Source organism: Pempheris klunzingeri, chromosome 11 (assembly GCF_042242105.1).
Source record: "Pempheris klunzingeri isolate RE-2024b chromosome 11, fPemKlu1.hap1, whole genome shotgun sequence".
Classification (NCBI taxonomy): Eukaryota; Metazoa; Chordata; class Actinopteri; order Acropomatiformes; family Pempheridae; genus Pempheris; species Pempheris klunzingeri.
In genome coordinates this window covers 10,876,061-10,997,956 of record NC_092022.1, presented here as the reverse complement: position 1 = coordinate 10,997,956, position 121,896 = coordinate 10,876,061, and the positions used below count along the sequence as shown (strand labels likewise).

At 40.7% G+C, this 121,896-nt stretch overlaps 3 protein-coding genes across 4 annotated transcripts; 2 read left to right on the top strand and 1 right to left on the bottom strand.

Annotated features, from left to right (window-relative positions):
- Positions 1-220: 220 nt before the first annotated feature.
- On the top strand, positions 221-66,215 carry cpne5a (copine Va). Its single transcript, XM_070839196.1, has 21 exons — positions 221-330; positions 11,805-11,845; positions 12,675-12,721; positions 18,015-18,118; positions 19,210-19,249; positions 20,193-20,207; positions 20,375-20,451; positions 33,207-33,270; positions 37,062-37,165; positions 37,418-37,522; positions 40,171-40,212; positions 40,834-40,909; positions 42,917-42,970; positions 43,524-43,585; positions 54,118-54,164; positions 55,484-55,665; positions 57,758-57,885; positions 61,273-61,375; positions 64,818-64,875; positions 65,099-65,172; positions 66,027-66,215. The coding sequence occupies exons 1-21, from the start codon at positions 221-223 to the stop codon at positions 66,213-66,215; spliced, it is 1,722 nt and encodes a 573-aa protein (XP_070695297.1).
- A 13,486-nt stretch (positions 66,216-79,701) lies between these two features.
- Positions 79,702-83,894, bottom strand: dclre1b (DNA cross-link repair 1B). Its single transcript, XM_070839769.1, has 5 exons — positions 83,853-83,894; positions 83,434-83,750; positions 82,729-82,894; positions 82,375-82,557; positions 79,702-81,909 (listed from the first exon to the last, which is right to left on the bottom strand). The coding sequence occupies exons 2-5, from the start codon at positions 83,629-83,631 to the stop codon at positions 80,600-80,602; spliced, it is 1,857 nt and encodes a 618-aa protein (XP_070695870.1). The 5' UTR covers positions 83,632-83,750; positions 83,853-83,894; the 3' UTR covers positions 79,702-80,599.
- adora1b (adenosine A1 receptor b) lies at positions 83,583-116,067 on the top strand. Of its 2 annotated transcripts, none has more exons than XM_070839770.1 (2): positions 83,583-83,667; positions 113,672-116,067. In XM_070839770.1, exons 1-2 carry the CDS (start codon positions 83,609-83,611, stop codon positions 114,471-114,473), a joined length of 861 nt encoding a protein of 286 aa, XP_070695871.1. In that variant the 5' UTR covers positions 83,583-83,608; the 3' UTR covers positions 114,474-116,067. The 2 variants fall into 2 exon arrangements, with proteins under 2 accessions (XP_070695871.1, XP_070695872.1); XM_070839771.1 differs by lacking the exon at positions 83,583-83,667 and adding an exon at positions 111,483-111,951.
- The last annotated feature ends 5,829 nt before the right edge of the window (positions 116,068-121,896 follow it).

Genomic DNA, 121,896 nt, shown 5'->3' with positions numbered 1-121,896 from the left:
GTGACGCCACTTTAGTCAAATCAATCGCCTCGCTGCTGCAGCCTCCCTTTGAACTTTCCATGCTGTTGCCCGTCCAATGGACAGCACTTAGGAGGTTTGTCTGGACCGTATCCGCTCCTGCTCGCCCTCCCGTCCGCTGCGCTCCGGCTCTCCACCGTCGACCCCGCAGGTTCAGAGGGACTCACGCGGCCCGGGGAGCTGGCCTGGGTCTCCTGCACTCATGGAGGGGGACGTTATAGACAAAGTAGAGGCCACGGCGACCGTCCGTGACTTCGACCCCATCAGTGGGAGCATCCCGGCCACCAAAGTGGAGATCACCGTGTCCTGCAGGTGAGTCCTGTCCGGTGCTGATGCTGCCGTGTCCGCGTCAGGGTTTGGGGAGCTCCGCGCGCTTTGGGTGCGTTTTGCTGAGAGAAGACACTGACACTGTTTCTGATGAGCAACGTGCAATTTAACATTTTGGTGCTGCAAAACACAGAGTTAACTCCGTTATGTAATATTTCCTTGTGGTGCGATAAACATTTTTAAGAATAAGGAACTTTAGATAAAAAAAAAAAAAAAGACATCGCTTTGTAGGTAAAATCCTCGCACAGATTCTTGCTCTGCTTTAAAAATCCCTATAAAGCCTCGATACAAAACGTCATGGACCATTTAAGCATTTTAAAGACTTTTAGTTGAAATGATAAACTAAACATTCATACAAAAACCTAAAGAACATTGCAGAAATGTCAGATAGTGAAGCAGACAAACGAGCCGTGACTCTGACGATCTCTAAACTTCTAAGGTTTTGTTTCCGTGTCCAGTTTATAGTAAAGGTTCACGCTCGGGTGTCTCTTTGAGTGCAGCCCTGCGTCCGTCAGAGTCTCTCGTGGGTTCTACAGCTGCGTGTTTGTGTTTAGCGCGCGCCAAGTCGCGTGCCGCGTCGCGTGCCACAGGAGAGATATCGACCGTCGTGGAGTTTGTTGGCGTGCCTGACGAGAGGTTTCCCCCCGAGGCAGCGTGTCGTGTGAAGCTGTGCAACTGCCTCACAGGCTCGAAAAAGACACTAAAAGCAACAATTAGCGTGGAATATTTTCGCCCTAGTTAACTGAGCCTCTCTGCACAAACAGCCAAACCAGCACCGAGATGGCAAGTGCCTCGGCTGGGTAGGGTGGGGCAGCGCTGGTCTGCAGGTACAGTCACTGTGTGCTGCTGCAACATGAAGTATAGAGGCTCTGTGTGGGTCCACAAGTACAGATGTGATGCTTGCAGTGGAAATTTGTGCGTAATTCTGCCACAATCCACAGTTTTTAGTCTTTGTATCTCCTGGCTACATCAGTGTGATGAGCGTGGAAATGACATGCACTGCATTTGAAAGTGATCCCACAGAGATTTTAGAGATTAATGTATGTAAACCCCACTGGTGAGAGATTTATTAACCAAACATCCTGCTGCCACTGTTGTCTTTTACTCCTCTCTCATCTGCTTTCTTCTGGAAGTCTCCACTCACTCACACAGTTTATCTGGAGGGAAGACTGATTGGAAAGGCTGCTTTGTCCTCCATTTTGAAATTTCTGAAGTTGTTTTAACAAACCCAACATTGCTGGCACCACACAGGAGACCTTCCAACCCATTTAGGATGTTAGTTAATTAGTCACATTTCAAAACAAATCGGTCTGTTTTAAAGAGTGGACAGGTTGGGAGAGTGGCGCAGCTGTGAGGGGTGGGGGGCTTTTTATGGGAGGATGTTTGTGTCGCCAAAATTATTTAATTATGTGTTGGGGCAATCGTGTACGTGTGAGGTGATCATGTGTGTAAGGTTGGCACACGAAGCTTAGGTTTTGTGTATGTGTGTGTCTGTGTTTGTTTTATCCATCGTGAGACATATGTTGCCTCCCTCTTGGTACACTCTTGTGTCAAACGTTCATACTTTAAGCTGGGATCTGTGTTGATGGCCCCGGGCTCTGTCGATCTACAGCTCCCTTGTCTGTCATTAATGTCTCTCCAAACAAAGAGTTGCTCCAGGACACGGTTTGATGGAGGGAGAAAAATGCAGTCTTGCTTTCAGTGGGCCTTGAAACATCGTCTGTTTCAGATGCAAAGACTTCAGGTCCTGCCTGTCCTTCTTTGTGATTTGTGGGCATTGCTACAGTAGCTCACGACTGATCTCTAAGGACTCCTTTAAGGATCAAACACTGGACAGTTCAAAAGTTGAACATATATGAAATAAACAGCAATGCATGTAGCCATTCCTCCAATTATCAGCAAGTGTGTATTTGGTCCATCCAGCAGAGGCAAACAGAAACAATGGATGTTGTGTGAGTGAGAAGCACAGGCTCCACAACTCTGTGTAATTGACTTAGTAAGCCTGAAAGCTCTGAGGTTGCAGTGCACATGGAATTGAATTTCGGCTTGCAACCCTACAGGCATTCTCATAACCCTCTGCCAATATTGCAGCAAGCCTCCTGACAAACTGGAGGGACTGAGGCGTACAACCCCTTATCAAAACAAGTGCCTATCGCTGTGATAGCACATTGTTCCCCGTCTATGGCTCTGATTGGTTTTGCTCACAGGTCAGCCAGTGAGCCGAGCCCAGAGCATCTGCTTCTTAGCTGCGAAGGCTACACTCCAACTCAGCAATAAGACGACTCTTCAAACTCAAGTGGCCTCTGTGCCCACATCTGCATTACCAAACGCATGCCCCTGAATACAGTTCAGTGGGTTAGGGCCGGCGGTCCCCTGGTGCTTTTACAGGCTCAGTCCCACCTCTTACGTGGCAGTAATGAGTGTGTGTGTGTGTTAGTTAATATTTCAGCAGCTTTAATGAATATTTCACAAGCTGTCTGTGCGGTTTGCTACATCATGCTCCAGTTATGAGCAAAGTAGTAAATGTGAATCCTGCTGTATTATAAAATGTACCCTTTCTATATCTCAGTTTACCAGACCGTCTCAGAGTTCCCATGTACAATGACTTGAGGGAAATTGGGGCCTCGGCTCTGTGGTTCCACTGTGAAGAACTCTTTTGGGTAATGACTGTCGGAAAAATGTGCACACTGACAAAAATCACAAAGCCCCTAAAGGCACATGGAGCTTCATTAAATGCATAGATTTTTTCTTTTCCTTTTTTCGCTTTGGTTCCTAATAGCACAGATCCATGAACAGGACGTAAATCATGATTTGTAAATGCATTGTTTAGCGTATGTGCCCCTGTGACCAGATTGGGGGAGCATAGTTATTAAGCCTTGGCAAACAACCTTGACAAAGGTTTACAACTCTTATCAGAACAGCTGAAGAAGACTTTCTTGCTCTTGAAAGATTAGTTTTTGGCATTTCATTTGTTAGATAGTTACCATCCAGAGGAGGTGAAGGGGAAGAAAATTGAGTGATTTGATGAAGAGTCCCGATTAGGACATTGTATCATTGTGAGTACGTTGTACTCCAACAAAACCCCCAAGTACAAGGATCTATCTTGAGTTTTTATTTCACTCCTATTTGAAAGCAGATCAGCAGAGGGCGTATTATAGAAATGTATTAGTTCTTTGCAACGTGTGAAAACACACCACAGGTATGCTGTTAAAAGTGAAATTGGCTGACAAAGCCGCCCTCCCTTCTACTGTGCTCAGCCTTCCACCTGACAGCTCGAACATCGAACTTTATCAGCCCCCATTGCCCATTTCATCAGGACGAAGAAACCGCATCTTGTCCATCCCCTCCTGCTCTCTGCTGTTGCTTCGGAGCGCGCTGTAACCATTAATTTGCTGTGATAGATTGGTTAGAGTCGCACTGCATCCAATCAATGCATTCCATAGCTGGGGGGATCTAATTCAACCAGGCCACTCTGCTCCCGAGGGATTCATTACCTGGTGAAACACACAAGAGGTCACATGACTGTCAGCATCCTGTGACAAATGCTCGCAGGAGGGTCCCTGGCGCACAAGGCCACTGATTGCTGTTCCCCAGGGTCAATCTGAAAACTTGTGGCATGCTTCTTGATCTGAACTCTTCCTGAGGCAATCATTGCAGCGGAGGGGGGAGTCCTAATGAAATCATCAGGACGATTAGGATGTATGGCATCGCTGCTCAGTCTGTCAAAAACAATTGCTTGAGCAGAGCAATTGGGATTCAAGCTGTGTAACAACCTCTTGTTTTTTCGAACGCTTTGTTATGGCCTGTAAGTCTGCTGTTGTCGTGTTAATAGCTGTTGTAGCTGTTGATCTCATTCGGTCTCAGTTACCCATTCAATCAAATCCTGTGGCCTGGTTCCTCTGGTTGAAACATCCTCTTGTCTTCCTGTGGCAGAAAGAAAGTTTGAGCTAAACTAGTTTTCATTGTGCAAGAGAATAAAATATTAATAAATATTTTGAATAGGAGAGAAATTTCAATTTGCAGTGTTTTTACTGTGCCGCTCTTTTAATATCTTGTTCTGGGTTAAGACCGACCTGGGGCGAGCTTGCAGCTTTTATCTAGCAGTATGGTTTGTGTGTGTGTGTGTGTGTGTGTGTGAATGATGTGCTGCATCTGTTTTGGGGATTGAGGCTGAGAGACACGTGGGTGCCAAAAGGAGGGTTTTTTTTGTCCAATTTTGGGGATGTTAAGATTGCAGCAGGCAAGTCTCACAGGTCGATGAAGCGGATAATTATGCATGAACCCCTGACACAGTGAAAATGAGTTTGGTTCCCAGACACATGGCTTGTGGTGGTGTCAGAGTTATTAATATTCTCATTTGGGATGTATGCCAGTAGAGGGTGATCCCATGATCATCACAGTTGTGGTGCCATGCCAGTGGTTTATAACACTCAGCATGTCGCCTGTGTCATCTGAATGTGTTGATTGGAATGACAGGAAATATCAAGACTGTGGTCCCTCGTGGCTCAGAAGTATCAAGCTGCTTTTGTCACTATTTTCAGACAACCTTAAGGGTCAGCAGAGTATCTTAGTGGATTTCTGTGTCGGGGGATGTTTGACCTAACATTACAGCTCGTCTTGGTAATGTGAGAGCTGGTGGCAGATCTGTACAAAGTGTGACAGGTTTCTCAGTGAGGTATTAACCACATTTTGTTGCATATGTTGAAGGTCGCTTACTCATTGACAGTCCCAGCCAAAGGCCAAAACAGGCTCCTTATTGTCTAGTTATTGTAATTTCTGTAGACATATCTGAGTGAGTAATTTTTCTGTTAGATACATTAAAGTGGAAATGTTGCCAAAGGGACATTTCTGACTGTGTGGGTGAGAACGTGTGTCTGTATTGTGTGCGCCTTTGCTACACAGCTGCATAGAGCTGAAACATCAAGTGTGATAAGTACAAATACAATTAAATTTCTCTGTAGGGAAATGGATTATCAGTCAAAATGTGTGAACTGTACAAGATAAACTTAACCACGAGCTACAAAACTGAAATGACTGAAACGAAGCATCTGTAGAAGCTGCCAGTTAATCTAATTTCAAGTTTGTTTTAAGTTCATTTCTTATTCGTGTTAAATGCCTTCAAATTGAACACACAAGGTTGTATTTTTGACATGAGAAGTAGAGCACATGATATGCTCGGTGTCTGCTAATTAAGTGAAAAAGTAGTTGTTTTCTTTGTGTTTTCTCTATTTCAAAAAGTCTGTAACAAGTAATTAACCCTTTCATGCATAGAGGTCACTACAGTGTACATCTATTCAAAAGCTGTTTTCTTGTATATGCATGAGTTTTAATGGCATAGTTGCACATCAGCCACTACAGTGGATGCTATTGCATCATCTCATACACTGCTACCCAGTGGGAAGTAAAAAAAAAAAAAAAGACAGACAGCCAGCAACACCAAGTTGCTCATTATTTTCTGTTCAAACCTTCTAAAAAAAGTTCAAATCTTGTTTTCATGCCTAAAGATGAATAAAAACACTTAGTAATCCTGACTGAGGTTATCATAATTCATGCATGAAAAGTAAAAAAAAGAGAGAAAGAGTAAAAAAAAAAAAAAAAAAGAAATTAAAAAATAATCAGTCCTTTAAAAAGTCAGCCTGCACCACAATTCTGAATTTGGAGTTTGCCGAAATTTCATTTAGCAAAGTCATCAACATCAGTCTTTTTGGAGTCAAATCCACGGCCCTGTGAGTCCTGAGCACAATAAAAGGCTTTTACTGTTAGATGGCTGACACGCCTTCGACAGCGTGTGCAGGCAGTCAGCTTGCTCGATGTGCAGGTCAGTGTTGCATGTGGTTGACATTTGGAAATCGTTTGCATCGTCTCCTGTGTGAGCCTGTGTAACAGTTACCGCAGTTACCCATATCACCCTTCTCTGTGTAGGTGTTTTCATGCATTTCTGTTAAATCATAATTCCAGCTTTAGAGAAGAAGTTGACCAATCAGACCTTAGAAGACTGAATCAAGAGTGTGGACGTTTTTTCATAGTTCCATTGCGGGCATCACGGTGGTGCGGTGCTTAGCACTGTTGTGAATCCAGGCTTGAACCTGGGGTCTTTCTCTGTGGTGTTTGCATGTTCTCTGGATACTCTGATTTCCTTCCACAGTCCGAAGACACACAGGTTAGGTTAATTGCTGACTCTAAATTGCCTGTGAGTGTGAGTGATTGAAACCACTTTTCACTGTCTGTATGTGTCAGCCCTGTGGTGTACCACGCTTCTCGCCCAAAGTCAGCTGGGATAGGCTCCAGCCCCCCCGCGACCCCGACGGATAAGTGGTATAGACGATCGATGCATAGTTCTACTACTATAGCGTCAGAAAAATGGCACAACGACGTGGCTTTACAAGTTGCTGTGGGTTGACTTAAAGATAGAACGTCTCCTAAATCTTAAATGTTTCTTAGTCTGATGTGAAAAAGCTTAAGTGCTCCTAAGAACATGCTGTGAAGTCAACCGAGTGTGATTATCGGGATATCTGTTGTGACACTGCATAGGACATTTATCTCCAGCCCTGTGGCTACATTTCAGGTCGATTAGCGTGTGTGTTTGAGTGAGTAGGTGTGTGTGTCATAAGGTGGTCATACCTCTGAATACTCTCAGCGCTAGTTAGTGTTCAAGAGTTCATGCTTATTATGGTTTACCACGCCCTACCTGCTGTGTGCTGCCCTCACCTATCGAGGCTCAACATGAGTCCACCACCAATTAGACAGCTCCATCTTTCTGTTCCCACCCTGTATGGTATGGTTGCAGGCATCTCACTAACATCAATTAGTGTTATTCCCTGGGGGAGTTTTTACGTATGCTTTATTATCATAATCACTATTGAGATTGACCCTGCTCTCTCCTCTCCACACTTGCCAGAATCTACGCAGTTTTCTTTTTCTGACTCTAATGATCAGTTACTGGCATTTCAAAGCCAAAATATGTATGAGCTGGGAAATGCTTTACTGTGCCTGATTCATTTCCTAGTGTACAATTTAACTTGCTTCACGTCACCAGCCCGTGAAGTACATGGTTAGTGTATGCCAGCAAAGATTGCAGCCTGGGTTTTTTCAGATGGAATGGAGAGATGAGGGGAAATTGGCGTGAATTCACAGTAGGCTAAGTGCAAAGTGCTCTGGCATGGTTATAACAGCCATATAGTATCAGTGTGTGCATCTCCCTCAGCACCTCACAAAAAAAAGACCTTTCTCTGCACAAACCTCGAGCTGTTACAGCTTGCAGTTAGCAGTTATATTATTCCCTGGTTGGACATTAGTCACACACCAAAAGCCGGCCTGAAACAGGGAGTCACAGCATATGTGCATTCTCATTTATTATACTAGCAGAAGAGCTGTTTTATGACTGAGATTTTGTCATTGCCCGCGAGACGGCCGCCCAGGGAGTGCTCTGCTGCAGGTATTGTCGACCTGGAGAGATCCCACGTTGAACAGAAACTGAATAATTAAACAGATGGAGGAGAAGAAGACACCTGGTGCCACCACAGTGAAGGTCAGCAGATGGATCTATCGCTAAATAAGATTATGCTCTGAATGTAATGGAGATTTTTTTTTGACGTCCAGGCAAAAGCAACATTACAGGATTGCATGAGATTTTATCAGTTTTTTATTTTAATTAGTTTTAACTTACACGTCAGTATCTGGTATCCTCTCCTGCATAATATACTGTACATCATGTTTTTTGAATTACAAAAATACCCTCAAGCAAAGCTGAATAATTCTGTCTAAATAATGGGATTCCTCTGGTTTGTAAAGAGTCAGTCGACCTCTGCGGTGCCATAAATCTCCTCTGTTTGGTTCTCTGACCCTTTGACCCTAGAGAAGATGCTTAAGGGTATATTATATAAAAAGTAGACCCACTGACCCGATGGTGTGTGAGAGGAAAGAAAATGTCTGCCGTCAGTCAAAAAAGAGAGGGCCATAGGGCAGTAGAGAAAGTGAAGTGACACAGTGGACTTGAAAATGCAAACCATCCTTCACTTTCTCCTCCAAGCCATCTCCCGTTGTCTCTAATGTAACATAGAGATTTTTCTTCCTCTACCCGAGTCAGAGTCTTGACTTTCAAGCTTGCATTTGTCGTGTCCTTTTTAGAACCAATGAGGCAGCAGCTCATACTGGAATTGGCCAGCTAGATTCAAGGCTATTTAAAACCACTTTCCACTGAATTAGATGCTGTTTCTCCAAGGTGCCAATTATGATTTCGACAACTCTAAGAAAGTGGAGGAGAATTAAGGGACTGCTGACAATAAGGCACTGCGGGTGCAGGAATTAATTCCCACATTTCTTAGCTTAATAATCAGCCACATGGACCAAGGAGCTGCTAAAATATCTCCAGGGATCTGACCGAGAGGGAGCATGTGCTGCCATTGTATTCTTTTAAATCAGAGTTTAGCAGACAGCACGTTTTACCGCCTTCACTCTTGGTAGGAACATTTATCAATATTGTAGCCAAACTAAAAAAGCCAGAGAGAGTTTGCACATTTGATTTCAGAGCACATGCTTCGGTTGGGTGATGCTAAATCAGCATTTATAGATTTTCCTGGTACTGCCTTACGTATTAATTGAACTGTGCATAACCAATAATTACAAGCTTAATTCACTGATGAACAAACAAATATTACGTTGTTAGGGATGATTAGACAGGGAGGAAGCTATTGAAAACATTTATCTTTTTTTCTCCATCGAAATTATATTTAATTTCTTGTAGTTTTGTTTGTTTACCACTAATAAAGCACTCCAGACTCTTGATTCACATGAGATAAAACATGAAATGCTCCAGTGACAAGACAGGATTATTGCATTTAGGGATTTAATGAAGGTGGTTGGATCAAGAAGAATAGGAAAAGTGATGTTTACAAATTTCATTCATGTATTTCAAATCAGATAGTTGCATCCATCACGTAAGTACTGGAGTATGAAACAAGGCTGGTACATGAAATGTGATGTGGATGAAAAGTAGCTGGTTCTAATTACTTTTGTCCTACTTTCAATGAACTTCATCTTCATCAAAAAAACTTTTTCTACATCAGCTTTCTGGATAATGATCTTCTCTTATCCCACTGAGATTTGTAGAGAGAAGGAGTTAACTTGTGAAACAGGCAGCGTTACTTCAGTGGAAGCAGACAGATTATCTGAGATGTTAATACCCATCCTGCAGCACCGTTGTGTGTTCCCTCGCCATGTGCACACTGAGATGGTGGATTAATTTGTATTGGTGTATAAATCTATGTATTAATCACTTCCTCTTCGAATAGAAATGTCCTGCAATAGGAAAAGAGCTTCAGTAACTCCAACGAAGGCTTGTTTTCCACAGTAATGTTATGTAAAAGTGAAACAGAATGTCATGTTTTCCTGCTTTCCTTTGTCCATGTGCCACATTCTTTTCTGCTCTGAGAGATGGGAGAAGGTGATGGACAAGCTAATTGTCAGAGGGTAATGGATGCCAGACAGTAACAGGTGGATACAGAGAGGCAGTTAGTCATGGATGGCTTTGTTATCTCCAATGATAATTACACTGACAATGTTCCAACTGTAGTCAGGTCAGCCCAAGGCTAATACCCAATGAAGCTGCATCTATTATCCCCCCATGTATCCCTGTGACAGAAGATTTTGTGTGCAGGAACGCAGAATTACGTGTACATGAATGATTGCCCGTTGCTTGGATTCAGTCCTGAAATCTCATCTATATTCATTGAAATTCTGCTGTCCCCTAAAGGGATGAGGATTGTTCTGAACGGCATGCGAGTTATTTATTGACACTGCTCACAATAAGGAACCAGAAACAAGACATATTTATAGGCTTTTTCATTGTACTGATATGCTAATGAGACCATTGAAACCATCTGGAAAATGTCTCTCATCTAAAATATTGAATGAAATGTTTGATGTTAGGACCCATTTGTAGCACTGGCTTATGTTTTAGAGGTAATATCTGATTTATTGGGTCTTGTGCAGTGACAGAAGGAAATACTAAAGGGGGTGACTGGAGTTGTCAAACAACAAACTAAATCCAGCCTAGAAGAAGCTAAAAATAAAGGTTGAATGAATAATCTCAATGCAGAGTGCCGCTCTTATCTTGAACAAGTCAATGAGCCAATCAGAGTGTCTGGCTGCTCGAAAAGGTGTTTGATGATGATTAGTGTCAGGGAACTGGATAGCTCCTCCACAGTGAGCTAGGCTGTCCTTCATTTTACTGTTTGGAGGATTTGTAGGGAAATGCTGTTGTAGGTATCCTGGCATACAATAGTAGCCTGGTTCCTTTGATTGTGGTTCAAAGTGAGGGAGACTGAATGGGAACTGGTGTGAATGAGTGTGACTTACGTACCCACACTGCTGCACAAGGACTGACGCTGATAACATTATGAATACATGGAGCAGTCTTTTGCAGTGACTCCAGAACGATCCCAGGAATGCTACATGAGCTTTGAATCTATCCTTGCCCAGTGCTGATGGACCTTTTCAATAGATCAACAGTACCATGTTGCTGTGAATAGTGAAAGAAATCCTCATACTGTATGTACTCTGTGCTGTGGCTCGTTGCTTTCAGCCCTGAGGTCAGAGTCACCAGCTGGACAGCTAAACTCCTCACCTTCAGCCTCTGAGCTGCAATAGAGCTGGTTACATGTTAAATATCACACTTTCCTTTGTGTTGCTGTGCACATGCTACGAGAAGTGGATAGTGTTTTCTAAGGACTGTTTATTTGTTACTTACACATAAGAGGTTGTTCAGGTTTTGGTACTATTTCCCGTTTTTTCCTTTAGCAGTATCTCTCCAAAAACTAGCCAACAGATTTGAATGAAATTTAGTGGAAAATAAGGCCAAAGGCTAAAGAACATATGCAGAAATCAAATATGAGTGCATATTTTATAATTCTTTCAAGAATGCTTCATTTTGAGATGGACATTTTCTTCTGTGTGGTCGTGAACTACTACACTGGGTCAAATGGAAAAAATCTGGCATGTGCATGCCATAACTGACCGCCTTTGATGTGGTTTTTTATTGATACAGATAAAAAAAATTCATAGAATTAACATAAAGGACTGCGCAGCCTTGGCGGAGGTATGCACTCTCTGAAAGCTTTCCATGTTTCAGCTGGCATCTCTGCCGCCGTGTCCTTTGCGTCCTCTCACTGAGCTTTAATGTGGTTATTGTGCTGCTCACTTGGAAATGAAAACTCAAGGACGGTATGGTTTATGTAAAGTTAAGTGTGGTTTGAATTACCATGCAATTATCTTGTAGCACGTTTGGCTTTTTTATTTTATTAAACTATGTAAAAGGTGGAGGGGGCATGCATACAAAAAAAGATGGGATTTCCTAGCTGTTACACAGTGCTCTTGAAATTAAATTAGATTCATTCGATTGACATAAACACGTGCTGGACTCCAATGTGATTTTGACATGTAACTGTTTCTTTTGCTTACAGGAATCTGTTGGACCGAGACACTTTCTCCAAATCCGACCCATGTAAGTTCTCAGTCTTTCACGATGCTAATTGTAGCTTAGCTTTTCCTTGCTCAGAATACGGCTCTTTGAGACCTTCTCTCCTTTTGTGAAGCTTTACTTTAAACTTGTGCTGAGCTTAACTTGGATTCAGTTTACTCTGCTGTTTCAAAGTGTTCCTTCAATAACTGCATATCATTTGCACAGTAATGTGACAACCTTTCCTCACTGAGAGCTACAGAATGTACCTTAATGCATGCAGGGTATAAACGCCAGCCTTTGAATACAAATGGGTATCTTTTGGAGAGATACATGGGGAACCGCTATAGAGGCATTTTCTTTGATACTCCCTGAATAACAGAGAATGGAGGCGACATTCAACATAATAGGGAGGAGGTTCAAGCCCTTTGTGTAAATAAGCTACTGGGAAAATATCACACTCGCCCTGTTTTGTATTTGCCTGAAGATGAACCCCGCGATATATGATAGGTCACGTCCCATTTGCCAGCCTCAGCTTCATTTAAAGTCGCAAATCAAATAGGAATCAGAAGAATCCCACCGTTAAGAAATTGTGTTTTGATTGCACGGCTTAAATTCCTTCTCCAGGAGCCTTCAATCTTGGTTTAGAGCTTGATTCTTTGCATGTGGATGGCATACACAGAATGTGATACAGCGCAGCATCATCAAGCTTGGCACTTCATTATGCTGTCAAGGCGTGGCAGGATAATTAATGATGAATGTCAGCAAAGAAGGAACAAAACAAACAGCAGTTTAAGAAGCAATATGCTTGATTGAGATTGTGACAATGTATCCCTCTGCTCTCTCTTTCCCCCTCCGCCTCCTCTCCCCTCAGTGGTTGTGTTGTACACGCAGGGCGTGGAGTCCAAACAATGGAGAGAGGTAAGAGATCACAACCCTACCTCTGTCAACACAAGTCAATCAGCTTGTCTCCCCTCCATGATAGCCTGCGCTCAGTTTGCAACTCTCCTCTCTCTTTTCTCCCCTCCTTTCTCTCAAGGTAAATGCTGTGAGTGTCAATCATTCACCATTGATTGACCCTGCGAATATTCGTACGCTGGTCAGCACTGTGTTAGCTGTGACTGATTAAGGTGACAGCTACACGTATCGATAGGGATTTGCCTCTGCACCTCTGAGTCCTCCCTGGCTGTTGGCCACTTGGCCATAATCAGACTAGAGAGACATAAAGCAGAGGAAAGTAGTGGTTGCGGCAAAACAGAGGGTCCTTCTGGGATTATTATTTGTCCCTTTAATCTCGCCATACAGAATGATAACATAAATTACATCTCAAAAGGGAATACTTGTTAATTCAAGAATTATTTTACCTTTTGGTCTCAGGCAGCTCAGCCATTCTTTGTGAACAGGGAACACTGTTTTCACAAGCTCAAAGCCAGCCAAGTCAGAAATATATAACACAATCAATACTGTATACACATGCTCCCTAACAGGAAGACAGATACTTTTCACTCTCAAATCCCCTTTTGATTGAATAGGAGTGCTATGTTTATTGACTCCACAGAGATCTTGGTGTCACGCTGTGGTAGAAGTGATGTGACACAACAGATGTAGGAGTGAGGAACACTATGGTCGAAGATACAAAGGTTTCACTAATAGTCTGTGTTTTGGTGGATGTGGGATCTTAAAGAGATCGGAAGGTTAAACGCAGAGGTGTCAGCGGTAAAGCACAGGTTGATAACAAGGATTTCAGCATGGATGAGACACTAAAACTCATCTTTTCGATGCCACAGCAGCACACACACTGTTTGAGCTGCTATATTTGTTAGGACCATTGCTGTATTGCGTAAGAATAACTGTAACCAATGCATTACTGAATTCCTAAACCTAAAAGTTAAAGGAATAGTTCAACATATTTGAAATACGCTCATTTGCTTTCTTTGTGTGAGTAAGATGAGAACATCGATAGCGCTCTCTTGTCTGTACAGTAAATACAGAGTTACAGTCAGGAGACAATTAGCCTATCTTCATAAAAACTGAACGCAGGGCTGAAACAGCTAACTAGCTATCTCCTAAGGTAAAAACATCTGTCCACCAGCACCTCTAAAGCTCAGTCAGTTACACGTTATGTCTTGTTTGTTTCATCCACAGTACAACCTAAGTATAACAATGACATGTCATGGTTTTATGGGGGTAATATGCTCATTTTTTTGGCTGAGAACACTGACTTCAGGGAGTCTCTGCCAGTTGCCTGGCAATCGCTTGTTGAGGACAATAATCCATCGATATTCTCATCTAAAAAAAGGTGAATTTTGTGAAGGCGCATTTCCCTAAATTTCAAACTATTTCTTAAACCCTCAAACTAGATGTCCTCACTTTCTAAGAATGTCCTCACTCTCAAGATTTAAAACTCAAATAACTGATCCTCACAAAGACACATACATATACAGAGAGGTATGTGTGTATGGTGGTTACTTGTCTATGTTATCCTCTGTGCTTATGTGTCTGTGATTGTCATTTCCACTAACCTGACTGCAAAATGAATGTCCCAGCAGGGCTAATTAACATAAATGATTGACTGAAGGATGGATTGCTTAGAGATTTGATAAATTGTTTAATAGATTTGCTTATAAAAGGACTGAGATGAGTGTTTATTTGCTTTCCTTTGTGAAAATCTTTTGGCAGTGGTAATCACTCTGAGCTGGTGGCTGATCATAATTTTCCTCACATGTCTTTTAAGGTGCAACACGCAGAAATGGGGGGCAGTATTTCACCTCCTCCTCGCACCCTCCTCCTACCCTAATAAACCTTGCAATGTCCTCAAAAAAAAGGTTCAGAATTCATTCGCTTGTCATTTTACAACACAGGGTTGCACAATGAAATGAAAGTTGTACCTTCATGCAACACACACATAGAACATCCTGTATACAGATAATTACATTGAGAATAGAACAGGATCAAATATTAAAGACAAATAAATAAATAGAAAACAGTATATAAATGTATTTATGTGCATATATATACGTAAACACACCCACATACACCTGGGAAATAATTCTGTGGTGCATTTTATGAATTTGTATCTGGGGAAATCTAAACAGCAGCAACAGGATAGGGATGATAATTTGGTCTTCATTTTCACATTAAAAGTTCGACATCTGGGAAACATTGTCCAAAAACTTTGACTGTGTTTGAGCAGCAAGCATCATTGATGTAAACACAGAGTCGGCCTCCCCTCCTTACTGGGGTCTTCCGCTCTGTCTGCTCGGAGCATGGTCTGCCTGTTGAGAGCAGTGGCTTGAGCTGGGGTGCTGAGATAAAGCCAGATCCCTTTAAAGATGTGGATCAGGTTTCTGTAAAGATGTGGTCACAGGTCTGTGATTTCCCATTACTTGGCCAGCCTTAGTCCCATTTCATCCACGCCACCTCCCGCCACCGCAGTCCGGTCCAAGCTGGGTTAATTTAGTTTAGCATATCTTTTATCCCAGTGTGTCACCGACTCTCTTCCTGCAGTGCCTGCTGCAGTTTTGGGTCATGCTGGTGGCCGTAAGATGCAGTGGGCAGTGACTGCCAGGTCTGCTGCTCCTAATACAACCCCCTAGCTTAATTTCCTATGCATCTGCCACACTGCCTGCTACTGCATTTAGTCCAGCTGAATGCTGATCATTTCCAAGTCCGCTGGTCTTAATCCAAACCAAAAAATAACGAAACGAAAATGTAGTGCCATTTGAAAGAGTGCACAGCTGCTGCATCTGGAAGGTTTTTTGGCACAGTTTGTGTCTTTAGTAACACTGAAGAAGAGACATTAGCTGTTAGTGTAGGCAGCACAACTTCCTTGTCTCATTTTATACTGAGGGCAGACGAGATGCCACAGTTACTCACCCTCAGGTACAAAGTGCTATTACGCAAAAGTACAGACTGAGGCTAGCTGATTAGCACGCTAACTTCAGTAGATATCTCTGATCTCTGCAACAGAGAAAATCGACTTGTCTGAAAAAATGTCAATACTGATATTTCTACACAGTCTGATATTTTTTGATAAGTTTTCCTTCTTTTTTTGTTGATGTTTTAAACTGAAACTCTGGCTTTATAGTGGTCAGCTGGCCTTGGCTCACAGTAAAGCAAACCTTGGAGCTGGTAGCAACAGTGATACTCTTTTAATAAAGCCAGAGGGTAGTTTTGCTGATTAACATGCAAATGTAGACAGGCATCAAGTGCAGTGCTCAGGCAGGAAAGGGCTCCTACACCTGTCACCTCCTGTTTATGCTGGCCCACCTCGCGCTTATAAACTGTAGGTGCAGCATTGCACATCCCTCCCTGAAAGAGATACAGGGCTGTGTTTTCTGTGCAGACGACAGCTGGATTTGTGAGCAGCAGAGTCAAGCTGTGCAGTATTGATAAAGCTAAGCGCCTCTTTTGCCCCTCTGTCATGTAGTGTGTTTTTGTTCTCCCAAGCCTAGATGTGGTTGGTCGGAGCACCTTTCACTGTGCCACCAACCGTCTGTAATCCAATTACTCTTCTCTGGGAGAAACTCCCCCCATCGGCTGCTTCTCCATCAAAAGAAGAGCATGAAAACAAATGCTTAATGCTAAATTATGTTTTGATTTCCGGAGGATGCCTTCATTAGCTCCTCTTGAGACCTGTGCCCCCTTGACTAATTTTTGTCAGCATCTGTAGTTGAAAATATGACACTGTAGCTACAGCCTATCATTCTGTTACCACACGACTTTAAAGTCTTAATCTTCAACTCCCTCGTCTGTAATTACGTCAAATGCATGACAGGTTTTCCCTCTTTCTACCTCATTCACTTAACTGAGCAGCTGACACAGAATGGCCTCTCTAGATTCAAGCAAAGCCTGGCCTTTCCACTTCTAGTCAAACTCCTAGATGTTAATCTTTTTACCAAGATGAATTTTCTGACATTGCAGGTCACAATCTTTCCAAGTTAGGGTTATAGAGGCGAAGAATTGCACACAGCCAGCACCCAGATGTCCCTGTAGCAGGGTTGTTTTTTTGAAGAGCCAGTGGGGGGCTGACTGTGCACTTGCTAAGGACCTGTTCTTAGCTCAGGTGCTGATTTTTTCTTTGTTAACTTTGGCCTGAGACCAATTGAATATGCTATTGGCCTCCTGCTGCCAGCTCGGTGGAGTTTTCACCTCCTTTGCATCTGCTGGAAGGGAGCTCTCACACTTTTTGACAGGGATGAAGTGGAGGAGCAAGAGGAGACGTAGTGCCACACAGTAGTTAAACTTTTATAGGCTTAGACACACTTTTATGTTTGATGGCTGGTTACGCTTGAGTCAACCCACTCTCTCAAACTGTCACGCAATCCAACATGACTGTTTTTGCTTTAGCATAGGTGCCCGTTCATTGAAAGTATTCTGTTGCAGTAATGTTACTCTCAGTAGGTCCTCTGTTAAGTCCTAATGTGAGTTCTTCCTCACTGTGTGTAATCACAGAAGTGTGAGCCTGTAATCCTGCTGTTTCATCTCCTTATTAAGCCCTAACACTACTATTATAAATTCACTGTCAGTTTACGGTAACTCTTTCTACTGGGGATCCTTTATTCATGCAGCTCAACATCAGTTCTCCACTTTGAATTATTCATTTTGGATACAATTAATGTGCCTGTGCCGAGGGTGTAACACACTCTGTGTCTGTTGATTTGTTTATCAGCAGCACATCACCTCATCAGAGGGTCTTGCTCTGTAACACTAAGAATTTTTGTGTGTGTGCTGGTAGGCTCCAATTTTCTCTTTAACGCCAGGGAACAGGAGATAGTTTGCCATCTTCCCATCATTCGTGACAGTTCCCTTGTGTGGAGGCAGAATGTGAAAGTCACTGTTGTTCTCTGCCTTTGTCTCCTCACCTCCCCCATCCTCAGCTCCTTGTTTTGAAGTGGCTCTGAGAGCAACAGTGGCATTAATGTGGTATTAATTAAATGAGTGTAATTGGACTCAATAAAGTGCTTTCCCCAGGCTTGCTCATGCCCAGCACAATGAGAAGAGGTGGAGAAGAAGAGATGACACTGTGCGATCACCGTCTTCTGTTAATCAAATTTGAGCTTATCCGATGTCGTGAATTCACACGGTTGCCGGGGGAAGATAGAGAGGGTGGGGTGAGGTAATAGAGCAGTAGATGTAGTTTCTGAGTGTGCTGCCTCAAAGCTCTGCACTCACATATTCCTCATCTGTCTTTTTTTTCCTGGTTCTGATCTAGTTTGGGAGAACAGAGGTGATAGACAACACGCTAAACCCAGACTTTGTCAGGAAGTACATCCTGGACTACTTCTTCGAGGAGAAGCAGAACCTGCGCTTTGACGTGTGAGTTATTCCGTTTGATCTGGTCCTCTGAGGACACACACCGCAGTGTGTTTCAGATGTGCCGCCCTCCTCTAGCCCGGTCCTCAAATTCTTCCTTTTGTTTACACCTCAAGCTTAACATCCTCTCCTTCATTCACTCTTCCCCCATCTATCTCTTTATCCCTCTATCTTTTCTGTCTCTCATTTTCTCCCTCCGAGTTCTTCTTTCTTCCCTCCCTTGTCACCAGCTCGGCTCTCTCCTGAGGAATTATTCATAGGTGCAGTGTCTCAATAGTCAGTCGTTGAAGGGAGATTGGTATAAGGGTGATAAATATTTCATATTAAGTTTTATCCTTAATCTCCCTGCTGCTAAGCAAAGCAAATGTCTGAAACCAAGTCCCATAAAACTCACAAAGACCCCTGTCCTGCCCTATTTCACATATAGCTGTCTTTCTCCTCTTGAAAAGGCCAGACCAGTGAGAGGGTCAGGAAGGTGCAGCTTCATTTTGAGATCTCAGAGAACAGAGTCGGAATAATTTTCTCCACTCTCCCCTCTGCTGAAGAAGAACAGATATGCTCCTAAATATCTGTCCTTTTTTTCCCTCCTTCCTTCAAGCACGAAGTCCCTGGTGGACTATCCAGGACAGAGCTGCGTGCCTCTGAGGATTTCTAGACCCTTAATGAATTCATTTGGCACGTTATCATGATACGACTCTGGAACAGGAGAGGAGGGAGTGCATCCCCTCACAATTAGTGTTACTCATTTACATCTCTTTTTTATCACAGAGGTGGGAGCCAGGGCATACTAAGGTTTAATTACTTTTACATTAAGTTTGACTGGCAGATGCTCGAAACTTTCTCTGCATTGGTAGATTGTTTTAATATGATCCCCTCTGGCATAGTACGGAAATTACATTCATAAACTATAGAGTGACTCCCTTAATTAACTGTCACATTATTGCTTACACTTTTCTTGACCCAGGTGTGTGATTGACAGACAGGAAATGTCCATTCAGCTGTCAGTATACTTTTATGGGAGTCTGTGTTCATTCGTAAGGTCTTACAATGTTTTCTCTTTGCCCCTGTGATTTATGGTGTCTTTGTGATTTCAGGTACGATATTGATTCTAAAAGTCCAGATCTAGCAAAGCATGTAAGTGAAGAACTTTTCTTTATGTTTTTCAGGAGTTTGACTCTACATTTTAGTCCTAAAACGACCTTGAATTGTTATCAGTGCATGTCTCTAATATTTAGGTTATATGCAAACCAACATTTATGGCTCCTAATGCTCAAATATATTTTTGAATAATGAGTGAATTATGCTTCACCTGCCAAAATATTGTTTATTTCTCTGTACCTTCCACCTGCTTCAGTTTGTAAAATGAGGTATTTTATTCCTCCAGAGCTATAATAATCAGAGTTTCATTTGCATCTGGTGCACTCTCATTACCTTTTCTTTTTTTAAATGAGAAATGAAGCATTGTACATCGTTATCAAAGCTTTTCAGCACATTTCCCTGTGTGCTCCGTGGTGCTGTTTGCAATTTAGATTTTCATTTCCGAGAAGGCAAACAGATTTTAAAAATGGTAAATGCCAGTTTTATCTGAAAGGGACAGCACTTTATTCTAGAACATACATCCAGACAATTCATTGATGTGAGAGCGTCATCATTTATGCTAAAAGCTTTGAGAAGATAAACTCCCACTCATATACAAACACGCAAAGAATATATTTGTAGCACTTGGTTTGCATACTGCCAACATCTTCATCATTAGCTACGCCTCTGTCACTGTGATGCTTTTATTGTTGTGCTTGCATTGTGCTGCATGCTCTGGAAACTGTGAGACTCTTTCTTTCCTTCTCTGCTGCTCTTCTACTTTCCTTTCGTCTTCCTCCGAGACTTTGTGACTCTTTACCCTCTGCTGTGCTTGCCTACCTGCTCTTTCACATATCTACTTTTACTCTTCTTCTTTGCACTTGGTTGATGACAGTCTGGTATTTGAGTCGTGTGCCTTCTGTTCCATGATATGCTCTGTTGTGTCACTGCTGCTGCCTGGTCTCTCTCTCTACCTCCTACTCCTTCTCCACCCTGGAAGCCAACCGACTTTAACGTACGTGTCTGCCTCAGATGTCCTAATTTATAACCGTACACTGCTTATAACGATGATTAACTCCTCACCGACTCTCCTTGTTACCCACCGTGATCCACCTGAATGCCCCCATCCTTTGCCCCAACCTACGTCTCTATCCATGCCACTTTGTGCTCCCTCCATGGCAGGACTTCCTGGGACAGGTCTACTGTACACTGGGAGAGATAGTGGGCTCACCTGCCAGTCGCCTTGAGAAACCTCTGGGGTGAGTGTTCATTTTGCTGTGCTCATTTTATTCCTATGATCATAAGGCAAGAATAATAACCATTCAGAGCTATGAAGGGGTTTTCACTTTAGTTATCCTCTCAAGGAGACAAATAGAACAGTTTCAACATAGCAAACACAGGTTTTCAGATATTATGAGATAATGAGAAGTCAGTGCCACCTCTCAGACCATTCAAATGTGACATGTTTCTCCTGCTGGATTTCACGCGTTTCAGCAAAGATGAGGCGATGATGAATATATGTGCCTTCTACAGCCATCTGTATTGCACATTACACTGCAAGATTAGACCCGTGTGCTCGGATGGGAATGGGTAATTGAACACGACCGGGGGCTTCCTCAATGCAATTACTGTCATTAGGGAGGCGATCTAGCATGGAGAGTGGATTGAAGTCAGCGTGGGACACATGGCACTCTCAACTGCAATTCAAAGTAAATTGGGAAATATGAAGCCCTGAAGCCAGTGGCACCCACAAATATGTGCGTGACTGTTTGAGTTTTATGTGTGTTTTTGTGAGTGAGAATGAGGGTTTGACAAACTACAAAGCTTGTTTTGTGTGTGTGTGTGTGTGTGTGTGTGTGTGTGTGTGTGTGTGTGTGTGTGTGTGTGTGTGTGTGTGTGTGTGTGTGTGTGTGTGTGTGTGTGTGTGTGACTCTAAAGTGTGTATGACAGTGTGAATGCCTCTACGTGAAGTACGAAGCGGTGCTGGCCCCAGCAGTAGGGGTTTTGTGTGAACAACAGAGCTTTGGCGTCGACCATGAACTCTGCCAGGGACTGGTGGCGGTGGATTACAGAGCTCAGTGCCCTTCAGTGCTGAATAAGAGGATGAGCAGGATCAAGAGACAGTGTTCACCAGTATGCTGTAAACTAGGCTGCACACCCCACATCAGAGACAGGCGGGAGGCTCAGGAGCCCCCAGACATGATGGACAAAAGTATTGATTCTGCTGCTTCAGTGGGGCACCTTGATCTCCGCTGAGACTCTGCTCTGATGCAACATCCAATTTAGTTGCAGCAGAGGGTGATGATGATATGGTTGTCGTTACAGACCCGAACTGAAGAAATGAGGAAATAACCCCTTACGAAAACCTTCACTTGTGTTGTTGTTAAGTGTCCCGACAGCTTTTATGTCCCAGAGCAGCAATTCAGAAACACAAGAAAAGTATAGGTTTCTTTTGATTTTCTGGTCCTGATTATATTCAGTACGGTTTTTTCAATCCTGTCCTTTTGCTAAACAGCTAAACAGTGTCTTTGGGTAATAGAGTTTTCCTCCCCTCCTGTGATAGACAGAAGTTTAATGGCTATGTGCTCCATTTTCCTCGTCATGCATCCAGACAGTGACAGTGCCTCTCAGAACTGGAGCTTTGAGGAACGGCTCCCACAGGGACTGAGGAAATCTGTTAGCCATGCTTAAACGAGCCCTCCCAAGGCACACTGCATCCAATGACCTGCTTAAGAAGCACATCAGCACCCCCTTCCCTATTTTCCACACTTCATCTCTCATTTATTCTTCCTCATTCCATCCACCAGATTCTTTTTTTCTAGCTTGACCCCCTTTCTCCTCATTGTGTTTTCCATTTCTTTTTTCTCCCCCAAACCCCTCCCTCTCTCTTATTTTGTCTTCCTTTCACTCTCTGCTCCAATCGACAAACATGCACACGGACACAAATGTGTACTACTTCACTTGTGAGGACATTTTACTAACTTGCCCTCGTCCCATGACCGCTACATGCCTCCAAATCCTAAGCCCCATATTAACCCAGTCATAATTCGAACCTTCACCTCAAAGCCATGTTTTGCCTCCAAACTTCTGTCCCCAGATGGATGGTGAGTCCACACATATGAGTGTGTACAGTTTTGTGTCCCCACAGTGTGGCAAATACATAGCTTCAACCCTATCTCATAGAAAATACAGTTACGCTGTATACTACAAATTTGCTTTTCTAAGTACATTTTGGAGCAGATGAAATTGGTTTGTGGATCATGTTCACAGATGTTTCCCAAACCAGGAAGTGTAATGATCTTTTATGTTGTTTCCCTTTGTTGTTAGTTTTGCAGTTTTGTAGATGGGTTCCATGTTACATGTATTGAACAACAAACTTTATCGCAGCTGCATTGCATAGCCTTCAAAATGTGCAAGTCTTAAACTCAAAATTGTGATTTACTCTGTGAGCACTGAATTTTGAAGTAGTGTTGGGGTGTATGTGCTGTAAGTATTCATAATGTGGGTTTCCTTGTACTCACATTGCGCTCACACATACATACTCACGTACACACAAACACCCACGCACATACGCTCCCTTTCCCTGTTACCTAAGCAGTAACATTACCTGCCACTCAGTAATTTACCTCAATCAATTTGTCTGTGGGGGGACAAACATAATGCTTTTGCTTTGCATTCAGAGCAAATTTCCACAGACTTATTGTTCGTGGGGGGAAAATAACAGATCAGAAGAAATGCATGGCTCGCCCCACATGCCTTTATTAATACAGAAACGTACGCTGGTAGAAGGAATGTGAGCTATGAAGCACTGAAGTGACACAGTGGTACAAATCCTTTCTGTTGATAATCTGGTTTTAATGAGGAGCATTTATTAAAGTTATTCGGTAGCCGAGGAAATGCAAAGCTAACTGATTGGCTAATACAGGTGCAATGGCAGTTTTTACTGAAAAATATGTCAGCTGTGACGCAGCTCTCATGGCTGTGATTATAGCCTGTGGGAGGGAATACTAAATTGGCTGTATAGGTAACATGATAATAGTGTTCTTCATACAAATGGCACTAACCTTTTCTGTTTTTATGGTAAATTATACCACACACTAGAGCATATGACTGCAGCACAACATTAGCATGTTAAACCCATTAGCCTACTCTGAATGCGCCCTCCTGCTGTATGCGCCTTCCTGCCTGAAGCAGGAAATGAACCATAAACAAACCTACAATGACTGTCGTGGGTGTGTTGGCTGCACCCACGAGAGCCAAGGGAGGAAAAGGATTCGTAGAAATCTAGAAAATAATATATAAAAAATGTGCAAGCTGAAATGAATAAATTGAGAGCTGTAGCTCACATCAAAGGCTCATCTGAAATGCATCTCACCTGTGGGAACCAAACCATCATCAGAGGGAATATTCTTATCTTTCAGTTATTTCTACAGCACTCCTTATAGAGTGGTAACTGAGTAGGAAGTTTAAGAAAATATTTGCAGAAATGTATAAGTTACAGTAAGCACCTTCTACTGCACTACTACTTCTCAGCTCAAGTTACAGATCAGCTAATGTCTCCAGTTGCAATCATGAGGAAAGACATGAGAGCTCCATACAATAGGCTGATGGTATTTATCTTTAGTCTGATACAGTAAGTCTGTACACTACAAATGACTCTATTTATACAGTATGATGATATTTTGAAGTCAAAATGAAATTCATGCTCTGCCAGAATGTGTTCTGGATGTGGAGGTACCATGGACGTTTGATGTGATATTAATTTTATGCCACTGGCCCTGTTATCTGTGTGAACCGTGTATGTTACTGTATTTTACTTTAAGTTTTTGCCACAAACTGTTGAAACAAAAACTGTCTTTATAGCTCAACAGAGCCTGCAACGCAGCGGTACTTTGAATGCAAATCTTCAAAGTCAAAAGCCAAGCAGAAATTAGATTTATGTAAGCCCAGGGGTGTAACTCAAAAATTAAAGAATAAAAATAGAGAAGATGAAAGTGAGTTAAACTGATAAATTTTGTCTTGAATTTGTACTCGTTTTGATAAAGACATAATTCGATTAAAACATGCCAGAGCAGAGCCAATAGTTGATCACAATCACAAGAAGCTTGATTTGATAAACATCTTTTTTTTAATCACAGGGAATTATATCATTGGGAATTTATGGCTCATTATGCGCAGTGACCACTGTGTCACAGGCCACGTTAATGTCCAACTTCTGTAGTAACTTTCTGATTATAATCCTAAATAATAGCTATCAAAAAATATATTTGCTTGGCCCACATCTTTATTGAACTGCCAACATCAATAAAGCAGCAGAGAGCCTTGAGAGAGAAGCAAACAGAAAGTCCTTCTCACACTGTTGGTGCAGACTGGAGCTCCAAATGGCCTCAAAGTGGGTCTGTCACATTTAGCTGTGTGACGGGGCCTCAGGGAACGCAAAGTCAGAACAATCAACACTGACTTTTCAAGATTAAGCTTTGATTGGCACGTTGGCTGGTGTGCATGGTAAATGATAGCTGCTCACTTTGGTGCATATGAATGATAAATGATGATGATGATGATGATGAATGATTATGATGTTTTTAAAAGGAAGCTCGGCTCTGCTTTCATCATGTTTTATTTGAGTGATTCATCTCTCAACAAAAAACACGTCCACATTTAAGATATTTAAAAGACTGTTTACGTGTTATTGTTTCAAATGAAATCAATTTTGGTATTTTAATTTAAATTATTTTATTATGCTCTCTCAAGCTCTCATCCTTATGTTCCTGCTGAGGTCTAGACTGCATTTCAACACTGTATATGTGCTCATATATCTCTAAGGATCGCTTTTTGGCTCCCTATAATCGAATTTTAGTATTAAATACAGAAAAACTAGGGCAACGTAATGTAAACCAGCAACCCAACAGGAATGCAGTATATACTACATGGATGAAACCTGTAGTGTTTGATAGTTGTTGAGACTGAGTCAGAGGTGTTGATTCTACTCTGTGGTTATTTTTAAGCAGCAGTTTCTGATTGCATTCTAGGTTGCACTTGCATTGTATCCCATAGTTTAGTAAGTCAACTGCACCGTAGGGCTCTCATCCATTGCACTGTAGCTGTCTCACTTGTTCCCAAGTTTCTGCTGCTCACAGCCCCTCAGTGGATGAAGTAAAACTGTAAGACACAAATAAGAAGCAGTGCTGATTTTTGTAGGGCAACTGCTCAGACTTCATTATGCTAAAAATCCTCACTTTGCCTTCAGTCCTGTCATGAAAACCTGTAATCAGTTTCCTTATCCCCACTCCCCCAGTACATACACACACACACACACAGTTACCGTTGCCATGCCTGTGGAGTTTACAGTTTACAATGATAACGGCAGCATATTTACCACCGAAAGCATGGTCAAAGCATCTCATTTCTAGTCGACGACTGTTGATTTTCTCCAGCTACAGTTACAGCTATTGTCGGCAAATTGTATAACCTGTAGCTAGCTACTTAATTAAGCCAACATCAGCTGAGTTGGCGGTAAGCTTATATGTTTTAATAGGAGAATCCAGTAAAAAGGACCTTGAGTATAAACCTGATGGCAACACAATTTGCATGATACTGTGCTTAAAGAATGAAGTCAGCGAAACGTCGGCATCCTCACCAGTTGATGACCCATGAGGAAGACTTGGAAATACAGTACTTGGTCATCCTAGTATGAGTATGATGAGGAAAAACATAAGTGTGCTTTCAGCCTAAGATAACCCTGTTTGGCTGCTTAGCTCATATACTTACTTACTTAAACAATATTTTTAGGATGAGAACTTACTGATGTGTTTGACAAACGCTGCCTGGATAACAATGGCTGGAGTGTAAATGTTCCCAAATCCAATAAAGAGCAGAACAATGTCGCCAACTTTTAGCCTAAATCCTCTGATAGCATTCAGCACCATATATGTGATAGTAATGTAGTAAGTAATTGCTGTGAAATCCAAAGCTTGACCAGCCTGCCGTACCTAGTTACAGTTTCTAAGCCATGATTGGACAGTGTCTGCTTGGGGGAAGGACAGTTAGAGGCTTAAAAGTGCTGAGATGAAATACATTTTCTAAGATGGACTTTTTACATACTCTCATTCCAAAGTACAACAAACTGAATTTAAGAACATCTTTATACTGTTAAAAAGATGTCAATCTACTGCGTCAAGTAGCTGTGTGACTCACCAGAACGAAAACTGAAGCAGAAGGCATCTCTAGCTTCATCTTGACTTCAGATACTCACAGTTCTTTTATAGTTGTTGGTTAGTGTTGCTCGGAGCTACATGGTGGCAGTTCTCCTGAGATGAAGAAAAAAAAACCCATATGCTTTAGATCTAAATAATGAGTGGGAGTGAGAGAAATTCATTTTGGTGAAACTGAAAATCCTTAATCAAAGAACTCCTGTAAATGGACGGAGTGGGAAGCAGGGAGAGTGTTTCTTTACCCAAACATGGGCTTAGGCCTGTGTTTGCCTGTATTACTTAACTGGGTGGTGAAGTGTTTTAGATGTCTTACAGTAATCAGCATTCTCTGCCTCGGGACATCACACACAATTAGATCGTTCTGCTGCCTCGCTAAATGCCAATTTGGGCTCTAAGGCTGAGCACTAACAAGGGTCCCTCTCTAATAATGGGTATTCCTGCTTAGGTGTGGAAAAGCCCAACCGTGCTGATTGCACAAGAACCCTTTTTGTCCGATGAAAGAGGGATTTACTAGGTATCATTCTGGTTCTTTGACATGAGACAAAAAACCCTCCTCAGCAGCGCAGCTCCTGAAGTAAAGTGTTTTTTCACCTGGTATTCAGTTGAATTGCTCTGTTTATGACTCTTCAAGGACTTTGGCATCACATTAAAGTCTCCCATTTTTCTTGAATGAGTAAAAACTGCTCATTTAATACACACTGCGGTTATAAAAGGTCTTGTTTTTTTTATAGCTCTGTCTTTAATAAGACAATAGATTTTTGTCTTCACACTAATAATGGAGGCCTCAGGAGCAAGAGCAGGCAAGGGCAACGGAGGTTTTTACTCTGCAGATAAGCTTAGCTGATTTGTGTTGCACTCAGAGCAGACAGTGTTCATTTCTGTCACGGCCACGCACTTTCATCTGCTGGAAAGGTGAGAAAGCACCCCGAAAGTCTCTGAATGAGCGCTCTGCTGCCCCAGTTTAACACTCCCATGTTATTTATCTATTCAGCAGCCGAAAATGATCTGTTGGCACGCGGATTGCAGTCTATAGTAAGCAGTAACCACCACAGAGGAGGTCAGGGCGATCCAGCGCAACATGATATGAATTCCATTACTCGCCCCCCAGCACCAGGTGAAGGGGCTAAAGGTACCGTGGCCTCGTGATGGAGTAGGGAAAAGGGAGAAGAGAATCAGCTGTGATTTGATGTCAAGGACCTACAGTGTGAAAGTGGGATGAAATACGACTTGCATCATATGTGGAATAGCAAAGAGAATCAGGCATCTCTTTTGGCCTGTGATAGAGAGGGATGCTCCATTCTTGCCAGGGGGAAATTGAAACAGAAGTAAACAAAAGTATGTCCTCTAGAAAAGAGTTTTTCTTGTTGGCAGCAGAGGAAAGGAAGTGAACTCGCTGTGGTGACATTGTATAGTTTTTGCCTTTAAGAGGAGAAAGAGTTTCTGTCTGATTGACAGAAATCCTCAAAACAAGCAATTTTTAGCTTGCAGGTGGTTGATGAATGCCTCATTTATTTAGAATCACAATAAATCAAACATTGTTATAGTGATTAAAGCCTGCACCATAATTTATGCAATCAAAACGTCAACAATAGTCTCCTTACATCACCACACACTCATAAAATGAAATACATTTAATCTGTAATCATATTTCATATTTAGAATTCATAATTAGCGAGAGCATAAAAGCGAAGAGACTTCCCATAAATAACAGGATTATTTTCTTTCATTGAAGTTGTGCATCAGTGCATTATGCATCAATGGGAGACCTGGGGTATCCAGTGAATAACACCCACTAGGTTACATGTCTGCAACAATAAAAAGAGATGAGGTGTTGGTGACAATGTGGTTTCATGCCTGGCACCTCTTTTCCACAGGTACAAAGGGCAAACACATTCTTTACTCTTGGTTATTTTGTATTTCCATCTGACATTTTCTGCACCTCATTTTTTTGCCCTTTTTACTTGCTTTGTGCTCATTATAACAAAGCATCAAAGATCTTAGCACAGGTGGTCTGTAGCTACCTGGTTATAAACACAAACGCCAGCTCCTCTCACAGCACCAGTAGGAAGCAGCTCTCTTTTTCCTCTCTGAGAACTACTCTTATAGGTATTCTGGTGTCCTTTTAAATTACCTGGTGCTCTTTTCACCCTCTTTGTTAATCCTGGTGAGGTGAGGGATTATGGATGTTTATCTGTGCATGAAGATCAAGGGGATTAGGAGTTTAATCCCATTTGAACCCACATAGAGTTTTGGCAACCTTCTCTAATTCTGTTCAACTATGATCTGCCCAATGCCCCAAACGTTTACAGTGGCACAAAGCCAGATTATCTGTCTCCACACGGTCTCTGTTGGTCTTAACTCAAACCTGTTAGATTTGTTCATTTACCCTTATCCCCTTGTCAACCAGAGAGATTCATTGGATTCACTAATGTGGGCAAGCTCATTGAAATCATTCTTTGCGCAGTGAAAACGATGCTATTTCTTGTCCAGCTGCACTCCAACTTCTCAGATAATATGTTTTAATTTACTTATCCCTAGGTGTGAAATTGCAAAGTAACAATCTTCTTAGCATGATAACACTGCAGTCATTTATTTTTGTAGGGACAAAAATGTAGACCCACCCTGCAACAGCTGCAGTGTGAAGAGAATCTTTTTCTTCTTCTGGGGCTCTCACTCATATTGTTGAGCAGATAACCCTCCCCCACTCTCAAATGCGTGACACGTTGCGGCATTGTTAAATATCAAGACCATTCCTCATCCTAATGACCTATTGTGAATGGCATCAACAATTGCTTCCTTCTCTCTCTTCGGACTTTAATCTCACCAACCTCCATCCACCCCACCTCCGCACTGATAGGTAATGGAGAATACAGGCATTGTGAATCACCATTTTCTGACAGCAACTGCCTCTACATGGGAAATTATAGAGACCATACATTGAGCCTGAATATCCATAATATAATATGTCATGCACAATGATATTTGATGCTTGTTTTTTGGACTTGGATGTTTTCCCCCTCTAGAAAAGAGACAGTCTCAGTATTCTCATTGATATTCTGCAGAACAGTAGCATCAGAAACTTTTGCCAAGTAATTGTAGTGATGCTGAAATATGCTGCTTGATCTCGCTGCATTCAGTTGACCAAACAAGGGATCTGTCAAGAAAGCCGTGGCTAACTCTCTGTTTCAGTGTGAGCTAAGAGCTTGACAGCACTTCCTTCCATTTCATACTGGGAAAAGGAATCCAGTCTGCTATAAGGCCTGGTTTCATTTCTGACCTTTCACCCCTTCGGATTTCTGTTTGATCCTTTGGGTTTGGGTTAACAAGGCTGAGCGTCACAAGAGGCAGCCCTCGCTGACATGACGCTAATGTGACAGTAAATATAAGGGCCTCTGAGATTTTCAAGCAACACCAATACACATCATCGACTGGCATTGCATTGGTCAGACACATATGGCACTGTGTCTGTTCAGTGCCAAGGGAAGCCTGTAAGTGCCTGTATGAATTATGGAGTATCGTGAATGGTGTTAATTAGCTAGCATAGCTACTTAGCATGTAGTTAGTGCAGTCACTTCTCACCTGCATTGCCGAGATGCTGGAGGCTCTAATGCCTTTATTATATCACATTAATCATTCACTGGAAGCACAGCAGCCATGGATGATAACAGGCATCAGTCTCCTCTGAACAAGACCACCTCATCAAAACTCTATTCAACTGTCTGCACTTCTCTCTCTTTCATCATTATTGCCTCTTCAAAGTGACCTGATCTTCACCATCATTCCTACTATTGGCCCTCTTAATTTTAAATTGCTTGAAATCTGAAAGAAATTAAGTAACAGAATTGTGTGAGCATATGATGCACTTTCCATCCTTTGTTGTTTGACGTAAAATAGAAACCCTGTACCAGTGACATTTTATGATAGTGTTGAATTTACAATATATCAATGCTTTTGGTATTACAGTAATGTGGCTAAAAATATGGAGCTTGGTAATCTGCCAACGTTGATATTATTAGCCAAAGGTGACAATTGAAGAAAGTTCAAGGCGTATCGAAAAATAGATCCTGTGTTTCAGTGGTAGGGAAAGACTAAAAACATGTTTCACATTATACTGTGTGCAGATATGAAGTAACCTAAAACACTGATGCTGTCATGTTGTTTATTTGACATGAGTTGACTGTTGACTGTTGACTGCCGGACTGCTAAACATCACAAAATACCCTGATGGTGTTTGACTGTAGTAATTTGAATATTTAAATGTTTGAACAACAACAGCAGAATCAGTTTAGACAAACACGACACACATTTACATGACCAACTGATTAAAGCCCATCAGTTCCTCACAGCAGTCAGACTGCAGGCCTTGTTCATTGCAGATAGCACTGCAAGGAGGACCACAGCCGTGCATTTCACATAATTTCATCATCAAAGTGTTTTCCACTGAGGAACCCTCAGTGAATGAGTGCTGAGTGAATAAGGCCTCTTGATGCCGGACGCTCCATATCACCAGCAGTCACATTTTAGGACAGAAGCTGTTAGAACTAGCAGAAAACTGTCAGTCTGGGCAATAAAAAGGAACCCATGTGCCACGGATAAATGAACTGTATTTATCCATTCAGTGCTTGCTCGCTCTTCATGTTAACTACTTATTGTCCGAGAAAATGCCACATTCAATAATGCATGCGTAATTTAAAACACCATTGCCCTTTTGGTACCTGCTCTTGTCTCGGCAGCAGAGGGTGGTGCATCTTAAAGTGTTTGGAGCTCATATTTTACCAATCGCTGGGTTTCATTCCCAGTTTGAAAGAAGTGTTGGCCATGAGCGTGACCTGAGGGAGATAGCTTGACCTGTGGAGTGTACAGGGTTTACTGGCCTCATTGGCGAGGGGTTTACTGGCACTTTGAAGCGTCATCAAACTGTGCGTTTGCGACTTGGAGTGAAACATCAATAATTCAAGGGCAGTTAATTCACCTTGAGATTGGTCTCCATAGAGCACCCACAGAGCTCGAGTATGAAGTGTGCCTGCCCTCTCAGAGTGTGATGGCTTCATTTTACATTTTGCTTCATTGAAGGCTGCGACCATGGTAGTTGTCTTGCACACACTGGTGGATGTGCAGCTCTTGCTGTTGAATGCTTTTGGTCAGTGGATTTTTATTAAAGTATTGATCAAAGTTGATGCATCAGGGCCTATAGCTGCTTTTATGGAGCTTCACACTGTTTGTAATATGGGCCTGGGGATCCAGAGAAAGACCAGAAAAGGTTGATGGAAGCACCCTGTACCATATCTCTTAAAAACACAGCAAACACTTCCTGCACAGGCAGATAAGAAAGAGGAAACCACTCTCTTTCTCTTAATAGGTGTCCTGGCATACTCAGTACTGTACGTTCAGCGATTGCAGGTTTCTGCTTCAGATTACTTTTGTAAATAATGCAAGCTTCTGCTGCTGTAGGCAAAGACTGCCTCCCATTAAGCAGTATGGAATCCAGTATTACTGCCAGTCAGATCAACTGTCACAGCTTGATGAGGATCTGCAGCAAGTCTGACCTTCTAATGATTGGCCTCCAGCTAAGGCCACAGCAAGTCTCTTGTGCAATTTCCTTCTTTATCTGGAAGGATGACAGGAGCGTCCGCAGCTGGAGTGCTACTGTATGATTGGAAAGCAGATATGCTGTCTTGCTCTGTGTTGTGTGGAATAGGCTCTGACTTCTCACAGCTTCAGTGGATGCTGAAAGTTGGTGAGATTAGATATATATAAAAAAAAAAAAAAAAAAAAATCTCATTTTGTTCCACTTCAAAAAGTACAGCTAAAAGACATTTAGGACAAACTCTGTAGCAATGTTGTCTCTATTTTTGTCAGCACCATTGGATTGGCAAGCTACTGAAGAGGTGAGGCGTAGAAACACAGACACGCTGGGAACCTCTCGTGTGCTACGATATGTCTTGATCATCTGCTGGAGCAGGAATCAGTGGTAAACAGCTGCAGACCTGCATAGCTTTAAAGTCTCAGTGTGGTGGTGGCAAACAGGGATCAGAGGAGTTTTGTGTCTCAGCAGTTTGATTCCTCATTGTACTGAAAAAGTCAAGAGTCAGTATTTATAACTTGCTTTTGATTCAGTTACTGCGGTGAAACAAAATAATGTGCACATTAAAGTTGTCAAACTGTCACTCTATTGCCACTTTGCCATTCTGTAATGCATTATTATATTAAGGGCGTAATTTTATGTAACAATTTGCCTGTGTTATCAGCCTATTATGAAAAGTGCAACTGCTGAATAAGCCTTATGAATGTTAATCTTTCCTTGAGTGCCTTGAAAGGCGCCTATAAATAAAATGTATTATTATTATTAATTATTATCATTTAAATGTCTGGCATGATCTCTGGTGGAAATGTCATAGAGGAAGTGAAAAATCAATGCTTTAGCCTTTAATGAAAAGATAACTGGACTTCAATCAATCAAATTATCAGATTAATTTATATGGTGCCAATGTATAACTAAACATTATCTCAAGACATTTTCATGTAAAGCCTGTCAAGACCAAACTCTTTAATTAAGAGAGACCCAATGATTCAAGAATTCAGAACGATTCAAGAATAACCAACCAACATTGTTAAAAAGGTGCTGCCAAGAGTAACTCTGCTGCATTTTTAATCTTCATCAACCACTATGAAATCTACATTAGAGATGCGCGCAGTTTATTGACTCCACTGCAGGATTTGTACGTCTTGCAAAATGCAACACAGTGCTCGTCTGTGCCATTTAAGCCAACATAAGAGTGAATTATATCTGTTTGTTTTCACAGTGGCATACCTGGGAAGAAATGTGGGACCATTATCTTGTCTGCTGAGGAGCTGGGAAATTGCAGAGTAAGTCTAAAATGCTGTGTCCAATATATCTTTTAATAATTTCATAATAAATGTTTTGCAATATTCACTGATCTGATTTTAAATGGGCCCATTACCAACGGCACATTAGAGTTTAATTGAACATATTTACTGCTGCAGCTGATTGATTATGTCATGTCACTGAAATTGCATGTGACACACCGAAGGGAAAAGGTGTGTGTTTTTTTGAGCCACATAATGCACTAGTGTCTAGTGTGTACATGTCTAGTAATGTTCACAAGCGTGCTGCAGTGAAGTGGCTGTTTCATAGGCTTGACTTCAGGAAGATATATTGTATCGTAAGTGTCCCCATTAAACCAGCGGGATGCGTCATGTCACTATGCAATTGTGTTTGTCATTTGGAAATTGTTTACGTAGTGAATATGCTATGAGCTTGAATGGCTATTTAATGAGCCCACCTTCATTCCAATCACTAATACAGGCATTTCTTTCTATACGTGTTATGTCAATGCATGAGCCTGCATGTATAATAACCTGCGTCCACTAATGCCCATTGGCTTTCTCTCCACATTGCTAAATGAAGATAGTAAATAATCACATTATACTGCTGCCGGTATAGCAAGACTTATTGGCCAGAACAACTGGCCTCCCTCGGAGGCTATAAAACAAGCCATTGAGCTGCAACTATTATATAAATGTTTTATGATATCCAAATGCATGTAAGCATCTAATGATTCAAAACTTTGTACCTTCCAGTCATACATGCCAAGCAAAAAGCACCTGGCTTAACAGTAGTAGTGGCTGACTTTGAGATTGTTTTGAAGTTTTGCTAATAGCATCATTAATTTCCTGACAAATAAACAGTCCCTGATGAGAGTGAGACGGATAAGCCATACTGATAATAAAACTGCCATGATAACCATTACTGATTTGGTCCTTGCTGGATTGATGTGTCAGTGCTCGCAGTCATCGAAGGGCTGCTGTGAGTCATCAGGTGCACTGGGTCTGCGATGATAGGAGTCGGCATAATCACTGCAAAGCACCACTTCAAGAAGTGATTTTGTAATATAAATGCAAATGATCATTACAGGTACAAATGACCATTTCCTTTCTCTCAGACTCAATTAGAGAGACACAGACTTGACATGCCACTCCAGACCCGTCCTATTTACACAGAACTTGACTCTGAGGGGAGATGCCCTGGGTTTGAGTGAAGAACAGAAAACTGAGAGAAAAGGCATAATATAGTCGAATAGTCTGAAGACCCTGCCGCCGGCCCCACACCTGTGAATTATAGCAGTTTGGAGCTGCTACAATCCATCTGGATGGTGTTTATTCTATAATCCACCTGTGACCAATAAATGGAGACTGCAGAGTTGCTGCTTTGCCTGAGGTAAACACTGCAGCTCTTGTTTGGGGAAACTGAAACCAGCAGAATTTAAATCGACTAGGGAAGTTCTGCAGGGACTGTTAACCGAGAGGCAGGTTGGCTCTCACCTCTGTGGAGGATTTGCCAGGTATCATTAGACAGAGCAACAGCCTCTGCATGGATCAAAAGCTTCCTCTTGGCTGTCGTTATCTCTGGCACGTATGACATGCTGAGCAGCGGCTGGCGCTCTCTCAGATCCTCCTGACAGTCCAGCCGCAGTTCTCTAAGTCTAAGTAAACCACACAAAAGTTTACATGACAGCAGTAAAACACCCTAGCCCTCCATTTCTATACTCACCAATGAGCCCAATTACCATTAACATTTTGTAATGCATGCTGCATGTCCCTATAAGCAAGTATTCACACACAATGACAAAATCCTCCACCTGAGCCCCACAGTCACAATGGACAAACACCCGAATGAATGGAGTGATGTGTAAAGCATACAAAGGGATTGGTGCTAATTTCTGAGTCATACAAACTGGCTCATGATTCATTTGATGATTCACAACAGCATGCAATCCTGAGGATGCCATAGGCACATGTAATGAATTTGAGTATTGTCTGCGTTGCTTGATATTCCTTTGAAAGACCATGTGTGCATTGCTCTGCCGCTTACCCCGTGCAGCGATTTCTTGGTAGAGCAGAAAAATGGAGTGACGTTTGCAGACTGCACTCAGCATTCCCCTGCTGCTCTTAAACCTCAGTGGGTGAAATGAATGTTCTGCCTTTTTTCCCCACTTAATGAGAGAATACTGCTAGGCACCAAAGTGGGCATATGTTATCTGTGCCTAATGAAGGCTTAAGTCAACGTGTTGCCATGATATTGTAATTGTAGAGACTGTGTCAGGGCTAACCAGGACAGTTATAGGATTCCACTATTTTTAAGGGCTTGAATAACCGACCCAAGAAAACTCCTCAAGCATTATGTGTTGGCTTTTTTGATCCACAAAATGAGCCGTAATAGGAACTTGGAAAATTAGATGTTCTTGTGAAAAGACATCAAGGGGAGAACTTGAGACACTTCAGGTACAAAACTGCACAGTGGATGGCTCTATAACTTGGCAGATCTGTTCCCAGCATCACATATTGGAAAAACACAATCTCCTATTATCTTACTCTCTATCTATATTGTAGAATTGGTAGAAACACAGATAATAACCGAAAATGACAGTAGGGAATGAAAATAGGTAAATAAATGTAGATGCACAATGTCCCTGCTTCATTTAGCCACCACTGACTGTTTTAATCAGCTCTTTACTTTGCTTGTGTCTCAGCATTTCCACGGTGTTGATTGGAAACATAAACTGTGACTGGAAACAACAGCGATAATCAGTTATTTTGCTATGTATTCATATAAGGGCATCCATCTTTTTCTCAGCAGTTGTCTCAGAGATCGAGGCTGCTTTGTGATTTGTCTGTGTCCAGAGCATAAAGTGGTGTGATGGGGGTTAGTGAGAAGCCGGTCAGAGGCAGAGCGCACCACAGTGATGTGGGTTAAAGCAATCGATAGAGGCCTTGCCCGGCACCATGCTGAATCAGATCTAATAGCTGCCCTTCAAACCCTAAAAGCTCGGGAGACCAGAGTAAAGACAGCCGCTCTTTTTGCTCATAGAAGGCTCAGAAGTTCTTCTGGTGTCACATCTCACGCTTTAAGATGTGGTGATTAGACACACTGGACTTCAAGGGTTCAAGTGTTTCAAAAAAAGACTCAGCATTCAAATAAACCCTGTCCGCTATAGAGAACACTGCAGAGTTTCCTCTCATGTAGACCTGTCTAGTCTGTGACCACTATGCAGCCTCATTATTATAAAATGTAGACTGATAAATTGAACACAGGGAGACAGTCTGCATCCAAAAGCATTATGGGGCATGTTCATTGTCTTTGTAATGACAGCATGCATTGAAATGCTGCCTAAATGAGTATAATTATGGTAATACCAGCCTTTCTAATGTATCATTAGCTGCACTCACACCCTCTACATCCTTTTTGTACACAGCCTTCCCTCCTCCATGTGCAGGGTTTTAGAATCCATTTCTGTGCCTCTGCATGGTCTCTCATACTGTTACTATGATTATATTCAAGATATTTTCAATTTGATATCCCTTATCCCATCCACTGTTGTTATGGTGGAGTTGCATAATAAAGAAATGGTAATGAATGCATTTGCAGGTTTTGGAAACTAGAGCCCACTGGCTGGTTTCTCTGTGCTCTTATTAGGATTCAGTCAGCACTTTGCTTTTATTTGGTGCTTCAGTGCTTTTATATCTTGGCACACAGCATGTATAAACAAACAACAGGAGGCCAACAGAGGCAGGAGCAAGGATTTACAATGCCCTTTACTTTTTTTTGTCTTTTCATTCTTCTCTTCCTCTGTCTGTAGGATTACGCCACCATGCAATTCTGCGCCAACAAACTGGATAAAAAGGACTTCTTTGGAAAGTCAGACCCCTTCATGGTCTTCTACAGAAGCAACGAGGACGGCACGTGAGTTTGTCTCAATGGGTTTCTTCATTTTACCTTATCAAAGACAGGTAGGAGGCGGGGACATCAAAGATGATGGAAACCAAGGTTGAGAGAGTTACACTGAGATCCCTTGAACTCAGCGGTATAAAGATATAAGCGCAGAGCTCAGTGATGGTCGGGAAGCAAAGCAGAAATAGAGAGATTTCAACATTAGGTTCTTTCTTAGCGATGTGTCTCTTACAGTTTTGAATCCCTGTCGATCTGCGTCTTCAGGTTCACCATCTGCCACAAGACTGAAGTGGTGAAGAACACGCTGAACCCTGTATGGCAGCCTTTCTCCATCCCTGTCAGAGCGCTCTGCAACGGAGACTATGACAGGTAGTATAAATGATGATGTCCAATGAAGTGTCCTCCGCACACACACATATATATACTCAGATGGAATGAGATTTTCCAGGGGAAATTAAAGCCACGCAGAGTTTCAATATGCTGTGTACTTGGGTTGGGTGCCTTAAATTAAGATACAACTTTTTACCGTTATTTTACGTACTGTTGAAATAGAGAATTATTACAGGCCTATCTCTAGCTACATTCTACTGTTCATTGATTTTCCCACAAGTGGCGAGAACGTTTCAGACCATTTTAACTTCATGATTGGCTGCTCCAGTGGCATCTCTTATCTTATCTGAATCTCTTCAGAGCAAAGGCCCTCGTGGGACTCCTGAGGAGCAGGAAGAGTTTTGGCAGGAGAACAAAAAATAAGAGGAGAGCTAAAGAAAGTGAGAGGGTTGAGGAAAAAACGGCTGCACTCCAGGTTCTATAGATGTTGACAGGTGGCTGGAACCGCAGAGGAGCTCTGCTATGTGCTTGTGTACGTGCGTGCGTGTGTGTGTCTGTGTTTGCGTAAGCATGAAAGTGTGTAGAAGTCGTCAAAGAACATGTCAAACCTTGCCCTCTACACCACGCTGGGTGTCAACAGAGGTTCCTCCTTTCGATCCCGTCTCTGCTCACCTGCCAGGAGAAGCTAATTGGGTCAGACAGATGGAGTGGAAGCATGAAAGACGCCTGATTCCCTTTGAGGAGTTTGATGGCAAGAGAAATCTCTGGCAATTTAGGGTTTTCCCACATTTGGTGCGAAATATCCTCAGTTTGCTGTGCTGCGTGTTTTGATGTGCTCCATTTTCAAGATCCACATTTCATTCATTTAATTGTCCATTTCTCAGCAAGTAAAATATAAGGGTAATAATGGCTGGTGTCCCACAGTATGTGCAGTGATTATGAGGCCTTGAATTTCTTTGACTCAGGCATTTCAGAAGATTTCAGAGATTGAGCCGCTGTGTTTCTTTGTGTTCTTTCAAGTCAATTTAATCAGTCATGCCAATTTAATTTATATACCCCACAAATACACCTCGAAGGGCTTTACAATCTGTACTGCATATGGCACCCTCTAGCCTATACACTCTTAATTCAAAAGGAAGAAACCTCAGAGGAGCATCAGAGGAGGGATCCATTTTCCAGGCTGGCCAGACATACAATGGATTTCTTGTGCACAGAGTAATGGAAATAAAAAAAGTCAAGTTAGACTATGGAAAAACAGAATAACAATATTTGGGAGTTTGCAAATATATATAAAGAATATGGATCCGAGAAGACCTCCACCACAAATAACTGAAAAAGGACAGACAGATTCATTACATGTTGTAAAACCCAAGAATACATGTGGAGTCATGAACTGTGCTTACTCCATCTTCTCAGTCATGTCTTTCAGCCTCACGTGAATCTCCCAAATCTCTTGTAATCTCATGGCTTTAATAGTGATCAGAAAATGAAATCCCTCCCATTTCCACTCATGCAGTGGATGCAGGAACCAAAATTATATTTGATCCAGGAACTCATTCTCTGTATCTTCACCAGTAGATTTGATCGTGTTGTAGTGCTGCTCATGATCCTGATCATTAGATGCGAGACCATGACATTAGAGAAACTTGATATTGTTTGACACAGTGTGTCAAAAAACACATTTTTTTGGTCTGGTAACATCGGGAAAATTTGTACTCGGAAATCTGACTATCTGGCTGTGTTAGACGTTGTCTCAGTATTTTTAGAGAGAAAATGTTTCTTTACACAGATTCACAGAATAATTCTCGCTTTATCTCTCTCTACATGGATCTGCTACATGGATCGCACTCGTTTGTTTGGAAGGGAAATACATTAGATGCAGACAGAATGAGTTCAGGTCAGGATAACAGGGCAGGTCTCTATCACCTTGCCTCCTCCTGGACCCACTGACACATGATTGACAGCATCTGATGGGGGGAAGGGGGCTGGCACTGATCTTTCCATCAGATCAAGAGGAAGAGAGGAAGCACTTTCCTCATTCTCAGTGAATTCTCTCAGGCTTACTTATTTGGTTTCTCGCCTTCCAACTTATTTTGGTGCTTGCAAAATATGCTCCCTCCCAAGAGGTTAGTTTTCTATCTTGGGCAGGGAAATGCTTCACCTAACTTTTGGCAATTCTATCAACCCGCTCTGTCTTCTGTGAGAAACACAAGCTTACTCTGTTCATTAAAATCCTTGATGGCAGTTTACCAGCCTACTCTAAGTAGACTCTTTTTCCTGTTTGTGGATGCAAGAATGGCATAAGCCGAATAAGCTTTTTGGAACTGTATTGATCTCAGTGTCGTTTAAATGATTTGTCATTAGCTACTGTATTATAAAAACCGACACTTCTCAATGTGCAGTGCAGCTGAGCCTCAGATAGGTAACTAATATTTTTATCAGCCTTCCATAGATCCTCAGAAGGACATTACATCTTATGCATGCTAAACAGAGTGTGCTCTTCTTGATTGATTTAATTTGGCCTTCACAACATTATTGAGCTTTGATATCTTTTTTTTTTTTTGGCTGTGTCATTTCAGAAATGCTCTCTGTGAAGTTTCCCCTCAAGGACATTTGGGTAGGGGCTCACAAGTTGGATAAATGTGCTCACGCAAACACTTTTTCCTCTCTTTTGATGTATTTTACAGAACAATCAAAGTGGAGGTGTATGACTGGGACAGAGATGGGAGGTAATGGATGCGCTCGCACACATAGTAGTTACAGCACATTCATCATTTATGTACTTTATGAAATTTTCCCCATTTCTTGCCCACTTGTCTATGAATTTCTCCCTTTACATGAGTTCTTCCTTTCACATAACATTTCCTCACATTCACAATCTTTGTCCCATAATTGTTTTTTTTTTCATTGAGAGATAATTAGTGGATTCCATCTTTGCATCCGTAGCTGTGGTGCCTTTATCTTCTACCTTTCAGGCTGCACCTACTGTAGGGATGGGTATCATTAGGATTTTGTAGATACTACTACACACAATGATACTCCTTATCAGTTCTGTTCTTTAGTGATACTGTTAGCGGTTCTTTTACATTGCTAAATAATTATAATGTAATATATAATTAATTAATATTAATTATTAATAATAATTAATATATAATAACTTTAAAAATGAAAAATTGAGAACAGGATTAGAACATATCTATATTGTAAATATAACTTAATGTTTTTAGAGCAGCAACAGTAATGTTTACAAAAACAAAGTCACTATATAAACTCAATAATATCTCATCCCATCCTTTCCTACTGTATCTTAATGAACAGTATCTAATGCAACTTTTGTCTTTTTTCTCCAGCCACGATTTCATCGGTGAATTCACCACCAGCTACAAAGAGCTATGTCGAGGTCAGAGCCAGTTAAACGTCTATGAGGTGAGCTAAAGAAAGTGATGTCCCTCAGAGCAGTGGACCTTTATTTAAAACAGCGATTGAAGTGACATATTTCTTCATTTTAAATATCTATTCCTGATATATATTATTATATATAATCATGTTGTATGATGTAATTTTTCCATCAGTTCCTCTTTGATCTCTTTAAAATACTTTAAAGTAGAATTCAGTTCACAATGTAAACCTGACCTTCATATCTAATTCTGAATGTCTTCCTGTTTCAGCAATAAGACATATTTAAGCGTCCACTCCTATCACTTAATGTGTTTCAAGTCGAGGGAAGCACATAGAGCATACTGTGGCTGGACAGAGCTGTGAGCTTATTAATGAATCAGGTGTTGATGCACCTTTGGCACAAACGTTATTCGGTTAGGGCACAAAAACAAACCTCAGCTCCATTTCTGGGTACCAGTGTGAGAAACTTTCATCAATTTAAGACCAAATCAGTGTGCCCTTTGGCTCTGCAAGGTCTTGTTATCCAAAGTTTAATGACTTTAGGAGGCTGTGGTTGTTTGAGCTGGAGCTGTGGCTATTTCAGATTAACAGCTAGCTTCCTCTGTCTCGCCTCACCCTACACAACATAAAGCATCTGAGAGGTTAAGTGTTGCAGCAGACCAGATGAGGAAAGGTATTTCTGTGCTGGGAATACAAATGGGAATGCAACAAACTTCTGCTGCTGATCTGAGTTTTTTAGAAGGTCCTTGGAGGGTCATATTGGGTGTTACTGTTGAGGCGCTGGGAGGCTCCTATCGGTCCCTGCTCATTAAAACACTTGCCATGTTACATTAGCCTTTGAATTAGTCATGGAGGTGGCTTAAGGAAAGAACAGGGCCAATGAAGAGAGTGAAGGGGAGAGGATGGTAGGGAGATGAGGATAGGTAAGGAGAGACAGAATTAGTGAGTGGCATGCAGAGTTGCCCTTTCACGCTGCTGACATGGCAGAAGAAGGTGCATCCATTACCCTTCACCAAACCTTCCTGTATTTTAATTAGAAAATGAAACACAGCAGTTTCTTAATGCACTCTTTGCCAGGTCAGTGCCCTTGAGTCAAGTTTCAAGATGTGGTCAAACACTGTTGACAAATACAGAATTTGAATAGGTCACTGGTCGCCGCATTTGACTCTTTGCAGATTCCCGTGGATTCAACCTGACATGCAGTAGGCCTGCTAACATTCGTTCTGTGAGATGAGATGACAGCAGGCTAATGCTAACACAGGGCGGTGTAATTGAGGATGATGTCTGTGTGACGTAATGTGAACCTAGCAGTGACTGAGTGACGGCTGCGGTGCTATGAGGCATCTTCTGAGTTGGAGGAGTTGAGGATTAGCATCAGAAACCACTGAGGCAGATCGGAGGAGTATAGCCTGCAGAGAGAGGAGGAGAAAGGAAGAGAGCGGGATACCCTTTACTTTATAATACAGCAGTTTCATCCAGGCTTGTGCATTATGTTTTTATGCACACCAATAAAATAAACAGCTGGAATTTGACCTTGATGGCTTACTGTTGCACACGTGTTTTTGGCTGTAAGTAACATTAATTTAAAGCAGGCAGTTCAGTAATCGCTCATCAGCTCGCTTTTCCTTATCACCCTGATATATTTTTCACTGGTGAATTTACATACTACAGTGTAATTCTGTCAGTATGTGTTATGTGTTATCTTTTTATTTATTGTAAGTAAATAGTTTTGGACTGAGATATGTGTTCCAGCATCCCCAAGGTTGGCAATTTGCATGTGAGCTGTACAGCACAGTGTAGGTCCTTATAAAAATCCCCATGAATAATCTGTATCTTGCTGCGAGGCATGATCAATGCTATCTCATTCTCACCTACTGTAGTTATTGGATTCAGTCCCTATGCTCTATTACCCTCACAGACATGGAGTAGGAGGACAAAGATGTTTTTATTACTTGCCTAAGGGGGGGATGAAAAGAATTGTGCTGCAAGTTTACTTTATCATTATCCTTCTTTTCTACCCTGCCTTCATACCAGGTGGTGAATGCCAAGAAGAAAATAAAGAAAAAGAGATACATCAACTCTGGGACGGTGAGTCTGAGTTCTGAGATAAGAGCAAACCTCGTGGTGCACTCACACCCCTGCCGTCCTTTACTTTGGTATTCATCTGGTTTCCTCTAAGTGGGTTTCACAAGGCAGGTTTTTCTTCCTTTTCCAGTCTCAGAGACTTACGATCCAGAGAATATAGGTAGTTTGGAAAACATTTTGTGACTCAAACAGGGCAAATATCCAAGCGCATAGTAATCCATAAAGGGACTCTTGTATGTGTCTCATTAGTGAAGAGTAATGATGAATGTTTATAAATGAGCCAAAGCTTTGTTACTGCCTGACTACTTTGGCTGCTCTTGCTGCACGCACTGACTCTGTAATTAAAATCTGTGGCTAGTTATCCATCACACTGATCATCCATCAGCGCTCAGCCACACTGATGTTCTTTCAGTGATTGTAATACTAATATGCTGTGGATATGATGTGGATAAGTGATTTTGTGGGTGGTTAGCTCAGTGGCCAGTGTTAATGTGTAGATTGCAAGATTTTGCTCTCCTTAATTGAGATAATCTGTTTGGACCTGTTTTTTCCTCAGGTGTCCTTGTTGTCATTCATTGTGGAGTCGGAGCACACCTTCCTGGATTACATCAAAGGAGGGTGAGTCCAGTGTTTGTCTGACAGTTATGCTGTTTCTATTCTTATGAAGACACAATATATTTACATATGACCTTTGTGTCATGCTCCTTAGGCCAAGGAAACAGAAAGACTGACAACATGTATTTAAAATCCCCCTCTAGTCAAAAATGTGTTTGCTTAATTCACTTGGATGTTTGAGCTTCACTGTGCAGAATGATGATGTTTGACGTTAGAAGGCTGTTTTCACATCCATCTGCTGGAGAGAACAAGTTTCTCTTGGTGCACCTTAAAACTGAGGTTAACACGTGTATGTCAGAGCATCATTTTGTGAAATTACAACTAATTTCAGGAAGGTGGACCCATTGAATGGGCTGAGCACCCAAGGGCAAGGCTGATCAAATAAATAATTAAATACTTGCTATTGGCTATCTGTTATAGATGTTGTATGATGATGCAGAGTTACAGTATGTTGTGGCCAATGTGTAGCCTAAATACTGTCCATTAAAACTACAAAAATGTCAGCATCATTGAACTGAGATATACAAGAGACAATCGACCCCATATTTCCAGTATGCACAACACATACGTTTTTCCAGGGCAACTTAGGCTACATTAAAGAACATTATGCCACGTTCATTGTCGTAATTATGAGTCATATATAACGGACGCACGCAGTCCAACAGCACCATAACAAAATACCACAAAGCTCAAACCACAAAGTCAGTGTTTTGCCTATTCCTTATGTTTTCCAGTAGGGTTTTGGAGGGCTCTGTTATTGATACGAAACACACTAAGCCCTTTGACAATGCGAGAAAAAATGCAAAGTTAATAAAAGCGACATCACACAGAGGCTCTGGCTTAGGGGCCGCCTGACCCCTTGGGCCTAAGCCCAGCAGCCCTGTTCGGTAATCCATCCATGGTTGTGGGTTTTGTAAACATTTCATTGGTGTGACTAATAACATGGAAATAAAGTAGAAAATCAGTGCTGTGAGATTTAATACTGTATATTTAAGTGCATTACTTTGGCTCCGTTGACTCTGCCCACTGCAGCATGAACACCCGTTTGTATTTTCTTTACTATCATTGACTGCGGTTTCTGACTGGCTTGGAATTTTCCACATAGGAGAAGATGTTGTCCACATCCACAACTACAGTGTGAATGAATATGAATGACTATGATAAAATATGGAGAAGATCTGAGAGCTTAATTAAGGGTGGACAACCTGTCACATATGGAAATGTTTCTCAGTGGATCAGTGGTTGCCCTGGTTTTAGTTTCCTGCTGCTTTGCCACTGATGGCTGAGTGTCCCAGATCCAGTCCTTCTCTGGCTGCTGGCTCACACAAACGGACACGCATACTGTATCCGCACATACGCTCACATTCACATGCACTCAAGTCAACAGCATTTCCATCCCTACCTTAATCACCTGTTCACCTCTGATTTAATTTGCCCTTGATACGCTGTGGGAAATGGAGGGAGAAGGACAATAGACAAACAATAAGTACTAATACACTGTAGGTCCAAATTAGAATGTACTGCATTCACATACATTTATTGCATTTGGTTGGTGTATCTTGTAAAAAAAAAAAGAAAGAAAAAAAAAGGAAAAAAATCCTGATAAACACTTATCCAAGTTCTGAGTAACCTAAATATGAGCAGTGGGTCTGGCTGCTGCTGGGGCACGTAGTCATAGCATCCCCACTGCTGTTCTTACTTTAGTTGGGTGCAGACATATTTCTGCATGACACTTGGGAGGAAGGAAGCTCAAAGATAGAAGTGAGAGATAACAGACTATTCACAAATGTGTGGGATATTAGGGACTTACTGGAATAATAAATGTCTGAAAGCAGTCTGTCCCAAATGAGACCTTAAAAAAAGATAAACAGCGGGTCCAAATTGTCTGCAAATGATTGAAAGGATAACTGGAGAATTTTTAAACCCAGTAGATGCTCCAGTAGATGACAACAATACTACACAGATGAACCTGCGTGACCCTTTTTGTTTAGCCAGAAATAGCTGTTATATTGCTCAGTCCTAAGTCACCAGACTCCATTGACAACAGTAGTTTTACAGCAGTAGACCAGCATCTCCTGTGTTCTTTGAGATAAAATTAAAAGACCATTTTTATCAGATTTTGCTTTCCAAGTAATTTTTCAAAACAGATAAATGTTGACAGAAACTTAAATTTCATGAAGACAAACTCCAAAGAAACATCACAACATAAAGATTAGCGTAGGAAGCCATGTTTCCCAAATAGAGGGAGAATGATACCACCTCTAACATGCCAATCAAAAATCCTGCCCACAGTTCTGGCTTCACACACAGCAGGCAGAGTTATGAGAAAGAAATGCTTTACTGTATTATACATAACACAACAACAAGTCCAGCACTCCATCAAAAGAAAACATTTTATAAAGATGAATGCATTTTGAACATTAAGAACGCTGCTGTGTTTCACTGAAGTGAAAGCTTTATTAGAGTAGAATAGAATAGAATAGAACATACTAGTTTACTATTGAACAGTAGACTCACCGTCTGTTCAAGAGTAAACTAGTAAACATCCCATATACATAGATGCTTCCTCTGAGAAAGAATATAGGTTTCCCAAATAAGAAATTAATCTAAAATAAAAACATTTATATGGCAAATGTTCATATTTTTAATGGTTATGAAAGATTCAACCTACATACTGCTGAATCAAATTTCATCTTGAAAAAGCCGCTTTACTATCCTTAAACACCTGATTGAGCACTAATTCGGATTATTGTTAGAATAAATGTCAATGCAGCTACTGTCAAACACACGTCACTTTCACCTAAATCTGTTGTTAGAATTAATAAAGCCTTGAAAATCAGTATTCTGACATCCAGTTGGAGTTGAACTCTTAAAAAGCCATCAGTTTGAAGCTTGAAACAGCCTTTTAGCCATCGTGTTAAATTAACCTGTTTCAGACAGAAATGAGAGAGAGATAGCACCATTAATTAACGTGACCCAGCACGGGGAGTGAGGCATTATGTGGAGTGGTACTTAGAGATGTTGAAAGCTCATCAGATCTTTTGTGTGGTTTCAGTGTTGTGTTTGGGAGAGGGGCTGATGACAGATTATTACTTTAAAAACACTCTGCCATCATGATATCATCATTTTAAAAAAATATGAAATCCCTGAAAGAAAATTGCTCCAGCATCTGTGTTATGATAATTTCTCTTGGGATCTTTAAGTCATCATAAAAGACTTGCTGCAGCCTCTGTGCCTTCTGTTGTCATTGTCTCCCTAATGTTGTCTTTGAGAAGTGCTCTCAACAATGGAAGTCTTCATCTATTAGAGTCCTCATAAGTAGCTGCAGAGATAAGAACTGTTTGGAAGATAACATCAAAAAACATCACAGTTATGGAAGGTGCAGATGGCTCGATTTTATTTAGTTCTATATTCTGGTCTATGTGCTGTAAGTCAAGCTTATCTCTCTCTACCTTTGTGTTTTTATGGTTTGATTGAGGCTCTTATCTTTTTAGTATTAGTTGTCACTCTGGTTTTTGGAGGCAGAGAGCAGAATATAAACCAACTTACATGTATTTTTTTGTGGCCATTAGACTGTGCTGTCAAATGTAATTTGAGAATGATATATTCATGTAAATATTTCACATGTAAATGATTTAAGGCAACATTAACTTTTACTCATTATGTTAATTAATCGACCTACACCCACAGCACCCCTGCTTTCAAGAGCTCGAAAATTAACTCACACATTAATCAGTAATTTCAAGGAATTGTCTGACTGACGGATTTATTGTAATTTTAGAGGCTTTAGTTTTTGGTGCTGGTGGACTTTATTGAGTAATACTGACAGGTGTTCCTGCCATTCAGCCAACCCTTATTGATATAGATAACATAATAATAGAAACACCTGCCAGTATAACTCCGAGTTCAACAGCAACACAAACATCCTCCAAAACAACAATGAAGTTGAATCTGCACCTTTCTAAAATGGGTCCAAGCAAAACCTGGACATTATAACCTTAAGGGTTTATTGCAGGGTCATTGCATTAGACTGCATACATTTTGCATAGCTGTACTTACTAAAGTAGTACCTGAGTGTTACTACCATTTTGATAGATTTGAATGCTATTCTGATAGATGTGCATTGATGTATTATATTGTGGACGTAAAGTTTCTATGTAGCACCCAATTGTATTGAAGTGACTCAAAACCTTCCACAGACCAAAAATTACAGAACAGAATTCCTAACACATACAACATTATAAATAAGGTCAAATATGTGTAACTCCAGTGTATATATAGTGTCCATTAGTAGATCCATTAGGTCCATTTGTAGATATATTTGTTAGTTTGGATTCAAGAATAATTTTATGTGTTTATCTGTTTTATACCTGCTGGTTTCAAGAGGACGTGTTTATATTGGAGACCTTTCTTGGCTCTGGATGAACTCTCTATGCACTACGTTTCTATGTTCGTGTTGATTACCCAATGAGCTTTGAATCTCCTGTCCTAAGCACTATATATATGTCATTCAGATGAGTCCATTCTTCTTTCCTGGGGAAGGCGTCTATGAGCTGAAACATTGATTCATATAATTGAAAAAACTAAGATTCATCAGTTCTCTAAAACACAAGAGCACCTTTCTTCTGTTCTTTGTTAAGCCATCTGTGGGCCATTCTACGCATATTATAAATACACATACAAGTCAAAATGGTTTAAGATGATATTTGTGCACTGCTACTTTAGACCTCCACAATCATAAATAACATGATTTGTCACGTAAGCAGAATAAAAGATATTACATTTAAGAGATTCTCTGCTTGGGGCAGATTGCATGACAGACTGATGAATAAAATAAACAAGATTACTAGTGCTGGCACTGGAGGATGAAAGAATGAGTGTGCTGCTTATCCATAATGCGTAAGATTAACTGTATCGATGGAAAGTGAACCCCCAGACTTGCAGTGTTTAACTGAAGAGAGTTCTGGAAAAGTAGCTGCTGTGTTGGTCAATTAGACTGGAAAACATTTAGGCCAATTCTCCACTGAACATTCATCAAGGTAGGCCGGATAGGTTTATTTGCACAACCCTTAATAACTGTTACTGTCTCAAAGGGCTTCAAACACCCACATTATGAAATTAAAGCACACCACCATGACCTTAACGCTTCAACCAGGGGTGAGAAAAACTCGCAAAACCTCATTAGAAACAAAAATATTTGCCCCACTGGGACGATCAAACATGCAATGGGTGCTGGGAATGGGCCACTGAAGATTGAATGTATGTTTGATCTAATTACTGTGTAAGATGGACCCTGTTTTAATTGGCTAGATATCACTCGAGGAAACCAGCAGCTCACATTATTACCAAGATAGAAAAAGAAGATTTTAGATCTCTGAGCAAACAATTAAGAGTATTTCACGTTTCCAACAAATCTAATGCAGAAACATTTCTTTTACTTTGGTGAATCATTTTGTTTTGTTCTAACTTTACACTGAGAAAGTACCTCACTTAAGGTGGAAATTGGAAATTGATGTGCAGCAGGAGAAGCTCATCCATTCACACATTCTTGTGGTCAAACACCAGTAGCAAAATATTTGTCCATCAGATTCAGATTTAATTCCACTTTTGTGTAAAATTTATGCACTCACATCTGCAAAAACAAAATTTGCAATTTATGAGTTCTGGCACAGAGCACAGTCAGTGTTTGTCCAATGGATCATTTAGTTTTGATTTGATATCTGTACTACTGTTGCTGGATGAAAGAGGTGACTTTTCTTCTACTCATACAAATTTATAAAAAGCAACTGAGGAAAAGAAAGCTGAACCTGGATGCCTGCCAACCCTGCCATTCAGAGAGATGATGAGAAATATGAGCAGTAGCCAGAATCAGGCTGTATAAATCTGATCCAGGACCAAAATTTGATATTTTAGATTCCTGCTATTGATTTCTTTCCTTTCATAGATGTTTGCTTTACTGCTCTCTTTCTAACAGGTGATAACTAACATGATGCATTTTAAATGATTTATTGAAGTGGAGGGTAAAAAAGCAATTTCTTCTCCAGACACACCATCACATGCTGACTGGTTTTCACAGGGAATTGCTTTTTCATATATTTTCATTAACATTCAATTGGAGCAGAGATATAGTCAAATAGAGGTAATTAAAGTCCAAAAGGCACATACTGCTCTGATACTGAGAGGCTAATGAAAGATTTATATTCTTTTCATCACATGTGAAATGCTTCTTTTTTAAATTAAATCTGCAGTGAGATCGGCTGTGTTATGGCTTGTGTGGAGCCTCTATTGTGTGGAGAACTTATTAAGGTTTAATAGTTTCATCCCAAAATATCCTGTTGTCCTGAAATGGGAGAAATTGATACTGTTTTTTTGTTGTTGTTTTTTTTCATTTCATGTAGGTTTGTGCAGTGGTCAGACTGCAGGCTGACATTTTTACCAGGGCACATTATTTTCCTTTTCTTTGTCTTTTTCTTTCACTGCCCTTTATTATATTCACTGATTCTTGAAAATAGGAAGATATTTCTCAGCTGTGACAGTTATTCTTCTGCCAGTTTATATTTTACTGCATCCATAGTGGTTTGTTTTCTGTTTGCCTAGCAGACATAAAGGTAAGAGATGGTACTGATGTTAATAGAGTGCTAGGTTTTGTGCTGCGCTGTTGGTCCTGTTCATGTCTGAGTTTACGTGGAAGCAGAAGCAGAACACTTCACTTTGAATTTATACACGATACATTTGTGTTCAGTTTTGTCCGGGGAATCACTTCAACTAGAAACTGTCATGACAGTTTTCTGCAACTGGAGTCTTTCCACGCTAGACCTCCCTGACCTTTTTACTTTATTGTGAGGCCTCTTTTTCTGCCGCATATCAAATATCCACGGGCGATATTTCCACAGGGGATGGTGAGAACATGCCCATAGAACTTTTCAAAATCGCACTTTCATCCCCCTCACTTTTGTAGTTTCAGCTTGATTTTCATACTCAATTCTCTTTCACAATACCCACATTATGAAAATAATTATACTGCAAACTTATCTTCACACTTTTTTTTAGCTTTGCAGGTTAAATTAAATAATAATTGAGTGTGTATTTTAATTTTATTATTTTATTTTTAAAAAAAATTTATTTATTTATTTTTTATTATTTTTTTAAGGCCCACAATTAATATTGTCCTAATAAGACATCGGTCAATGACAAGGTAGTAAAGCACTTGTGTTCTATATATACTTCTGAAACCAAACCTACAGCCTTGTGTCTATCTGCCTGCACTTCACTGTATGAGAAAAGCACGGTGCCAATGGGCTCACTGATGTAGTTTGTTTGGCCAATATCCAGCACATACTGATGAGATTGTAGGTGTACCCTGGCTGCATTTGTTGTCACGCTGTTTTAAATTACATACAACATCGCACCCAACCCAGATTGCCAAGACTGCAGGGATTTTACATTACAAAGACTCCTGCCATATGGTGTTTGTCTAACTAGAAGGAGAAAGTCAATATGATGCCGATACGTTTGTACCTATTTTAAACCATAGCATTAATTCAAGGTGATACACAGACTGGTTGAGGTGCTGTCAATTAGTCGAGAACAAAAGTGAGAGAAGAGGAGATGCTGAGCGAGTTAGTGATGATATGAAAGGACAAAGAAAAGCCCACAGGGATTTTGTGGACTGCCTGTTCAGAAGGATTTGTACTGAATCAGGTTGGAAGAGGCCATTTAAAGGCCTGTGTCAGATTTATGAACTCCCGATCAAATATAGGAAATGGTGATGGTTCATTAATTTGTTCACAAAGCAATACGTCACTCAAGGTGTCTAAAAATGAAAGATGACCGAAAAATTACCTCCTCTGAGGGACTGTATAGATGTGTGGATGCAGGGATAAGAATAGTCACTCTAGACCAGCCACCAGCTACTGGCTCTTTGCAAGAAGACCCACAAAACAGACATCTATAGAACATCTATATTGATGATTGTGGTGTGAAAATAATCTGTGTGCTCAGTTTTTAAGCAAATCTAAGCTGTGCATCGTAACTGAAATAATAAAAACAAAAAACAAGTACTGCAAGCCAACCGAACACAGAGATACTTATGTGTGATGGGTGATGTAACTGTTTCCAAAGACAAACAGCAGAAAATTCTTCCCAAAGGACTGTATGTGTGTCCATCATTGTTTCTCTAATAGACAGGGGCATCACTGTGAATGCTTTGATATCTGCACCTGTTCATCCAGTGAATCCTGATGAAAAACTACTGTATAGAGTGGGGTTTAGGGATCGTACGGTCAAGGCGACAAATCTAACACTAACCATAGACCTAAAAGACAAATGAGAGATATCTATCTTGGGTACGGTGCAGCTGTTAGACCTAAGGTCACAGTGTATATATAAAACATATATACGTATATATGTATACATATATAGGACCATAGTCTGGAGTATGATTAACCAATTATACCAAACAGGTGCTCATGATAATCAGTTTCACATGTTTGAAACACAGTCATTAACTGAAACATCTGTTTTCAAAACACATGTACAAATCCTAATACAGGGAGTGGAGACAGTTACATTTGTGGTTAATAAGGTGGCATACATTAATTATTGCATGTCTCCTGCTCTACTCTGGTCTGCTGCACGACGGATCGGATCAACTACATCCTCATCCACCACCCGACCTCACTTTGCCTCAACACACAAAGAGCACACAACTTTCTGCATTCGCAGTGACTATTGGCACTGGATGTAAATGTGGAGGTGTGGCATTGTCCAATATGGACGTTTATTCATTGGATACTGGGCTGAAAATGTGAAGTTACTGGGGTGTATGTGTTAAGTTTTGATACCTGCACCTGAAAAGCACTAGACATAATTTAGATTTTTCAGTGCTGAATTTACCTATAAAAGCTAATCAGTGACCGATAAAATCTGTCAGGGTTTCTGGTGATGTTACTCAGAGGAACTGTAAGGTTTTCCCCCCTGTAAAGCCTGCTTTGGAAAGACTGTTTTCTCACCAGTCAGTTAATCTGATCAATGCCCAACAGTCCGAAACCCAACTATATTCAATTTATGATACAAAACAAAAAAGAGCAAAAGGAAATTCCCACATTTGCAGGAACCAAAAAATGTGATTGATTATCACAAATGTTTATAATAATAATGTTTTGGTATTTTTATTAGTAAAGTGTGTTTAGCATTTTGCATATTTTGTTATACTAAGTGGTTATAAAAGTGTTTAGACTATTAATGCCTTAAATGTGACACTGGTCAATGCTGTGTACTTGTCCCCATAGACATACAGATAAAAAAGTAATGGCTTGAAGTTGTAGTTTCTTCCAGTTGCTGCAGAGTTAGGATGAACTTCCAGGTAATGCTCTGATGACCTAATTGGCAGTTTGACTGACAGGTCCACTGCGACCATTTTTACTGTCCTACACTCTGCCTTAACTCAAACTCCCCCACCTTGCTTTTCTAGTCCAAACTAACCATAGACATCAGCGGAGACTCTCAAATTGAGGCAGCATGGCATTGTAACTATTCCCCTTTGTCAGCTGAGCGGTCCAGCTCAATGCTGATTAATGAGCTGGGGTCAGAGACTCCCCAGGAGGATGTTGCTATTATCTCTGATACTGTGCATGTGGGGATTTCTGAATGGAGGTGAAGTCAGAAAAGGCAATCAGTGTTAATCACAATGAAAAAGCACAGGCTTTGATCTAAGCTCCCGTTCCCTTCGCTCTTCGTTTGCCTCTCTGGGGAAACAGGCAAATCCAGCAGAGACTAGTTAGGCCATGTTTAGTTTCTTTTCAAGGTTTTGGCTATCATTACAGGCTCATGAATAAAAAATACCCGATTTCAACATTTTGTGAGGTAGCTTTTTCAGATTGATGCAGAGTATGGAAGAAATCAAATTTTAAACAGTAACCAAGTGGAATGAAGACAATAATGGTGATTAAAATTATGGTAAAGATTATGATGGTGAATATAATGCACGATTGGGTGCCTCCTATACAGGATTGTGGAAATGTTCATGTATTCTGGAAAAACAAGGTAAATAGTCAAAATGAGGAATTGGGATTATTTTCTTTTTACAGATCTTGTGCCTTTTAATAATCATCTTTGCTCAGTGTGATGTTACATCAAATCATCATAAGCCAGCTGCAAAAACTAATTATGTGACCATTTGAGAAATTATTCTGCCATTATCATTTTTTCCATGTTTCTCCAAGGTGGTTTTGACTTGACTCTTTAAATACACATAATTCATAATAAGATCAAAACTGTGCTTTAGATGCTGTTTGACGTTAAGCAAATGTACGGTCTCTCTGTCTCATAAGATTTGATAATAAAAATCTGATTAGGTCCTGTGTTGCACAGACAATTAAGGTGCATTATCATCGTCACACCTCTTCTCAGATGAGAGGTAGAGCGGAGAGCACAGTGAAACCTGGGTGAAACCTGGGAGAGCCTCATTAAACTGCAGCGCTGAGATTTCCTCTCTTTTGTTAACAGCATCTTTTCCCCCCATTCATCTGTTTCAGGACTCAGATTCACTTCACAGTGGCCATTGATTTCACTGCATCAAATGGTGAGTGTTTCCCTACCAGCACCCTGCTCTGCCTCCATTTGTCATCGGATGTATGAAAATGACATTTTTTTTTCATGAATCAAAGAAGGGGCTGCTTGTAATATTCTTTTTTGTGAACAGAAGACATAGCAAAAATGATTATAAACTGAATTACAAAAGTTTAAACCAAATGCTGCAGTAGGTTTTATATTTAAGGACACAAGACACATAATACATGCTGCAGTACATGAAATGACATGGTATGTACATGAGCAGATGTACAAATATAGGGAAGCACAAAAAGAATCACTTAAAGTAGAAAAGAATTAGTGTTAGATTAAAATTAATTTGAGAAAAATGTAAATTAACATCTGTCTCCATGCTCCCTCTTTAATCCTCCAGCTGTGATCATACCTCAAAAACCATAATCCCTATATACTTTGACTCCACCACATTTCAGAAGCAGATATTGTAGCCTGCCTTTTAATCCACTGCACTTATCTGACAGTTTTGGTCACCAGTTACTTTTCAGATTATTAATTCAAAATATAATCTACTAATGAGCAATGATGTATTATTATTGATTATGCTACCCAACATCATATTAAGTGTTATAATCACCCCAAATGTTACCAGATGCACCATTGTAATGAGTCCTTTTTTCCCCCCATTTCAAGTATATTCTGATGCTAATACTCCCGTTTCTTTTTTGTGTGCCAATCTTTAAATTCTACATTGTGGTTTGACTATTTTTACTTAAGTAAAAGATCTGAATACTTCTTCTACCACTGAAAATGTTCCTTCAGTGGCTTCCATATACATTTATTCATTCTCTGCTTCCACAGAATTTACTGATTCATGCCAGTATAAAAGGGAATCCTGTTAGGTTTGTCAGGCTTGTAGGAGATCAGGATGTCAGCCATATATTCTGGAGTCTAAAAGTCTTAGAGGTCATCATTAAAATTTAAAAATCAATTCCAAGACGGACTGGGAGCCAATGAAGGGATTTTGTGAGATGTTTTGTCTTCTGTTGCACCTGGTTATGAGTCTGGCTGTGGCACTATTGAGGTTTTGCTGTGCGAGGCAAGAGATGAGTGCATTGCAGTTATCTAACCGGGACGAAATGAAATGAAAATGTCACTCTAACTTCACAAACATAAACAGGAAAATATAAACATTGAATTCCAGTTTTGCCAATAATCAATAAAGTAACATCATTGCCCACCTCTGATCCAGAACATCCAATTTAGTTTTGCGTTCATTCATTTTTCTTGCAGCTGTCAGTTTGGTCTCAGCTTGATGATTTGCATCACTGACTCTGCCTGCTCTTGTCTTGGAAGGAAATCCGTCCCAGTCCACTTCACTGCACTACATGAACCCGTACCAGATGAATGCCTATGCCATGGCACTGAAGGCTGTGGGAGAGATCATCCAGGACTATGACAGTGATAAGATGTTTCCTGCCTTGGGATTCGGTGCTAAGCTGCCCCCTGATGGGAGGGTCTCCCATGAATTCCCTCTGGTGAGTTGACTGTGGAGTTATTTCACTCACTCAGGTTGTAATTCAGCGTCACATTTTTCTTGAAAGTTAATTGGTTACTATGTGAAAATAGTTTTCACCCTCTAAGTGGATCTTATCTATCAATCCATCAATCAATCCATCAATCTATCAATCTTTATTTATATATTACCAATTCTCACGCTTTCCATAAAGAGCAGGTCTAGACCAAACTCTTTAATCAAGAGAGAGACCCAACGAGCCAAGAATTCAAAATTAAGGATTCAAGAATCCCCACATGAGTAAGCATCAGGTATTGTATTAGGTGACAGTGGCAGGAAAAACCCCCCTTTAACAGGAAGAAACCTCAAACAGAACCAGGCGGCTTTCTGTCGGGGTCCGTGTTGGGTGGTGGTTGGACAGAGAGAGAGACAAAACAAACAGCAGCCACGATAATAACAGCAACTATATTACTGACGATAGGCATATGGCTATAATGAGCAATATGGTAACTGTGAATAACATACCAATAGTTAATATATGAATAATAATTTTAAAAAAGTGTCAGTGGCAGACGAGCTGCAGCAGTGATTCATGGATGCCAGAGAACCACAGCCAGAAGAACCATGACCACGATCCACAGAGATGAGAAATTCTTATCTTGAGCATCTTATCCAACTTATGGATAAGCATGTTTTCATGTGATGTGTGCATTTTGAGATGAATGTTGCTACACCTCTGACATGCATAATTCGAATTGAATTTAATTTACCTTTTATAGTGCAAATTAGGTTCTGTAAGGCCGAAGGATCCTTAAATCAATTTGGCTTCTCTCAGCCAGCTAATGTGCTCTGGCGGCTGCATAGTACAGCCTAATGAGGAGTCTGTCTACAGGATAACGTCTGCATCACTCCTTGTTTCTATTAAAATTTGCAAATTAAGATTCATACCACTATATAATTGAAGCCTCATTCTTTCATGCTCTAGTCTTGTAGCTGGGTTTAAAAGTAAAAGTTACAGTTCTGGGTGAAATATAATAATAGTTATATATGTTTGGTTAGGAATTTGCCTTGGAGTCACTGAAGATAACCTTTGAAGTAAAGTTTGACAAGCACGTCTCAGGGCACAAAGAATGTTTTCAAAATGTCATTCAGCCTTTAAAGAGTAATTCCACACTACATATTTAATGGCAGAGACGCACTACTACACAGACCTCTATGGGTTGCAGGATATAAACCTGATGAATCTGCACAGCCACGATTACAGCTGGTGGTCAAGCGTGTTGCGTCGTTGTTACTACTACTACTAGTTAGCTCGATATCTTGATTATACGAAAACTTAGGACTATGTTTAGCCTTTAGCCAAGTTTCGACAAACTTATTATTATCATTATTATTAACACCCTGCTCAGAAATACATTGATGTTGGATGAATTTTTTACACTTTTTCATTAACTTATTTGTTAGCTAACACGATACATGTAATAAAACCCTTTCAGAGTTTACTCAGTCATGATTTACACATTAGAATTACCCACAGAAATGCAATCTATAGTGTGTTTGATGACAAAATCAGAAACAATAGCAGATACTACTTCAGTCATTCCTTTCATTCATAATTTATATCTGTTTTTTTCCATGTTTTCTCCCACGTAGTGAGCATCAACTGTACACTACTTCTAAAGATACATTGTGGGATTACTAGAGTCCACTATAAAGTGAATAATAATACTCACTAGACATTCTGAAAAAACATCACAAAGCACGTGTGAATGTCAAATGCTGGAAGACCAACTTGACAGCATCTGAAAATGTTTTGACTGACCACAATGGTTCAACTTGATATAAAAGTGCACTCTGTAGTGTGTCAGTACCATGTGACATCCCTGTTGGAAGTGGTTGTAATAGGATGCAGCTCACACACATCACCAATGCTGGTTGTGGCCAGTCGTGCATCAGACAAATTTGAAAACTGTCAAACAGAGAGGACAGAAAAACACTGCTTTTATGCCCAGACATGTGGTACGACTGAAACTTATTATTGATCTGTAACTATTAATTGTTATGCCAAGCTCTACCATTTGTACCATTTCTGTTTTGTTTTTTATTTTTTTCAGAATGACAACATTGAGAACCCGTACTGTAACGGCATGGAGGGGATTCTCGAAGCTTACCATCAAAGCCTTAAGAGGGTTCAGCTGTATGGACCCACCAACTTCGCTCCTGTTGTTAATCATGTGGCAAGGTACAAACAAATACGTGTCTCAGTCAACATCACAGAGTACAGTTGTCCTTTCTTTGACAGTCAATGTGTAAATAATCATCAGCAGGCAGACACACCATCACAAGTATTAAGACAGAGAGTGATGGTTTCTCTATCAATTTAGAAGAAATAATGAAGGGAAAATAAACAAGCAGCTGCATCATTGACATTTTACAGTGGAGGTGCTACGTTGCTTTTTAGATTTGTAATATGGTGAAAGTTTTAAGGTAAGGTGATGGGACTGGCAGGGCAAATGGATTTGTGTCATGTAGCCTTTCAGCGATTTGCTGATGAGTCACATAGGTCAATAAACTAGTGCAGTGTCCATTAGGGGCGTTTCCTTTGGGAACAAGACGATTGTTTCGCCCCCGTTATGGCAGCTGCTGCACCGCTCATCAGGTCAACTTCACAGTCAACACTGCACTCCCTTGGCTCCTCAGAAATACACCCACCAAGTGCGAAGTCGACAGACAAACAGAGGACAGACAATACAGACAGAGACTCCTTTCATTTTAGTTAGATTAGCTTCACTGTGAATGGAGCACCACATGCTTTAATTTACCATCCCAAACTTCTTTTCATTGAAAATGGAACAAGTGGGCAAAGTGAATCTACAAATGGAGCTGTACCACATTAAATACACAGCAGACCTGATTTATTGAAAATGGTTTTCTCATGCTTGAAGCAGTATTGGAATTATGATAAGACACGTGTGTACACTGTCTCACCTCCAACGGGTGTGAGTACTGGGCTCACAGACTCAAGCTGGGACTCAAGGCCCTAGTAATGATGACTCATGACTTGGCGTGGACCTGAATAATAATGACTCACACTTAGTTTGTGCAGTGCGGTCCTGAACTTGGATTTTCGATTAGATTTCAGCATTTATTTATTTCTGGTTTGTTAACAATTACCTCATGAGGTAACACTTTATTTTAACTCCTCCATATGTCATTTATAAGCACTATACATACATTTGATAAATGGTTTATTAATGGTTAAATGGAGTAGTCAGATATAAGCACAGCATGTGTTTATCAGTGTACAATCAGCCAACAACTGTAACTTCTCTTATGAGGACACTTTATATGATATCACTTCATGTATAAACTGTGTTGTACTATATTGTCATTCATTATCAGTTTGCACACCAGTCTCAAATTATGTGTTTAAAGGAGGAGTTATAGTTTTTGACATATACTTTGATTGAATCTGTGAATAACAACAATTTTAGCGTGCAATGAAGCATTTATTAAATGCTTGATTAATCTGATTTTAAATGCTCAATTAGGGCTTAAAGTAAAGTGTTACACACATAGACGTGTATAGGAAGTGGATGTGGTTTGTGAACCGCCAATTTGAAGCCTTGAGTTTTTTGGAGTCAGAAGTGAATGGTTAGGTTTAGGCATGACCCGCCTCTGATTGGTCAGTCATTTAATTTCTAATTGGTCAGGTATTTCCACCCTAAAGCAGACTTTAGGGTTAGACTTACATACAATATGACTTCTTTTTGGAGCCAGTGGAGTCGCCCCCTGCTAGCCAGTAGAAAGTATGCAAGATAAAGGCTTCACTTTTCAGAACTGGAAGCTACATTCAATTCTTCAATGTCTGTGGTTACACACCATGAACATGTTAAGGCTTAGGGTTAGGGCTGTAAAACAGCCACTGGTAGATGGAGTTTTGTTAATGATTAAATCTGAGCCACTGAAAGTCATGTGCAATTTGAATCTCAAGTTTTCACAGGTCAAGGTTGAATTTAAGGAACCCTACAAACACAGAATCTTCTAATTATATCTGTAAAAGTAAAACCTAGTTCATTAGTTAGAATTGTGACAGATTGGGATGTGGTGCCGTCATTAAAACATAAGGCTTCTGCAACTTGTTTATTTTCATCCGAAGCAGCTGAAGAGTTTTATGTTACTTGTTTGTTAGTTTGACAGAAAAGATTTTTAGTTTATTTGTTGTTTTCCCACTGACTGGTGCAACAACAGCTGCAAAACATAACTATCTTTGCCCAAAATAAGAAGATACATATAGACATCCTATCCAGTCCTGTTCACTACCCACACAGACACAATAATAAAAAAGAGAAGACAAAAGTCCCCCACAGACCTCTTTGCAGGATTTCAAGAAATACAAAGGATAAATTAATAAAGGTCTCAGAGGGATTTTTTACCCAATAAAAAATGCCACATTATGCCTTTGAATAGTCGGTTGAAAGCACTCTGAGTCTTTATGCATTTATAAAATGACACTTTGTACAGTCTCTCTTCGTCTAAAGGCTGCAGTAAAAAAATAAAAACCAAATACTGAAAAGGATTCACAAAGATGTTGCAGATCATGAGGGAGTCTCAACTATTCAGAACAAATGAAATAGGTCATCCAGTAAACCGATGATGAAAACATTAAAGTGACTCTTTACATGACACAGATCTTAACATTAGATGCTAGAAGGGGTTTGAAGTTTACATCTTTACTGTAGGCTTTTCATGCAGCACAAGCAGGAAGTTGATTTATTAATGAAAACAAACAGTGCTCTTCAATGGATAAAAGGTGTTAATGCAGAATACATACTGGATATACAGCATGATGATGTTAAGTGTGTTAGTTCTATATTCTCATCTATGGAGGAATCTAAAAATGCATGCATGCATCTATAGTACAATATCTATCTATAGTTGTGTTTGGTGCTGCAGTTATAACTCTGCTAATGTGGTCAAACGCCTCTCCACTGAGTGTAATCCATATTGTTAGATGGCAGATGAGGAAGACAGATGTCTCTTAAATCTCCTTAACACCCGTCATCGCTCTTGCCTTTGTCACTGACTGGACACATTCTTTGATTAAAATGTCACCACCTCAGTCAAATTTACTGAACTGACAGCAAGAGTAAGGCCTGACCTCTGACCTGTGCCGGGCTATCACGATGATCTGCCACGTTTTTCTCGCTCATCCAGTATGGTCAATTGAGTGCTAGGCAATCAATAATGTTCTGAAAGAATAAGACTGCAGCACTTGCATAAACAGTTTAATAAATTATTCATAGAGCAGCTAGCGATGGGCGATTGAAACTAGGCCACACTCACTGTGGTGTCTCTGATGGCTTTCGTAATAGTGTCTGGATGGACCTCTGAGACATGAAGAACTATACAACATATTTTACTTCTTTACGTGTCTATATTAAGCTTTTGTGTCACAAGCTGGGCGGAGGGGGAGTTTGTTTCTGAAGAACATGTTTTTTTAATGTTTTTTTTTTTTCTATGTCTGACAGTGGTTGCTGTTTTGCTGCTTTTAGACTTTCTCTCTTTTCTGTGAATCCATGAACATGTGGTCTGCATCTGTTGTGTGCTGGTGATTTCTCTGTTTCAGGTATGCAGCAGCAGTGCAAGATGGATCTCAGTACTTTGTCCTGCTCATCATCACTGATGGCGTCATATCAGACATGGCTCAGACCAAGGAGGCCATAGTGAATGTAAGTGCTCTAAAACTATGTGGAGGATGTTCACCTCTCTCCCTCGCCCTTCCCCTCAGCTCTGCAGGGCACTGGCATCGCAGGTGCTTTTAGCTTACTGTGGCACTTCTCTCAGGCTTCCTGTTACTTTCAGGGGTTTATAAGCTAGAGGCACTAGATTCGAGGATTTATGGGATGTTTTCTGCTCCACTTGTCTCACCCCCTGTGCTTTGGTGCTCTGTTTGTCCAATATTTTTCCTTTTTATTGAGACCCTCAGGAGGTAGAGGGTCTCAGCTGAGATTCACTCTCAGGTCAACAGGCTCACTATATTAGAGGAAAGGGTCTTATCCAGAGCACCATGTGAGGCACCTTTTCAATGTATCCTTGTGTTTTTCTTGTGCCTGTACTGCATGCTGCATGCTTTTTTGTGTTTTATGAAAACACTGGAGCTCATATGGCTGCAATGGTAAGACACTCAGTGGCACTCGGTGAGTCTTCATCGACCAGGTAGACCCTCACAGCAACACGGTGCTCTGACCCCCAGCAGACTGGGTTTAAAGGGAATTTGCGACTGTTAATCAAACCATTCGAACAGCCACACCTTCCTTTTAAGATCTTGTCTGCTGCTCTGCACTGCTCGGCCTGAACCCGCTGTGTCCTGCTGCCACCTCTCGCCTCTCAGTTTGGACCTGGCTTCTCTTTCCTCTGCCCACAGAGCAAAGGACTGACTGACTGACCTGCTTCACTTGGCATTCAGCCTTTAACAAAAACAAATCATATCATACATATCATAACAAGTTAGGTGCAATGCTTATCTCTGCACTTTTGGTTTCTTATTTGTGCTCTCTGATGCTGTTGTGTATATTTAGAGATAATGTAACATGTACTGCTGCTGACCAAACTGTACTGTATTGCTTATTCTGGGTTTCTTGTTCCCTTAACACAGCTTAGCCTTCATTCTTTTCCACACACCTGACATTACAGCCTCTGAGGTCATCTTTCCTCTGATATTTTTCCTTCAAGCTCTAAGTTTAATTTTAGGATTGCATATCATAAAAGAGGCTCCCTCTATGACCTGGTAGTCCAAAATATAAGTTAATTTGTGCCCAGGTATTAGATTTTGTCTCCAGTTGTCAGTTTGTTGTCTGGATAGGAGGCTTGCTCAACCAGTAACTTTATAAAATCCATGAATATTTTAACATTTAGAGACACTTGGCAGAGTTCATCCGTCCAGTCTGAATCAACAAAACAGAAGTTTCACCTGTCAGGTCAATTTAGTGATTAAAAAATAATCCATAAGTTATTTTACCAAATTCCAAATAAAGCAAGTTTAAATGTATGCTATTAAAATAACTTGTCTATCCAGCCTTAAAGTTTTTTCTCAGTGCTCTCAGCATTGACCTCTTCAACAGCCGAACTTTGTTTAAATCCAAAGAGCACAGTGTGTACTATGATACCAGATATATCAGGTGTGGCTTTAGCGAAATATGTACAAGATAATGCATAAGACACCTAGAATTGTTTTAATGTGATAGAAAGTTGCAGTGATGGTAAACGTTGAGTCTTGGATTTGAATATGTCAGTCAGGGTAAACATTTTACTAGCTGGAATCAGCTGATTGATGATTTTTATCAACCTTAAAGTTCAAATCTTAAAGATGCAGTGAACAAAAATACTCTCTCGTAAAAATATTTCTGATGACTCATCTTGAACTCTTACATATATTTATTAAATCAAATGTAATTTGGGGTGACTAGCTCACCCTGCCCATCATTCAAAACTGCACTTGACTGTTAGCATGTGGGTAGCTTGCCTATCATAGCAGGACGAGTGTGTTTGGATTTCAGCTGAAAATACTTCATGTTTCCAAATAATGTGGTATTGATGTACTGTATTCATTTCACCCTCATCCTCCTCCTCCTGATCTAACAATGCAGATGAGTTACAAAAGCTAAAGGCACTCGAACGTCTGCTTCACCGTGAGGAAATTATTGGGGGAAAGTGTTAATGTTTGAAGTGGAAACATCTGAAACACGTATATTATTTTAGTGGCAGTCATCCTACCTCTTGGTTAATGTGACCAATGGGGCAAAAAACTTTGGTATTTTCATTTAAAAATAGATTAAATGTTTATTTTGAGTATCTGCTATCAGTGTCTATATATTTATTGTGGCTCTGTGCAGTGAGCGGAGGAATCATGTGTTCAGACAGACTGAGTGAGATCCCTTGAGTAACTTAACAAAGGCAAAGTAACAAATGATGTAGAGTGAATAATTCAGCTGTGAATACAGAATCTGATATACCATTTAGAGGTATATGCTTGTGGGGTCTTTTGCTGCTGTAAAGGGGCAAACAGAGTCCATACATTTTGTGTGAGAGCAGGATGATGCAGGGAATGAGCCTGCTGGATGGGAAGATAAAATGGGAAAAGAAATGGAGGGGCAACAGTGACGGAGAACATGGAGAGGGTGGTCCTCCTGAGTCTATTTACTCTTATCTGTGACAGGCTTCTCCCCTTGGGAGGTTTTTCCAGGAAAACTGACCTACTTTTGCCCCTGTAAATGCATTTCTACCACAAGCATATATCATTCATCCATGCCAATGCTTTTACATTTTACATTCTCCACTTCAGGACATTGGTTTAGATTTATACAGTGCAGAAACCTGAACTCCTTAAACGGCTCGGAGGATAAAACCTATTGTTTGTTTTTTTAAATGTAACTCAAGGTTTTATTTAGATTTTAATTGAATAGACAGGACTTGTGGCTTTTCTCTTCTGATGTAAACAGTATTTGAAACATATTTTGTGGGAACATCATTAATAAATAATGTTAAACTGACTGACATGAAGTATGTTGAAACAAGTAATCGTGTTTTATGAATTAAGTGTTTGGCCTCATTCGTGTTTGTACATGTTATCTTAACTGTTCCTGTTTCCTCATTCTAGTCTCATTTTAGCCCAGGACTTTGATTAACCTTATGTACCTTTTTGGAATGCTACGTTGTAAAAACAGCTCGTAAAATGTGTGCAATGTTTACTAGTAAGCTAAAATATTCTGTTGTATACTGGCCGTTGTAACAACCTTGGGGCCCTTGAGTTGAATAATGTATTTTGTATTCTCTCTCAGTCCCTGGACAACATAAACTATGTAACCTAATATGATGTGAAACACAGTCAAGAAACTGTTATGGTGCTATGCATTGTTTGTGTTTATCTTATTTCATCTTGTCCATTATTGTGCCTGTTATCTGGTCGATCTCCAGAGAACTGTGCTTGCAGAATAATACTGACTGTGCAGAATGAGAAATGTATTGAAAGAAAATACCTGGAAAATAACTGGAAGTGTAACTCCTCCATACTGATAAAAACTCTGATGTCAAGCTATTTTTTAGAGAAGCACAGTACACACTCCTTCAGGATCTGTGTGACAACTGACTGTTTGTTCTTCTTGTCCATGACAGGCGGCTAAACTCCCCATGTCTATCATCATTGTTGGAGTTGGCCAAGCTGAGTTTGATGGTGAGAACAGTAACTAAAGTTCTTCAGGGAACAAATGTGTAAGCAATAGAAACCAGTCAGTGGTTTGTTTGCATCAGGGATGGTTTGTTTTATTCAGATTTGCCCAGACTTGCCTCGAACCATGACAACAATTTCACATCTTTGGAATCCAATCAATTCACAGTATGAAAATGTTTTTATTTTTATGTGAGATTATTTCTCATAAAGCATCTTTTCTCCGTAGCCATGGTTGAGCTGGATGGTGATGACATCAGGATTTCCTCGCGGGGGAAGTTGGCAGAGAGAGACATTGTGCAGGTGAGACGTTTTGAATGTTAAATGTCACTGACGTTTAAATTATGATTTTTCACCCATTAATGATCATGCTCATAGATGGTGATGTTGGTTGACTTGTTTTATTGCAAATACAATATTGATTTCTTTACACCTTGTGCCGCTATCAGGCTTAGTATCAGCTCTTTACTCGTACGCATGCAGTATCAAATTACTGTAACACATTCTCCACAGAGGATGAGTTTTCTTATCCACACTCAACACTAAACCCAAAACGTCAGCTTTGAGCACAAGATATCAGATGATATCAGCTTTAAATACATTTTATCAGATAAAAGTGAGTGTGCATGTTCTTCATCCTCAGAGTTCTTCATCCTGAGTTTGGTGACCCCTTGTCCTTTACTGTTGCACCACAGTCAGGCTAAAATGTAAAATTTTCCTTCATGGATTCTCATAATCCAATTATCCAATTATTAATACGGCAATATTATGGCACCAATGAGTAATTAGCCAAGGCGAAATAGAAGTGTCCTGGATGTAAGTAAGTGCACAGCCCAGAGTATATTCAAGAAAGTAATCATGTAAACACTGTGGGGATCATAATTAAAGCACAGTAAGGCTTGACCACATGTAATACATCAGTTTGGGATGAATTCTCACACAGAACAAACCTATCACAACTTTTGCTGTAGGTTTTTACTGTGGGACTTCTGTGTTCCCCTTACCTCAAGTATAAACAGTAACATCATCTGTAAATTGTTTGATCCAATGTTTTCATATTGTCAGGAGCAATTGGACTACAAGAGGGCTTTAGAATTGTTGCATGTATGATACATTATTTTCATAAAGTCATATATTTCTTTCCAATGTCACATCAGTTTGTCCCATTCAGAGACTATATGGACCGCACAGGGAACCATGTGCTGAGCATGGCGCGGCTGGCTAAAGACGTACTGGCAGAGATCCCCGACCAGCTGATTTCCTCCATGAAGAGCAGAGGCATTAAACCTAACACCGTCCCACCGGCTTATTCACCTGGCAACCACTCCCAGACCAACCCCGTCTGAGCCCCACACACAGCTACACATTGGGGTGGGGCAGGGTCGGGATTGATGGGTACCTGCCTCTACCATCTTCCATTTGGGAAAATAGAAGCGCTTTTGAGGCCCTTTTGAAAATATTAATCTGGCTAAACAAAAAGATGATCAGACTCCTTTTTGGTTTGGAGCAATAAGACTGCTTTTGGGGGAACTTTCTGATGATCAGGGAGAACTTGAGGATGAGACCGCTAAGAGGAGCCCGGTGTCAAAGGAGGTTTTAGTTGTTTGCTGTCAAACCTGTCAAAGTGATGATGTAATGGATAGCAAGTAAACCCGTAGAGAGAGCCTGTTTGAAGGCATATATATAATATAATGTGCCAGTGTGTATCAAGTTTGTGATACCTTTGGAATCGATGTGTGTTAAAGTAGGAAATCATGTGTATACTAATTTATTTATTTATTGCAGAAATGATTTATTCCTTTGAGAAGGGGTTAAGGGTGGGGATTAAAGTCATATTTCCCCTGTAGTTTTCCATCTTATATTTTGTGACCAGTGTAATAAAAAAATCCCCATTTCTACTTTGATAAGGACTGTAATATAAAAGCATGTGATAAAACCTATTAAGCAGTTTATGAATCATTTTCACTGATGGATAATTTTTGATTGCAAGCTGTTATGTAGAGGACCTGCTGTGAGCTGTTGCCATACTAATTTTCCAGCACCATGTCTTATATGTATTTCTAGTATTTATATCGACAGAATGCACTAACTACTGTCCAAATAAAAGCACAAAGGTTGTAATGGTTGATAAGCTGAAAACCATTATTTTGAAAGAGCCAACAGCTGCCACAATGAAAATAATGGAAAGGACCTCACATTATGTCTTGAGCACAGCTTTAACATTGTCTTCCACCATCATTTAAAGAGTATGACAACAGGAAGGATGTTTTTAATAAAGCTACTATACTGATGTATTCAAATTAACTTATATTTATCATAGAAATAGTATGTTTACAGAAAAATAGATTAATAATTCAAAGCACGCACTTACTTTCCCTAGTTGGTATGCAGAGAGGTAAACAATACTGCTTAAGTCATGCTGCCATAGCTCATTCATCATCTCGCTGTTAGTGTTTCTTTCCATTATATTTGTTGTGGTTTCAATTTATTGTCTGGGATTTCACTTGGTACTTTTAAAGGACCCTACAAATAACCCTTTGAAAGACTGATGTCAACTAATACCCACTTTTTTCCACCCTTAAAGTGATTTGTTTTCCCAGAATGAAAACTCAGCACCAATCTTGCAACACAGTATGAGATATCTGGGCATTGAATGTTTTTTAAAATGGTGATTGAAAATTATTTTTACAATGATCTGAAGAAAATAACAGCTGAATGCACAAAAAACACCAAACAGTTATGAGTCCTTGTTTTCTGATTCAGTGTCTGGCGTATGCATTTTGCTTTCTGTTTTACTCTTTCACATGAATTGAGTGTTCCCAGATTATATTGTTTTACACTAATGCAGAACAGCCCGTTGTATAACAAAACATATTAATACCTAAGATACGATTTCACAGTTTTGTTTTATGATTTAGTTTAAGCCAGTTGTTGACACATTCACATTTGTTCACTGCATTTCTTTTTGGTGACTGTACACAAATCCTTACAGACAGTTACAGCCATTGTGGCCCAGTTGTCTTATCTGTTTATTATGGTCGTCATTTCCATGAATATCTCTCAGTCACTCAATATCTCGATCCAAATGTGCCTATTATATGAAAACATATCCAAATTCAGTTACCCAGGTGTTATTCAGTCAGCAGCAGCAGGTCTCATGTTTAAGATGTACACACAGAAGATGTTAGTGACGACAACACTGTTGAAAGATTAGGACTATTACGGCTGTCTCAACAAGTGTTCTGTACTTTTTATACTTACAGCTCTTCACTAATGATCTTTGAAATAATGAAAGTTAACAGTGTCGCTGAACCTTGTTGTACAATATTCAAAGTCAAGACTTGTTTACAATTCAACTGTGGCTATTTACATTGCATCAAGGAAAAAGTAAAACATTCATGGGTTTCATTAAGAAGTTAGTTTATCTTTGATCTGTTGTATTTGTGCAGGATTCAGTTTTATTTTGTACTTTCTTCGAGTGACACTGGAGAGCTAACGTTCACAAAGATTTGTCACGTTGTTCTCCGAGAATGTGAATCTCTGATTTCTCAACCTTCTTGTACTTTGCTTTGTGTTTAGAGCCAAAGTGTTTACGAATTTCATGTTGCTTTACGATCTTTGTTAGCCGTTTAATGTTCTGTGACTCCCGTTGCTTTAGTGCTCTCAGAGAGAAGATAAGAGTCTGATGATATTGCAGAAACTCAGTTCAGAGGCAGTGAACTCCTTCTGTCACTTGCCCAGATCCATATTTGGCTTTTTTCTTCTTCTTTTTTAATTTTTCATCAGTGATGACATTTCTCCCTCAGAAGACAAAGCAGCGTTTAATCTGCTGCCAAATTAACTTGTTCATCAAAAATGAAACAAGGCCATTAAGTCTAGTTACATAACACACATAAATACCAGAATACCTCTACAGAAAGCCATTCAAGCCAAAAGGAAATAATTAGTTAACAGTGAATGCATTTGCTATGAAATATATTTGAAGAAATATTATGAATAGCTAACTTAAATATTTGATATATTTACTTTATAAGTGACCTCTTTAAATTCTACTTTTCAAAAGTGATTTGCTTCGTTGTTATTTTTCACATTTTCCTTTTAAAAACAATCACAAGCTAATCATTCCTCACTAAAAAGTTGAAAAGCAAGTTAAGTCAGCATCCAGCATGCAGCTCAAAAACTGAGTGTGATTGCAAATGTGAGAAGAGATGAAGTGAAAGCATGACGTGGAGCTGCGGCTGTATGTTGTGTGCACTTTTCAGACATATTTTATGTTATTGATACTAATCAGTTTAAACAGGATTAAATGGCTTTTTGGCTGTTCTACTAAGCTATACATTTTTCCCCGAGGCCAATTCCCTCCACACAGACTCAAACAAATAATCAATAGATATGAAATGAGCACAGTAGTGACACTTATGCAAAGTTATTCTGAAATATATTTTGCAGTCCAAAAGATGTTCGTCCAACAACTCAATCATCTATTTTCTCTGTAGAAATGGATTTGATTATCCCTTGGTTTGAATGTTCTTCGAGGCTGAACTCTGTTTCTGTACATAAGCCCCATATAAAGAATATTCTGTGCCAAAATGTGTTCAGCTGTTGAACTTGGCCTCTTTAGACAATGTGCATGTTTGTGCCAAAATGGCAGACAGTTTGGTAGTCTGCCTTCATTTCACCTGACTAGTGCATCTGCCATGTGCTTCATTCGTTACTTCGGATGTTATTTGGAGATATCAGCCACCTCTAGCATGTTGCATCTCTGGTTTCCTCCCATTCTGTTCCTATGAGACACAGACTGTATGGGTTCTTCTCGCCACTACTCCTGTTTTACCCCAGGTTGTTTACATACCTCTCTTGGTCTCTGACTTGCATGCTGAATAATTTCCAAACCAGGTGTTGGACATGATATTGTCGTCATACTGTGGTTTGTGAAATGCTTTGTAATGGATTGCCTTAACTGAAGATTAATAAAATATTGACAACTTTGGCAGAATGCAAGATGGGTTTTTTGTGTGTTTGGTCACTATGAATTGAATCTGATAAGACTAGAAAGATAGGACAGTTCATTTAAACACTTGACTCTCAATTTTAAAACTACACACTCACCAAGGAGCCCCATAAAGCAGCCAATGAGATCACACCATACTTTCCTTTTCCAACCATGTATTTAATTGTATTGTTTTGGGGTTTTTTTTTAAACTGATTTGGCAACACTCGCGGCTGTATTTTGTAGTTCCTACAGTGTTGTCTCTCTGGTGCTATTTGAAAGGGCCCCTTGACCCTTGTTTTGTCAGTGAGTGAGTGACTGTCAAAAATGCTACATCTTATGATCAATGTAGTTTGACATGAATGAGTCATAGGTTTCACAGTACTGTGTATTTGATATAGATCTGTATGTCATTTTGAATTAATTCAGAATGAATGCAGTGTACAAGAACAGGTGAACAAACACTTTAAGACAGAGAGGCTTTTCCTCTAATTCAATATTCAGTATGAAACAGAAGGATGGACATCTACAACTTGTCATTAATTTGTATTCAGTTTGCTGATTTGAGTTAAATGAATAATTTATTGTGTTTGAGTTGAACCGACCTTTTTGAGAAAGCTACAGAACTAGGGAAATAAAAAATATATATCATTTTGTATTCTCTGCCACAGGGTGAAGTTAGTTTTAAGATGGATTCGACAGACATTCACTCTGGATCCTGCTGCGTCTTCTTAGTCAGTTTTACTCAGTACTTTACCCAGTAGGGAGAGAGATACTTAGGGAATAAAATACTGTGGCATATTTCTACTTGTGTAAGTTTCTATATTGTGCTTATGAACAATATTTCTGGTTGTATCCTTCAGTGGATGCCTGTAAACAGACATTTGTGTATTAAATGGAGAGGGAGCTCCTATTTAAGCTCAGCTGTCATTCATAACTGCATTTCCCCTTTTTTTTATGAAATCTAACTGTCAGTGTTGGGTCATAAATTAGAAAAGCTGCCGCCATGGGATTTATATTGCTGCTTTTGTTTTTAAACTAGATGGTTGATTTGTATCTACACATCTATTCCCCTGAGAGAGACTGTTGCCCAATCAGCTGTCCTCTGGCAGACTGTGTTCCCCTTAGAAATGTGTTTTTCTACCCTTAATGAGATGCACTGCTGACGAATCAAGATGTCCACCTGGGGAGAGGGAGACAGCAGCTGGAACCATAAATTACCAGCCTAAGATAGAGCCAACACCTCCCTCGCCCACCCATTTACTCTTGAACAATACCCACCAACAGGCAGCCAGGAAGAAAATCAACAGCTAATGACATAGAATTATATTGTACTGATATGTAACATTTCAAATGTATGTTGTTGTCCTTTTTCTGGCTGCTCCATTCCGGGGTTGCCACAGCGGATCATCCGCTTGTAGATTTTGGCGTTAGTTTTTTACACCGGATGGCCTTCCTGACGCAACCCTCGCCCATTTTTGGTGGCCAGGACCGGGTTCCCCAGGCCGATGGCATGCGTAATTATCCACTGCGCTACCGGCCGGATTAACATTTCACATGTATAACGTGCAAAAATCATTCTCAAGAGAACTCTGCTGAGAACTAATTATACAAATTACTCTGGAGTTCTGGCAGGCAGCATATAATGAGTCAAAATAGATAGTGAAAAACTAGTCTCTGGGTAAAACTACTAACAGGAATATCTTGGCATCTGTAGAAAATTCATTTAAAGTTAGATGAGAGGACTTTCCTAATTTCATTGTACATACGCAATGACAATAAAGGCTATTCTATTCTATTCTATTCTATTCTATTCTAATACCTCTAATACCTACCAATACATATATTGATTACAAAAGTACAGCCAGCAGATGGTTAACTTAGCTTTGCAAAAAGACTGGAAGCTAGGAAACAGCTTGCCTGGCTCTGTCTTAAGATAACAAGATCCAGTTACCGGCACCTCTTAAACTCACTAAATAATAAATCAGATCCCCTTTATTTAATCTGCACAAACCAAAGTATAAAAACAACCATTCTTGGTTTTATGGTGCATTAATGCCCACGAGTACTGACGTCTTTTTTCCTGTTGTTGCTTCTAGTTTTCATGCTAAAGTAAACTAACCCAGCTTCATACTTACCCTACAGCTATGAGAGAGATATCACTCTTCTCATCTAACTCTCAGTAAGAAAGCAAAAAAGTGTATTTCCCAATATATTGATCAACTTTTTTAATAATTCATTTTCAATTGGTAAAACCTATTTGACTGGGTTTGTCAATCAGCCATTTGAGTACATCAGAAGTATCTCAAATACAAAACAGTATGCCACTGCATCAACTGGTGTGTATGGGCAGTAAATTATGAAATATTTATGTCATCATTCTAACTACATTCAGAATATAATGCTGATAGATTAATACAGATAGATATTAAAATCCTCCAAACAAATCTATTAAATTATTCGCTGCAGCTTGCAAGATTCAAATGGGCAGAGCAATGACAGAGAAGTATTTTTCACCTACGCAAAGTAAGTGTGCATTTCTGAATTAATAAGATCTGTAATTAGTATACAATAGCTACCAAATGCCCCTCCGGACTCCAGAGTGTCTGTTTTTACTCTGTTCAACAGAGTAAGGTGGGAGGTGTGCAGAAGCTATTCTTACTCTTATCAGAGATCAGGGAGGACTGCAGTTTCAGTATTGACCTGGAAACCAACCAGAACCAGATCTCTTTCTGGTGTGTCTCAGCAGTGCCGCCACCGCCCAGTTAAAGCAGCTTCTCCAGCAACAAGGTGGGCTGCTTCAGGTCCGATGGTGGACAGAACAACAGCCACCAGTTTGTAGAGCTCAGGTCAATTCAGATTTGGAATTAGTGGGAAGGATTGTTACAGCTTCTACTCCCCACATCTCCCAGTAACTGTAACCGTTCTACCTCTTTTTTATAACCTTTCCGCTCTGCTGTTCAATATGAACCTCTCCCACCTCTGGGCTGCAACACTGGTCTCACTCAGGAGCGCAAATGCACTCACCTCGACGATTCACTGGCTGCTCTTGTATTGGCAATAAATCATCATTAAGCTACCGATAAAAAAAATTACATTAGAAGAATGAGTGAGTTTCCAGTGCAGGGCAGTGGGTGGTTTCCCCTTACTACCCATATGAGATGATGTGTTGGAGATTTGTTAGCTTGGGTAGCTGTTCACATAGAGAATAAACACAATGAATCTTGTTAATTATTCTGTCAGATTCACTAAGAAGAAACACAAACATGCCATATGTTTTACCTGTTCATGTCACGTTTAAACTGAAGGACACAGTTGAGATATTTGATTGGGAGAGTATCACACCGTCTGCCTGAAAGGGATAAAAATGTACAAGACTAATTAAGCTGCACTAGTTAACATACAGACCACGCTCATTAATGACATTAACATAAACAAAATGGAGAGCTGAGCACTGACAGTATGACAGTGGTGACTCCTCAGGGGGGGAGTCCGATGTGCTGAATATCATTACATCCTGACAGAGTGAGCATTATTTACTGTTTGCTGTATGCTGGAGCAGCCTGTTTCCCATAAAAATGCAGTCCTATTATGGATGAAAGCAACACCGAAGTTTGAAATGTCAGGGATATTTTTTCGTGATTTTAATTGAGTCTACATACCATTACAAAGCAGGAGGACACTGAGATGGTAAATAACCCAGTCTGAACCCTACAAACCGAGCTCCTATACAGTTTTAATTGCCTGTACACTGAACAGACCACTGCCTAAACCATTTCTGAATAGTATTTAGTATTTAGTTAGTCAATCAACAGAAAATTAACAACACACACACGCACACTAGTAGTAATTTTCCTACAGGTCCCTTAGAACTGTAAGACATCCAAACTGACTCAATCTCACGCAAATCAGATGGCTGTTACATTTCTGAGCACTGATGCTGCCAACAGCCATAAACCATTCAGCAGTGAGAACCATTCCCTGGTTGATGCGTGCCATTTAGCAGCAAACTGAAAAGTGCTCACAATACCCGACTTAACCCACCCTGTCATGCAGAAAAAAGGCTTTGGAGATTTCAAATAAGTAAAAGTAGGTGGTAGTTTTACGTAGTGCTCAGATAATACTTCCTACACTGACAACTGCTCTATCTGCTGCTCTCTCTGCATGTATTTACTATACACCTTAGATTACCTCTTAAGTGCCTCGGAGCCAGGACTGTAATCTCTGTGGCTGGAGGGGAAAGGAAAAAACGATGAAGAGGAGGAAGGCGAGTGGTGACTTTAAAGATGAGAGAGAGGGGCATCTGAAAGGGAAGAAAAGCTGGCAGGTGGAGAGAGGACAGAGGGAGAGAGTGGGAGGCTGCAACGAGGAGTAAAGGAGATTAGAGAGAGCAGAGGGGAGGGAGGAAGAGTAGCAAGGAAGAGAGGCAGCGGGAGAGAGCATGAGGAGTACAGTGGGAGAGAGGAGGAGAAGACAGAGCCCCCCACAGGGAAGCAACGTCTTGTGAGCCATTGGCAAGCAGCTGGATCTGGGCCCGTGTAAGCCAGAGACTCCCTCCTATGGTCTTATGGGATATTAACAAAGACTGAATGATGAATGACTGCTCCTTGTATGAAGAGAAAATAGAGGAAAAAAAAGTCTCTCAGTGAATTGAAGGCTTCCTGATTGAGGCTCTTTTGATATGAAAGAACGTGATGAATGAGTTATACTGTACAGTACAGAGCTGTGACGATAAAAAGCTTGATACACACAGAAAATGCTGAACAACATTTAAAAATTGATTGAAAAATCTTTTCAGTTGATATGTCTCGAGCATTGTGGAAAAACCATAGTTTTTCACGACGGCTTGGGACAGAGGGAAAGAGAATCACTCCAAAATTATTTATTTGAAAGTCACACAGCAACAGCCGCATTTCTCAAAATAATTGGCTTTTTTTTTTGGCAGGTTGGCAGCTTTTCGGCTGCTTGCCAAATCCTTCTTTTCTGTCCTCTCTCCAGTCAACAGAGATGTTTTGTGACTGCTGTGCTCAGTCTCATCCTTCTTACTCCTGCTCGTGATTGTGTGTTTACCCCCTCAGAAGGCACACAAACACATCCACTGCCATACATGTGCGTCTACCCCTCCACCACCACCACCACCACCACCACCACATAAAAACACTGGCAGAGGCAACATAAATAGCAGTAGACTGTGAGCAAAAAGATAACAGCCACTGCTGCTGTGTGGGTTGTGACATAGTTCATCTTCGTTGTTCCAACTCTCCGTGACAGTCTGGGAAACGGGGACTGAGAGAAATCACTACAAAGTGCAGAAACCAGTGGCTTTCTTATTGCCTATCCCAACCCGCTGAAAGACTTGCACTGCTCCTCTGATATAACCTATCCTGAGCTCTGAGCCGGTGATCGTCTCCCACACAGCTCCTTCAGAGAGGCGTTGTCTTTGAAGAACAGCAAAAAACTAACAGACTCAGCATTTTGAGGCATTTAAGTGGAAATGAAATGAGAAATCAGGTTTTCTCATTTGAGGCCTGAGTTGAAAGGCTGCTCTACTGCTCACTGGCTTTGCCTCCAGGAAAGGGCCCTCGTTTAAGCTGGGTCAAGTCTGCCAGGTTGATACATTTGGTTTAACTTTGTTGTCCTCTGCTTCAGGACCAATGCAGTGAAAATGTGATGCTTCACTGGGGAGACGACTCCTTCTACATCACTGGTGATTGTTTCTCAAAAACCTTCACATCCCAAACCTGTGGGAAACACATTCATTTGCATGTTAGCAGTGGCTTCTCAAGTCATGCCAAATCAAGCTGAATCTCATTTGTGAAATACAAAAAGGTGAAAACATAATCATGAAAATAAGATATTCAAAAGGTTTGATGACAACGACGGCAACAACGATGATGATTATTTTGAAACTTTTCATAATGTTGATCAAATATGTCATCGCAGAGACAGAGTAGGCTGTACTTTTTAAGACCATTCATCCATTGTGACTGACATTAAGGCTGACAGTCAACACGAACAATGTGTCATGGTGACAGCCAGTGTCAGAGCTCACTGTATTATACTACATCAGCAGTGAATCTAGGACTCCCTGTGATTAAGTGCTTCAACACTTGGAACAGGAGTTTGGTGTGCTTGCCTGTCATGTGCGTTAACTTTTTTTTATTTGTGGGTCTTTAGGGGAGCTGAGTTTTAGTCCCCAGTAACACTTGAAGAATGTATTGAGAGCTCTTGCTGGAACAAAGCTATAAATTACACAGCTGGATCCTTCCATTCCTCTTGACAATGCAAGAAGACAAGAAAAAAAGGCAGCACTACGGTTATCCTGGGTGAATTTTGTTGGCAAAGTAGCATACACCATACCGAGGAATTCTTTCTGTCGGTAAAATCGAAATCAGAAATCAGATACATGAGGAGGTAACCAGTGAACTGCAATAGTCATCTAGTCTAGTCTTCTATGAGCAGTTTTACTCCTGGTGGAGAGGCCTGGCCTTGCAGGTAGCAGCGTCCTCATGATTTCCACTTTGAAGTAATGGTGTGTGTGAGGAATCCATTACTTTAGCCCTAATACCCTGCTGTGATGCTTGTGGGGTATGTGACACTCCATTTCCTTTCATTTCCTGGCCTCACTGCCAGGGTTTCATATTCTCTTGTAGTGTAAAAAAAAAAAAAGAAGAAGAAGAAAATGCACTTTTCCCTCCTAAATTGGAATTCTCTCTTTTTTGGTCCAAAACATGTTTTCTGTTTTTGCGGTACAAGTGTGCTGCCTTAAAATAGCATTTGGAGCTGCGAGGGGAAAAAGCAGACTTGTGTAAAATATGCAGGAATCTTAATGCAAATTCAGTCCCGGGCGTCGTCTTGTCCTGATTACAATTCAACCAATCTCAGGAGTACAGGAGTCCATCCCCCTCTGCTGTCAAGAAAGATTACCACTGATTATAATCTGATTCACAACGTCAGCACACTGAAACAATCCATTGCCGCCCCCTTTAGTCCTGATTTTCTGGTGTCCCTGCAGAGCAGCATGCGTCCTGGTCCTGAGTAGACAGCTGGGGTGTCTCACCGGCTTTAACATCCGCCCCATGTGAGGACCCTGTGGCCCATCATCACCGGTGGAATAAAACTACTGTAAGTACATTTACTCGAGCACTGAACTCATGCTACTTTATCTTTCCACTCCACAACAATTCAGAGAGAAATGTTGTACTTTTTGACTCTGCTCCATTTATTTGACAGCTTTAGTTCCTTAACAAATTAAAAATGTTGCACACAAAACATACAATGAGACTTTGTTATAGTTATAAAAACACCCAACGGCATTGAAGTGAAGCTGAAATGACTGGTTGATTAATTATTTAGACAATTGGCAGAAAATGAATTAGCAACTATTTTAAATAATTGAAATTATTTTTCATGCAAAAATGCTTTTCGTGGTTCCAGCTTCTCAAATGTGAGGATTTGCTGCTTAATTAGGATTTTAATTTATTTTTCATACATTCAATCACATTTTATTGCCATATTCACATTCCTTTCCTATTTTGGGGTACTTCGAGGTTTGAACTATTGGTTGGACAAAGAAAAGGTGATACTTTGAGCTCTGGGTAATTGTAACAGTGTTTCTCACTATTTTCTCATCTTTCACAATCCACTAAAACGACACATTTATCGAAAAAATAAGCAAAAGATTGATACATGATGAAAGATAATCATTAGTTGCAGTCATATATAAACTGAGCATCTGCAACAGTAAAATGCTGCTTACAAATGGAAACATCAGTGATAAAAATCTAGTAGTATGATAGTAGTTAGTAGTAGCACATTTTTCTGTGTTTAATACTTATGTACTTAAACTTAAGTAATATTTTTGATGCAGGGTTTACCTGTAATGAAGTACAATGGAGTAAATATCTGAGTCCTTCCTCCACTGCTGGCCAACGTCAGTATTCGTCTCCTCTGAGCCTGTGTTAGATTATTAATCCCAGATCTCTGTCCTCCCACCTGCAGGGATACCTGTGCAGGAGCCGGTCTTTCATCCTTTATGAGCACAAGATGAGACTCCTGTTGGCAGCTCATGTTAATTTGACAACCCACTGATGGCGACTTTATGATGTCTCAGCATGATGCCTCTGAGGTTTCTGAACTTCACACAGAGATAACTTTCTATGAGGCACTTTAGATGTGCTAGGATCAGGGCCAACTAAAATGTTTATACGGCTGGATCGATTGCACTTTTTGTTTAGAGCTATTACATTGCTCGCTGTTCTGAGGAGGAGATGAGGAGATGTGTAACACAGCAGTGAGTCCCAGTTAGCCCCTAACAGAGCTGTAAGAGCTTTGAGAACATGCTGCATTATCTTACTCGACAGGGTTTTTCCTTGTCCTTCCTCCTTTCGTCAATCTTAACATCACTGTTGTGTCATTTTGGAGTACACCCTGGATGACATGCTGGATGCTGGATGAGGCTTTCTGTGGTTGTCAGGACACCAGAGAGCATACAGACCTCCCAACTACCTTTCGATGAGGACTAGAGTGAGTGACAGCCAGTCCTGCTCTATAGTCTGGCAGAGCAGCTTGCAGGCTTCAACACTGCTCATATTAAATATGCTGTTTCTGTACAAATGTAGAAAGACTTAAATGAGCCTGAGCATAGCAGGCTTCAGGTCAATTTCAGACTGAATCAGCCTGGTTCTGTGAGCTAATTTCTGCCATATAACAGTTTTTGCAATATAATGTTAATATAAAAACTGTGGAGGGATAATGGGATTTTGTTGAGAGCTGAGTCATTTTTATTTTTTTTACAGGAATCTTGCTGCTGAAACCGAAAAACCTAATTAAATGAGAAGCAAGACATAAAGTACAAGCCTCTTCTGGAATTTTTAACAAACTACTGCCATCTTAGGGGAGACAAACATAACTGCAACTGCTGTAACTCCTGAGCTTACATGTACAGTAGATGCTGATGAAAACCTCTGTGTAGTTTTTTAGTTATCAGGCTTATAAAATGAGTTTTAAATAGGACACGAAAGGGCATTCATTTGCAAATGAAAGGCGAATTTATTGAGCAAACAATTCGCACATATGGTTAAATTTCACACATTACAGTTACATTTGTTAAAGTTTAGATGTCCTTTGTCTTTACTTTGCAAGCAAACATCTTTCTGAAGAGGAACATTCTCCTTTTTCAAACCGCTGTTATTTTCATAAATATGAAAGATAATGTTTAATACAGTATGCAGTAATTCCCAAAATAAGCGTAGATACTCAAAGCAAATTTACTGAAAAGATAGTATGTCCATTAGCTTGTAGTATGCGTAACTTTCTGAGTTACTTGAACAAGTTAAAGCTAAAAGTATTATTTTTTCCCAAGGAAAAAGGCAAAGTCTTGCGTCACAATATTTACAGGTTATAACAGTTCTAGACCACTGTAGTCAAATAGGTCATATTTAGTATTAACACTGCTAGAGAGAGCTGTTAAATTCCCACAGAGGGCAGCCGAGGTGCACATGCTGGTTTGTCACTTCTAATCAAAACATGTCAGATGGACAATAGCAGCTACTTTTTGGAGCTAGTGAAAGTGCTCACGGCGAACAAAACAACTATGAAACACACATTAAGCTGTTTCATGGGAATACAATCAGAAGCAATAATGCTTTCCAGCACACCTTCATGTAATTTAAGATAATATATAATTACATTATATTGTTAAATATGAGCAGTGTTTAACACCAAAGTATCTGCAGTAGTTGACTAACACAGAAGGAACACTGCCACAGCTGCTAATGAATATATAAGAAAACATAATTTATTCTAAACAATATCTTCTCAAATTTAGACAGTTACTGACAAAGACAATCACAGGTAGAAAGAGTTTGTTTTTTCATTATGAAGGACCAGTGTAGAAAACCTCTTCTTGACTCAAAGCTGCAACTAAAGATACAGATGATACCAAAACCACAATCAACCTTTAATACCGCTATTCTCTGTAAAGAGGGAAACAACTACCACCAGTCTAAGAAAATCTAAACTGTAGCCTTTAAAAATATAAAGGCCATCGCTCATACACAGTTGAAATATAAAAACAAAAGCTGTGAAAAAGGCAAATCTGGCATATGGCAAAAACACGACGCTGCATTTTAGCTTTTAGGTTAAAACTGAATTTACATTTTGGCTTTTGAACCTTCTCCATCCATTGATACTTCAAAGCACTCTTTTCAACTGCTCAAGAATGAAGAATGGAAAAGGAAACACTGTTTCAAGACAGTTGGTTCACAAGGCAAAAAAGAAGAGTTTACATGTGACAATGTGACAATTACAGATTAAGTTGTGCATCAGCCATACTGAACAATCATGCATATACTGTATACATATACCTATCAATTAAAGTCACTGATTTTCCCCCCATTACAACAGAAATGTTTTTTAATGAGAAATTATATTTTTTTTTAACCACAGAAAGCTGTCCTAGCCTGACACATCCACTACTAAGGCTACCGTGATGAAAGGTGAGGGCAAGAGTTATTCACTCACTTTACATGTTTATTCCAAGGACAAACAGGTGACATCTGAATCATAAACCTGTTTTCTAAACTGCAGGACACAAAATGGAAGCACCACAGGGAAAATTATATGAATTATAAAGTGAAAATGGCAAGTTTGCTTTAAAGTGCTTACACACACACACACACACACACACACACACACACACACACACACACACACAAAACAACTCCAAAAACATGCACATCAGTCATCCTCTTTTTCATCATGTACAGGGCAGAGGGAACACTGTAGCACAGAGCTCTGCTGCAGGCGGCGGCGTGTCTTAAAGTCCTCTTCTGTGAAGGGGAGATCCTTTAAAATATGGTTTTCAAGCTCCTCTATGTACTCCTGCCGCAGCTCTGTAGTGGAGCAAGGTGAAGTGCAGGAATCGTTATCATGGCCGCTCTGCAACAATGTTGCGCTGTCGTCCTGATAAGTACCATGTTCACTGTGCTGATTTGTGTTATTGTCATTTCCCATTGTGTCGTTGTCTTGATCAATTTCCTCTCCGCTGTCCTGACTCACACTATCACCATCTGACAACACGTGGCTGTTGTGAATGTTTCCATGTCTCCTTTGCAGACCAGTGTAATTTTCATCTGATGCGGTCTCATTAATTATTTTGGCATTAGTTTCAAAAGGCCTTCTTGTGGTCCCGACAGGCTTCAAGCAGGCCTTGGTGTTTGTCAAGACCTCCACTGGAGCAAAGTTGCTCTGGGTGAGTTGACTGAGTGGCACCAGCTTTGCCATCACCATCTCTTCCGAGACCGTCTTGACAATGTTGAGGCTCCACATGTCTCCAGCTCTTCTCCTGTGTTTGTCAGGGGTGAGCTCCTTGCTTGGGTCAATAAGGATACAGTCAGATTCCCTTTCACTGCTTTCTGTGTCCATCTCATCCTCAGAAGCCTCCAGCTCCAGGCACTCCGCCTCCCAGGATTCTTCGCATGACTTCCTGGATCCGCTTACAGGAGACTCAAATATCACACCTTTGGGAGCAAGAGGTTGGAAATGTCTGTGGCGAAGGCTGGTGTCTGCTGATGAGCTGAGTTGGCCCTCAGGCTGTCTCAACATGTAGTGTTGCACTGACTCAGGCACAAGGATCTCATGGCGCTTTCTGAGGGGCACTAGGGCAGAGAGGCTTCCGGGTAAATTTTTTCCAACAATAGGTACAAGGGAGGTAGGTTTTAGTGCAGAGACAAAATCCTCCAGCTCTTGGTAAGAGGAGTGGTCGGAGTAGGGCACCACATAGACGTTGGGGTGAAAGGAGACCAGGGGCCTGCTGGTAGGCAAGATGGCCAAAGTGGGTTGTTCTTTGTTCCACTGGTGTAAAGTGGCAGAGCATATCGCCGACTGCTCCACTGCTCTTATACGACCAGCTCCTGGGTCAGTGGTGAAGACGTCAGGCAGCTCCAGGGCTCTGAGGGTCTCCATCCTCTCAAAGCTCACCTCGATCCAGGTTTTAAACTCCATGGCCAGCTCCAACAGCAGGGACTCTTTACCCAGTGTATACAGGCCTGCAAGGTAGCACAAGAGAGATTGAGCGTCAGTGGTATCTGTTGGGTGCAGGGAGCTAACAGCATGGTCACAGAAGTGAAGAGAGTACAGCATTATGTAGGGGAAGTAGAATTAAATATAAAACTCAATAATTGCAGTAAATAAAAAATAATAATGACAAATTCATTATTATTATTATAATGGAAATGATTATTTTTCCTGACTGGCAAATCAAAGAGCCAATCAAATAATTTCTGTATACACAAGCACGTTTATGACACAGAAAGATGGGTCAAAGAGTCACATTGCCACAGTGAAGCAAATAATAACTGTCAAATACTTATTACCAGTTTCAAAGAAGGTCATAGGCAAAGATTGCAGACGAGTTGGTCGTTTATCAGTTCTATCAATGCTGAGAACCTGTATTCACACCCTGTCGAGATGAGGTGCATAAGGCATGCTTAGAAAGGTCTATGTAATATTACCTATGACAACACTGTGGTTGGGATGGCGGCGGATGATCTCTTTGATTTGTTGAGTGGCTCGCTGTCTGGAGGGGAGGGTGCGGTTGGGGTCACTGTTGGTGTTGTCCAGGTACAGGATATCTATAGTGGTGTTGGTCCTCAGGCACGGCTCACGCAACATGGAGGGAGTATATCTGAAGTCACCTGAAATGAGTGTCAGCGCTCACTGTTTACCTCTGATTCTGTACTCTAACTAGTACCTGGGCACATCTTTATATTGTATGATACCAATTACAATGAGGAAAAGCAGAAGTAGAAGTAGAAGCATCCTAGAAGTAACAGATGAAGTGTTTACACGTGCACTCAGACACTGACCAGTGTACAGTATAGAGCCAAAGTAGCCTTCGAAGAGAAACATGACAGCCCCCGGACAGTGGTTGGCGTCTATCAGTGTGACGGTCAGCCTCTCCTTGCCGATGTCATCGAGCGGCAGCATGTACGGCTCCCCCGGCTCTAATGGATGGATCCACTGTTCTTTCACCTGAGCAGAAATAGAAAGAAGATATCTTACTGGATGTACAAAACACCTTGACGTAGCAAATATGTAACTATTGTTCTTTGCTTCAACCCACGATCCAAACTTTCCTGTGAAGTACACTCAAAGGTAACCCTAAAATTCTGTTCTTTCAACAGCTGTACCATCACTTCTCTTTTCCCTATCATTTATCCATTTACAGTTATTATCGTTCTAATTACAACTCCTAGCAAGAATTGCAATTATGTTTAACCACATAACACAAAGCTGTTTATCATGACAAACATGTTGAGTGCCATCCATTGTGACCACTGAAAATCATTCTTGCGTCCAAGGACAGTTCAGTCAATATTATCATTAAGTTTCTAAAAAACAGAGTGATCTTGTAGCGCAATAAGACAACATAAAGGTAAACAGGTATGACAACTTTAAACCAAATCTAGATGCAAAAGTGTCGGCGTAGCAGTGCACAGGTGTGACTGGTTGCTCTGATGATCCCACCCATATAATGTTTACATGCATGTGTTTCACGTGACGCTCCTCACCTGCAGTTTGAGTCTGAGCAGGGTGGCAGTGACCGGGGAGCAGTAGATGGGCCGGTTGCTCCAGGTGGAGGTCAAACCCACCGTGTGGTCGCTGTGCATGTGAGACAGGAAAAACAGCCGCGTGCCCGGACATTTCCGCACCTGCCAGAAGTCTACGGAGAGCGGGGTGTGCGGGATGACTTTTCCATTGGCTGACATGGTCCGTCTGTGGTTTCACTGGATATCCCACAACAGGTGCGCTGATAAGACTGTCGGTTACTGTTTAATTGATATTCATCTGTTATTTGGCGACTCAAACGGGTCCATTGAAGCTACATCTGTGGAAATAAGTGGTGACGTTAAGGCTGTTTCACTGTACATATATAGTCTTTACGTTTCAAGTTAAAGTAGTTGTGTAGCGACAAAGAAGACAAACACACCGCTGGCAGCTAGCTGCCGTTAGAAGACGCTGCGAAACACAGTGTAGCTAGCTGGAGTTAGCATTATCCAGCTAAATAGGTTGAACTCCTCTTTGATTCATGGCGCCATTGTTTTGCGTTTTGCGAGTCTCCTGTTCTACCGTCAACATCACAAACAGATGGCTGTCGTTACATTTTCACTGTTACAGTTTATGGTCCCCGCCATTTCTGTTTTCAATTTATGGCTCAACGCCTCTTCCTGTACTCTTCTTCTCTGGTTATAGTTGTAGCTGCCCTCCTGCCTGCTGTGGTGTGCTGCTGCCTGGTGGTCACAGCCTGGTGGCAGCGCCTCTGCTGGCCAAGATGAAAACATCCAAACTTTAATTAGAGGAAATAACAGCTTGATTACCAATAATAAAAAAATATCATAGAAGCAGATTTCTTCTAAGGGGAAGAGGATAACAGTGAATTATAAAATTTGATTAGCTGTAGCTAGATCAGAATTAGAAGATTTACGCTATCAAGTAAAAACTATAAAATCAATATTTTGATCTAATTTTGTATTTCATTGTAATTTTTTTACCCTTTTGTGGCAGAAATGGGCTTCCATTTATTTAAAACCTTCTTTGGCTTCACTTTTCCTTTTTTGAAGGCCTAAGGTGCTTTTTGAATTCAGCAAAACAGCAGTCATTTTTTCTTGCCACTAATGTACAAAATACTGCATGAATGGAAACAAAAAAAATGAGCAAAAAGCATTGGATACAAAATGGCACCCATCACATCAGGACCCTGATGAGAAAAACTTTCAAGTAAACTCTACTGGAAAATAAGAAATTGAAGATCTTGCTTGCATTAGGCTAGTGAGACTAATCCAGTTGAATTCCTATTTACATATTACAGTTTAACTTAATGGGTACAGAATAAAGAGAGAATCTTTCTTTTTTGTAACCCCCCCCCCCCAAAAAAAAACGTTTTAGCAATAGTAAAACAGTCATTTTTTAAAATGACTGTCCGTATCAAGAATCCTTAATGCGACCAACACACTCCAGAGGCACTTTAAGACTGATTTTGTGGAACCACAACATGTTTTTTTTTTTTTTTTTCTTTTTTAAAGGTTTACAGCATCAATTCACTCAAATGTGTCCTATTCTCCAGAAGATGGCGCCAAGAGGGAGGGAACTTGTTATAATACTCTTTTGGGCAACTGTAAAATGAGTGATGGGACACTTATTTGTAAACATTATGAGATTCTGAAAGCATAGAGATGAGTTAGTCCAACAAATACGGTGAGATATACATATTGTAATTTCTATTTATGTCAATGTAAAAATAAATCAAAATATACTTTCATTTGTAAAGCTCCACATTACACCAATCTTTATTTTTTTTCAAAAGGATGAATGAATTTCATGCACGGAAGCTTCTTTTCTTTTATTTCAGAAAATAAAGCAGTAAAATGTATAAAATACTGTTTATGTGAGATATTGGATGATGGTTGTTTCCTCTAAAATCTTGGACTTCGTCTGGTATAATGCTTTTATTAACCTGTTTGTGTGAAACATCACATCCAACTATCTGTAGTATTTGTTTTCAATATACTTTTTTTTGGGGGGGGGGTCGCTAGGGGTACTACTAAATGGGAGTGTTTCTATGGTGACAGCGGCCCATTGTAGCCCCCCCTCCCCCTACATTTGCACACTGCTCACTTTTCAGGATTATACCTGGGATTTCTGCACATTCCTCTTATCACACAGCATGTGTCCTCTCCTCGTACCCAGAAGCACATTAATCATACACTGCTTTATACTTTATCTACACACACACACACATCTGCACAACCCCTGTGGAAACCTCGCACTGAAGATGAAATACATTGTGCTGGTGATTAACTGAACAGGAGTGGGTCGAGCTCAGTCAGGGAAATCAGTGGAGGCACTGTTACTGTTCACATCTCCTGCTTTGTGATAAGTTACACCACTGGGTGCCCTTTAGCTTCCTGTGCACTGTATTTTGTACTCGGTGTATGATACTAAAGTAGATTTTTAGAGCAATGACCCATAACCCCACAGTATTTCTACAATATTCCTGATAGTTATGCTTCATTTTGTTACTGGATCCTACTTTTACCTTCACATAAATCATTTTTTGACACATGAATAGTGACAGACAGTAGGAAGCACTGGTTCAACACTGCTTCAGTTTGAGTAAAGTATTGATCTTAGGAAAATATTCCTAATCTTTATCCATGAGACCAGACTCCACTATGTGAAGAGTTTGAGGACGGCAGTAATACACCCAATAAAAGAATATGTACTATCACAAATATTGTATACATTATCAATCAGCAAAACCTCCTGATCGAACATGCTCATTAGCAATAAAACTCTGAGTCGCACTTCTTGTTTTTTCTTCTGCATTACATCTGCAAAACCAAGGTGCCGTCCACAATGGTAGGAATATAAGCACAGTGATAAGAATACAAACAACAGCAGATGTCAAGCCAAAGGTTGAGGAGGTCATGAGGATGAATCGTCTTTTCTGTCATGTTGTTCTCCAGTGGAAAAACAAAAGTGCTGTCAGACAACAGCAGTGATGCTACGAAGGCAGATGGCTGCACAGCCTGTGATCTGCCACTGCTGTTATTAAAAGCAACACTTTAAGTCCTCCATATTCACTTTTACTGACATCAGTATGCCAATGTGACTTTATCATTCTTAAGATGAGATAAGGGAGACTTTATTTATCCCACACTGGGGAAACTTACTTGTTACGGCAACGGAGGAGACAAAAGGTGCAGAAATAAAATGTCAGCAGCAGAATTGGTGCAAAAACAAGGTATATTACAAAATGTAAAAATAAATGCAAATATGAAAATATAAATGCATATTAATTTATGTATGCATTACTTTCTATGCTATGAACTAGAACTTTTTAAAACTAGTTATTGCCACTTTTTGAGCTCTCTGTAACTGCATTGTTGACTAAATGAAATTTGGTGACATCCAAATTGCCTCTTAAATCCGGAAATTGTCCTGTCTGAGGCCTTCTATGGGTTTCTTTTATCTCTGGCATCACTTTTTATTGATCCCACATGAATAATGAGCAATGTGAGTGCTCTCATTGCCTCATTTATCTGAGTCAACAAATTTGTACAGTCATAGGCAGTGGCGGATTTATTTCTTCTATCCCCCCAGGAATGATGCAGCGGTGCTGTACACACTCCTGCAGAGATATTTATGGACATGTGTGTGAAGCCAAAGACATCCCTCAGGGGCTAAGAGCAAGTTGGCGTCTAAAGCGAGCTGGTGAGAACACATTTTCTCATTTTGGCATGTTCTCTCAATTATTCCATCTGCCTGTTTCTGTTTATCTCTCTCTTACTCTTGTTCTCCCCACTCCTCCTCTGTACGGATGTCTTTTGTTTAGTTTTGTCTGGACTTAATCCCCATCCACTCCGACATCACCAATAAGATTTTCTTGATGTCTTTTTGTCCTCTTACTGTTTGTCATTTTGACACGCCAGCACAAACACTCACAGCAGTATACTTGCTGTCTAACCCTCTTTACAGCCAGTCTTGGTGACCACCCTCTGCCACAGTGCTGTAACACCTATTGTCAGAGGTGGAGGAGATGCTATTTGTAGCCAGGCTTCAGCCCATGACAAAAGTACTGTGTCTTATGAGAGCCAGTTGGTTCCCCCTCTCATCTGATCTGATTAGCTCAGTTCATTAGACTTTCAGGAGTGGGCTGAGATGTGTGGCACGCAGTCAGCCTGCTGACGACCCCCCCCCTCACCACCACCACCACCACCAACCAGCAAAGGGTGCAGTTTTAGGGGCTGCATTATGCATGGGAATGCGCTCATAGCTTGCTGTCACGGCAACGCTGCATACCAAAAGAGAAATGACTCTAATTGTCTTCCTGGAGGGCTCCAAGTCCTTCTGTATTTCTCTTTTGGTCGGGCGCAGAATAGAGCTTGGAGCGACTCATAGCCAATGAGAAAAGCTGAAAGCGCTCATGGATGGTACCATCCTTATAAGCAGCACAAGAGCTGAGGAGGACTGGAGACAGTCATTAATTCTCTCTCTATTTATCGGTGGAAACTTGGTCCTGGTCAATTTATCAACCATATCAGCCTGTAATGAAAACAGATGTAACCTGTAAGTGGAAGTAAATGTATTGATATTGATCCTCAGCCTTACAAGACTGCATAATGAGACGTATTGCACAAAAAGCATGCTTTTTTTTTTTTTCCCGCATCGATTGGTGTTGTCTTTGCCTAAATGATGAAAGAAATACACTTGTTTGTTGTGCTCTGCCCCTATATGCACGGGACCAAATGCTCAGAAGTGGTAGAGGTTCGTGGTGTATAAAGGTGATTCAAGCTATAGTGACACTGCAAATATGTTTCTTGTGCTGTACTAAACTGTGTAATGTTATCTGTAATAGTCTATTTCGCTCTGGCACAGGCATTACTTATATTCCTGACCTGAGCATTATAGGTATAAGTTTTCACGTTAAACATTTTAGTTGTGTCCTAAGGTTTTTTTTGCAGTTTTGCTGAAGCCAACAGATTTGTTACATATTTTTTGCCCCCCCTAACGTGACTAGCCCTGACAACAAAGCTGACATCTCCTCACAAGTTCTGTGTCGAAGACAAGCGCATCCAGCTGTGTATCATTTATTTTTAACATGAGCGATGATGTGATCCTCCACTGATCAGATTTATGTACATTTACTGCTGTGATGACATTTTCATTTGCTTTCATGTCAGTTCTGTTGACTCTTTTCCATTATTTTTCTCACTCGGACAAGATTTCACAGACGCGGTTTGGCATTTCGCTTCAATTGCCCTGACACAAAGAAGAAAGAGAACTCGAGCACTAAGAGACTTTTTAGGAACTCTTTTCTCTCTACAACAAAAAACTAATCTTGTAGGTGCATTACTGAAATGGCCCGTAGATTGGATGATGGTTGGATAAATGAAAATCTGTAGTAAAAGCATGATTCTTTTGGAAGAGAAACATTCCTGTCAGTTGTGAAAAATGAGTGAAGTACAAACTGGGTGAACGTGCTCAAGAGAAAAACTGCATATAGAGTGAAGGAAGAATCCACTGTGCTTATGGGAAAGTCATGAGAGGTGGCAAAGGGAATCGATGTATAAGGGAAGCTCAAAGATAAGTTTGGATTGGATTTGTGTGATTGCACTTTATCAAATGTGACCACTGTAGTTTTGCAGATGTCAGAGATCTAAAGAGGTGGAAATTCATGCCCATGGCATCCTGTACACTAAAAATACCTTTATTTGAACAGCAACTTTCATGCAAAGATGCAGCCAAAAGTGCTCCCCAAAATGAGATTGGATGGAAAAAAACAAGTAAAAATCAATGAGGAAAGTTTTGTTCACAATACAATAAAACATTAACAATGATACAAGCAAAGCTGACCCAAATTAAAAGCTAAATTAAAGATAGGTTAGTCTTTGATTTCTATTTAATAATTCCAAGGGCTTATCTAAAATCCAATGGGAGGAGGTTCCACATTTTATCGCCACAAGACTATAAAACAGTCTCACCAGAGTCCTTGTGGGACACTTTAGGAACTTCTTAAAGGAAAAACTGTCTGAGAAACATGAAATGAAAGGCCAGCCGCTGATACACGAAGGTGCTAGATTATGTAAGGCTTTGTAGATAAGTAAAAGGACTACAAGACGTCATGAATAATTAATCTTAAAGACCCCAAAGAAACTGTACTCATAGGACTGCAATATGCTTAAGTGTATCGATGTGCATGACAAACGATGCGTTTGCTCATGACTTAGCAAAGTGCTCCCCATGTGCATAATGCACGTATGTAACAGAATCGCACAGATCTGCACTGACTGTAGATGAACTGTTCAGCTGTTTCCCAACACTGTTACAGCACTCGTGAGACTGCAAAAAAAAAAATTGTGGATGGTTCACTTCTCATTTCACACATTCCCTGTAATATTGTCCAATGGGAATGGTTAGTTCTGCTGTTGTGGGTGACTGCGGAGGTGTTGTGTGTGTTGTTGGTTTGTTGCTAACGGCAACCTTGAAGGGCTTGGCACTGAGCAGCTGCAGAAAGGGGGGGGGGGGGGGGCTTGTTTAGGCCTATTACTGTTGCTGTGGCCAAAATGTCACAACAACACGTTGACCTGCGGCTAATGAGGCATCAGCACGCATGCACACACACACACACACACACACACACACACACACACACACACACAGAGGCCTGAAGCCCAGTGTGAGTGTATTAAATTGATGCAAGCCTATATTTTATTAACTGAGCAAAACAGACAGTTGTAGAAAATCTAGGCATCAGGATGTCGCTCCATGTATGGCTGGTGGTAACAGCTCCTCATTAGCTGGCTCATTATTGATACCATGTGGCAATACAGCCATTCTAGCGGACACGTGCATGTGCTCTCAACGACAGATTGATTTGCAGTAAATTACATGGTAGCTGTATTCACATGGGACTGCAAGACAATCAAGACACTGTCTCTGCAGAATTTATTTACTGTATAAAAGCAGGTGCAAGATCATTTGCATTTCATATAAAATCAATGAAAGAACATTTTTACAGCAGGGAAGGCACAGGATGTTTAATTTCTCACCTGGCCTTTTAGGCTTTGGAAAATCAAACCCTTTTGTTCCAAATATCCTACTACTGCGATCAGCATGACCTTTTTGTCTGCAGGGTTTGCAATCACTTAAAAAGCAAAGTTAAGTCAGTAAATATCAAATATGAGATCACTACCACTCACTTTGATAGCAGTTTAACTCTCATCTCCCCAGCAGGATTAGGCAGCCAAGTAGTTTTGATCTGAGAGACAGAGATCGAGAAAGGACAAGTTAGCAAGTCAGTTACAGTTTAAATGAGAGTGAGTTTCATGGACTGCTTCTCAGATGGACGATAGATTTTAGAAGAAGAAATTTCAGTGTCTTCAGTCAAACTTTGTATGCTGGCAATTGTCGCCACATTAGTGGTGCAGCTCTTTGGGCTTCTTAGTGATAAGTGGCTTTTTTTTTCTTTTCTTTTTGGGTAATATGAAAAGGCAAACTCAAATGTGTGACAGCAGGGTTTTTCAGCATAATAATAATAATAAGCCGATACCTCTGGATTTCCTCTTAGTTGGCTTCCTGGCTAACCCACTTTTTGTTACGCTTTAGTTATCATTTGCAAAAATTGTGGATTCACACTGTGCAATAGAACATAGTTGAAATTATTCATGCAGCTCCAGTTGGGCTGACATAAAAGACACTTTCATGGCATCTCTCCTCGTCTTTTTTCCCCAGGATGCTGCTATTCTTGCTCTCTTTTTTTCAGATGCCTGTGTTGTCTTTTCCAGCCGCAACTCTTTTCATCTGGTTTCCCAGGTTTCTTGGTTCTTAAACCACAATTTTTCTTTTTAATATTACCACATCCTGGCATGAAATAAATGTTAATAACCTTGATAGTTGTAGCACTAATTGCTATGATGATAACACAAGCAAAGCATTATGCTGTATCTTATCCTACAGGCTCAATGGTTTTCTTGTCTTTATGCACAAACACAGCTTGACACAGTGGGATTATATTAAAGGGAAACTCCAAATACATAAAAATGGTATTTTCTGTATATCTACAATACTTTGTAGATATTTGTAAAACAGAAGAACTGCGTGAATATATCGTATTTTAGCCTGATATATGAGCCTTCATATTTCTCTCATAAATCTGCCGTTAATGGCGGTGAAAGACAAACTGAAGAGCTCATAATTTACATAATTTACCTAGATTTTGAAAGAGCCAGATGGGTTCACATAAAAAGAATGCTCAGGTAAACATCCTAGAGTGCTTCCATCACAGAGAGGGGAGTGAATGAAAAATGCTCTTTTATCTCATCTCTCTCCCTCTTCCTGTTCCCCTGCCAGATGCCAATATTTAATGCTTATGGATGGTCTGCTCAGCATCAATTACAGCCAGTGTAAACTGAGGTGATTCAGTGCACGTGTTAGGGCTTCACGGAGGACTGAGGCAGCTGATACAACAGTTTTAAAGGTCATGCAGAGAGGTCTTCATCTCACAGGGGCAGGGAGTGAACTGTAGCTCCCATGTAGAAGTACTTAAAGAACTGTAATGGTCCTGTTAACCCCCAAATTTACAGAATCATATTCTGAGTTGCACTTTATTGGGTCCCTCTGTATAATGAATGCAATCTAGTACAATAACACTGCAATATATTCTCTCTTTGTGGAGCTTGTAATGTTCGACCTCTTTGATACTGTTTTCAGAGACATGATGATACAACTCTCTGGCCAGCTTTAAAGCTCCATTTAGTGGTGTTGTTCGGGACTGCACTGTATTGAGAGGTGTTTCCAATTCATTTAATGTTTATAGCCATTAACCAATGCCACATACCACAGCATTTACAGCCTCAGCTAGTTTGCAACGCCCGTCTATTTTTGTGTCCCCCTGGTTCACCCCTATATAAAAAGGGCTGGATAAAGCATTAAAAATGTCTTAGATATAATGCAGTTCAATACACCAGAACATCAAATGACTGTAGCGGTGAATCAACTCCTTTCTGATGTGTTGTCAACAAAAACTAAGCATTATAAATTCATAAAGTTATATTGCAGGGTTATTGCATTAGATTACAATAGACGGAGTATGAACTGAGCTGGCAAGTCTGCCGTTCAGATGAATTGATATTACAAACATGACCCTGTTATGAAGCAAACAGCTGATGAATAAGAAGACGGCACACGTTCCCATTCCCACAGTCTAAATGCACAGAGCTGCACATTTATACAGAAGAGTGATTTCCAATAATGAGGCTATACTGCAAGCCTTCATTTGTCTTCATTAGCGCATGTCTGGTTAAACAGACTTCAAAGACTGAGCTAAAGTTAAAAATCCACTGAGGCGGTGCACTATTCAGCAGTGTGATGGCATGACAGCAGACCGCACAGGTTAAATAAAATGTGACTAAATAGAGGTGAAACCCCACATTTGTACAGTAGCTCCAGTACATTTATTTATTAGGATAAGAACGAAAACATTTTCAATAGGCTTTCTCTGTCTGGGTTGAAAAATGGGAATTCAAAGGTTAAATACAGTATGTAGGGGTCGCAATTAACCCACTCATGACGTTTAGTTGAGGTTATAGATATTGCATTTAGAATAACCTAGTGAAATGTAGAAACAAAGTGATGCGAAGATGTGATCATATACTCTGAAAGTCGTCTAAAAAAACTTATTAAAAAAAGGGTACTGAAAGATTTTATAAAAAAGTGACAGAGGGATCATGAATCAATTGCCTAAACAAATAATGAAAAATACGTTGTAAATGATTTGTTCCAATAATTAAATTGGTGGCAACAAAAAGGAGCTGTAAACACAACACTGATAAAATGCACACCATGTCAACTTAATGGCAGCAACAAGCACAGGTATGTGAACCAGCCGCTTATTTACACAGCAGGCACAAAGCAACATCATTCATTCGGAGTCATGTTTGTGTCCACCTCCTTTTAGTTCTGTTTTTGGTGTCCAGCGACTCCTGAGGGAAATATCTGGCTCTCTGGCTGCAAAATGTACCATTACGTTCACCTGACTCCGTCTGTTTGCCGTTTGGTGCTGAGCAGATGATGTACAGTGGCTTTTAGAGCTTTTTGTGCTAAAAAAAACAAAAACAGCTGCCTGCTGCGGCTTAAATAATAGATCGCTGAGAGGCAACCAAAACAGTAAATTTAGAAGCCAAACCAAGACAATGAGCTGAAAGATGCTAAATAATTCTGTAAAACTGAGGGAAAGAGCAGAGTCAGGTGATAACTCTCTGTGGGATTGTTCCTATGTGCAACCCTCTGTTTCTTACACAGGCAACAACAGGCAACAACACATGAATACATCATGTGTTGTTGCCTGTTTTAAAAAATATTGATTGTAAACCCTTTATTTATTCAACACATAATGGAGGCCATCACTGGTTAGAAATGAAATGCTGCTCTTGCTTTACATTACATTCTCCTTAGGTGCAGAAGCGTCCTAATCCTAGTTTACACAATAGGAAGCATTTAATTCTGTGGATGTTGCTGCAGAAGGAGGGCAGCAGATTTGCATAGCCTCGTTCAGTGAGATCGAACAGATTTGGATCTACATTCATCTTTCTCCATCTGTTGTGTCAGCTGACCCTTTAGGTAAACACTCTGTCAGTTTGATGGTCTTTTAAGTTTCATCTTATGTACAGGGGGTGAAATATTAATACCTTCAGAAGGCCTCAGAGAGCTGAGGTCTTACACAGGGCTCAAAGTGTTAACAAAAGATGTTTGCTATTCACTGGGGATTGCAGCAGAGAGCAGCAACTGTAGATTACAGAAATAGCAGCCAACGCGCTGTGGAGCTCACTTCATTGGAGCCAACGGAGCACTTGCTCTTGAGTTTTTCAAACGCTATCCCCAAATAGACAAGTTATGATAAATTCATTTATTGCTTTTGAATTTGCTGCTGTCAGATATGAAACATTCTCAGGAGTGATGACAGCAGAAGTCGAGCGCTCAGTTCTATCATTTCCCAGACTTTGGCGCTCGGTGTCAGCAGAAGAAAGCTTCTTAGTTCTGAGTGACTAGTTTTTCTATTGTAGACATTGAGCCAGTGAGACAAAGTCAAACTTCTCCAAGCCAATTCTCTTTTCCAATAAGCAGCATTTTTCAAACAGTGAAATAAGCAGCCAATCTCAATCTCAAGCTGCCAGTGCTAGCTGTTTTAGCTGCGTCTATCTCATTGTCAGCAGACGGCAGCATTCTCATTACCATTTTATGAGGCCCAGTTGGCATGAAGTGCTGTGTGCCTCAAACTCTGATGGAGTGAATTAACTTAAAACAGGATTCAGACATTTGCCCTAGATATTTTTAGTATCTTCTCAGCCTGAGACTGCGGGGACTGAATGTCCAGAACTCAGACAGTAAAAAGGCTAAATCTGTGCCGAAACCTTTCCTGCAGAGCTGAGGATCAAGAAGTTTGTAGATAATTTGACTTTTACTTTAATGCACTTCTCCTTTCAGGTACATCAACTTCAGGCTAGCAAAACCTGCGAATTTGACATTGATATCCTGATAAGGAAAAAAATCCTTGAAAGTTTCAATTTATTGTAGCACCACAAGTCAACACAGGTAAACTGAAGCCCATTTTAAATGCAATAACTCTGGCTTGTTAAAACTAAGTTACTAGAAGGAACTTTTTTTTTGTGATAAGAACTAACAAGCCCTGTGTGCTGCAATGCTGCAAACCATTATCTTGGTCAGTATTGGATTACAGCTGAGAGTCTTTATTAAAATGTTTACTTGGATGAGTGACTTACACCAGTGTGACAACTCATGCGAGTGATATTCTTTACAAATCATCAGCAGCTGTCAGTGTATCATATACTGGGAGATGTGCTTGTTCATCTTGCAGGGAAAGATAATCCCACGTAACGGGGAATGGAAAGACGGGGAAAAAATATATTGCTGGAAAACTCAGCACCTCAGCAGTTTTAAAGGGCTGTTAACCTTGTATTTGTGCCGCTGGGTTTTTTGAAGTTTTCTGAGCCAGTTATCATGCAGACAGACGCCGAGAGATGTGCGCAAACATGAGTAGTAGACAAGCTGTTTAGGAAAGGGTTATTCTTTTTCTGATCATGTCAAGAGTGGAGTACGAATCCCTTAGATCTTCACCTCCATACTCTCTTCCAGAAAAAAATGATTGCTCACATGTTCTCAAAGATATTTCATCGAGTTGCATGTGGGAAGACTGAGCAGCAATAGAGGATATTGCACTCCTACAGTCCCACACCAACCCTCACACCACTCCTTCAGTCATTAAGGAGTGCTTACGCAATTATTGTCATGGACAGGCGAGCTCACAGGGGAGGACAGCAATCATACTTTATCAGAAATCTGCCTTCGCTTTAACATTTTCCTTAAGGCAAGATTTTCTCATTGTGAGGAGCAGTAAGATAGCTGAAAGACAGGTCTGCAAAACTGACTGTGTTTTTTCTTTTTTTTCTCCTTTCTTCACTATTACGGTTCTTTTTCACCAACTTTAAGTCTGTGAGTTGTTCAGTTTGGGGTGATTTCACCTCTGCAAATTGACAGTTGAGCCAGAGGTCCAGTCTTTCTATAACCTTGAGCATCCTTTTCATTCTGACGTGTCAGATTCTGAGACTGAAGAGACGTTGACCTGCCAGCTATTGATTGCAGCAATGAGAGATGCAATCCAATACTCAGCATCCTCCTACTGTCATGCGAGGCCGCCATGTTGACAGTACACTATTTTGAGAGTAGCATGAGTGGGCATTCATTATTCATGTGATCAAGAGCACTCGCTGTATGTATGCATTTTATGTGTATAGATTTTTCATGTTTGTTGCTGTGCAGCATATGTTGGATTTTGTAAGGATGATTGTTATTATATAAGTAAAGAAAAGTATATTTGACTTCACTTAAACTGCTCCTCACTTTCACATACTTTGCTGAGAGTGTGTGTGCTCCTCCTACAGCAGGTTTATGGTACACTATGCTTTTCAGTACAGAAACTTTTCAGACCTTCTCTGCGACTTCTGGTCACCTCATCCACCAGCGGATAATTTGCACAGGTGAAAAGGGCTGCGGAATGAGGTGATAACATGCCATCAGCACTGAGATATCTCCTCCCCCTCTAGAGAGAGAGCTGCAGTTTTATTACACAAGGTTCCTCCCAGTAAGTGAGACAAGCGCTTCTCAGAGCAAGCCGGGTTACTCTCAGAGCTGTTAGTGATGAAGCTGAGACAGGAAAGGCTCTCTGAGGAATACTGCTGCTCGTTACACCTGTCAGCACGTCAGGGTTGAAAACGTTAGCATGTCCTATCTAACTTCTATTAGCAAGTGACATGACATGATGGGCAAATATTGGCAAGGAAGAAATTAAAACACACACACACACACAATGATAGTCACACATAGCATTATAGCACACAAAACAATGGCGCAATTTGGAATGGAAAAACTATTGCAGTCATCAAAAAAAAGAAACGATGTAGGGAGTTAATTCCACCATCACCATTAAATTGGCATTTCTATGATGGCATGTCTGGGATTCGTTTTCACATTTATGGCTCAGCTAAGTGTCATCCTTGATTGTATTCTGATTAAAATGGTGCTTAGCCTCCTGTTGAGAGCACCCCGGAGTTTTACATTTCAGTCCTACAGTTCTAATTGACAACGCCCTCATGTCAGCATGAGCGTAATGCTTACACTGCGTCACAGCAGCGGGTGAATTATAAAACACAGGCTTACAAGAGTTTAAAAATGTGCGTCTGTGGGAGGCTGGTGTGGTAGGCAGGGTACTGTATGTAGCACCAGTACAGAAATTAAAAGATGGAAAGCCAAAAAAAAAAACAAAGAAGATGGTTCAGTGAAAAGAAGATCTCAAGCAGAAACATCACACAGCTGGACAGGTGAAGCGAGAAAAGAAGTTATATGGTGCACGCAAGAGAGCAGAGAGAGAAAGAAGAGGCAAGGTTAAAGAATAAAGAGGATGGGGAATGCAATAGTGTGATAAAAAGATGGATGGCAAGAGAAATGTCCTCTGTGCTAAATCTGAAATTCAACTGGCTGGCTGTCAGCGCAGGGCTGCCATGACTTGAAGGCAGGCGTGACCTGTGATTGGTCTCGGTGGGAGCGAGGGGCTGAGATTGAGGCTGTGGCCAAGGCCGCGAAACGCCTCAGCAAAAGGCAGACACTCTGTTCGAGCAGAACTTGTCCTGTCAGAAACAGAGAATGATAAAGAAAGAGAGTTAGTGGAGAAAGAGGGAGCGATGGATAAAATATTCATCCCAAACCCACCTCCCACTACTGAGATGCAGAGCTTCATTTTTTAAAAGGGCTTCCTCAATCTCTCCCCATCTTGAGAGTGTTGCTTAAAAAGTTTTCCATTAAGAGAACTTGCACTTTCAGTTGTCCAGGTCATTTATAATTTAGCAGGCTTGTCCCATGGAGTTGCTTACTTGAGAGCATCAGCGTGCTCTCTCCGATCTCTTTGTCTGTGGTACAACCAAGAGTGGACCTGCCGAATGCTGTTGATTTTAGATCAAATGTTCCCCTAAGCGCTCTGTGGTGGAGTGTCTAATTAACTCAATTTGACCTTTGGGCATCTAAGTCAATCCCATGCGTTGGATAGAGGAGCATTAGATTTTTCTAGATAAATTAAGACATTCCCTGGAAAGCTTTGAAGAGGAAAAGGAAAATAATTTCTGACAGACTGCACCATTCATGGCTGTGCTTGATTTTGAATTCATGTGAAAGAGGCCAATTAATCATTTACCTCTTCTACACCGAAGCAACAACCTAATAGAAATCCATGTTTACCCTTGATGTGAATAGGTCAATGCAGGTTAACAGGCCTGGATTCGCAGCTCATAAAGGCTGAACACAAATAAATTGACAAAGCACAGAACAACACGAATAAGCTTTTTCTAATACAAAACAATGGGCTATAAAATTATGCTAAAATATGCAACACAGTGTCAGTGTCAAACAGTGACATGCAGGAACGGTATTTACCTGTTGAAAATAGCCTGATGTGAGTGGCCAAACATGGGGTTAAACCTGCGATCACTATTCATGTCACTGGGTTTGTTTATGAAGGGTTCCTGTAAGTAATCAGTATGTGCAGAAGCATGATCCCGATGTCCTGCCCTTGGGTAAGGACCCGGACACTTCAGTAGATCCTTTAAAGAAAATTGATAGAAGACCTTGACCGTGGTATGTTTTATTCATGTGCATTTAGAGTGAAGTAATAAGAACACTTCTAAGACTAAATACAATCACAAATTTTTGATTGACACATCTTTGAATAGGCCATGTAATAATGGCATATGGTAGGGAAAGGCACATTAATGTGGCACTGAAGTATTGCTGGTCTCACGCTTCACTTCAAGCTAACAGAGATTCTGATGTGTGTTTGTTAAAAAAGTCAGTGGAAAATGCTGAAACTGAGACATTGTGTGGACTTGACCACATCAAAAAGTCTGCGCAGATACCTTAACAACACTGGGATTATCCGGATCCAAGGATCATGACATCTGTGTGTGCATGTGTGTTTTGTGCGTGTGTGCATGTGTGTTTCTGTGTTTGTGTATTTGTTTTAATCCGTGTCCTCATTTGTCAGTAAACCACAGAACATGAACTCAGCTGAGACGTTCTCATTCCTCCTCACAGGGCACTGCTCAGTGTGCCGTGCCACGACGATTTTAGGATTGATAGTAACAAAATGTATGAAGGCAATCTGTAACACGGTGTGTGCTGGCTCATGTGCTTCCTGTGAGATGGATGGGCATCTATAAAATCAGTTCTTTTCAGATTATATGGAAGTCATCATGTGAACTAACATAATCCCCCAGTCTTCTAACAGCGACCTTTATATTAACATGCTGCTATTAATCTGCTCATATCTTAACACTTCAGACAGCCGTACTTGTATTATAAAGACATTCTTCTCGCCATGTTCCACCCCCATTGCAATTGAGAAAATTAACGTTTCTTAAAATGTAAATTAATCTGTGTCACTGTTCACACAATCCCCTGAAACCCATTCCTGAAGGCACAATCTAAGTCGCTCCAGCAAGACGGAATCAGGGGAAAGTAAAGAAGTGGAAAAATGGAATAACCACTTTATTTCACTACACATGTACACATTGATTGTCGGAATGCAGTCCAGTTCCCATATCTGCCTTCCCTAACCATGACTGTAATGAGATGTGAACAGAAATGTATTCATGAAACGGTCTTCTCTCACTGACATTACATGCGTGGTTTGAATTAAGGAACATTACAGTAACTATCATACACAGTACATTTATCAGATGGCCGTACAGTGTCAAAATGTAGCATTAGTAAATGATTATCAGCCCACATCATAGATCCACATTATGATTCGTACTTATAGTTTGGTATTTTTCAGCCATTGTGATGCAGCATCAGTGCATCTGCAAACTGCATTCTGTATGCTACTCGGCCCCCAAGTGAACCAGTGACCTTCTCATTATGAAAGCAGCCATAAATCTTTGGAAGATACTAGATAATTTGCCACAGGAAAATCTCTCCACAGGAAAATAATGTTTTATCTCACATTTTACCTCTGTGTTCTGATCTTATAGAAACAAAAACTCTAACAGCTGCAGTTAGTTCAGAGAGCAGCAAAGCCTCTGACTTACAAACGTACACTGGTTTTCAACTAATTTTAGAAGTGACTTTTTTGTTTTAATATTCTAACAGCATTACAGGAAATGAAAAGGGCTTGTGCTACTTAATTTATGTTACTATGAACAAAAACGTAATCTCAGATCCACTGACAAAGCTGTTCTGACAGTTCCCAGTTGTAGACTGAAGCTAAAATATACTAAAAGATTTATAGTTTTGGGCTCGGACTCTGAGGTTAAAAATGTATTTCTACTAATGAGGTTTTGTTTGTTGATTTTGTTCCTGATTTGTGGAAAGTATTTTGTAATTTTGTTTTGCTTCATGAAAAAAGCTTATTATTACATGTGTTTCTTGGCTATTAGCACATAGAGAGGGAGAGAGAGAGAGACCTATAATTAATGGGCAGCGACCAAGCTAGTCTGTAATTGGGGAGTCAACTTAATTATAGGTATTTATCTTGATGAAAATACTCAGTTGGCAGTTGATAATTTATTGCCCAAAGTGGTATTGTATAGGTGAAGTAATTTATTTCGCATTTACTCAAGACTCTCTCAAGAAGCAAACTTGCCAGGCTTATACATGTTTTATTCATTTCCATGGTCTCAACATTAATAGTGAGACAAGCAGATGTTGTCATAGCCAGTGTTTTCTAAAGGGGTATTTCAGCATTTCTGTGGCTAGCGAATATAATGTTTCTCCCTGTTTAATAATTTAACATATGATATAAGGTGGCACAAAGCCTCAGGTTGTAGCTTCAGCTTGTGCATTTGTGTCAGACAGAATCAATTCCTGCACATGAATATGCTAATAGAGGAGGAAGATGCCACCGGCTGTTTCACAGTCTTGTAACACCTCAGCTTTAGGAACACTGAGTCAGTCAGCAGTTTGTCCGCTGCCAGCACTGACAGTGATTGGTTTCGAGTCGAGGTGTGTCCTTAATGCATTTCGGCAGATCTTTGTGGTGACTGATAAAGTCTCTCTCCAGCTCTGTGTAATGAAGCATGAGGACTTTAATAGCCACCGGAAAAGCATCTGTCGATTGAAGGAAATGCTACCGTAATTCTTCTCTCGGAGGAAATCATTTTGGCTAACTCCTCAGACATTAAACACTTTCCTTCCTTTCCACATTGGTTTACATTTATTGACATATTCTGATTTTATCCGAGAAGCCAACACTCCTCATGCGAGTTTCCACCACATTGAAAGCACAGCAGCACACTTATGTTATACACATAATACAACATGGAATAATACAGAACATCCTCACTCGTCAACTCATGCATTTTATTTGTTCATTTGTTTACTCATTTATTGTCTCATTTAATCATTAATTTATTTTTCCATTCACTGATTTGCTTGCATAATTATTTAGCTATTTTCTATATTATATTATTCATCTTTTCACCCCTTCCACCACCAACGATTCCCCAGAATGGAAAGATACCGCTGGCTGGGCCCCAGGCTGAGGGGGGCGTGGACTAGTATAGGACATCATGGCGAGAGAGGACCTGATCCACCTATGGGTCTGGTGGCAGCCTACAACATCGAGAAATAAAGGCAGGATGGACAGAGGAGGAAAAGGGAAAAACAAATAAGTAGATGGTTAAAAGGAGGGATGAAACATTAGAAATGGATAAATAAATGAATGAATTTTGGACATGTCCCAGTTCCACAAAGATGGCTCCTTGTCTCCAGGGCCTGCCCAGAGAGTCCCCCTCAGAGCTGCTCTCCTTTCTTACTCTCTGTCTTCCCCTATGTCCTATTACACACACACACCTAGTTGCATGCACAATATATATAAGAAAATCTAAAAGTATCTAATTTACTCAGGTGTGTCTTGTTAATTTAGGTGTATATTTAATTATTTATTTTAATTTTCTCTCTCTTGCCTTGTCAAGTCCCATATGTGTCTTGAATGATTAAAGCACACCAATAACATGTCACTCCAACACCCACATCCTATCTGGGATTATGGGCCCATACACACCTGCCAATAGGAGGTCCTGATCTTGGAGGATAACCTCTCCTTTTCACTTTATCTATTTTCTCAAGTGTTATTCAATTTCTCCAGTGCTGTGTGAATACACTTGGACTATTCATGCGTAGAAATTTTTAAGTTGTTTGCAGCCATGGTCCAGATGCCCAGGTTAAAAGGATTTGGGGGCAAATGAGGGGAAAAAGTGCCCACTGGGTGGTTTTGCAAAAGCAGTTTCATCTGTTTTTCTTGGTGTTTGCCTCCCCTGCTTCTTTCCACTGAAAACTAAAACATTCAGCTTAACTTAACCACAATTAATGAGAGCTTAGTCTGTGTATGCATGCATCTGTGTGATTTTAAGTTGGTATCACTATACGCTGCAAATGTTCTCTCTACTGAAAATTTTAGAATGCATTAATTCCCGCAGTGATATCTGTTGCCATAGAAACAAACATGAATTCCCATATGGAGGTTGGTGGATGACGGAGCGTGCATACATCAGTGCACAAGGAATGCATTCGGCTCCAAACAAAGCATTTAATCAAGAGCTTTTGCATGGTTGTCACATGCCCCGTGAGGGTCACTGGGTCAAGTAGTAATCAGAATGAATTTCTTATGCAAAGCCACGAAGCAATCTGCATATGAAAATAGTGCACACAAAAAGAACAGCACATACGGTGCGTATACTGTATCCTCTGGGTGTGGAGCACTGGCACACCCATCTATCCTGGTGTCCGGAAGAAAGTATTAGTAAATATTCATGGTTGATGATTGATTTAAGAAAGAAGTAACATCAAACAGAACTACTGTATAATAAGAACACCCCAATCTGTGAACAAATCAGTCAGAATCAATATCAATCAAGAGTCAGCCTGAAACGTGATGATGTATTGAAGAACTGATTGGATGGATGGATGACAACTAAGTTCAAACTGAATCACAACATCAGTGAAATGAGAGTCAAGATGGGATGACCAAGAACATGATTGTTTACATCCTAATCTTCAAAATTGTAGTGTCTTGCATTAAAACTCATTCACTGCCATTTTCCTCAATTAAACTGTGCTGTGATTTATAACCTCATCAAAACCCGCTTACATTAAATCAATCAATCGGTTTCAGTTTAAAGACGCAAGGCACAGTGCACTACACTGATGACTGCCTTGATTATTTAATCATGACAATTCAAATGACAGACTAAAATTGTGCCTGTGCTCATTCTCTTCTGAATGTTAATAATGCATCTTCGTATCTCACTGGGATTTTATCCCCTCGCCCAGTGACAGAAGCGTTCACGTTGCAGAACTCCTTTTATTGCCTGGTGCTTTCCAGCATCCACACACAAGCTAGAATAATTCATTTCGCATTGCTATAATCATTTCCTCTCTTGGCTCCAATAGTTAGCCCTTCCATTTGTGTAAACACACACACATACACCACTCTCCAAATGGTGCTTTATGATCGCAGATCTGCCAACAATTTGCTTCATTTACAGTATTGCTCTTAAATTGAAATGGCAAGTGGCCATAGAGTGCAGGGCTTTATCTCATTAATAAACTATCACACCCCCACTCGGGCCTGAGATGTTTTGAAAGGAACTCAGGGTGGCAAGAGGCAAGACCTTTTAAAATCAATTTTCAGTTTTTCTTCCAGTGAGTGCAAATAGGGGTGAACATGCTATAAAGAATTGACAGGAAAGAAATTTGTCTTTGTGTAAGACAATTTGCCCAAACCTCTCCTCGCTCTGTTTTTCTGAGTGGTTGTATGTTTTTAAGTATCACAGATAGTAATATTTTTCTCCCTGAGGCAATCCAGTTTTAATGGAGAGGCTGAAGATGATATTGGTTTCTGAAGTGCCTACATGTAAACTGTGACTAGCATACTGAGGAAAAATTCTGGATATTATTTTGTGTGCCTTACAGACAATCTGACCATGCTGTTTTTTATTTTCTCTAGTTGTATCTGGAACAGCTTTACAACACAGGCTGACTGCTCGCACAGCCATTGTGCGTGAAGGCAGTGTCTTATTCATAGAGATTTGTCTTTGCTGGAGGCGGTACAGGTAAGAAGATGCTGTCTTGCCCACAGTGTTTGCACCATGTGCAGGATATTTCAAAAGCTTCAGAGGACCCACATAACTCCCTTTTACATATCTGCTGCGCCACATTTTAGACGGTGGATTCTTATGATTGAGAGGTGGTGAACGGGAAAAATGCTGCAGCAAGCCATGCAGGATGGCACGCACTGTGAATATAGCACACATCCACTGATGCAAAAGTATCCCGCCTCATTTATTCTGTAGGCGGAGCAGATGTTGGCCTTAAGGGTACACTGACAAATCCCAAAAGGTTGTTGGTGTTGGGCTTTATTTTATGAACACAGGCCAACATATCTTCCTGATGCACAGCTGCGTGACAAATACAGTAAAGAGCAATTAAATAACACACGTGCCATCACTACAAACACACAAATGATGCTGAGGTGTCGTGGAAAGTATTTTTCTGGGATTGTACGTGCTATGGAACAGGAGAAAGAAGTATCCAGCTGAAGATTTTGATGCATAGATGCCAAGGAATAATAACCCTCCAATTTCTATAATCAGTGTACCTGAACATTTATTTAAGTGTAGATAACGTTTAGTTCTAGGAGGCTAAAGGGCCACCGAATGTATAAACAAATGGATGTAATTAGGCAACTCCTTTCAAGACTACATTAACAAACAATCAATCAGTGCAGTTTTAGAATGAATAGAACGCGGCAATGAGGGGCATTTATTTTATTATGCATGGCACAGTCTGCAGACAATTAGGCAAACACTGAGGCACACATATGCAAGACAAATCAGAATAAATAAAGACATGAAATGCCTCCTACCCATCTAATCAGCAGCAATATGTTTGTGTATGAGGCATCATTCCCCAAAGTATACGAGTCTGTTTATTTGCATTCAAACTGCTGCACATGATAGACCAAGACCAGTCCACAGTTCCAACCCAATTTTATTGTGTTGTACAATGATGGATGTGAGAATATACACAGTCTTTAGTATTCAGCACGCTGAGTACTAGAGCTTCCTGATGCATCCTGCTACAGAATTAGGGGTTATTATTAATTCTTCCTTTTACAACGGCCTCCAAAATTACCGAGCCAACATCAAAGAAGCTGAGGCTGCAGTACGACATCCTCTTCCACGTAGAGTTTTGACCCACTTTTCTTTTACTCGTCGGGACCCACATTTCCAAGCCATCATTTCAAAAGAACATCGAAGTGAAGGCGGCCTGCAAACAGCCGTGCTTAAAAGACACATTCAGAAGCGATAAATGCACAAGAGGCCACATCTAGGCCTTTGATTCTGGATTGACCACACCTCCTAAATAGATTAGATTCAGAATTTTGTCATTAACCCACACATTTTTTCCACCTCTCCCTCCATTTCCTTTCATCTCCTCTGTCATCTATCTAGTCGCTGCACAGAGCCCTAACTGATGCCTCCCTCCTACTCCTCTATCTAATTATTCTCTCTTTCCCTTTCACCGATTCTCCACCAGTTTCCTCTGTGTTGTCTTTTTACTGTATACTGTGCTGAGTTCAATACTGTTGAGGCAAACTAGAACACGGTCCTGATTTCAAAGGATAGTGCTGACGTGTTTTGAAAGCCATAATTATTCAGGTCTAGCTTTATTCCTCTCACTTCCACTGAATATGAAGTGATCTAATTGTATAGCCTGCAGTAATGAGCACTTTATGGAGAATATACCATCATATATTATACTCTCCTAATTATCACCTTTGTTGACAAATTGGAAATTTGCAATCAACAGCTGATATAATATAGAGCATTAATATTTTATGTGCAAGCTGTGATCATGGGAGGCATGTTACTGTAGGCCTACATGCTGCTGTCAAAGTGTTTCCAATTATTGTTATGCAGCAGTAATAAGAACTCATGTTGGGGGAAAAGACATTAAATACTCTCTCATTATCCATATCCTTTCTATATGTGCGCAACCCACAAGGCGAAATTGAGACTAATCATAAATCTTTTCTACATTATTAGCATCGGCTATACCGGGCTCATGCCGGCCAATTTAAGTGATATCAAAAATAGCACCGAGCAGCACAACACGAAGTAAAACCAACTCAGCCGCCTGCATGAACAGGATGTGGGTTCCTCTGTTAAATTTTTCTTACACATTTGTCCACAAATAGCTGTGCCTGTAATTCTATGATTGGTGTGTAGGCTGCTGCAGCTGAAACGTTTTCACCTAAATCGCCTGCTCATGAGTGAGCAGAGTGGGCAGTGTTGGCTGAATATTAAAAATGTCAAGATGCTATGTGTGAATTATATATTTAACCTTGATATTTTGTGAGAAGCAGAGGCAGTGGTTCTCACATTGATGTCTGTTTTTCCGTGTGTAGATGGATGGGGTGAAATGCTGTGGGAGATACACTATTTTCTGCACAGTAATCTTATTTGGAGCTGGTATTGGATGACGTAGACGTGCTCTCTCCAGAGAGCTGGGTTTAGCTTTTGAGGGAGTGAGCCTCCTCTTCACATTTTAGCACACATACAAACACACACTCACAGATCCACAGAGACAAAAACACACTGGGGAATCCCCTGTTATGTTCCAGCTACCGGGGAACCACCATAAGGAGAAAATATAATCTAAGAGCAACCTACCCGAAAACACACTAACATGATTATATTGTATCATAGCCTACATTACTATACACATTTCTAGAGGGAAGATATTGTTAAAGGAAAATATTCATTTGGGAAACATACCTGTTTGTTTTCTCACTGAGAGTTGGATGAGATCGGCACCACTCTTACGTCTGAACATAAATACGAAGCTACAGGCAGCAGTTTAGCAGCCTAGCTTAGGATAAAGAAGCAGGGAGAAACAGTTAGTTTGTCTGAAGGTAACAAAATCCACCTTCCAGCAGCTCTACACTAGGTGTCTCCTGCCTCTAGCTCAAAATAAGCAAATAAGTATATTTTCCAAATTGCTAAACTACTCCTTTAACTTAATGACAGTTGATGTTTGTGAGTATTTGGGGGTTTAAATGACGGACAGATTCTGTAGCTACCCACTAAATTTCCACAGTTTTTAAGTTTTTAATAATTTCTATATCCATGACAGGTTGACTGTAGGCTTTGAAAAAGCATTTAGCCCCTCATGCAGAGAGATGACAGATGCATTACATAATAACATTACAATTATGAAGCTTTTATCCAAAGTGACTTACAATAACTACATTCAGTCATATAGATACAAATCACAAAGCAAGAATCACACAATCCCTCCGTATAAGTTGAACTGCTTCAGGTGCTACATTTGGAAACAGTGAGTGTTTTGAGCGTAGTGCACGGGCTGGGGCGTACGGTCTGACCATGTCAGCCAGACATGCAGAGATTCGTGCTCAGAAAACAACCATCTGTCAGAGTGATATTGATGAGGTGGGTGAGAAATGGAAGGAAGTCAGGAGCAATAGACTGAGGAAGGTGAGAGAGGATACTGTGAAGAAGGTTGAGCAGTGGGAAGTGACCGAGGTCAGTTAGATCCCTCGAGAGGATGGAGGGGTTGCAAAAATATAACTGAGAGGTTTAATGGATTTGAAATCATTTGAATAATCAGAAAATAATCTGTTTTTCTAAAATCCTAGCTACAGCCCTGCCACTAGATTATGTTCATCAGCAGGCCAAATTGAAACATCCCACATCAAAATATCCCACTTTTGATCATAGCAGGGCTTTTTGCATGAAACCAGACAGTGAGCTGCCAGCTAGCTGTTGACATTTTTAATTTTCACTCTGTCAGCTCAAGCTTCATGTGGCTGTGGTGCTTAATTTCCCGGGCACAATGTTGGTACCGGGCAGGCAAGATGATGTGGGTCAGCCAGCTGACAACTCTTCCATCAAAATCACCATGTCTTAAAGGTTGTTTTTCTCTGTGTGAAGTACTCTTTATGTACCGTATATGATTATGCTCTCCAGATGAAACATAAAGATACTCAACTAACAGGGGAGGCTTAATTGTATTTTGGTGAACTGTAACCCAAAATCTGGATCACAAGGATAATGAAGAGTTTAATTAAGACAAATGCATTTGTCCTGCAGTCAAATGTGCAGTATTTATTTCCATAAAGTCACTTGTTTAATGCTATGAGATCTATTACTCCTGAGATAATAAATTCTGCCTTTTCTAGCTGTTCTCATTCGGCTTTGTGTACAGCTATTTACGATGATCTATGAATCAACTTTAATATCATGACATTTATATTAATTGTGTAGAGGCTGTATTTGTGTGAGAAGTGTCTCTATGGAGGAGAATAATGTTCTCAGTATATATCTGTTTCTTTTTTGTCTGTGTTGCACCACTTTCTGGAGAATTTCCATGTAAATTACAGAGGGCCACATTCATGCCCAGCAGCAGTAATCGTTTAGAGGCTGTTTCGGCACTTGTTCGATTGTCCAGGGGATACATGCGAGTGCTTGAGTGCTCTAATATTGCCTCCTATCTGAGATTTTCATTGAAGGTCTTCTTAGCAATAGAACCAAGGCTATCCATCTTGTGTTGTTTTTTCCAAGAGTATCCCTTGTAATAACACTGCAATTGTATTCCTTGATGGCCCCGGTCTTGTTTGAAATGGCTAAACTGTTTTCCTGGAGGGAGTCCTGGCTAATAGGACGAGGTCCCAAGTCTTTGGTAGTTTAAATTACGTTGTTGCTGTCTGGTTCTGCTCTCTCCTGGGAACACAACTGCAGTTCATCGCCGGGGCTTTTTTTTTTAATGACTGAGCAATATTGTTTTTGAACCCCGTTCAGCAGACAAGACACTGGGGAGGAAGACACTGTGTGATCTTTTCTCATTTGAATGTGGACATGGCTCAGTGCTTAGTTCCTCATCCACACAGCTGAAGCCCTCAAATGAATTGTGCTATGTCAGAACAAAAAGGTCGAAGGGTTTTGTTAAAAGCTGTCAACCTCACAACTGAACAGTTTCCTTTTTGCCAATCAAAAAGGGGCTACGCATAAACTGTGGGCATGAGTAACGGCGGAGACATCTCTAATTGTGGACTCAGCAGGAAATGAGCATTGAAGTGTAGAATCTGTCATAAAACTGAGCTACACTGCCCTTCACTGGTCACACACCCTCAAATGGCAAAATCTAACGTTTACTGATGCATTTTCTCTTTTCATCCCTCTGAGGACCTGACAGTCAGTGTAACTGAATGGTTAGTCATAGATGTACTTCAAGGCTGTTAAAATTCATCCCCAAAAGGCCTTGATAGTAGGAAAAGAAGTCAGTATGGGGTACAGGGAATGTTTTAAGTCTGTATATCTATTGCTTTATATATCCTCTCAGCTCTATGCTGGCCATGTTGAACAAGATTGTGTTCTCTGCTCTAACTCTGTAAGCTGCTAAAAGGAGAAACACAATTAGAAAACAGCAGCAGCAGCCTGAAATGATGGATTAAGCCTCGTTCTGGATCTCTCTGCTACTCTCAACTGAGGCTTGATAAACTCTAACAGTGGAATTTGTACAGATTGAAAACTAACCGAAAAAATTCCGAGAAGAAAGGAAATGCATCCTTGAAGGTAAGGCTTATTTCAAAGAAACTAATCAGAATCTCTCTTATCTGTCAGCCATATTGGCCTACCTGTGTTATCTCACACCATTTCCTCTTCAATGGTTGATTTCTCTTGCATTAAAAACATGTTTATGCTCATTAAAATGTCACAAGTGTGTGTGGTGCCAATCACCACAAGCTGACCATATGGCTGCTTCCTTCCTCAATGCGTATTGGCTGACCTCTACACCTCACGCTGAGCTCTCTGACTGTGGCACTGGTCACAGATGGAAACTGTCTTCAGCGGAGCTCATGCTGCCTGTCGGCCTTCCTGCCATCACACACGATCTCCCAGTGTGAACGCTGGCCACAGTAATACCCTGATTTGCCTTTTGTTTTTGTTTCACGCTGAATCACATGCCAGCTTTCAGCTGAAACCCATAACTTCCACTCTGCCTTCACATCCAGTCTACACAGTCATTCCTGTCTGGATGTAAAAAAAACAGAGACCCTGCTGTGATCAGACAGCTCACACAGCTGCGTGCTGTTCACCTTTGAACCACCGAGTTCACTCCTGTATGTTTACAACGCTTGGCTGCTCAAGGTCCATTGTGTGATTCTCAGAAAGTGATAGGACTGGTTATTGTGTCACTGGGATCCTGCTCCTGAGTGGTCAGAGGCAGGAAATATTATTTTCACAAACCTCTTAGAAAGCTGCAGATGATTTTCTAAATGGCTGATCAATAGATTTAAATCAGTCATAAGATGCCCAATCTCGTTGTTATAGATTTAAAATTAGTTGGGAGGATAGGCTTGGCCTCAGGCTTAGAGTGGAGGTCTTTGAAGTGTGTAGCACATGAATAAATTTAGAATGACCTGAATATGTTTGTATAACAGATTCATGCTTCTTCTCTCAGGAGTTTTGAATTAAATGAAGTGTGTTGGTAGAAGGAAGAAACGAGAAGTAGGGTTCATATTTTATGCTTCCATAATTGTCTGCTGTTGACTCAGTCCTTTATCACTTAGGTATTGTATATATGCTACAATGATCTCTGCCATTTTCGTCAGCTTTATCTGTGTTATTTTTCTGTCAGCTGTGGCAGTTCACTGCCTCACCTCTTATCAGAACAATGGGCAGCAGAGCAAGGTCCCTTAGCATTTGAAAGGGCGTGTTTCTGACAGGCGTGCATGGCGTTTTACAGAAAATAGGTGCGAGTTCATATCACCTCTGCATTACCTGACTTCGACGGGACGGTCCCGCAGGGGGCTGCAGCGGATTTATTTCTGCGTGGGGAAAAGAAGCAATCCTACCAATCAAAGGAAATAAATGTGCGACTGAAATCAAGATTTTTTTTTTTATCACAGAAACAAAGACAGAACATGTGAATGGAGTAAAAAAAAAAAAAAAACGGCGAGAAACCAAACGGCTATTCTCGGCAACTGCATTATTGCTCTTCGTGGAAGCACAGCGAGGGAGAGAGAAAGGGGGAGCACCCGCCTGAGCAGGAGCTGCAACTGTGCACGCTTTCACCCAGAAGATAGTTTCTCATTTACTTTGCTAAAACAAATTTTAAAAAAATCTTTTGTTGAATAAAAAACGTAGCCTGGTGATGATGAAGCGTCCTCTTGGATGAATCTGAGCGCATGGGAAGGATGCTGCTTGGAGCAGGTGTATTCAGCCAAGTGGAGGCGCAGGGCGCAGAGCAGGAGCGACGCACAACAACCGCCGGACCACAACACCTGCTCCAAAGGAAAACCCCCCTCACCCTCAGATATGCTGCTGGTTAACGCGCTTCTTCCATTCAAAAGAGCTGGATTTTCCTGCAAGTTCTAGCTGGTACCCAGGAGATTGTGGGCACCGTGAAACTGATGGACACGCAGCTCATTTGGAAAATACTGAACTGACTGAAGGAGAAATCAGGGACTGCTTTGGATCTCATAAGGCTGCTTCACTGAAATCAATTTTGTTCTTATCAAGGACACAATCATCTGCAAGGATGCCCGGAGCACTTCTTTCAGCGCAGTCGCTCTACATAGGAATGGAGGTGCTGATTGCAGTCGCGTCTGTAATCGGGAATGTGATGGTGGTTTGGGCGGTAAAAATTAATAAGTCGTTGCGAGATAACACGTTTTGTTTCATCGTCTCCCTGGCTCTGGCGGATATTGCAGTGGGAGCCCTCGTCATCCCTTTGGCCATTACTATCAGCATCGGACTCCAAACTCACTTTTACAGCTGCCTGCTCGTGGCGTGCACAGTGCTGGTGCTGACTCAAAGTTCAATCCTGGCCCTCCTGGCTATTGCGATTGACCGTTATCTCAGGGTCAAGATCCCGACCAGGTAATGAGGTTTTGAAATGAGATGCACAGATTCTCTGATTCTCACTGCCTGTAGTCAAGCTTGAAAGGTGATGGTGATAATTACGTAGAAGTCACTGCAGCTCCACTGCTGTGTTCCTGGGCATTGATTTCCTCATGGGTCTTGTTTCACTTCACAGGATGCCTCCATCCTGTCAGTCCCTTTATATGCATATAGATATGAATCACCAGTGCTGACATGACAGCCAACTAGAGCATGGCTGATCAACCAACAGCTTTAATTAGCCCCTCTGTCCTCAAGATTGTGGAAGAGATGTGCGGTGATCCAATTAGTATATTTGGGGTTGGGTTGTATACAGAAGAATCATTCTGTGTTTCTGGAGAGCACAAATGAGGTCAGGTTTGCCTTCAACGATGTTCAGTCTCCCTTCTTTGTTTTTGCTGAACGGGACCGCCAATGGTTTATTACTCCTGCTTCAAACAAAAGACTGAAAAGACAAACCTAGAAGAGGGGGATTTATTGCCAGAGAATACTGTGTGTGTGATAGCCTCAAACTTTATCCTCCTGCCTAAGACCCCACTGAGTCTTCAAGGCTTATGATGGCAGTTTATCTTGAATTCTAGCTTTTGGCTGCTTAGTCTTATGTATAAAAAACCATCCCAATGGTGTCTGCTAGAGACTTACTACGCCTCTTTCCCACAACTCATTTGTTATTGAGAGTGAGAATAGTTAAAAACACAATTACAGCATGATGGCAGCGTTTTGCTTTTAGTCAATGATTAATCAACACATTGTGTTTCTTCCACACCATACCACCACAAGGTGCCGATTTTCTCATTTTCTTCCCACACTCCCTCTTGTTAGATCAGTATCTGAACTCCTCCGAGGAGGCCGGCTCCCAGGCTCGGGGTGTGAATAATAATGAATAATAATCTTCTTGCTGTTCTTCAGACACAGACCTAACTTAACACTAACATTCCTAATCAATACTAATCCAAGACATGGCACCTGTGACAGCTGGGCTAAATTGCAGGGTTTTGTTTGGCTTCAGGCTACATTTCAGCAAAGGTCAGGTTATTGTAATGCTAATGTTTCCCATGCAATTACATTTGTAAATATAAACCATTAGTAATCCAGAAGGGCTCAGGCGTTTCGCTACACACTTTCCAACATGAGATAACAGTTTTTATCCCTGCCTCGAGGCAAGTATCAGGCTGAGTCTCTCTGTGTCATTTCCTGATCACTCAACAGCACTGATACGATTTTAGAGCCCCTGCACCTCTTACTTTTTCCATCTCCTGCTTCTTATCCATGAAACACAAATAAACAATGACGAAGCTAAACCTATAAAGGCTGTTGTCGAATGCCAACTACTGCAGCCTGTGTCTGCTGTTTTGCACAAATAAATTAGCAGGTAATATTGAGCCAATTCTAAGAGCTATAATTCAGTTCTGCCCCGAACAAAAGAAGCATGAAAAGTAGCAGTGCTGCAAAGGGCAAAGGGTTCGCTGATATAGGTTTGCAGAGACTGTCGTCTTGAGGTGGAGATATGGACTGGAGGAAGCTGTGTGTAAAGTGTCAAGGAGCTTTGTGTTTTAAACAACAACTGTGTCTTATGGATCGCACCTTTTGCCAGTCGAAGGACAGTGCCAAAAATGAAAAATGAAGCAAGCAGAGAAGCATGCATGCCCTGAAAGCGCTGTGAGAGAAAGTGCTGATACTGTGTTGTTTGTTCCTGCAGGTACAAGCGGGTGGTGACCCCTCGGCGAGCGGGACTGGCGGTGGTGATATGCTGGATGGTGGCGTTTATTGTGGGGCTCACACCCATGTTAGGCTGGAACAACCTGAGTCGCCTCCAGCAGAACGGCTCCATCAGCTCCGACCTTGTTATCACCTGTCAGTTTGAAAACGTCATCAGCATGGACTACATGGTCTATTTCAATTTTTTCGGCTGGGTGCTGCCACCACTGCTGCTCATGCTGGTCATCTATGCAGAGATCTTCTACATGATCCACAAGCAACTTAACAACAAGAAGTTCACCACCAGTCACGCAGACCCCAACAAGTACTATGACAAGGAGCTGAATCTTGCTAAATCGCTGGCTCTGGTCCTTTTTCTCTTTGCCATCAGCTGGCTCCCCCTACACATCATCAACTGCATCACGCTCTTCTGCCCTGAGTGCAAGAAGCCCATAGTCCTCCTCTACATCGCCATCCTGCTCACCCACGGCAACTCTGCTGTCAACCCAATTGTCTACGCTTTCCGCATTAAGAAGTTCCGCACAGCCTTCAGGAAAATCTGGCATCAATATTTCTGCTGCAAGGACACACCAGCTCTGGAGATTCAGCCCAGCGACAGGAAAGAGATGCCCAATCCAGAGCCACAGCAGGCGACGGCCCCGCAGCCCCCGCAGAAGGAAATCCTAAAATCTGATCCACCAAACCAGCAACTGCCTCCACCCGAGCAGCAGCAGGACCAGAGAACCGAACCACCGCAACAACCTAAAGAACATCCGCCCTTACTGGAGCAGAACGCAGTCTAAGCCAAGGAACAGAGCTCAGTGCTGGCTGGGAAAATAATGATCAGTGCACGAGCATTGGTTCTCTCCTCATTTGAATGTAGTCTAATGAGGAGTATGAAGCGCTACAATGAGCTGTAGTGACTGAGGGGACTTGGATCATGAGCCCCAAATAGTGGATCATTTCTCTTTACTCAGGAGGAGTGGATTTATTGGCAGTTTGGTTAGAGACAAAAGGGTATCTATACATTTGCAATAAGACAAGTCTTTTGACAGTGACTTTCTATCTTAGTAACAAACTACATTAACAACATTAAGCTTTAATGTTTTGTTCATTATGGTCAAACAGTTGGTGTGAACATTACAAAACGTGCAATATAAGTTATTGTGGTTACTGTGTGTATGTTTAAACTGGCAGTGGCTGAGGAATATGAATGTATTAATAATGTAAATAAGGGACTGTTGCAGCACTGCTGTGAATGCTCATCTCTTCTACAGGGTCTTAATCGCACAACAGTGATAGAGCAAATGGCACTATGTGGGAGATTTTTGCAGCAAGGAGGTGTGCATGTGTGGATAGAGGGTTTTGTAATCCCTTAACTCTTCTCCACTGGAGCTAAGTCTCTCAGTGATCCAGCAACACTGGTCCATTACTGAGGAGATGCACAGGGATAAGAAACAAGCAGCTGGAGGGAACTGGAGGTTTTTACCTTTTAGAGGATGCGTGCAGGAGACTCCTGGCTGCAGGATGGCAGCTACTCATGGGGGAAAAAAAGACAAGATGCACTTAAAGCTTGTGTTTATCCAGCCCCCATGCCAGCTGGTGGGCCGTGCAGGGTTTTTCCTTCTTTTTTTTTTCCTTCCATGGACTGATAATAACCTTATCTCAACTTACCACTAGACACAGTGGCTTCCATGGCCTTATTCAGTGTTTTAATTAGTATGGACCGGACAAGAAAAGACAACCTGAGGATTGTGACTATCTTTATTACACTGTAAGCTCAGCATTTTGCATAATGCAAAACTGGGGCATCTGTAGATTAGTCTTTCAACTATGTTCAGAGCCACTGACATAAAGACACTGTAAGAGAATGTAAAGTAATTCTGTTTTGTCTCTTGTAAAGACTCAGAGCTCCGGCCAAGACAGTGCACTGTTGTTCTCCTAAGTAGGTGACAATCTCTTATGTAAGGTTGAGATATTTTTTATTGCACTCTTGACAAATATGTCTCGACCAGGAGTAGGCGGTGAACATTTTGATGCTCGGATGGTTGAGAAGACAGTGTCAACAGAAACCTTAATGCAATCCACTCAACCTGTATCTTGATTTGTCTAGAAAGAGTATAGGCCAGGTGGACTGTACATACTGTAACACACACTTGAGGAAGAAAGTGGACGAATAAATGTATAACACGTGCTATCTATAGGTAATGCTATTTACAACTTAGGTTTACAGTTCAGATTCCAGTAGAATAGTGAAATAAACATATTTGTGATATAATTATTTTATGTTATTCAATAGGTTGATGTATGACCTCTGGTGCAAATGTGACTACGGAGCACACAGTCCAACCTTGTCTCCTAGAAATTACTTTTAAGTACAACTAATATGAAACAGCAAATATGTTTCGTAGGAAATGTCATGTTTTGTTGTTTTCTATTGACATAACGAGGAAATGTTGTTAATTACATTTTTAATTAAATAATTCCTAGGAGAAAGAGTTGCACGGTGCACTCATCCAATCATCATCAAGCGCATCACATGCCGACTTGTATGTGAAAGCTGTCGCTAAACTCACTCAACTCATTGTTGCAGTTTTATGGCCCAAAATATAAGTGTCTCTCACCACTCTCATTTCAGACAAATGTAGCAGCTAGGTGGCATTTAACAGCCAAGGAGCCAGATATTTTTCTCAAGAGTTGGCCAGACCAAAACAGAGTTAAAGTGTAAGTAAATAGTTTATCATCAGGTGGATAAACACGAATCCAAATAAATGCTAATGTAACTGTGTGTACGCTGGCTGTGTAAATGAGCAACAGTTTCTGCCATATCAACTTAAAAGGTAATAATATCAGTGTTGTGTTTATCTTGTTTCGGCTGCCAAAATAATCCCTAAATCATTTAATGCAGGTTTAAATATAGGTGCTAATAGCCCCTATCAATCTGTGCCTTGTCCACATAAAGTAAATACTTCCTGCTGAAGATACGGTCAAGTCCTGTTTACCATTCTTTAAAAAAGAGTCATAAACAGGTTATTTTGTACCTATTCACTGCTCTTGACGAGTCAGCACTTCCTGAGTTGTAATTATTCCACAGCAATCAACACTTTAAGCCCCGGATATCTCCACTTTCTTTTGGTACCTTGCTGCAGCTTGGCGGTGCTGTCAGAATTCTCATTACCGCTGTGCAATAAAGCAGCGAGTGGCTCTTAGATAACAGTTGAGAGGTTGTCATAGCTCTGACAACCCGTTTCTCCCCTCACTATATGAAATCCTTTGATATTTGGCAATGTGTAAAGTTCATGGAAACACCGCGTAATCCTAGTCAGGACTGCAAGGTGATACGTCCCACCATTGGTCGGCCCCATTGACCCTTAATATTACTCGAACTCTGCCTTTAAGACCCATGCTGGGGGATTTATTAAGACAATAACATAAAATAAACATAGCACTGACATCAACCACAACCGCACTTCTGCAAATGGAGCCTTAATCCACTTCCCTTCAAACAGCACAGGAAACGCATACAACCATAACAGAGAGCTGCGGTTGTCAACAGATTCACTTCAGCCTCCTCTTTCAGATGTAACGTCCAGATTCCAAACAACTGGAAACACACTGGACATGTGCACACCTTTATGTGATATAATGCTGAGCAGAAAGCTTGGATAAATCGATTGTCTGGCGTAATAAGAGTATTTTACATGGAGTATAACACCAATAGTTCCGTCTAGGAGGCTATTCTTATCATGTTGGATTCGTGGGCAAAGATGCTGAGTTTCAGGGAGGGATTGAATATCAAGTCCAAGGACACTCCAGATAAGAACTACAAATAAGAGGAAAGGAAATACTAGAGCTGTGTATTTCCCGTAGAGAAGCAGAGGTGACCTTCGCCAGCAGTGACCTACTGTCCTTGGGGCTAATGTAGGTATTAACCACGAGAACCTGAGGGAAGAAGAGGAGTCTCTCTTTCTACCGCTTCACATTCAAATCCTGCAGTAAAATCAGCATCACGGTGTTTTGACCTTGTATTTTATGAAAGCGCAGATGTTACAATACATTTGCCTATTAGATTCAGTAAATGGCTTGGTGCACATTTGCAAGGAAAATTCTCAAGAAATGGGAGTTAGGATGATGTGTTGGTGCAAGTGCAAGTGCAAGTGACCTCTACACTTCTGTTGCTGTCCTCAGTCCCTTTGCTGAAATGCACCTTTTTGGATCAATATTACCCCAGGATGGTTTGTTTCTACCATGCTTCAGGTCAATACATTAGCTGACGCTCTAACTGACACTGACCCTCCAATCCACCAAAGACTCTCTGTGCCTCCGCTGAGACACTGAGGTGCTGAAAATGCTTTGCATGATATTTATGTCCCAGTAAAGGGTTTTTTTCATTAAAAATGGAGGACTGGTTTGATCCACCTGGGCTCTGATCAGGCGTCATGAATAAGCAAGGGGTGTTGTGCCCCTGGTGCTGCTGCGCAACAGGAAACAAGGCTCCTTGTCAGAATACTTCACATTCCGCCACAACATCTATCTTAGGGAACAGCTGTAATGTGACTCCAACACAGGCCTTTGAAGACAGAAGGAAGGATAACTCATCATAAAAGAAGCACTATTATACAGTCACTCCAGTATTCACAGCATGATGGTGTCCTACAGTTATGCACAGTAATATCCACCATCACTTGCAGTGGATTGTTGGCATAGTTCTGCATGTGTGATTTCACAGAAAAGCAATCAGTGACATAAACAAGGCCGCCAATTCTGCCTGGCTGAAAGAGCATCTGTGTCAGACTCATCTGTGTTGTGATACAGCAGTGTGGGAACATCAATTCCTAGTTGGCATCGCAGCTAATGAGAGGCTGCATCCAAACTGATGAATATAAAAATGAGAAAACAGAAGAAAAAAATGAGTTGATGCAAATTTGCAGCAGATGGAAAATTTGCATCCAGGAACAGCTGAACATGGCCTATTACGATGAAATGACATGGAACATATTTTAAATAAACAGTTGTGATATAGCAAACCAGTCACACAGTGCAGATTAGCTGCCATCCTCTTTAGCTGTGAATTCAACCTAAAGGAGCCGTAACAGAAAAACTGTGGGATCAACTGTTTTTTACAGTCCTTCAGAAAAGGTTTCATCCCACTCACCGAACCTCTGAGAAACAACAATAAGCAAGCTCTCAGCATGTGTGAAAACCCCTCAATAAAACAGCATTAGTGTCCTACAAATAAAACAAACTCATTTCCCCTAACAATCAATTATTCACTAAACAGGCTTACAAAATTAGAGCAACATCAATATTTTATCTCCTGTTTTTTTTTTTTTTTTTTTGTTCAAATCTCTGCCTCGGGAGGTATTTTGAAAACACAGCCTTGAAGAGAGGTTGTAAAATGTGGGGGAAGATTGCCTCCAGTGTGAACCCAGACTTAAGAGGAGATGCAATAAATGGTTCACAGGATTTCATTTAAAAAGAAGTTTATTATGGAGCAGATCGAGGAGAGATGGATTTACGCTTAAGTATAATTTACTTCCTTGGGTAAATGAGAGATTTTCCTCACACTGTGGCTGCATTTTTAGCCTGACACTAATTCCCTGTACCAGAGCTCTAGTTCATCTCTGGGCCTTCTGCACTGCCCTTGTGGCAGACTGCCACCTGCTGGTACAGAATATGTTGGTATGTTTGATAAAAGCGAGCAGTGCCAGGAGCACTCACAGTTGATTTGGCCGTCTGGTGGAGGGTACCAAGGTCACATCCGGTTCCTTCATTAAGTTTCTCCCACAGGTCTTGATGGCAAGTTCAGCGTCCGTGGGCTTTCATTTAAAATCTTCTGACGGCAGTTCCGATCCCTAAAGTCAAAAGCTAATTAGTATCTTCAAGACACTAGAATTAGATTGTCGAGTGCAGATAAAAGAGCCAAATCAAAGACTTTGGGTTCAATACACATGGTACATTCAGAAACAACATATAGTCACAAGGTCATGAATTTCAATGATTTTCCTCAATAAGTGAATGACCACAAGACAAGCATTGTTGTTCAGTGTTAACAATTAGCTTAACTAGTCTGATTTATACAACTGTGCATGGTAAAAAATAAGAAAATGCGCTTCAAAAGAATGCACAGTAGAAGTTCATCATCTATTTTCATCATAAACAACAGTGTTTTTATCATTCTGACTTTGTGGCCATAAAACAGTTGTTTGAAGTTGTTGATTATCTGCAGAGATCCTGAAGGTATGAGCCAGAAAATATTCCCACATCCACATAAGATCACCCACACACTCATTGTGCCAAAATGTTGTTTCTGTCGTTAACCCTTTGAGGGTCTTCAGCACTTTCTAGTGTGTTATGATTTTTATTTTTAGCATATTTTATCAGTTTTTCATGCATATTGCTTATAATTTTGCAAGATGGTGAATTTTTCAGAGTTCTCAATTTTTTTCATGTATTTTTTGTGTATTTTAGACCATAAAATGATGCGCATCATGACAAAAACATGGCAATTTAAGGGTTAATTTTTTAAAAAACTAATTAAAATTTGATATGTATGATTAGGGCTGATGCTGGTCTAAAAAACAATTTAAAAAAAATTTTAAAAAAAGAAAGATTTTTAACATTTTTATGGCTTGTTTTTATGCATACACATTTATGTGTGTAAGGATCTTTAACGTGATTATTTGTGAGGACCTTCAAGGGGTTAACCGATGAACTTCAATATTATGCTCCTACAGGGTGAATAGACTGTAAATTCAGCTTGTTTTTTTTTTTGTTATTGCTTCATTCCTGAGGTTTTTTAAAATTGGTAACTTGTAACTGAAACAATGTCATGCTAGATGTACTGCTGTCCACTTTAGTGACACAGACAGTCATCAGCAAATGTATGACCACTAACAGTAATGTCAGGGTTCAAGTTGTTTGGCTGCGTTACAGGAAAATGACAAAATCTGTGCACAAGTTTTTGTCCTGGAGGGAAAAGCTGCATTTATCTTAGGCCACATGAATGTTCAAACTCCGGCAACCCCATGTACGGTAACGGAGAGCTCAAACCCCAGCAAACACACATCAAAAAGAGGGATAATTGCCTGCCTCAACAAGTCTGAGCCAAAGTGTGCAGAGGCAGCTGAAGTGCTGAGCCTGACTCATTTCCCGCCTGCTATCAGCTGTTTGTCCTTTATCAGGAAGGGGAAATTCCCATCCCTTCCAATTTAATGAAGTGGCTTTAAAACCCTGTTGAATGGACTTTACCTCCCATGACCTCATTATTGGAAGGTGATGACTCACAAAATACCAATTTGTAACAAAGCACTATTTTTATTTTGGTTTACAGGCCCTCAGTTCATTGTGGCAAATTTTTAAAAACAACTCTTTAAAAAGTTATGGAGGCGTTGCTCCATATGGAGTTAAACAAGCAATAATAATATTTGGTGCAATCAGAGCTCCCACTGTGGGCCATGTTGTCACTCCCTGTGGCTGTGCTTTGGATGGCAGAGGATGGAACACCCATAAAGGCCACTGCTTATGACTGGCTGTAATTAGCTTTTAACGGTGGTGGTGAAAGATGGCTGTCCATAAAGTCAACACAATTCCGCCCGCCTTTCTCTGCAAAGCCCACGCCTCACCAGAAGCAGTCTACCCTCGTGCGTTGGTCTAGCCCAAACCTGAAATCACTTGAAATTATATCTCCCTCAGGTTGCCTGCTGGCCTACGGGTAGTGTTGCACATCATTCCCCATCTCACACTCTTCTCATTTCCTGTCAGTTATCTGCTGTCACTGTCTAATACAGGCAGAAAATGACAAAATATGTGTGTGTATACATACACTTATCCCTCAGTCACTTCTGTCATGATAGTTATTCTCACACACTGTTGACCTATGTGTACAACTAAGATTATATGTTTAGTTCTCATAGAGCCACAAGTTTCTCAACAAAGCACCAAGAATGCCATAATCATACATACATCTATACAAAGACATTGCAAAATACAAGCACACGTGCATCCCTTTGGTTTGAGGGGACTTGTTGTCATATCCTGTTTTGGTCATCAGTGCTAAAGTGACCTAATCCTGTAGAGTACCTGAGTGGAAGCAGAGGAAGATTGCACTTTTGGTCTGCGGTTTCCACCAAAGACTCAGAGTCACAGCAATGGGAAAGACAGCAGCGATAAGCAGTAATAGTTTATATGACGTGCATTTGATCAAGCTTTGATCAACTTGGCATG

Bases quoted from the DNA above. Each gene is read 5' to 3' on its own strand.
- cpne5a (XM_070839196.1), top strand. From the start codon at position 221: ATGGAGGGGGACGTTATAGACAAAGTAGAGGCCACGGCGACCGTCCGT. The intron at 33,271-37,061 runs GTAAGTCTAAAA...CTCTGTCTGTAG, and splicing joins AGGAGCTGGGAAATTGCAGA to GATTACGCCACCATGCAATT. The intron at 37,523-40,170 runs GTAGTATAAATG...TGTATTTTACAG, and splicing joins TGCAACGGAGACTATGACAG to AACAATCAAAGTGGAGGTGT.
- dclre1b (XM_070839769.1), bottom strand. From the start codon at position 83,631: ATGTCAGCCAATGGAAAAGTCATCCCGCACACCCCGCTCTCCGTAGAC. The intron at 82,558-82,728 runs GTCAGTGTCTGA...CACTCATTTCAG, and splicing joins TGGCTCTATACTGTACACTG to GTGACTTCAGATATACTCCC. The intron at 81,910-82,374 runs GTAATATTACAT...GCTACCTTGCAG, and splicing joins CAACCACAGTGTTGTCATAG to GCCTGTATACACTGGGTAAA.
- adora1b (XM_070839771.1), top strand. From the start codon at position 111,611: ATGCCCGGAGCACTTCTTTCAGCGCAGTCGCTCTACATAGGAATGGAG. The intron at 111,952-113,671 runs GTAATGAGGTTT...TTGTTCCTGCAG, and splicing joins AGGGTCAAGATCCCGACCAG to GTACAAGCGGGTGGTGACCC.